The sequence below is a fragment of the Platalea leucorodia genome (assembly GCF_965183815.1).
Source record: "Platalea leucorodia genome assembly, chromosome: 10".
In the NCBI taxonomy this organism is placed as follows: Eukaryota; Metazoa; Chordata; class Aves; order Pelecaniformes; family Threskiornithidae; genus Platalea; species Platalea leucorodia.
The window spans coordinates 1,524,401-1,634,359 of record NC_138832.1 but is presented as its reverse complement, the minus strand read 5'-3'; the positions used below and the strand labels follow the sequence as shown (position 1 = coordinate 1,634,359).

The 109,959-nt window shown below is 50.8% G+C and overlaps 1 protein-coding gene across 1 annotated transcript; it reads right to left on the bottom strand.

The window, feature by feature from the left end:
• Nucleotides 1–4,394: 4,394 nt before the first annotated feature.
• On the bottom strand, nt 4,395–87,359 carry EDA (ectodysplasin A; the record flags this gene model as incomplete). Its single annotated transcript, XM_082323417.1, has 8 exons — nt 4,395–5,552; nt 7,601–7,725; nt 10,656–10,707; nt 11,113–11,147; nt 12,473–12,652; nt 16,346–16,375; nt 34,770–34,875; nt 87,075–87,359. 8 exons carry the CDS (start codon nt 87,357–87,359, stop codon nt 5,301–5,303), a joined length of 1,065 nt encoding a protein of 354 aa, XP_082179543.1. The 3' UTR covers nt 4,395–5,300.
• Between the last annotated feature and the right edge of the window lie 22,600 nt (nt 87,360–109,959).

Genomic DNA, 109,959 nt, shown 5'->3' with positions numbered 1-109,959 from the left:
GCTCCCTGGGGACGTGCTCTCCACACGCTTCATGGGGTGTTCTGCAAAACGCAGGTATATTGGGTTTTTGGCTCGCTGTGGCCGATGTCCTTCCCATCCGAAGGAGCACCTCCAGGCTGCTGCACAGTTGCCCAAGGATGTATTTTGCTGTAGTTTTTAGCTGTAGAGCTGTTGCTTTAGTCCTAGATGGGTCTGGCAGGAAAAAAAAATAATTTTTATTTTTATATATATATATATATAATAAATATATAAGTACATATATACACATATACATAAATCTCTGGAAGATGAAGCAGCCTGGCTTGTGCTGCTGTGGCCCCTCTGGCATGGCAGGGAGCACTTTGTCACCTCCGGGACGTGGCTCAGCCTTGAGCCCGACCAACGTCACCAGCCAGGGCACGCAGGGCGGCGGTGACAGCCAGCCGGGCGCAGCCTGAAGGCCAGGGCTGGTGTTTTAGGCTGACGCCCTCGCTGCTAACCGCAGTGGGCCGGGGCTCCGGCGGCAGCTGTGAGCGAACAGCCCGCTGTTGTTTTTGGAGGCGCGGTGAGGATAGCACATCTGTACAGATGTGAAATGCTGCAGACTCTGGCCAGGGAAACACCGACCTCTGGATGAACCTTTGCCTCCAGCGTCCCTCGTCGCCCATCAGCAGCCCAGCACGGAGCCCCGAAAGCGGAAGGCGGCGCAGGGGAGGAACCGCGCCGTGCGAGCGCTCCAGCCCCCGGCACCGCCTCGCCTGGGGAACCCCGGCCCTCTCCTCCCTGCATCCCGAATTGCTGGGCACGGGTCTGCACAGCAGGCACGGCCGATGAAATCAGCTGAAAAGTCCCTGATTTTGATCAGGGACTTCTGTGGAGAATCCCTGGGCATTTGCATCCCAAGGCTGTGAACTCCCTTTGCAGGAGTGCCTGGCAGAGCGGGCCGGGTGCGGACCGAGAGCCGCCCAAGGCGCCCTGCAAACACCGAGGTCACAGACCGTGCCAAAGTCAGAGCGAACCGCACAGCACGAGCGGGAAGGGATTTGCTCCTGCAAATCGCAGGGCATCCCGTGCTTCTTGCCACTCCTGGCCTCCAGGCTGGCTCCCGGGTCTGCTATGGAGAGAGATGGCTCTGTTCCCCCAAAGGGTTTCACGTGAGAGGTCTCTGAAGGATGGGAGGAAGGAGCAGGACAGAGGCTTGGTAGAAAAGGGGATAAAACCATTTAAAGGGGATAAAGCCACTTGCCCAATGTCACAGCTGGGTGACAGACTGGGTGTTAAGTAGGCAGAAGAGTAGCTGGTTATCTAAGTACATCAAATCCATACATCCTTCCCAAGTATGGTGACAGCAATGCCGTTTTCTGTCGTGTTCCCCACCTGCAGCAAGCAGCGGGGAGCCGAAGGCAAATGCTAGGCAGCTCTGAGCCCGACGATGGGACTGGTGCCTCTCCCATCAGTGGCGGCAGCATCCGCGGCAGCCGCGTATCAAATCCTCCCCGAAGGACGGAGCTTTGCCTTTTGGCCCATTGCACAAGCGCAGTCAAAATACTTTCCACAGAAACTCCTGGTTTGCCTGGGGAAGAAGTCCCACCCAGAACACTGAGATCAGGAAAAAGCTTTATTTGCAAAGAAAATATTGACAATTTACATAAACTTACATCCTAATTTATATACATTATGTATATTTTATATACAGATAGTGTCTTGAATAAAGATGTCGAAGCACAAACCAGCATCAGTCTATCACTGGGCAGCTCTAACAGTAACGGGGGACTGTGTCTCTGCCCACAGCTCCTCTCCCGTCATGCTTTTGCTGGGGGGTCTGAGAGGCTTCCTTCCAGCCGGGGGGTGACGGGCACGGGGTGGGTGGGGGTCAGGCTGGCCTGGGTGCAGCCACAAAGAGCAGCCGCGGTCGTCCCTTCCCCTCTCCCCCAAAGCCTGCGCCAGGACCGCCCGGGGCCAGGACGGGAGCCAGGGCAGTGCCACCGGCCCGCGGCGAGCGGGAAGGACCCCCCGCGCTCCACCTCTTACCGGGAAGAGGGGAAGAAACACGAACGAGCTCCTGCACTTTGCTCACCTCCCTCCCAGCGCAGCTCGGGGGCCCTTTTCTAAGCACCCAACATTGCTCAGTCAGTGGAAGGACGATGCCAAGTCCCCAGATGGGGACAGTGGTGGCAGGGAGACCACAACCGCTTACCTGGGTGAGAAAGGCGCCGGAGGGAAGCAAAGGCCAGGCAGTTTGGGTAGGGAGCCATGACCTAAAGCCTTTACTGAAGGGGATTCTTCCTTCCAAAGGGGCCCTGAACACAACAGCCGAGCTGGCTTCCCTAGAAATTGTCTCCGTAGAGAGGAGCTTAGGGGGGAGAAGGCTTGCAGACGATGCATTATATACCGATTATCTGCTTGCTACGTTTCTGCAGCTGGAGTCCAGCCGACAGCTGGGCAGCAGAGCCAAGGCACAGAGGTAAGAGCAGAGCCAGCAAGTACCACCGGAGAGGGAGGCTGGCACACGGGGAGCCACTGGTGACTGCTTTTGTGTCCACCATCACGGATACCCAGATGTTTGTCTAGAAACAAAGCGCTTCCTTCTCAACCAGAGTGGGAACGGACATACATCAACATTCACAGACATCAGAGGGGAAGACTGGAGCGAGGCCCTGTTCCTGTTGGAGTTTGTTAAAACCTCCCATAGGCATCCTCCTCACGCTCCCCTGAGCTGCGTCCAGGCCTTTTCGGCTCTGGTTCAGGGGAAGAGGCACCTTCTAGAGGTGGGACACCACCTAGAAGAAGCATCACACAGAAGAAGCTATGCTACAGCCTAGGCAACCTGCACCGTAAGACCACGTTAATGAGAACGTGGGCCAACGGGCTTCAAGTATAAAGACTGCCCACGGCTGCTGCAGGACCTGTCATCTGCCAGCTCATCCCGGGGACGAGCACGGCTCTCGGTACCAAGGCCACCCGCAGTCAGGTATTCTCTGCTCTCCGACTCCATCCCCAACTCCAGCTCCACGTCTCCAACTCGGCTACACTGAGCTCACGCCTTGGTGTAATGCAAGCATCAGAAAAAGCCCGTTAACACCTTCCACAGCAGGAACGGCTCCCTTCTGCTCTCCTCCTGCATCCCAGGCACGTGCCAGAGAGGGAAGCTGGCAGCGATGTCTGGGGCTCTTACGGAGAGAAGGGATTCTCCCTCTGCCTCCTCCTGCCGCAGCCACAGTCAGGAGCAAACCCCAGATCCTGCCTGTGGGGGACAAGGAATGCCACCTCCATCCATCGCGCTCTCCCGAGTCACTGCATTATTTATGCTTGCCCCTAAGTCTTGCTGTTCAGGCTGTATTCTAAAGCAATTCTGTTAATGATTTGCTTAATGTTCTCACTATACAGTTGTCCTGATTCATTCTTGTCAGGGGAACACGTCCTCCTTAAGCCATTTTAAAGGAAATAAACCACAAAGACTAGTTAAGTGCCCCTAAGGCTCTTGCTAGTCCAACATGTTAAGGCTAGAAAGGAGAACATATTGAAAAAGAAATAGCAGGCAATTTTTCATGCAGTTATTTTACAAACTGCACGCCTCCTGTGAATAGCGAGGCTGTAGCCAAAGCTGGGTGCCCCCAAGAAATATTTATCTCCCAATAACTGCAATACTTGGCAAGTGAGATCACTCGCTACGGATGGGGAAAAGCGACGGAGCCAAAAATGCTTCAGCCAGGGCGGACCCTTCCGTGGTCAGACCGGTCGCTCCGGCGCGGTGCGGAGACACGTCCGCTCCCACGTCCCCGCAGGTGACCACGGCTCAGCCACCTCCGCTTGGAGATGGAGCTCATCACCAAGACGTCGGCTTGGGACTCGCCCCGTTTGCTACGTAGGCTGAAACTTCACTACCCTCTTTAGTTTTTGAAGAAAAAACATGCTCTGAAGAGAAATCTAGTTAAAATAAAACAACCCAACACAAGCAAGCACAAACCAAGGCCGGACACAAAAGAGCAATTAGCGCTTCAGCCTCTTCCTCAGCTCCAGCACATCTTATGGCGTTAGGTCTCCCCAGCTGAGGGGAGGTAACGGGAGAGAGTTGCTCAAGAAGCCAAAAGAAACAATAGCGTCCCAGCTCTTCTATTAGTCACCAGAAATCGAGTTACGACTAGACTCAGCAGGGCTCAGAGAAAAGAAAAAGTGGTGACTTCATGCTGGACCAGACTTTTTAACTACAATTTTTTTTTTTTTTTTGCTAGAGACTCCATCACCACTTATTAGAGCATTTTAGGTAGGAGGGTGCCAAAAGGAAAGGGGTAGGGGGAGGAAGGATAAAACCCACGTCTAAAAGCAGGACAGTTGCTATTAAAACAGAAAAAAAAAAAAAATCCTGTTTGAATAATTTTATTCTTAAACATGACAAACTTCTTCAGAGTGTTTTCCACAAGTACTTGTGTCTGCTCTACGTGGCTCGGTGAAGCCGGTAGAAATGTGTTCTGGTTTGCAAAATATTAATTAAAAAGACAAAAAACCCCCAACAAAACACAAATTGCTGTAACAGCAGCAGTACTTTGAGGCAGCCCCCGTTAGGGCAAGGTACACCTCTGGGGTAATGGCAGGAGCTGAAAGTAGCAGAGGCTCTGGAACCGGTAATCGGCATTTTCTTTGGGACTTTGTGATTTCTGGAATGTGGAGGCAGTTTCCTATCTGCTAAGCCTGCTCTACTGAGTATTCACCTTCCTCTCGCACTTACTGCTTTTGCAGCCCGCTTCCAAGCTCTAGGTAGAGGCACTTCGCCGCCTTTGCTCGCACTCCTGAGGATGAATGTAAACACCACTGACCCTGTCTTATTCACCTCCCTTTGCATCCCGTGGCCGTTCCAGTTCAAACTGGGAAGGCAGAAAACCAGAACCCCCCTTTCTTGCTTTCCTTAGCGTGCAGAAGCAGGAGCGCCTGGATAGGACAATTTTGACATTAGTCTGCCTTCTCCCGCTACCGCCTGGGATGCTCTGGCTAGTGCAACGTCAAAGCAGAGACCCACACCACTCTCAACAAGCCTCGTGTGAAGATCACAGAGCAGAATATCAGTGCAGTAATACTTGAAATACTGAGACAAGGCAGACACAACAGCCTTTCTTCCTCACAACGCTTTTTCCGCTAGCTTTTTGATCCAAGTCTCCATGCAAGTCACAGAAGACAATTGTGCTTCCTGCATTCACATATAGGAATAAATAGCTCTGGATCAGTTTTCTTTATGGCCGGATTACAGAACCCCCTGAAATACTGATACGCTTATGAACAGCAGCACTGTGCAGTTCTGTGAGTATCCTTGGACGTGCCAAGTTCATCTAGGATGCTGGTGCATCTCCTAGGCGTATGGCCCCAAAGAAAGTTGTGTGCTTGCTCATGTTGATGGAGATGTCAGCATGGACCATTTTCACAGCAATCTTCTGCCTGGCTTTGAGGAGGCAGACCCCAGCTGTATAGCAGGTATTGAAGTTGGTCTTGCCGGTCTCAATACTCCGAGTGCATTGCAGAAAGGGCTTTTCATCCACCACCACCTCATAGCTGGCAAAATCTGTGAAGTTTATGTAGTATACCTGATGTGAAGCAGGAAGAAGAGAGGTGTTAGGGAGTGTATTTGTGCACATGGAACAAGTCCGCATTCCTTTCAGTGCATACACGGAGGCTCCCTCGGCTAACGATCCCTTCCTTGGCCCCAGGACACCTACGCTCATGGGAGGCTGACTTGTTCGAGGCAGAAAGAAGCCCAAGCCAACCAAACGCGAGGAAACTCTGCATTCCACTTCATACTAAACACAAGCATGCACGCATCCGTGAATCCACGTATCTAAGGCCGAGCTATGAATCCTCGCTTTAGACCCTGCTTATTACAGGAAAAATTACAAACCTGCACAGGCCTAGTTACAAAAATGCGTAGACAGCCCTATCTGCTACAAACAGCTTTTCATCCAACAAACAAACAGAAGTATTTTAACTGAAGTCCTCTTTCACTTACCTGGCCAGTCCTGCTTTCTGGGTCCCATGAGCCTCCTTTAGTGTTGACATCAAAAATGCCCTAAGATGTACTGGGAGTTGCCTTCTTTGTAATGGGACTTGAGGTGCTCTCAAAGGCATAAGCTCTTACAGGGAAGACACTCTCCCAACCTCCACAGCTTGGAAGCAAATGACCTTACGGTGTTTGTACTGATTTCACCCTTAGACCTAGCGCCTAAGTCCCCAGGACTCCATTACTCATTACTTAACCTCTCCCACACACCGATTCTGAAGAACTGCAAGATGCATGAGGAAGACCTTTCCAAGGAAAAGTCAGTCCCAGGGAGCTGCTTCTTCCTGGTAGAAGAAAACCAGCCATTTTGGATGCCTCTGCTAATTCTTAGTCTACATACTGCGACCACAGAAGCTACACAAGACTGAGTCTCCTTTTTCCCTGATGGACTACAGATGACAAAGGCTTCAGAGGCACAACGTCATGGCCAGCAATTAGCATTAAGCACTCAGGAAACGATTATACTTTGGCCCACGTAGAGTTATTTTTCCTGTCCCCATCCAAAGCAGACACGTAACCAGTTCCACGGAGGAGCACCTAAGGTGACACCCACAGCCCACTTTATCCGACTCGGTACGGTCCCAGTGGGGCCACCAACTGCACAGAGGCAAATCACGAGCAGGAGGCCATACCAGAAGCCTGGAGCAAGGTGGAAGTTGCTTAGTGGTGGCTGTCACACAGAAACCCTCTTGTCTTGCTAAAATCTGTCCCAGAACCTGGGCGGTTTTTCAGCCCACGGGTGGGTGGCCACCCTGCGTGCTCTGGAAGGGGAGAGCTTCGCAGCTCGTGCTCCAGGCAGCTCAGCAATTCCGTTCAGAGATTTGCAAGACACTGAGAGCAGCGCGTTAAATGACAGTCCATCTCCTGCATTTTATTTGAATGGGGAGAGGAAATGATGTCTGAATTAGCTGTATACTCAATCAAAATACATTAATTTATTACTTTGTTTAGCCCTTTTTACAGAAGCAGGTCCGTACATCCATCGTCAGCACCAACTAAAGCAGCAGCTGAGCCATCCCGCTGCGCAAGGCGGTTGCTGGCGCATCGTGTCGGTCTGAAGCTACACAAAGAAGGTGGAGGCAAAACGGAGTTACCTGGGCTGGAGTTTGGCCAAGCCACCTGGGCCGCGAGTCCTACGCTTACAAAGAGTGACGTGGCTTCGCAACGATCACGAGTTGGCAGGGCTTTGGTCTTAACACCTCTTTTAAAGCACAGAGCCCAGCGTCCTGCTGGGACCCTTGTTCTGCAAGGAGGTTTATATGTGCTGGTGAATGACCGCACAGACAATATGGAGGATTAAAAAAAGGCATTGGTGGCATGTGGGATCTGGCTGGGCATCTGCGCCTGTGTTTCGGTAACTATAATCTCTCGCGGCTGGTGTCACGGTGAAACGTGTGACCTTGCACTTCGAAACTCTAACGTCTTCCTCCGACACGCATCTCCTAGAGCACGAAGCGGTTAAAAGTACATACAAGTTCTTGGCATTTGCTAGTTGTCTGGAGCCCTCTCGTGGTTCATGCAAGGCTTCCATTGGAACACAAGAATAGGAGTTAGGCCTAGGACCGTACTCACTTCTACCTGACTATAGATGAAGTATGTGCCGTCCACCAGTACCTCCAGCTCCCCACTGCGGGCATGCAGCTTAAACACCTTGGGGTTCATAGTGATGCGAGACCAGTCATTGAGGACTCCACCTGAAAGATCTCAGTATGAGAAAACGGCAGTCACTCAGTACCCGTCAGAATGAAAAGCGCAGGAGCACAGAAATACAGTGACATTGCAACGTTTCATACACAACGGCTGGCACAGACTCAAGTTGAAAAGTCAAGTAACTCGGTAAGAAAATCCCAGAATTAAAGGCTGCGGTGCGTTAGTTTGGACGCCTCTCTACAGCTCTAAGTACACCGTCACTTGCTGGTGGACGCTCGTTTTGTTCAGGGCCCAGCACACCTGATTTACATCTCTGCTTGTCCTCATCAAGAGGAGTTCTCCTCATCCTTGAAAACAGGCAGACGGCCTTTTGTACTACACTACGTTCATCCCCAGCGCTGGATACAGACTAGCTTGCCTCCTCCTGACACCAAGCTGGGCTTATTATCATATTTGAGTGTTTTACAGGCCTGAAAACACGTTCCCAGCATCACCCCCACTCCAGAGCAAAGCCACTCGGCATATGCAAATCAATGCCAGTGCTGCAAGGCATTTGCTAAGTTTTCTTAATTCACCTGAGAGGCCAGGGGCTGATTTTTCACGCTATTTTTGTACGTTCAGCCACAGATCACGAATGACTTAGCGCAGCTGCGATTATAAAAGGATTTCTACAACCCAGGCCCCAGGTGCCTCCTGAAGAGCATCCGTTTGTGGCCCTTTTAAGAGCTTCGCTACTGGCGATTTCCCTGGTATCACAGAAGAAACCTCTGCGGCAGAGGTAGGACCAGGATCCAGTTCTCCAAGAAAGATCCTCAACTGACATTACCCGGCCTCGGGACCATTAAACCTCTTCCTCTGCTTTCCACCTCATTCATTCCCCTCCCCACACCTCTCTACCCAGTGTCCACGCTGAACAAAGCAGAGCTTCAGCAGACGGCGTGCTGAAGGCTACATCAACAGGTACGTCCTTGAGGACCACGGCCAGGCTAGGATGAGAACGGTGATTCCTGTCCTTATGGGAAGGGGACTACCCGTGGCCAATCTGTCTGCCCCCCTCTCAGCGCTGCTGGGCAGGAAGATGTTCTCAGCAGTGGCATCGTGACACAGCCTTCGCCCTCACTGTAAGCCTTGGGATCAGCCCTAGAAGAAAACTAGTCCTTGCAGCGAGAGAGACAACAGTATTGGGGAAAAAACCATGTGCAACAAGACTAGACCACGTCTCAGGACACGCATGTGCGTGGAGGCCAGCTTAGGGTTACACAATTGATTTTAATTCTGGTATTCCTTGACTTCAACATTCTTGACTTTGTAACTAGCATTATTTTAACAAATGCTTTGTCATTACTTTTCCTAGGTTTTTAAAAGCCAAAATAACAACAAAGCATGAAATCACATCACGTTACACCGCATTAACCCCTAACTGGGGTCCTCAGCACAGTCAGGGGTTTATAGATCCACCTCCCAGTCCTCTGGCACTGGAGCCAATGGAGTAACTGGCAACAGGAGCAGACCTCTGTTCTCTGGACGGGCCAACGAGCAGGTCCAGAGGACACGCTTCGCTACGAGCCGAGGACAGGGCTGTTCTCTGTAGTGCCTTCTTTTATCAAATACAAGTCTTTTCCTCCCCGTCTTCATCTGCTGCTCAGCTCCCTGCCCCCCGTTGCAGACCAGCCCGGCTGTGTTTTCTGCTGGCTGTCAGCTGGACAGCATTAACGGCTCCCAGCACCAGATTGTTCCCGAGCAGCAGGGAAGTACACTCACAGGGCAATTCCCACTCTTAGGGAGTAGCGTACGCTCTGTAAACATACAGGCTCCCCATTAATAAAGGGATAATTACTTTTTGAACGTAAGCAAAACAGCATCTTTTCCCTCGTATTGTTCTTAGGAACGGCTGGTTTCCTTTTTGTTTTGGGGAGCTTTCCCCCACCCCGCTGCAAGCATCCCTCCCTAACCATGAGAAATTTCAGCTCCCGCAGCTCACGTCTGCTGAAGGAGAGAAATGGCCTTTCAGCAGAAGCGTCGGTCAGCCCTCATCATCCCACGCGTGGGGCAGAAGTGGGTGGGCAGGGGTCCTGCAGGCCTGTCCCTGCTGCAGCGGTCCTCGGGAGCCGCAGCCCTGGGGGTGCGGGACGGGGGTAGGTGCCCCGGGGCTGCTGCCCACGCTCCCCGGGGAGCTGCGTGCGGTGACTCAGGCAGGGGACAAGGCAGCCAGCTCCGCTCCGGCACAGCCAGACATCGTGAGCAGGGAGGCAGCAGCTAATGAATGAGACCCAGCTGTTGGCAAGAAGAGCAGGAACTCGAGCAGAAATTGGATAGGGATCTGGGGAGGAAGGAGGAGAGCAAAGAGCTGCCTGTGGACGTGAAATGGCTCGGCAGGACTTGAGCTTCAAGGCTTAAAGGCTGTTTTGGGGCGGGGGGGGGGCAGAGATGCACAAGGGACCGCGGAGGCTGCGTGCGTGCAGGCTTGCAGCGTAACGCAGGAGGAGCCGGTGGCTGCGCACCTCTGTGTCCTCACACTACAGCTGTGCCTTCCCCTGCCATAAATTACTGGGAAAACTGAAGAAAAACACAGGCTAATGGGGCTGAGATGGGAAAAGGATACACTGAGGGCTTAGAATAGAATAGGGTGGGAAAGAAGGCTGGCCACTGAGGAAAACTAGGATACAACAGCAGGATGGAGGAGGCACATCATGTATCTGGAGGTCAAGGAGAAGGCAGATTCAGCAGGACAGGATTACTGGGACGTACAGGATCGAGAGAATCTGGGAGATAAATAGGGGCGCAGGGGCAAAATGGGGGATGGAGACGCAACAGAAGACTCCTCTACAGGGGTCCAGGCAAGGCAAATCAGGTTGTCACGGGGGGAGGCCAACAGCAGGGGTAACCAGGGACCCACGTTATAGCATGGACTTAGACCCAGCTACGAGGCTACGGGTGCAGGATGGGCTCTTGTCAGTAACCGCCAATATCATGAGATCCTTACCATTCTTCACTTGGATTGCTGAGCCTTGGCCTTGGAGGTGGACCACAGCTGGCTGCAAACGAGATCACAGGGATTTAAAATTAATGGGAAACGCTGCATCATTTTACAGCAACTCGACACACCTCCACAGCACTGGGGACCAGTACAGAGGCACGAGAGCACCCTGAAATCACTAATGCTTTTCATAAATGAAAAAGGAATATCAGAGCAGCCAACAACAACAAGTTTAAGTACTGGTGAAGAGGTGAGAAGCCCAAGCCAGATTAACACGGCTTTCTTTTGGGCAATAAAAAGGGTGAGCTCAGGCACTCAGTGCAGCTATGGTTTAGCCCACGCAAGAAGGGGTGGGTTTTTTTCAGAGCTATACCGTTGAACACAACATTAGCAAACATAGCCAGTAAGGTTTACAAAAATCCAGCCAAAGCTGGGTTTTTCCCATGAAAGAAGATCAACCAACCTGGATGTCTCTGGAGCCGGCCTTGTCTGTGGCACCTGCAAAACGCAATTTCACATCATTGAAGAGGAAGCTTGAAAGAGCTGCAGTAAACACTCCTATAAATAAAACTTCTCTTACCCCAAAATAACCATTAAACCCCCGTTTTTAACAGAAGGAGGACAGTAACAGCGGTATGGGGTACAGCTTAATGTTAAAAAGTACCTAAACGAGAAAAAGAGTCATCCTACTTTTTCCTGTTTTATTCCTGCATTTCTGTCCTCAAAATTCCCCAACATTATTCAACCAGTTTCCACTAGAAGGAAAAATTGCACAACCCTTTTCCTGATCGGTAGTGGCAATAAAGCCTCTTGGCTGCAAGGATTACAAGTTTCACTCCGCAGTAACTCAGGTCATTCATTGCATTCAAGCTACATGCTGAAATCTCTTTTCTCCGAGAGCCAAATCTCTATTAAAGAGGAGATGCTTGCGGGCAGCACTCTGGAGTGCTAAGGACCTCATGCTGCTCCTGGCCTCTGCTTTGGCAACTTCGGAGATAGACACTGAGAAGTCAACCAAGTTTTCCTTTGAGAGCCCTGCGAGCTATAGGGTAATAGTCCCGATTTCTCTGAAGATGCTTTTTTTAATACTAGACTGTTCGTATATGTAAAACAAACACCACTGATGTGAACTTCCACTAATCTGCATTTTAAAGAGTTATTAAATTCAGGGATTTTAGCAAAATAATTGGCACATGACTCTATTGAGAAACAATATGGTGTGGATACAAAGAAACAAAGAAAAATGAAACCAAGAACTGCAGGAGAAAAACATATTTTCATCTGGCTGGTCCGGGAGGCAAGCTGCCTCGGTTCGTGCGGTTCCCGGGCTGGCTTAGCGGCTGGGCTAAGCGTCAGCCTTCCCGGTCCCAACGCAAAGCTAGGCTTCGCATCAGCTTAAGAGGAATTAACATGAACACGGAGTCACCGCCAGGAAGAGCCACCGTGCAGCCAGTTTGCACACACAGAAATCGGTCACTGGCAGAATTCAGTGGGATGCTTAAAAGCAACCGAGGCTCCGCAGGTCTTTGCTGCTCCTTCTCTGCATCCTCCTCTGCCAGGCACCGCGTCGCCCGCAGCATCGCACCCGCGGGGCTGCAGAACCGCTGCTGCTCCTCTCGTCCCCCCGCCGGCGTGAGGATGAGCCCAGGAATGCCTGAGTCCTACACAAGGGCGCTGCGCCGTCGTGTTCGGACCCTACGCTGTCCCCAGCTGGAAACCTGGAGCCTTTTTATTGACTGGTAGAGCAGCGGTGCCGCCGTGGCACCTCCCGCGTCCCCCCAGCGCGCAAGGGCTCTGAGCAGAGATGGGGACAAACTGGTTACCTGAGGGGCCCTGCAGTCCAGGCGGTCCCTGAGGGCCCGGCGGGCCAGGGGGGCCAGGCGGTCCCATGACGGTTGTGCCGGGAATCCCGGGGATGCCGGGAATGCCGGGGGGACCCTGGGGCCCAGGAGGACCTGGTGGCCCTTGGGGACCGTTGGGCCCTGGAGGACCAGCCTTTTTACCTGAAAAACAGAAGGGCAAATGTTAGCTTCTCCGCACGCTGAGTATGGGATGGTCTTTTACCTACAGGAAAGCCCCGGGAACGAGGAAAGCAGAAGACTGGGGATGGCTCATTGCAGGCTGGAGGGCAGGGACAAGGAGGAGCACTCAAGCAGCCGGGGTGGGGCAGGGGTCCTGCAGCTCTGCCCCATGAGGACAATGCTGCCGGCAGGGCAGAAGCAGGACACCGCCTTGCAGGCTCCTTCCAGCATGTAGAATTACATTTGCATGAGGCACATGGACTCTCCAAGGCCTCCCAAGAGATGGAGGCACAGAGGGTCTCTGCCCCAGAGCTCCGGCCCCAGCCCCGGGAGGTCCTGCAGCCCTCGACAGCAGCGCGCCCGAGAGCTGGGGGCACCCCGATGCAAGGTTAGGGTGCTCCCTTGGACCAACTGCAGGCTGCAAGGCAACACACTGAAAGCTGGAGTATTAAAAGTCGAGATGAGCCGCTCTGCAGCTTCTCAGGTTTCCGTTTTTTGACAGAAACCAGTTGCAATCTTTTCTACCTGCTGCGTATGTATGCATTAGCAAATAATCCCCATGGCTTGATCTCCTGGCCGAGGGAGAGCGGTGCCTCCAGAGGGCAGTTCAGAGCTGAACTTCAGCTCCTCTCCAGCAGCTGCCGAGCGGCCAGGGCGTGCAGGAGGCATCCCTGCAACGCGGCACCTTGCCATGGTGCGATGAGGACGCGCCCAACGCGCACGAAGGACTGAAGATGCTACAATGCCTCGAAATAAATAACACGTGCATTTTGGGCTTTGGATGGAGGGGTTAGGGAAGGACTAACCCAACCAGGAGGATGAAACACTGAAGAATTGCCACGCTCCTCAAACACATCTCATCACGCGGTCCCAGGAAGAGAAATAGCAGGAGCCTGTAAGTAAAGACTCTTAGCAGGCACAGACGCAGTGGGCTGAAATAAGGCCTGCAGGGAAAGCCTGACCCATGCTCTCCTCATTTTCCAGATCCCTGATAGGAATTATGTTCTTTTGATGTCATTTTAAAAATGCAACTTTGTAACAGCTTTTATGCCAAAGAGCTTTATTAACTTCACAAAATTGCTTCAACTGTGGAAACAAAGTCTGCTGTAGGACAGAATTAAACACTTTTTTAGATGACAGCAGCAGTTAGGATATGAAATAATGGTTATTGGAATGGTTTCTGAGTACCTTTATGTTCTTGTTTCTCTACTAAATATCCAGCTTCGTCATGGAACAAAGCTATAACGTAAAACCCATCTATTTTAGTTAGCGCCGAAGTGGAAATCTCTAGACGGCCGCTAGCCACGAACAAGGGCACAGGGAAATCAGCGTAGGACAACTGTGCCGTTCAGCTGCAACAGGCAGAAAACCAAGTTAAAGCAAGCACGGGGGATTGAAGGAATACGGGTATCCTACAAAAACGGGGCAAAGCTTACGGGGACAAATCGTTCGCGGCAGTGTTTCTGCCCAGATTAGCAGCCGTGTCTTCAAATCTGAGCTGGCCACAAGCCAGCCTTCCTCTAACCCAGCCATTCTCCTTCTCCTCGGGTTAATGACGTGCTGTGGAAATTATCATCTTGCATCAAACCCCTCACCAATTGCCCCTAAAGCACACTTACTGAATTCTTCTCATTCACATCCCCTCCGATCTAGGCCATCCAAAGGAAGGATCATATGCAGTAAGTCAGGAATCCTGCTGCTGTCGCTCCTTGCTTTCCCTCCCAAGAGGGATACGCATTACAGCTGGTTTAACTAATCCGTCTCAGAAATCTGGTCTGCTACTCAATGAGCTGCTAGTTTAGCAGTACAACAATTGCACATAATTCTGATGCCGCACAGGGACACTCATTTTTCTGTGCATTGCCCCTCCTTCAAGTAATTTCAACTACTTTTCTGCCTTAATGGAGCCTCACTTGTTGAAGTCACAAGGCAAAAAATAGATATTCAGTACGTATAAAGCTCTCGATTCATCTCCTGACGGCGGGGACCCCGGCCCCAGCCGGAGCAGCTCTCCAGGGAGGGTCTCCAGCACCAAGTCCCAGCGTGCCAAGCCTCCGTCTTTACCCACATGCACTAGGCAGGCTCAAAACTCAAAGCAGGCAGCACCAGCCAGTTTTCCTTGATCATCGTTCACCAAACAATACGCTCTAATTCTAAAAAAAATTAAATGTGACAATACCATAAAATTAAACTATTTTATACAGCGCTACAGCTGTATATAATACAGCTCTATGAGATCCCCCTGCTACTCCAGAATTGCTGTGAATACCACAGTCATCATTTGTTATTAGTTCGGCTGATTTAACACGGGTTTAGGGTTTCAGAGTTTTGTTAGGACAAACTTCTCAAACATAAAATTTTATGCTGCTTTTGAGGGTAAACATAAACTAAGCTTCTAACTGCGGCCTGTCTCAACCTCTCAGCCATAAATGTTGAGTTTGTATCCAAGGATTAAAAACGATTTGATGTGCTCTTAAAGTAGCACAGATGTGCAAAGCCCGGCTGCTCTTGCTGCCGCAGGTCGCGACAGCGGGCTGGAGCCCAGGCCACGTGCCGGCATGCGCGGGAACGCCTCTCGAGGGACCCTGCGAAGTGCCGAACAGCTACATTTTCTGTTAATTAAATATACATTAGGTGCAATAGGTAGTAAGCAGAGAGTTGACGTTGCAGTGGTCGGTGCTTTGCTGCGTGGCTCGGCCACGAGCCCGTGCTGCACGCCGGCGCCTGCGCGAGCCCTCGATACGCTGGGCTCCCCGGGCTTCAGAGCAGCACAGCCCCGAGTCGCACACTGTTTCTGCACTTCTCGTAACCTGCAACCCCCCGCGAGCATGCACCATGGTTTTAAAAGCGTGCACAGAAGTGTTTTGATGGTTAGGAGGAGCAAAAATGGGTAATTTGGCTGCGTTTCCGTGAAATCAGGGAACTTGAACCCTTTAGCTCGCTCAAGTGCCTGGTAGCAAGTAAGCGTATGACCGTAAGCATTCCCAGGAGTCCTATGCAAACAGGGATGGCATCAGGCACCCCATGGAAACATAGGGCTACCTCCCAAAGAACCCAACTCACAACAACTCATCCACAGGCATTGTAAAAAATACCCAATCACCCATTGCAAACAGCTTGAGGAACATAAGAAAGTCAGACAAAATACCTGTGGGCTGACCAACACTCATAACGGATGCATAAAATAGGTTAATTTGAGGTTAATACACAACCAGAAGTGAGATGCAGAGCGTATCTACGTTGACTTTGGTGGGTCTGAAGGAGACCCCAACCTGCAGCAAGATGCATGGCAGGACAGGGATGAAAGCTAAAGCTGTTGTGGCAGAGACGGCCTGGCAAACAGCGAGCGGCTCCCGATAGCTGGTACGTGACTCAACTCTGCTCAACTACTTAATTACAGCATCTTCAGAATTACTTCCATACAACGTAATCGACTTCCTCGAGCTTTTAAGGGAGGCTTCAAGGAGCGCCTCTGCCCCCCGGTTGATGCGGTCCTGCCACGGCAAGGCGGGAGCAGGAGAGCAAGCCATGGTCCGCGCCGTGGGACCCCGCACCACGTTAGCCCCTGCCCTTCCCGGGGAGGGAACCTGCCTTCTCCTTCATGCTGGCTAAAGAGAATTCACAGGCAGGTAACACAGGCATGGAAAGGAAAAGTAAATTAAAACTTAGACTTACCCTTTTTCTTGTTTTTAACGGAACTTGGACCTACAAAGGAAAAAAAAAAAAAAGAAATTCAGTGATCATTTAATCTTAGAAAATCCCCACTGCCACCAACACCCACCAACCCAGAGGCTGCCTCTCCAGAGCCGGAACAAAACTGGCAGCAAAACCAGTAAGCCGGTTGAGTTTTCTGTTGCTGCTGTGAAGGTATAACAATTAATATAACAAGATACAGCGATACCGGGACCCGGGCCTGCTTTACCCTCTCTCAAACCATCAACCCGTGGCTGGTGTAACACGAGTGACGGAGTTTTGGGGGCTCTCCAGGAGGGCATCTCCCCCCTTTACTGCCAAGACGAGTTAAACCACCCGCCTGTGGCCAACAGCCATAACCTTGAGCCGGAGCTTTACTCTCTGGTACTGGCTTAGCTCCAGCTCTGCCCAACGCCGCTCAGAGCTTTGCCATACGTATCCCCCGAGGTCGCCGACAGCAGCGCGGCACGTCAAACTTTCAGGCAGCAGAAATCCTGAGACTCAACAGAACCTATTTAAAAACACGATCCCTGCACAGCAGATTATTTTTCAAGCGGACAAATGGACGCATTTGCGGTCTATGCAGCCACACACGAATTTTCTCTGTTAGCTTGAAATTGCCAAGCTTCACATTCAAAGCTGACACATTTTGCTTCCCGACGAGGACAGGTTAGAAGAAAATTCACACGACTCAGCTCTCAGCTGATAGCAGTCACCCAAATACTTGCGAGCCAAATTGTTTAAAAATAATAATAAAATACTAAAAAAAAACAAAAGCAAAGAATTAGTATGAACTGGCTTATTTAAACAATGGGAATACAAGCCTCCCTAGCACGAAGTGAAAACATTTACAGTGAAGCTGAGAAACTACATGACTTTTTAAGTAGAAGCTGAAGTGTGAAACATGTTCCATTGCTTCCTCAAAAATTAATCAGGGATGGGAATGAACTGCGAAAATCCCCAAATCTTCCCTCACTGTTCATCAGTGAAATCCCTCTAAAATCTGGGCTTAAACACAGATCGAAGACCGAAATCACCTTTAACTGAGATATGCTTATAACGAGTGGGAGGTAACGAGGTTGCTTTGAGTCAGCACTGGTAAAAAAAGACAAATTACCAATTAATACAGAAGTGCCACGTTCCCATGGCTAGGTGGAAAGAGGAGAGAAGGCCCAGAGAAACACGCAATAACCTTACGGATGCCTTTTCAACAGGAATATTCATTTGCCTACATTATGCTGTTGGGTCATGGGAAAATTATGGTATCATCTGATTTATTACTTCTGCTAATTTACTGGTTTGTTACTAATCCATATATTCACAGTATTAAAACACACAGATAAGACAAGACACAGGTTTCTGGCAATGCCAGTCCCAGTATCTTGCTAGGGAGCGACAACGAGGCCAAGCAGCAGGTCCATCGCCAGCAGATGAACTGCAAAACCTTTCACGTTTGGCAAACACCCACCGCCTCCTCTTTTTGCATTTTCTGAGCTCCCGCATGGCAGAAGGAGCCGCAATCACGTCAGCCGTCTCCGCCGGCCCTCATCTTCGGCACAGGCTAGTTAATAACAATTCCAGTGAAGAGAAAGAAATTGTCTGGGGGACGGCATTTAGAAAAAAAAAAAAACTAACACAGCAAGCAAAATGCGAGTGCTGTGTATGTGTTTCTTCAGACCTCGGAGTCACGAGAGTTTATTTCATGTTATATATATCACACCATTAGCGCTATAACCAGAGTGAAAGTACAAATAGCTGCGGCGAGCCAAACACATTTGAACTGGATGGAACCAATTAGCTTCAAAGATGAATGGGAGGAATGAGAACCACATGCGATGTCAATGTTCACAGTCTATATTACAACACACGCATCTGTTCCAGGCACGGCAGAGAGAGATGTTACGGCTGTGCAAGTGAATCTTTCGACAAACACAAAAATACTTCTGACATGAAAAAAAACACAATATTATTAGCCTTGGGAGCTTCTGAGTCTCTGGAGTTTGCATCTGTTCGTCTCCCAATAGGAGGGGGCGGATAATTTGATTGTAGCAGGGAGCCGTAAGGTTCATCTGATACACCAGAAGACAGAATTTTCCTCATTTTTGCTCAAAATGGTAAACTCGTTGGACCTTTCTCAGTTTCGTCTAAAATGGTAATGAAGTCTCTTGCCGAGTTTGGGAAGCAGAGCTCCACCAAAACATCAGATCTGTATTTCCTTCAGTATGAAAGGCACTGAGGCACAAGGCTTGAAAACTTTACTCGAAATACATTGTCCCAACACATATGTGCAGAGGAGAAAAAAACCCCCATCTTTTCTGACATGCTTTTCCGAGGCCACACCCCAATATTTAAGCGATAAAGCCTGTTACACACTACAGTGGTTGAATGCGTATGACCCGCTGGTTAGCTGTTAACTGATGGAGCAGGTTAAATACCTACAAGTTAGGCAAGCCTAAGTCTTTCCCAGTCTTCTCCTACAGTTAATCCCACCCCGCCATCCCACTCCTCCTGCGGAGAGGCTCCCGGTCTCCAAGCCTTTCACACTACCCACACTTCTTTAGCGTAGTTTCACGGAGGCCATTAGATGACTTGATTCCAAGGAAGGTCTAGGAGAAGTTACTTCTTTTTTGCTTCAAGATTGCAGACTACACTATGTTCCTCTACAGCATCAAAAGCTTTATAAAAAAACAAGTTACAGGATACCTACTGCTGCTCCGGAGTCCACAAGACCTGCCATCTCCTTGTAGAAGGAAATTGGGTTGACTTGAAGAATTCTCCACCGATCCACGCTGCCTGCTACCGCTCTCGTCTCTGCTTGCAGGGGCTTCCCTGCAGCGCTTTTGAGGATTTATGCACGTCCCGGTGGGACCCGAGAGCAACCCGACCCATCAGCTGTGCCCCAGCACCTCTTTTCCCTTCTTTATAAAAATAACCTCGAGTTTGCTTTTCTGCACTTTTCTGACATCACCACTGTTCCTCACGAATTCCTTAAAGTATCTGCTATGAACTTGCGAGAGACCAAGCTCGTGGTCTGGACTGCTGGTACAAAACGCGACAGCCACCCAGGCATAGCTCTTTTTCTCCATATATGCTTGGGCTCGACTTTTGGACTTCTTCCTACCAATCCCACCTATCTCCCACCTCCTTTCCGCATGCTGTCTGCTTGTGTTTGAGGTCAAACCAGACCCCAGACCAAGGGAAGTCCAATCCCTTCTACATCTCCTGTCTTTCATCTGAAATGAAATTTATGCTTATGCTCTAATCCATCCTTGAAGGAGCTGTCAGCTCTGTTCAACCCTGCATTTTAGCTTTGCTTTGCAGAGGAAGGAAAGTTGACGAGAACTGTTAATACAGAAGAGGACCAGGATATCAGAGAGGACAGGCTGGATGGCTTTGAAGGATAATAAGCATGGAATGAGATTCAGTCATACAAAATGCATAGTGCTATAAATTATAAATAGAGAGGGAATAATAAACTGTTCTGCTGGATGGTGGAGCTCCTCAGATGGAGCTGCGGAGGACAACGTCTGCACGTGCTGAGTTGCTGTCACACAGCCAGGAAAGGCAGAAATGCAATCCTGAAACAGATCAGTGGAAATACCTCTGGCAGACGTGGGGCAATACTGATGCCGCTCAGCAGGTGGGGGCGAAAAACTTGGGAGTGATGCAGTCAATCCTGATCATCTACATATGGAAAGGTGAATTTAAATGAGAAAAATGTCACAGAAGGGCTCCTGGGAAGGTCGAGAAGTGGTCAAGCAGAGCTCACCTGGTTGGCCATCAATACTGGGAAAAGGATGAGAGCACCACTGGGAAAGGCTACGGTGATGGGCATGGAGGGAGAAGACCTGTTAGGGCTTAAAGGACAGCGCTGGCACATCCTCACATGTGTGAATTGCTCCCCAAGACCATTAAGTGGGGAATGAGAAGGCTTCTTCTAACCTCCAGAAGGAGGAGGACAGTTTTGGAGGGGGTCTTCTGGCTCAGAGCGAGCCCTCCGGTGTCACAGGTCACTGCTCTCAAAAGTTCACCAGTCCCTTTGGAAAGTGGTGAGTTTATTTTTTGTCTAACTACTAAAGCCATAGCCACTAAGCTATGAAGCGGGCTGCTAGCCTGACTTGAAACGTTTAAGCTAGCTACCTGATCTACTTCTAAAATTTATCATCTCTTTCATTGGATTTCCTGTAGGAAAAGCCCACCGACTCCTGCTGCAATAACTCAGGCCAGCTCTACCGTCTGCCAGCTGAGTTCTTCATCTCAGGATGGGGTTTTGCCAGCAAAGGTGTTAGAGCAGCAAGGCTGCATGCTGGGCTTTTGAAGACCCTGGCTTTGAACAGTGCTTGAGACCTAGACTTCTCCAAAAGCTTATTTTCCACATCCGTTGGGAAAATAAAAGGGAATGATAATAGAAAAGGAGGGAATATAAAACCAGCAAGAGTGGTAAACTTTAAGGGAAAGGTACAAGCAGGAAAATACAGCTCTGTATGATAACGAAACAGCCACCCTGGAGGCCTTGTGCCCGCAGAGCCATCCAGCAAGAGCCATCCCATCGGCAAGGGGAAGGCGCCAAGCAATGCCAAGTCACTTCTAGCAGAAGTGGCCACGGGTTTTAGCACCGAGCCACTTCAGATGCAAACTTCTCACCTAAGCTAAAGAAAATATTTGCGATAGCTGAGTTTTTGTTGGGTACAACCGCAGATGTGGCCCAGCAAGCAGCAGAAGACCTCTAACCGTGCTCCAGGGAGCAGGTTCTAGCCCGCAGCTCCTGCAGCCCTAGCATCTGCTGGATCATTTCCAAGGGCTTCAGAAAAAAACAGATGGTGATGCAACTCGAGGATATTACATATTACATGTTTTCTCTTATAAAGATTAATAGAGTTTACCCCCTCCCCCCCCCCCCGATCTTTCTTTCTGCGTGCTACACACTGCTATGATTTACTATAAATACAAAAATATCAAAAACTTCTTTAGGACATATGCTGATACAAACAGTATGTTAAAAAAACCCTGCATTCACTTATTAGTTATGTGTGTGGATTAACAAGAAATAGTTTAAATTCCTGCAAAACAGTTCAAACTGGTTTTATTGATGGGAACAGATCTTTGTAATTACGCTTATTTTATATAAAACCTATAAAAGGTTGACCATTACAGAAATCAGTTGAACAAAGGGCGCGTACCTAGGAAGGCTGCTGAACTTTCTCAAATTCTCAGTTGCCAAGAGCAGAACAAAGCCCTCGAGTGCCGCTACCGTATTCTAGCAGCACCCACATTCAATCCAGAACAAAGACGTCTACCGATGTTTTCAAGGTGTTTGACCATTTTGGAAAGGGACACCGCAGCAGCCACCGTGTCCTCTATAGGCTGTGCCGACCCACTTTCAGCATTCACTGCTTGCTCCTAGGATTATTAAAGCATCCCATTTCTATTTTCCTAGCACTAAATTACTACGGTATAGCATCAATCTTCTTACCTAAGCATGGCTCTGGTTTGGGGAATATGTAAGACCAGATAATACAACTGAGCCATCTCCACGTTACCATCACCACTCCGCCTCCGAGAGAAGAGAAGACGGAGGTACCGAGAAGTTATCGTCATCCCAGGTTACAAGCAGAAGCAGAGACAAAATCTTGATGATTAATGATATGTTAGTGTCCTCCAGAAATGCCACATCACTTCTCACTCATTCATAAAATAAGCACAAGGTGACCTGAAATCATTACATCTACAGCTACTTTCAAGACAAACATCTAATTTTGAAAACAGAAGTGGGGAGCTCTGTGTGACTAATCTAATAAGCACATTTTCAAAACTATATTGTCTTTGTGCACTAAAAAAAAAAAATAAAATTGCATCTTTTTCTTTGAAGTATGAGCTTCTGGGTGTAGTTGGAAGAATAATATTAGATTTAACGATCACTGTTCTCAACAGCTATGGAAATTTGTGTAAAGTATTTTTCCAAATCCTGCTGACCATCTGGTTTACAAAGAGACCACTTACTAAATCTCAGACAAAGCTCCGAATACTGCCCAACTCCAGCAGTAACTTCTGGAGAACAGATAGCTAACAGAATTTGAAATGAGTTCCTGGACATTAGTCGGGATACCATTATTAATGGAGTTACTGAAACATGTAAGGGCGCTGGCCAAAATGAAGTTATTCTCCATTTGCGTGCAGGGATTTTTTTCTTCAAGGATCCTGGATTCTCAATAAACACAATGCACAAAGGGAAGAGAAGAGACAGAAGCCGAGCACGGCAGCCAGGCTCTGTGGTGCAGCGGATGAGCGCCCCAGGACTCAAGGACTCGGGTCCTGCTGACCCTCAGGTTACCATTCAACCCAGCAACGTGGGTTGTCTCCATCTCTCATAGAAAGCTCTGACCACCAAGTGCCCTCCGGCCGTGAAAGCTTCCACCTCTCCGGGAAGGGAGTTCTCTGCCACTTGGGGCTTCCTAAAAAGAGGGGCAAGGCAGCTATTAAAACGTTACCATTCCCGACCCACGCCTGGGAATTAACCAGTCCTGTCAACTGTCACAGACGTTAAGACCAGAAGGAACCACGATGATGATCAAGTATTAAAGAAGTCCTACCCGTTAAGCCTTCCATCAATCCCTCTATCTCTATTTGACCAACACTAAAGGCGGAGGGGGTGGAAAGAAAAGCTCAAGCGTTACTTGAGATTTCAAGTGAGGAAGAATCTACTACCTTCTTTGATATAACTTGTCTCAATGAATAATAAAAAACCTCCACTTTAGTCAAACTTCCGAAACTCAGTTGTTTCATTTACAGAACTGGTGTAATGATATTTACTTCATTCACATGGGTATGAGATATGTAAAGCTTTTCAAATATTTTTAAGTGCGGCGTTATTAATGCCAGACTACGCTGGAGTTGGGGAAAGAAGGATGTTAGCTCCCAAACACATGCTTAATCTAGAACATGTGGTTTTGGGGGAGGTTTGGAACCAATATGTTTTCAACATTTTCAGGAAATTTGGTCTATCCAGATGAAAGCTTCTTGGACCCTACTGAAATATCAGTCAGTGATACAAATACTGAAACAAAATGAGTTTTTTCCCTTCCCTGAAAAAGAAAGTGCTTCTTCACCAATTCCAGAGAAAAAGGCAACAGACCTTGAAGAGCAGCTTTGGTATTATTACTCCAGAATATTTAGAAAATATGATAAATTATAGATCTAGGAAAACATGCGAGAAGTAAAACGCATCGTGCACTACTCAAAACTTGGGGCATGCCTTGCCAGAGGGTTTTTTTGGGGGTGGGGTGAGGAAGGGAGGTCTTCTGCTAAGTGCGGAGGAAAGATGCTGCCCGCAATTACGGGCAGAATGGCTGAATCCAAGTTAGGGATGCGATGTCCCCGGTACAAGGGCAGTACCGATTTCAATAAATCAGAGTATAGTGAATATATCACATACCAGAATGGGGAGCTCAGTGTACGAAGTGGGGGAAGGGCGAAACAGTGCTGCTTGATATATTCGTACGTAAGGCAGAGCCCAAGGCCATTCAGTTTTTCCTCAACCGCTATTGTTACTTCTCTCTCTGCATTTGTTTCAGTTTTGTTTTAAACTCTTCAAAATTCATGTGTGAACACAGTCACCCTTCATTGTCTTTCTCTGGTTACATCTTAAATTGAGATGCTCCATGACGACATCCCATAAAACAGCACTCCCTCCTTGACCTTCATCTAACAGCATCTTCCCTCCGCAGCCGTACCACGAGCCACGCCTGGAGGACAGCCCAGCCTGCTGCTCCACCTTCTCGGCACTTAAACTCCATGCACAGTAGAAACACAAGCCCTACATTTCAGGAATCTTTGCTTAGTGGTAGCCCTGTCATATTCTGGAATTATAGGCTGCTAAAATCCCAGGACTGGCTCGGAGCCGATTTATAGCTGACGCTTCTTCTGATACCCCACCCCTGTGCTGAATTAAACTGCCTAGCGCTCAAAGCCAGTCTCCTCCAGCCTGGGAGATCAAGAGGAGTTCACACCTCATCTTGTACTCTTTTGAGGCACTCCCTTGGCTACATCCACTTTTTGAGGCTATTCTTCTTCTTCTTTAAGGACTTTTCACATGTCTCCCTATGTCTCCAGGGGAGGTATCCTGCACTGAGGTCTCCCCTGACACTTCTGGGACACTATGCTGCTTGGCCAGAGGGTCTGAGAAGAGCTTGTGCATCAACACCAAAGGCTGAGAATCATTTCTCTTGTGGTGAGTTAAGTATGCGAGTGGCTTTCTGCTGCCTCATTGCTCTTCTCCTCTGAGCAATCCGTCAAAGGACAAGCCTACACCCATGTGTCACCCAGATGATCAGATGCTGCTCCAGGAGCTCCATGGATCAGTAGCCTGCTCCCTCCCTATTCCTCTGATCCCATACACCAAACCCCAGTTCAAGCTTATCGGTCTAAAAGACAAACGGAGGCAAGTCACAGCTCATCCCTGCCCCATCTCTCGAGGCCCTGGAGTGACACTAGATGCCAGAGAGCCACAATCTCTCTTCCTCAGACAGCTTCAGACTATGTAAGATCTCATCATGTAACAGGTTTTTTTTGTTGTTGCCGAAGTTTTTTTTCTCCTGCCAATACTCAGAGAGATTTTTGCCTGGTTTGACAAGTAAAACACAGGACACTTCGCATCAGGGAATAACTTAATCAAGCTCATAGAGAATGGGAGGACAGTCAAATGCAAAAATACAGAGACACTGGCCAACAGCGACAGTAGGTTGCAATGTGCTTTATACTGATCTTTAATCATATTAACAGGGAAAAAAGTCTTTAGTTACTGCAGTTCAAGATGATCAGAACTGAAGTGAGAGCAAAAGAGACAGACCTAAGAGGCCATCCATCAACAACCTGGTTCACTGGTCCAGGTAAAGGCACCTTGTCGAGCAATCACCCTCTGCCCCAGCTGGAGAGGGGGACGGAGCAGGATGAATGTAGTTGCTCTCATGCATTTACAAGGTTTTTCCACCCTAAAAAGGACGGTGTGACTCGTAGGTCACCAGCTGCTGTTTGAAGGGACCTGTGCTGGAGCATGTAGAGACCCGCTAGCCCTGCGCACCTCCCAAGGGCTTTTTGGCACAAGGAACGACATAGGTGTGGGGTCACGAAGAACCAGGCTGGAAGAGCAACCATCCTTTAGAAGTCTGTCACCTCTGTCATGGCGTTGGTCCCGCTTTGGGGGAGAGGGCTGGGTCCAGTCCCCTCCTGGGGTCCCCTCCACCCTACGTCACTCCACGACCTCAGCTCTGCTTCTCCGACAGCCAGAGCTCTGCTGAAAATCACTGCTCACTGCTTTCTCGAGGGCCGCAGAGGTATCCTTACCGCAACGGGAAGCTCCATCCCTCCCTACAGCAAGGAACGACCGGCTGATTTATTTCCTTAGTTCCACCCAGACCCACTGAGATCGGTGGCAAGGTACCAGGACAGCCTACTGATACCACGAAGGCTTTTAAAAAAATATCTCCAGTCTCCACTGAGTAGGTGCAAGCACACCACAGTGCAAATATGTTCACGAACAAAGACAAAATCCTGCTCCCAATTAACCACAGAGCCACTGTTGCTGGCAAAATAATATTGCACTGCCTTCTCAAAAACACAAAAACCCCATCAAACATTAATCTCCACCCTTCTTAACTCTGCTCCCACATAATCAGTCCCAGCCAAGTTCCTGGGGTTCACACCAGAACCTGTGGCCATCATAGTTCATTTTCCGCACTCTCACTGGCTATGGAAGAAGAATATGATGTGCCTTTTGTTTTCCTTCAGGCATTTAGGTTGGATTCCAAATGCTGGATCTTTACAGCAGAGCTGACAAACAACATTACTATTTCTAATTCAAGTATCTCAAGGCTTTTTTTGGCTCGCTGGCTGGACTCACAAGGCTTATTTTCTATACAGCACTGCACCCTATTGCTTCCTTTATCAATACCACATATTTGAATTCAACAATTTAAAGCGTAGTATTACAGCTGTGTTTTTATTTTGTTTGTTTTATTCGGTTGTTGCTTAACACAAAACATTCTGACATTTTAAGTCATATCCCACTAAGATAAACAACTAACATATGTCATGAATTCCAGTAGAAATGATTCCCAAGTGGTGCTGCAGCAAGGTTTTAACCAAGCGCCCGAAAGGCTCTCTTCGACTGCTTGCTGGATGTTTTAAATGCATTCTTCCCCAGCACAGCTATCCATAAGGAATCGAGGGCAGGTGGGAGGAAATCTCTTTGACTATCTCATCCCTGCAGAACTGTACATGTTTTTCTTCCTCCTGTACCTAATTCTGCCTAATTGGATTGAAAACCTCTGTAGCGTTGAACAGCTATCTGTAAACCAACGGTTTAATTACATGGAACAGCACGGCATCTATACCCAAAGATATATCTGTGTGCATATACATGTACTGCTATTTGTATGAATCTGAAAAGGGGTCTGAAGGAGACCCCCGAGAGACCCCGCCGCTCTTTGGGCAGCCAAAGTCAAGTCCCCGCAGCAGTCACGCCACAGCGACGTGCTGCCTGGCTCAGCCGCCTCTTGAGTTTATCCATTCACGGCATTTCAAACGGATGAACGGACTTCACCAAATCCTGCTCGTATCAACGAGGTCAGTTTTGAATCCAACAGTGTTGCCATACACCACAGCCAACAGAGCCCTGAGGAAAACATGCAGCCGCCATGCCTAATTCACAGCTTCTTCCCCAAAGAGCTTCCCAGCGGTGGTGGTGGTCAGCTTTGTGCAACAGTACTTTTCTTACGGCTCGTGTATCTGGTCTACTACGGCCGAGTGGATTTTTAATGAGTGGCAAGACAGGTCACAACTGAAGACAACTTCACAATTCCCACCACCAGCATGGCAACTCTGGGTTTGGCTATTCAGTCCTGCCGCCGCCCCCCCAGACAGAAAAATAAGCTTCTTCAGCCCCCTATCTGCAGAAGGCAGATACCCCGTAGTCGCTGCAGCAGGACCCCGAGCCGGGACCACTGTACCTGGCCATTCGGAAAGGCGTACGCGATCCAGCTCAGCACCAGTTCCTCAGCCTTTGTGCTCGAGCTGATCTGCAACCAGATGGGCTTGGAGCATGTGCTAAGCAAACTTGTGTCTGCCTGCAAAATACTCTGTGGATGTGGCCAGAGAGCCAGTTTATTCACAGAAATCAAAGCTCAGCTGCAAATACTTCAGTACGACAGACAATAGAGCCTCTCATACTGTGGGAAAGAAATCACCAGCTACTAGTTGAGTTCAGCATTTACAGCGTTCGGTGCACGGCATCCATAGTTCAGATGCACACATAGTTCAGATGCAATTGCATTCCTGCCCGGCTGGAACATCTGCTCTCCTCTCATTAGTCCTGGCCATGTTTTATAACAGAAGAAACTATCTGAGATTCCTGAACTTCAGTATTTGACCCGAGGCGTTATGAAAAGCCCTGGTTTTCAGAAGTGGAATTCATACAGAATCACCAGTCACTTCTAATAATGTTGGTCCCTGCTTAACATGCAGTTGTAAAAAAAGCTTAAAAGTTTAGTTCAAGTTTCAGCAAAGCCTGCTGAAGAACGCACCGTAGGCTAAGCACTGGGAATCCATCAGGACAACTCTGAAACCCACCCAGAAGCGCAATCAGCGCAAGCATCTGAAAATGCAACCGAGGCGAGAATCTGACCGGAGAATTCCGCCTGAATATCCCCTGCATCTCCAAACCTTTCGGCGGTCATCCCACCACCTTATCTGAACCAGACGGGAGGTACCAGGGGAGGACAAACACACACCAAAACAGCTCTGTGGATGGAACAAATCAACAGCACCTAATCACAGCTTTATAAATATTAAGAATAATGAAGCGGAGTTTCTTTTGGAGCAATCCGGATCACAACTGGAAGGGCTGGTGAAGAAGACAAGAGGCAAATGGAGGTTGTGTATGGATCAGGACATGTTGATTATTACACTGTGAACCCTGCGACCTGGAAAAATTCCTCATCACGGCCGCTGCGCAATTGGGCTTGTGCCTCTCCCAGCAAGTTAAGTGCTTTTAACATTTACACATCCAGTTGGGACAGCAACATAGCAGAGTTCAATGAGGAATTCTGGACTCCAGCAATTTTCAGAGCCTGGTTCCTTCTTGCTGGCTGATGCAGCACATCCTCATGAAAATATCACCCTCGACGCAGACTGCAGGAACGAACGTCACCACCAGGCTTTCCACATCACGCCCCTTCTAGGTACAGAAAGCGACTCCAAAATCTTTAAGCTGAACTAGCACACTGGCTCAAGCCTGGATGTTAACACCTCTGCTTTCCCAACGCGCTCGGGCTACGTGGAGCTTCCCTCAAATTACGTCTTGCTTGGGTATCTACCATAACATGTTGCTGGATGACAAACCACCGCCTATGGCTTCCCAAGACAGGCTTCAGCAAAGCTTGCTAATGGACACTGCAGTGAATTTGACCTCAGAGTAATTTCAGTATTAAAAAAAATGAATTCAGAGTAGTTTGAACCAAGGATACACTGAAGATGCTTCAGCTGTCTAAAAATGTATTCTCTTAAAAGTTATACCTAGAGCAAGAAGATCCCCTTTAATATCACCTTCACCTTTCCTTTAATTTGTTTCCAGAAATGACACAGTATTAACCCACCACTGCTGTAACAGAGCTGAAAGCAGGACCAAAATATTATTCTGGGTTTTTAGACAGTTGTTAAGCTTCTCTGGATCTGTCTCAGTGGAAACGTCGGTTAGAAATGAGCACCGACACAAGACCCTGGTCTGAAACAGTTAGTTACCTGTATTTTGGCTTAGTTACCTATATTTTTATCAATATATCTTCAAGGCAGAAAAGTGCCTGGGGTATAACACCTTATACAAACAGCCTGCCTTATTATAATCAGCACAGGTATAGCATGTAGGTACGGATCTGTAAATGAGCTGTAGTCTTTAATTTTACTGTAGTAATAACATGTACTGACAGCGATGCCACAGGAAAGGGATGGAGACTGTCCATGAAGATTCAAACATCATCTTAATTCTTCCATTCTCCCATTTTGGGGGAAATCACGAAGAAATTCTGGGGGAAATGAGTAAGCGCAAGCACTTTGTGGCGAGCCTTTCTTTTGGGACCGTCCCCTGTGCTCCAGTATCCAGGAAATGTTCTGTATTTACTGAGTGCTCATCACCATGGTTTCGGAGCACAATAAGGCTCTATCGCCCTTCGTGCATCTGCGTTTCTGGGAATGCCTGGGCTTTGGGGAATTGCACGGGGCCAACACAAAGGCACCGATTGTTCTGGAGGCAGAGGGACGAACCTGCCCTTTCCAAAGGAGAGGAAGCCGGCAGGAAAAGTTGCTATTGTGATCTGGATATAACAAAAAAAAAAAAAAAAAAAAAAAAAGCCCTATTGCATCGTCAGCGCCGCCAGGTCAGGAGGGGGGACGGGGACGGCCGAGACGCGGCACCTGCGGGAGCGGGGGCTGCCTGGGGGCACGGAGGGAGCCAGGCACCCCCAGCCAGGCTCTGGCATCAGCTACCTGCTAAACCACCCTAAACCCACCCTAAACCCACCCTAAACCCATCCTAAAGCCACCAATGAATACCAACAAGGTGAAACACTGAACCCGCGTAGCTGGTACATCACTTCCAAAGCTCCAGGTAGAAGCAGGGATGGAGACGCGCTTCTGCTCTCCCCGCATTTAATTTTCATTTCGACAAAAGCCGTTTGCAGCGTTGAAACCCGCGAGTTCTCATCAAGGCCTTTCCTCGGCAGCAAGGACTGCCAAAGTAGTAGGAACCAAATTGTTGTCAGCTTAAGGACAGCCATCTGCTCAGCCTCTTCCCAGCTGCCATGCTCCAAATCAAAGAATGGGTAACAATCACTTATGTTTCTCACCAAGCTCAATATGAAAAAATCTAGGAAGGGAAAAAAAAAACCCCAAACCAAAAAGCAAAAACCAAACAAACCAGGAAAGCAGCACGGCAGGGATCTAACTGGGAACAGAGATGAAAGTAGGAGAAAAAGAAACTAGTTTGTTTTTTTTTTAAAACAATGTTTTTTAAAGAGTCCTATTGACATCTGCTTTGTAAATGCTCTGTCATTATTTATAACCTCAAGAGCACAGAATTGTCTCTGTAGTTACAACCATGCTACTCCCATATTTTGGCTTTGTTAGCAAAGAGTCAGCAGCATTTTTACTGGTGCTCTGGGAATAGAGATCTAACATTTCATACACAGTTTATTTAAAAGTGGACTAATTTAACATTCTTGATGGTTCCTTTTAGCACAACTGTTGCTAATTACCAGCTCCAGAATGATTTGTTAATCTGGGAGCAACAGCGGTTCCACAGCAGCATAAATACACCAAGACAAAAAGGAAGGAGGGGAAAAAGAGAAAAATAAAAGAGAGACACTGGAGAAGGTCAAGTTTTAGTGAACTAAAGCAAATTAAGTGACAGGTGGAGTTGGTAACGCAAAGTAGAAAGAACACCGTAAAACGGAGCTGTAAAGGGGATAATCCTGGTCCTTGAGGAGCAGAAAAAAAATAGTGGCAATATTTAAAGCTGTGCAAATGCTGGGTTTGGTGGCAGGGACAGGGAGCTGGCTTGAAAAATGATCTGCGCTCCTCAGGAGGGACAGGACCAGCCTCCCATTAACCCCCTCTGCCCGCGGCAGGGTGACCCGCGCCAGCGCAAGGCTGGACCGACGGCCAGCAGAGAGCGAGCCAGGCTGGCACCTCGGCCCGGGACACGACCTCGGCTTCTTTAATTGGTTCCAGGGCACCGTGTGTGGAGGGACACAAACAAAAATTAAGCAAACACGATCATAAAACATGACAAGCGGGCTGGAGGACTGAAGCTGGAGTCCTCAAAGGAGCCCTTGAAATACTGGAGTCATGTTTGGAAGTGACGGGATCCAACCGATAGCTTTGGACTATTGCACACAATTTTTTCTTGGGGTTTTTCAGCAAGCAACAAAGCGGCACCGAAGCAGCTTCGCTGCTTGTGGCCTCCCACGTCCCATCCCTGTGGCTCCGGGCACGGCCATGGCCGTCACCCTCCTCCCACCCCGTGGGACCAGCTCCGACCTGTCTCAAAACCACCTTTTTCACAGCAAAAGACTCAAAAGCAGATTTTCCTAAAAGAAACAAACTTTTAGGAATGGAACCGTGTTATCTTTGACATTTATAAATCATCGAAGCCGGCCCGGTGTTGGTACCAGGATGAGCAGGACTCAAACAGCCGTGGAAAGGACGGAGCAGCCTCCCTCCAGCCACGGCTTCCACACTCGGATCACTTTGGTCTTTCGCTGCATGTGTGAAAGGACTTGAAAGTTCATAAAATTAATTCCAGACAAATATTAGCGAGGCCTCAAGTGGAAAGCACATCTCCTTCCTCCTGGGAATTTATAGTTCATCCACTTTTATCTTCTGGAGGCTCTTTGGAGATCAAAGATTTGATCAACTTTCCCTTTGCAAAACTCACGAAGAAAACGGTGTTATCAGTACCGTGACTTGATTTTATTTATTTTTTTTTAATGATTCATTGCCCTTCTCTAAAAAGATTCCTTCATGTAGGTCTAAAACAGCACAAGTTACACAAGAAAGCTATTCTGTTTATTTATTGATTTTACGGTTGTTACAAGGTCAATCCCTACCCTGACAGCTTACACTTGTTAAATACCGCTCTACCTAGTAAAACCGGGATGGCCAAACACTAAGTAACTGTGTGCCAACACAAGCCACCTTGCTAATGTCACTGGGAAAATGATCCCCACCATCACCCTATGGGGTCAAACCCCCTAATTTACAAAAAGCCATATATAACTGGGGGAAGTGTGCTACGGTTCTGGAGTGACTCAGCTCTGAGGCATCCAGGGAACGTGAAGGAGATCTGGGAAAGGACTGCAAGTTATAAAAGTACGACACGTTTTCACCCAGGCACAAGGGTGACGAGGAAAGCCCGCGTTAGCCCACCGACTTTCAGCATCTATGTGGCACCGCGCAGCGATTCTCTGCACATCTGGCAAGAGAAAGGCAGCGCTGAGGCGGCCTGACGGACCCGGCTCGTTCCCCCAACATCTGCCCGCAGCACTCCGCTTGCACCGCTCGCACACAGTGGGAACTTGCTACTGATACAAGCGACTTGTGAAGTTGCTGGAATAGATTTCAAGGAGTCGGTGCAAAAGGACTTGGATCCTGCCTGAGCCATCTGAGCATCGGAGTGACACCGGCTCTAAAGATGATGGACCGCATTTAGCTGTAATCACTCAGGGAGTCTGTCCCAAATGCATCATACTTGTCAGCGTTCCGGGGAGGAGGAATCCGGGGAGTTTCATGAAGCTCTTTCTTGGAGCAGAGCCACAGGGAAACGCTTTTCCACTGTGAAACTGTGAAGGCTTCGGGGGAGATGGGAAACTCATGGAGCCAGGGAGCTGGAGAGGAAAAGTAACGCTAGCCGAGAGGTCTGTACCGCAGTCAGGACTTGGGCATCGCAGGCACCAAGCCACGCACAGACCACTACTCCGTTATTTCTTTCCCTGCTTTCCCTGGCATCCAGTCCTCTTCTCCTCTCCGTATAGAAATGGAGCTGTGCTTTTCTGCAGTAGGAAAGCACGGGAGCTCTTCCAGGAGCTCGACTCGGGAAGCCTCCTCACGTCTCAGGGTAGCTGGGCGATCATGAACAGACAGCACTGGAAATATAATTCCTCATGCTGAAATCAGGCAGGATTCAAGCTGGGGGAAGGGACTGAAGGTGAAGTTAGTTTTAATTATTTGGGTATTTATTGCTTAAGTTCTCAAGAAGTGTTGAGAGCGTTTTTGGTGCAATAAAGACGTCGCAGTACTTACTCTAAGTTATGCTCTACCTAAGGATTTAGAAGAACAAAAAAGGTGATATTACATGACCTCAAGCATGAAATATAATTTTGGTGGGGTTCGTTTTCCATTTTAAAGCACCCTTCAGACATCCAGGGGCTTTAGAAGACGCCTGCCGCATGAAGAGCCAGCCGTTCGGCACGCAGAGCGCTGCTCCTGGGGATCCCCTGGGAATCACCACCACGTCCAAGGGGTGGCATGCCATCACCCGCTCCAGGGATGTGCTCCTTGCCGCCTGCCTCCCCGTCCCTTCCCTACAGCTCTCTCGGCTGCCATGACCCCGCTGCGTGAGCGGCTTCAAAACCCCAGAAAACCGCGCTTCCCACTGCTGTGTCTCGTGCGCCAGGGAGGACTGCCAGGCTGCCCTTTCCCAGTCTTTCATGCAGAAGGCTTTATCTAGTTCTGGCCGTATCTCCCAGACCCTACCCACAGCGAGTCGCTGCAGTCCCTCACCCTGCAAAGCCATAACCCACCCACCCAGCTCCCACCGCCGCATCCTCAGCGCCTTTGTAGCCATCAGGAACGGCCTCCGTCTCCCAGAACTTCCCAGATTAAAAATTAAAATGCTTTAAGACAACCCCCTATCAGACAGCACCAAGTTGCAATATTTAGTGCTCGCATAAGGCGCACTGATCGTGGTATGGCCCATCGCATCACGAAGCGGGCGGTGGGACCGTCATGTAGGGGAGGCACGTTGCCAGACACCAAGTCCGAAACCAACCAGAAGGTCTGAAGCAGAGACCAGATACAAGAGAAGGGCTTTGGCATCCGAGCGTAGCAGAGCAGGACACATGGGGGACGATGCTCTCGCCAAGGGATGGTGATGGCGAAGGGAAGGAGCCACTGCCGCCCCGCAGCCCGTGAGGACAGACAGCACTGCCACACCAGGGAGGCCTCAGGCTACCACCCAGTGCCGGGCCACCAAGGAAGCCCGGCGCCCCTGGGGTTTGTATCACACATATTTGTTTTATATTTATCAAATCACAGATACATAATTGTGATTTTTTTGTAACTCCATGCTCTCTTAATACAAGCTCTGTACAACTCTGACTTCCCTTCACATGGGCTTCGAACCCACCGGAGACCCTCCGCTGCATGGCGAAACCCCGTCAGAACCCAGTTACCATTTTGTGATGCAGATGTTCAAGCTGTTTGTTAGACTACGAATAGCTACTTGATGATTTTAAGCACACACAGGTGTACGGAACAACAAATATAGGTATATAAGTACAAATTATAGCCTTAAACGAGTACAGAGTCTTGCTATTAAAGAAGAAGAGTGAAGGATGAAGTTACTAAGCAGCATCAATTTGCACAAAACGACTAGACCTACAGTTGCAGAAATCCTAACTACTGGAATTCCTCATCTGGAAGGCAATCAAAATTAAAAGCCACAGATGCCAATTTTTTTTTTCCCCCCACATACAGAACTCTGTACCATGATCATAACCATGACCTGAAAAAAACCTGCCAGTCTTCTGCTCGCCTGTGCAAAGACGAGAAGCGCAGCAGCGAGGAACAAAGCGGGACTCACCGTCTGGCCCTTCGCTGCCTTTACTCCGTTTATTTCGACGGACGCGTCTACCTTCTTCTCCAACGTGCAGCTTTTCTTCAGGGTGAAAGAAGTTCAGCAAGGCCAGCTGGAAGAAGAAGGACAAGTGTAAGCATCTTTGGCAAGGATGGCTGAGCCGAGCAGAGAGATCGGAGCCTGAACGCCAAATCCTTTCCATCGGGGACAGCTCTGCTGAGCCCTGGGGGAGACACGAGATGGCTGCTCATGGACACCCAGCTCATCCCAAGGGGAACCGCAAGGAGCTGTGTCCCCTTGGATGCAGTCTAGGATTTGGGAAAACTCAACCTGAAGGGTTTTGGCAGGGAGAAGCATGGGGCAGCGACGCAGGCAGCATCAGGAGAGATCTATAGCTGGAAATAATCAAATGCCCCAAATGCCAATGCGATCATTTCTAATTCTTCTCTGCAAAACTTGCTCAATCCTGGAGCTCTTTCACCAGTATTACTCACTGCCAGTAAGTTTTTCCTCTCTCAAGCTCTCTTCTGCAAGCCTCATTAGCTACTGAGATTCAAAGGTCTTCAGGGACCTTTAAATCCAATTCAGTATACCACATAAATTAACACTTTAAACCTAGAGCAAGTACATCTTTATAACATGATTTTTGCCAAGAGGCAAAAATTTTATGTAGCAACCTCTTATTCATGAAAAAAATAGTTGCTACATTAAAAACTCTTTGACAGTTATTAAATCAACATCCCTACCCAGAAACTGGAATTTTGGTTTAGAAGCTTCACCAGTCCTCCCAGCTACCCCAGGGCACGGCGGCTCATCGCCAGTGGCATTTCCCCCAGTATTTCCACTTCCTAAAATAAGGAATTTCATGAAAGATGAAAAAATAAACCAAAACCCTTGTTCTGCATGTTACTGCACTGCCAACAACCAGGGCTGCTCCGACCAGGATGGGGTTTTCTTTAAGCTGCAGAAACCCGATCGCAGTTATTTAAGCCACAAATACACACACAAACCAGATACAGCCTAAGACAAGAACGAAGAGGCTTCAAAAAAGCAGCACCAAAGGTTATCAAGCGCGTTATTGTTCTGAGAACAAAACCTGTGGCATCAAAAGCATCTTTGAAATAGCAGAGAAGAATAAAGTCCTTTCGTGAATTGCTAGTTAAAAGGGTGGCTCGTTAAGCTCCAGGCCATAAAAGTCCCTATCAAAAGTAATAATCACTGAAGGTCTCTTTGCTTTTGACGTGCCCCAGGGCTCTCACCTCCCCTCTCCCACCCATTGGGGTGCGGGGGGTGCACCCCTCCGCTCACAAACGCCTATTCCCCAGCTATTTCCCACGCACACACTCTTCCAGCCTCAGAGCATCCCATTCCCGCTTCCTAACGAGCAGCCGCTGGCTTTTCCATTTGCAGCTTGCTTTATTCCACCAAGTCCCAATGCAGTCTCATGACCGGGATTTGGGAAACCAAAGGGTTTCCCAAATTCCCAAGCTGTTGCTATTTCTTTCCGCCTGTGCGCAGGCAGGTCTGCGTTGACTGCGATTCCCGATGTTTTGTCATTGCAATGATGTCGTGTCTGAAAGGACCCCGAAACGCCGTGGGATGGCCTGGGACCAGCTCCTCACAGCCTCACCGCACGCATGGTTATACTTGTAAAACTACCTAAAAAAGCAAGGACAAGTAAAAGCTGGCACTCATTTACCTAGGGAAGGAGCAGGCACAGCGTCGGATGGAGAACCGGAGGCTCTCACTTCCAACAAACCTTAGCAAACAGAGGGAACAAGGGGCACAGCTCCCCTCCACCCATCTCCCCTTCCCTCCTGCATCCCACCATGCTGTCCCAGACCCGGAGCACGGGATGCTCCCGCCGGCACTGCCAGGACCTACCCAACCAAGCACGGCACGGGATGAGCAAAAGGCGAAGGGTTTTTTCAAACCACTTATTTAAATCAAGTTGAAACATTGTGGAACGAATTGAAGGAACAAATTGCATAATAATTCAGGTTAAAACTTTATTGAAATGGTCAGCCCTGCTTTTGAATGCTGCTATTACTTGGCGCTCTTACGCGAGCTTTACAAAACAGGACTAAATCAAAGCACTCGAGAGGATTTTGTAACGGCACAACCCTAATCGTGTCAAAACAAACAGGTTTCCTTTCCCTGCCACTGCAAATACAATTTCCACACAATATCCACAGTTTTGCAAAGCTCCAGCATAACATTAAGCTCACCCCACGCCACCTCCTCCTCCACACCTGGGCACTCACGCAGAGATCAGTGATAAATACACCGGGGGGGTATTTTTCCCTGCCAGGTCTAAGCTGGGTCCTCGCATGCCATGCTCCCACCCACGCTGTAAAGAAACACAACTACTAGCGGGCTGGGAGTAATTCAGAGAAGAGTTTCACCTGGAAAATCCAGGATTTGGAAAGGATGAAACACCCTGATTTCTCATTTTGATTGATGGGGTTTGTCATTTTCAGTGAAACAATCAAAATTTCTTAAGAGACTTGAAAGCTTTTCACAATCTGAACAAAACCATCTCAGTTTAGTCTCAGAAGAGGAAACAGGAGAGACGGACACAGTATGTTTAATTTCCCGGACAGTTAATCAAAATAACCTTTCTATTCACAAAGCTCGAGTAACGGGGCTCTGAGCATGCTTTGGTCAGCATTAACAGCAATGTGAAACTTTAGATTAAAAAAAAAAGGCAAATAAAACACAACCTCAGATTATGGCTACCAAAGCACATCGCCCAGCCTCTGCACCCAGCTGGACCTTCCTCCTCCTCCTCCTCCTCCTCCTCCTCTCACCATGGATGCAGCGAGAGCCGTCGGCACGGTCCCAGCCCTCTGTTGCCGCTTCCACAAAGCTGATGCTGGAAAGCACCGAAATGGGGACCGACCCCCTGCCCTGTCCCTGTCACTGGGCTCCTCCCGAGCCCCCCACGCGGCAGCTCGGCTCTGCTGCGTCCCTCGGGAGCCAGGGGACCTTCCCAGAAGCCACCTCCACAGCGGTGCCACTGGGCAAGTCCCACAGCGCGGCACCGCATGCCGTCATGGGAATTGTCACAGGCACCGGTGGCTTGTGCCACCCACGTCACCTGCAGCATCTTCTGCACCCCCTCTCGTCCTCGGAAGAGGCTCTTCAGATCATGAATATGGTGTACAAAGCTATTTTTTTTTGGCTGGGAGAACGTATGTTCAACATTGCGGAGCATTTTTTGTTTTAAATAAAGACGGTTGCTCAAACCTTCATAGGATCACAGAATGGTTTGGGTTGGAAGGGACCTTTTAAAGCCCATCTAATCCATTCCCCCCACACACACAGCAGGGACATTTTCCACTAGATCAGGTTGCCCAAAGCCCCATCCAACCTGACCTCAGACACTTCCAATGATGGGGCATCCACGACTTCTCTGGGCAACCTGTTTCAGCATCTCACCGCTCTCATCATAAAAAGTTTCTTCCTTATGTCCAGTCTAAACCTACCCTCTTTCAGTTTAAAACCCTTGCCCCTTGTCCTGTCACCACAGGCCCTGGTAAAAAGTCTCTCTCCATCTTTCTTATGAGCCCCTTTACATACTGAAAAGCCACAAGGAGGTCTCCCTGGAGCCTCCTCTTCTCCAGGCTGAACAACCCGAACTCTGCTACTCTGTTCTCACCCAGGTTTTATTCTTCTATCACACTTACCACTGCTCAGTCAGGAAAATTTTAAATATTGGCTAAAAGGAATCTACCCATTAAATACCATCTTTCTAATAAGACAAAGTCACAAAGAGAAATGACAGTGAGGGTAAATGACCAAAACATACGTTTTACCTAGAAAAAAACCCAATAAAAATAGCTCGTGACAGTAATTACAACCACACCAGCTATGAGCACACGCTGCTTTGAGACAAACGCCCTTAAACTGAGCTTTCCTGAAGAAGTAACCCACCAGTCATCCATGCCTAGCCTGGTAATGGACACAATGGTGCGAGCAAAAAGACAGAGAGAGTTTTCCTAGGGCCTACTTCCATAGCACTTTTAATTACGCAAGCAATGGCCTTAACCCACGGTGACCAGCGGACAGGGGTTCAAAGAGGTCCATGTCTGGATGGAGGGAGCTGCTCAGGATCACGCTCCGGAGCTCAGTGTCAGGGCAAGGGATGGCCAAGCTGCTTGCCGGGTGCAGGGCACCGCTGAGCCCCACTGGGCTGTGCGCTCCCACGCCGATGAAGGCGAAGTTTCTCTCCGATGACTCAAGGGGCCCGTTGTTCCAGGGGCCGCAGCTGCGGGAGGTCGGGGATGCGCGGCCGCCGGGTCAGGCGGTGAAGGGCCGCGCTGTCCGGCTGGGGACCGGCAGCTGGCACAGCTGCGCCGGTCAGAAGAGCAAGTGATGCTTTTTCCATTCGCCACCCCCTGAGATATGATTAATATATTCACTCGCTGCTCTTGGACTCTGCAGCTTTTGGTCTGGACGTAAGGGTGCATGTTGTTGTGCCTTAAACTAAACTCATTTACTCCCTGTTATTTGGTGTGGCCGCAACGAGGGAGAGGATTTGCAGAGCAGAACGAGCAGATGTTTGCCACCCATCTAGCAAAATATGATGCAGCCACACAGATGCAGAAGGAGAAATAACCTTCAGTGAAATGCTGCTGGCTGGACACTACTGCAGAATTACGACATGGAGGTTGCTGAAAGCAACACTTATGTCTGAAAAACACATTGAGTGCCAAGGACGGCTTCTGCGGGCTCCCTCCCTGCGCGGGGAGCAAAGCAGCGGGCTGGGCAGGCGTCTTGGTTGACCCACTGTGGCCATTCCCATGGCTGAGCGCTTCCCAGCATTTTAAAACCACCCAGAAACATTTTGCACAAGTATCAGTTGCATCCTTTTAGGAAAATATGGAGCAAACACACTTGCAGGGCTTGAACAGGCACTTGCCCGCTAAGCTCAGGTGCCCCACGCTCGTCCCCTTAATCGGGGCTCGTGATTTGGAGGTGCAAGACCTGGATCTTTGCTGGGTTTGGAAGATGAGATGCCGGAGCTGGCGGAGCAGGACCACGAGCGTGGGTGTCCCAGCCGAGGGGATGTGCAAACACACCTGCAATGGCCAAGCCCGCTGCCCCAGCGAGGCAGCCGGAGCGGGGCAGGGCTTTGCTGGAGCACCCCGGCCGCGGCACCCACCCCTTCTGGGGCGGTCTGAAAGAAATGACTGTCCTGGTCCGTCATTTCACTGAAACTCCTCATCCTCAAAGTCATGGGGAATTGATTCTCTCAGCCTCTGTGCCTGGAGAGCGAGAGGATTTTTGAGGAGCCCAGCGAGCACGTACCTGCTCCCAAACAAGAAGTCGGATTTGCTCTGTAGTTACGCAACAGCGACAGAGAAGTTTGGAACAATCGCCATTTCCCTCCTCCCCTGATTTAAAGCCCTCAAATTACCTTAATTTTAGAAACACCATGTAAACCCATTACGACTCCATACTTTTAATCAAGAAAATCACTATAGGATGCGAAAAGGTCAAAAAGCGAAGAGAGGAAAAATCCCAGGGGAAACGATACCTCAAAATAACCTGTGAAACAATAGTGAAGGCATGCCTCACCAGAATGAATCCGTTCTACCTTGGTTTCTCTCAGCAAAATAAAGCACAACAAAGGCGTGCGTACAAAAGCAGTGATTTTCTCTGCAGCCACATGCAGAACCCGCTCTGGAAACGCAGAGCAAAGCTGCTCTGGGCTGTCAAGGGAGCGCAGTGGGAACCCCCAAAATAACGTAGCCTGCAGTCACTCAGAAACTCATCTGCTTTGTAAGGATGGACGTTCCACACTCTACAGAAGTAAGAATAAAGAGACATATATTATTTTTCTTTAAAGTACCATAAAATAGGAAGCTTTCTTCAAGCTATGAAACCCGAAGGTACCATGGAGTTATGGCTGGATATACAAACCACGTGCAACACGAAAAACAACGCTGGGATGCTGAAATAACTGTTAAGGTTTGCGCATTTAACGGCATCCCTCTGCAAATGCCTTAAATAACACACATCCCTCAGAAACACTTTATAGGAAGCCACTGGACACCAAGGGAATACATTTCCAATGGTCAAACAGCTTGAAAGCGAGAGAAGTGGGAAAATACATCCGAACCTATGTTATGCACAAAAGGCGTATTTTTTTCCTTAGGCAAAGCCAAGTTGGTAGGAAGAACTACTAGCTTCTTCCCGATTAACAGCGGAGCTGGGAAGAGCACGCAAGCGTTCAGGTGCACAAGCCCTTCCCAGTGAAAAGTGCATTCTTGCAAAGTCTTTCAGAGCGCATTTATCACTAACAAAACCCCCAAAGACTTCTCCGCACGCTGTATTACAAAGTCGGCTACCAATTAATCATGAGAAAGCTAGACCAGCCAGCTTTAGACCTAATCAATAAAACCCACGCTCTCCCACAGCACAATATCTTAAAGGGAAAAAAAAAAAAAAAAAAGCATGAAATCATCCTCTTGCATTATTGTTTAATGGTATTGTTAAAGTCAAATTCCCTCATCGTTTGCAATTTTGAAGATCATTAGCGCGAGAAGGCTAATAACAAGCCTAAACCCTGTAGAGGCATTCTTTGCAAGCAATACTGTTGTTTTTCTGGTACTCTGAAGTTCAGCTGTCAGAGGTTGCGGTTCGGAGTAGCAGCTACTTGAATATCAGCCCCATTGTCCTCCATCAGAAATTCGCCTCTGGTAACACGTGGTGCAAAAAAAATTAAGTAGATTATTTATTTTCAAACAGACTAGAAAGAAGCTTGGGGAGTAGCTTTGCCTTATTGAAAAAAAGCCCCATTCAACATATTTTAAGCCTTGTTTTTGTCATCATTACTTTTTTCCTCATAAAAATGCAAGAAGCAGAAGAGTAAACAATTCCCATTTCTATGTGACAAGGATTCAGACACAATGTCTTGTTGGCAAGACAAGCCATAGCCCTGAATGCAAACCTCTCGTAACGCGACGCATGCCATCAGCCAGACCCTGGGCAGAGAGCGCGATGGAGAGAGCAGAGATTATACTTTCTATAAGCCACAATTCTCATAACCTCTCTTCCCCCCCAAATCTGGTGTTTTCAGCCCAGCTCGGCTGCGTGCATCCTTTCCAGCGGTCTGAAGCAGGTTACACGTTGTCCTCTGCAAACCCCTCCACTGGCATTTTTTCCTGCGTGAAAGGTCAAGCATGGTCCTCTCCTTCAAGACTGTCCATAACTCTTCTCATCCCTATATCGCTCTCATGGCTCCATCACCCCTCTGCCACATCCTCGCTCTCGCCAGCTATTCACCCTGAAGCCCGAGGTCCCAGGGGCCCAAACCATCAACTTTGAGTTGACACAAAACCCACCACAATTCCCCCTCGTTCTGATCTGCGCGCAAGGATCCTCGCTGAGGCTTTTAGACCCAACGGTGATCTTTAAAAGCTTTTTTCACCCAAAGCTATGAGGCAAAGCAATTCTATAATCTAGAGAATAAAAGCACCAGCGATGCTACAGAGCTTATCCAAAGCCAGGCGGGAAGTTTGGGTGGAAGGAGGGACTGAGCTATGCCTCCGGGCAGGAGCTGGAACAGCACAGCCATCTCCATCCCAATACTCATGAGGAGCTTCATAACGAGTGATGACCAAGGAGCCAAGCAAGTATTTGACCATTAGAAAACAGAAACGACCTTGGTCTCATAGATGGAGGTGGACCAGGTAATGCCATGGACCAGTGGCGCTGCACCACCTCCTGCCAGCGGGCAGGAACGCCCGCCTCAGTAAAGCTATGGCCCCTAATATGCCACCACTGCTTTTAAGAAGCGGATTTGAAATGCTTTCGATCTGCCAAGCATTTCTGTCCTTGGGTTGAAAAGCCTTTCCAAAGAGGACTGCGCAATCCCAGTTTTCAGAAGGCCAGTGAGTCACGCTCCCGGGTCTTCTAGGCACTGCGGTAACAGAAAATCATTAGAGAACAATAAAAGAGGAGGGAGCATATTTTCCTAAGATTTTATTGGTATTTTAACTTCATTACCCAGGGAAGCCACTGTATTTTTCAGCACAGAACGTTAAATCCGATTGCCAGTTATCAGTTCAAGCCTCATTACAAAGCAACGAATGCAGTGAAATAATTGCCATTGGAGGGTACAACACAACTCAAACTTTCCTGCAGAACCGAACCCTTCCCAGAAACTTTCCTCTCCCTTCCTCCTTTCCATGTGTTACAGAGCTTGAAGCTGTGGTCCTAGATCTACGCCAGCGGTCATCGTTTCTCATGCTGCAGACCCCCACAGTTACAGCTACCAAGCTTTTACTGCCAAAATTGGTAACCTGTCCCAATGAAGGGAAACCAGAACACAAAGTAAATATTTTAAAATTTCATTTGGAAGTAGTAAAATGGCTAGATCAAACTAACGCACCGAATGCCACACCATTTTCCAGAAACAAGCCTACCTTTAAAACAAAGGCATTTTTTTCCCCTACCAGAAGACCCTCACAATCAGGAGCCAGTCACCCTCTGAACGTCTACTACAGGTAGCAAATTCCAACAATGCAGGCAGGAAGGCAAGTTAAAGCTGTACACCAACTAAACTACTACTGAAACTGCCCAGCTCCTGACAGAAGACCTTACTTCCCAACACTAAGTGCCTCACCACCTATTTCCAGCAATACAGTGCTGTCTCATGGTGGTTTCTCCGACTATGTCAAGTCCAGAGGCTTTGGAGAGCTGATCAAGCCAGCTTCTGCGCATTCCATAAATTTAGCTTGGTTCAATATTCAACATACCAAGCATTTATATTTCCACCGCTGATTCATTTCTGCTTTTCCAACTGTTAACAGTTCTTTGTGAAGGATCCGATCAGCATCACACACAAAAAGAGGTTTTCACAGCAACGTGCTTTAAATCCTCCAGGCTGAACCCCAGCAATCGCAGCCCACGGGACAGCAAGGCACAAGGTATGCTCTTCCAGCCCCTGGTCCCACCAGGCAACAGGACTTTCTGCTGACTTGGGAGTCCAAGTCTTCTCCAGTGACCACCCTGTCTTGGCCCAGGGGGATACATTTATTATGCAGGCTATGGCTGCTCTTCCATATTTTCAGCTGCTGGTACGTGACTTTAGCCTGAAGGGAGAGTTTCACCCATGCAAAAACCTCAGCCACAGTAATTAAAGCACAAGCTCCACAGACACGGCTGAGGAGACAAAACTTGAGGATCAAGTCAGAGCTGCAGGCTAAATGCAAGATGAAAGCGGTTCTGGGCCAACGTTGATATCGAGCCACACTGGAGAATAACTCCTCGTGGCATTATTTTCACGATTTCCCTTAGCAGCCACATCTGGGCTGTGGGTCAAGGGAATGAGAGGTGCCAACGTCCACGTACGACATCCCCTACGTCCACCTGGAAGCAGGGAGGGCTGACCATGGGTGCAGGTCTTGACTGCATGTATGGATGACTACCCAAGGATTTCACCCTGGCATGTCCAAAACAGAAGTCAAACATGGGAGAAGAGACTTCAGTGAACAACTCTATGAACAGTGGTGCTTTCTGCACTTTTTTTAAATAAAATAAGAAATAAAAGTATAAGTGAAGGGAAAACCTGATCCAACTGAACATACCATTTGCTTTTTACTTTCTATGAACTCCGGGAACCTGAAGCAAATGCACTTAAACCCTGACAAGTAAGCACATGGCAGCAGCAGCAGGCAGATGGCTTTGCTTCCCACGGAGAAGGAAAGAGCGTAACTTCGGAGAAGGAAGGGTCCTGGCATTCCTTCAGCACAGGCAAAACAACCCATACAACCCCGAGAAACACAGCTTCTGTCATAAGTCTCCATATAAAATTTGTTTCCAGCATAAAATGGAGCCAGGTACACAGTCCAAATCCCTGGATTACACGTACATCACAACTTTGACTTTGTAGGAGCACCTAGATAGCTAAATTTGACACCAAACCAGCACCATCTCAAGCCTAGAAGACCGTCATTTGGTTTACAAGGTGGTTTGCCCAAACGCTTGTCTGAAGACACCCTTCTGTGGAGCTCCCTTGGTCTGGAGGTGAGTGGTACCTCCCGTGAGGACGCTGGACGCAGGCGTGATGCCGCCGGCGCTGCAGGCGGACGCCACCTCGGCAGCGCCTACGCTACGGACGGCACAGAGCAAGGGCTGAGGCTTCCAATTTATTACACCTGTCGGCACTGAAAGGGAAAGCTAAAAACACAACCCAGATGTGAGGTGGAACAAGGTCAAAGCCGAGTTTAACACCATATATGAAGACACCTGTAGTAAATTTTTTAATGGTAGCAGGAGTAAGAGATTCCTGCTGCAGGCTTCCCGGTCCGGGCGCAGCGGACCTGCAGGAACCGAGCACTTCACTGGGAACACGCTGGTTAAAACGCTGAAAAGTATCAATGTCAGTGCAAGGTAAGGAACTTAAATCAGTTCCTTTCGTCTCCCAAGGAAATCAAATTTAGCTGTGAACCAGCGCCAGACAGAGATCTGCTGTCTATTAGCATGAATTCTCGGTTTTTCACATTTTAATTAGCCTTCATAGTCTTTTCCAGTCCCATTTTCAGGCAGCTGGGCTATGTCCCCCTCCATATGGAGGTCACAGTTTCTTCTCCTGCATACCAACAGCCATTCTTTTCTTATTTTAGCTTTTATATTACCAAAGCATTTGTGCACTTTTAAAAAGCACTGTGCACACTTGCTTTGGGGGGAAACCTGTGAGCTTAAGTGACTCGATATTAGCCGTATTTTCTCGTTTTGCTTGTTTCTCCATCTGTGGCTTTGCTCATGCTTTCTCATGACCTGGATCTTCTCCAGTACATCCAGGGTACATGAGGTCAATAGCACAATCCTCCTTGAAGCCATAATACCTCTTAAAAAAAACCTCCTGAAATCAGGCACTGCTCCAGCAAAGAGCTTCAGGGCTCTGCTGCTCTGCTCGGAGCCCCTCCGCTGCCCTGTGAAATAAAGAATTGGGTTCTCTCCAGCCTGCAAAGGCGCGCCTTCAACTATCCTTAGGAGAAAGTTTCCTTTCACCGTGTTTGAAAACATTTTTAAGAATACCTGGCATGTTCTGTTAGCCGTGACAGAAACACTGATCTCATCTGGCTTCCACAACCAATATAACATGAACCGTAACGGGACGGAGAGAGCGTTCCCAGAAGATGCTGTTGGGCCACTCTCCACTGAGCGTGCTTCTCTTCTACCCAACGCCTTCCATTTGCACCACTTTCAGAAGTTTCTTATGAGACGGGAGCACTGCAGTCCCAACATCCGAGAAGAACGGCTTGTTCAATGAATAGTCATCACTTTTTTGAACCCCGTCTCCAAAGCAGATGTACACTCAGGGTGATAAAGCCAACTCTTCTTGCAAGAAATGACCAAACAGCAGAAAAGGTGCAACCAGATCCTGCTCTGGAGCTTCCCATTGAGAACATGGCTGTGGTACCTGAATTTATGACGTTTTTCAGTTCTCTGATATTTGCCCTTTTATCTTTTGAAATTCTACATAAACCCATTGCTTGAGATGGGACGAGTTACCTTGAAGAACAGTTTTGGATTCACTCGCCGAGATGATTCCTACAGTAGAAAGTTCCAGGACAACATTTGTCAGACACTGGAACTGCTGAACTGCTGCTTTCTCTGCAAACTTAATTCTGCCCTTGCTATCGGACATCCACTCCTCCCCTTTTTCTGGAAATCGTAAAAAACCTTCATCATTTTGAAATCTTTTTGTTTTAAACTGCTCAGATCGATGAAGTTTTAAAAACATTTTTCCTTGCTCCATAACAAACCAAAGCCTTCCTGTCAGAGTGCATTTTTCCTTTTGGCACAAGGGTTTTAAAAATCCTATTTTCTAAATCTGGATGTTAAAGTTGGCCTTCAGCTATGATTAATTTTTATGACATTTTATTGGAAGGAGAAAAACGGAAGGGAAGGAAACAGGAGGAGGGAATCAAGTAGTCCAAATCAAATAGCATTACCATTAAAAGAAAAACAAGTCCACTGTAAATGTAACATCCATGAAATAATGCATCCAATGTACGGATAAAAAGTCCGCTACAACAACTGGGAAATAATCTCAATCAAATTATCGCACACGCATTTAAAATAGTTCCCCTATTCACGCCCTCAATGAAAAAGCCAGAAAGCCAAGAATAAAGTAATTGCCTGCTTTTCAGCTGCTGGCTCCTGCCGCGCAGCAGAGCACCCCTAATCGCAGGGGCCAGGCAGCGGCACCGCGGTGTGTCCGGACCTGCCGAGCCGGCGCGCAGCTGGCACATCAGACAGTTCACAACCTTGGACTTGAATTGCTTTTAGAAAGATATCTACTTAGACGGTGAAGGTTTTAACGCCAATTCCCATACCTGCAGGAACGCACGATATTGTGGTGGGAGATGGCGGCTGCCAGTTTAATTCTATAAAATTAATCTGTTCAAATAAATTACGCTTTGTTGCCTAATTAATCAGATCCACTGCAATTAGTGTCAAAAGAGATTATGATCTCATACAAACAGGATTAAAAGCTCTGAAAGCGCTCATTTTGTTTCAGGGCACGGCGATGCAAACAAGTCACCGCAAGGCAGAGCCGGGGCGCGGTGCCGCGGCGTGCCAGCGACGCTCCCGCGCGCGGGAATTGCAAGGAAAGCGCCCGCTGGCACCCTGCAAACCAGGACTCATTGGAAGCAAGAGGGACACAGCATGGGAATGAAGGGATGTTCCTTCGAGCCCCAGCTCTGGAAGGCAGGGAGCACCGAGGCACGGCTCAGCACAGGGCACCTGGGAAGCAAGTTGTCTCCAGATAAATGTTAATTCTTGTCAAAAATTGCAATTATGCTGCCGTTTAGTCCCCTCCCGGCTTGGCTTCCCCGGCTGCGTTAGCTCAGCCTGCAGTAGTTGGCTCCTCCAGAAGCGGAGACACCCGGAGCGTGGTCCTGCAGCCCCGGCACCCTCCGAAACGACCGGCACGAGGCGAAAAAAACCACCCGCAGCACTTCACGTATGGCTGCTTCAAGAGGTGACGCCTACGGCAGCCTGGCCTCGTCCGCCGGCTCCGCCATCTCACCGTCCCCACAAACCGACGCGTTATTTAGGCAGCTGAGGTGGCACGTAGGGACGCCAGGGAAATTCAGAGTACAACAGGAGGGATGTACGACCCTCCGCTGGAAACAGCGTTTCATTCCTTTTGCTGCTGAGCACCCTCCCTGCAGTAACGCTGATGCAAAGGCAGGGGCTGCGCTTGCCGGATCGCCGTGCCGGCAGCTGGCACCGCTCAGTAAGGTGCCGCGGAGACCGACCGAGTGAATACTGCTGGGTCTACCCATGGACTTCGTAAACCACCACTTCACGTGCGGTGGAAGAGCCGAAAACTGAGCTTTGAAGGAGCTAATGGTGTCTGGCTGATTTGAATGAGCAACACCGGGATGTGCTGTAGAAATGGAAACTACGGGAAAAGAGCTGGGAGGAATTCAGGAATAATTTGAATTTTCCATAAGATGCTGTCTCACACAGTTGGTCCCGAATACCGGCAACGCGCACATCCCCAGCCATGTTCTAGGCTGAGCTTCGGGGCTGCCAAAAAACCCGGCTCCACTCGCTGGTGTAAGGACCAGACGGATTCATAATCAGAAAAACATTCTCCACTTACTCCCTACAGGGAAGCAAGGGGACTGCTGGTAATCGAAATAAAACTGCCCCAGACCTCCCCATCGCCTGCGCAGCCGTCCATCGAGCAGGAGGTGCAGCTGGCACAGCACGAGCAAGCGCATTTTGAAGCTCAGCAAAGGACTGACGTTATCTTTTCAGCAAATGAGCCTCAATTTCACCACTCGGTCTCCGGCTGTGGGCAAGAGACACAGCAGCCCTAGACAAGAAAGGAGAGGTGTTAGCTTTGTGCAAGCCAAGCCTTTCTGCTTCAGACTTTGATGTGATAAACTGGAGAGCATGTCTTTCAAACAGGCGAGAGCAGCGACAGCAAGATGCTGCACACAGCAGCAGTCAGCACAGCGTCTCATGCCGCGAGGGTCCATACGTTGTCAGACCATCCAGATGTTTCCATCCAGCAAGCCAGGCCAGCTGCTGCACAGCTGCCTCCAGTCGAGCTTTGTTAGTGCGAGCGCAGCGCTGGGACGTGCTCGCTCGTGGCTCGCTTACAGGTTCTGCCTTTCTGAGGCAGACACAGAATGCTTTTGTGTAGTCCCACCAGTTCGTCAAGACGAGTTAAAGTACTGAAGTGTTATTTTAAGCTGGTGGATACTGCTCGTGCCACTGCAGGAGCTGCTTTCTCCATCGTACGGACACTGCAAACCACAGCACTGAAAGATTAAGTGACTTTCTGAAGGTTAAAAAAAAGAATCAGAAAAAGATTTCATAAGCAGTTCTGTCCATGCCCAAGTCCTAAAATGACAACTAAGCTGGCTTGTAAGATTTGCAAGCTGGCTCTCGAGTCTTTCTGAAATACCACTGAGCCCAGCTTACTGCCAATTATTTAAAGTTCAAAATTCAATTGCAAGTGTACAGATAGTGCTCCCAACCCGCTCCTCTTAAGCGGACCCCACCAACTCTTCCCTAGGAAAAGATAATCTTGCCACTCTGTGTTTTTTTCCAATCATTCATTTTTTCGTTATCCTCTTCTTTTTACCCAGAAAACTGCCGGGTACCAGCTATGGAAGAGGCAAGTCTTCCTGCATCAACCCACGTCCTGCTGGCAGCGAGGCTTCAGAGGTAGATATGGAGATACAGATACCTATATGTATCTCTATGTATGTATCTTGGGCACCCCCAGCTCCGAACCTCGGGGTCCGAATGTGCCAAGCCCGCAGGCGGGGGCAAGCACGCCGAGGAATGAATCAAAGCGTGGGGCCACTGGAGAGCATCCCCGAGGCTCCCGCGGCCGGACCCCTCCTGCCTCCCAGCTGCTGCCCGCCGGGCTCCGGCCGGCCGGCTCCGCTCCCCGGCCACATCGGAGCAGACAGGGCGACCAACCTGCTCCAGCACGTCTGGGGACCCGCCGCGGCCGATGCCAACTCGCCGTATCACACCCGTGGAGGTGCAGGTTTATTGTTCCCTGCAAACCATCGTGGGCACATTGATGCCAGCAGAATTCCTGGACTACCAGAGCTGGCCGGCAGCTTTTCACCTGACTTCTGGCACTGGGAAACAGGCAACAAGCGTGGCAGCAGAGGACGGGGCATTCGCCACCGTGTCCCGCAGATCCCCAGCGGGCACCGTGGTGTGGCACGGGTACCGGGGGTCTCATCCCGGCACTCTGCACGCTCGCTGTTAACGGGAAACGGTGCTGTAGCAGAGGAAAATTAGGAAAACAACCCACTCCCACAGCCGGGGAGTATTTTCCTACTTTTCTGGGTGAGACGAGCAGCTACATGGCTTCGGGCTCAGTATAAGAAAAGAAAAATACTGTTTACAGACAGAATTTTGCAACATCTCCAAATGTCACCCCGGGTCACAGTTTGCCCGTGATGGGGACACAAAACCTGAGCAAAACTCCGAAGGTGGCGCAGCCCCGCGGCGCCGCCAGCACGCGAGCGCGGACGAGGACAGGCAGCGACATGCGCTGAAGAAGGACCCGCAAACCTTCTGAAGGCTTGAAACTGAAGAAGGATGGAAACTGTTTAATTTTTGCCAGGAAAAAGTATCAAATATATCCTCACTGGATTTTTCAAGACAGTTTGCTTTGGTTTTGTTTGTTGTATTTTTTTTGTTTTGTAAAGCTGAAACTGGCTTTTTAAATCATCCTAGACAGACAAACAAATAGGGACATCACACTGATTCAATACCCAAACAAATATTATTCCACTGGCCAAGTTTTGCTACAAATTAAGTGTACTGAAACCTTTATTTTTCCCACAGTACACACTGATTCTGCTAAGAGCTGGAGATGGATGCAGCCAGCCACACCGCCCGCGAAGCCCGAGACAGGTCAAGGGCAGGACCGGGCTGAAATCCCATTCCTGAGGAGCAACGGCACCAGCGACCAGCTGGAACCACTGGAGCTCGCGGGATGATCTCGGTGTCGTCACGATTTATTCCCTTGACCCCTGGGATCAGCCAAACTGGGAAAGGCTCCCACACGCCCCCAGAGGAAAGGGATATTTTACCATAACCTTAAATAAACAAAAAGCAGCAGAGGAGACAAGATGCTGCCGGGAACTACAAAGGGCAGTTGTAAACACAAAGGCAGATAAAGCAGATGGATGTTTTAAACAATCATTTGCGCTGGAGCACAACACATGGGATATGTCCCCACGCCCACGGGGAACGAATTCACTCCAGCCAGAAACCACTTTACGCGGTCAAATTTCAATTTATCAGCATTACCTGTTTACCCTGAAAAAGCCCGCAACTAAAAGCCAGGATGGTAAAAATTAATAATATCGCAATAAGAAAAAACAAATTATTGGGGATCCCACGTGGAGAGAAGGATGCTAGAAACCCTGATGCAAGGATCTTAAGATCCCCAGGTGAGAAACACTTTTGGTGGTTTTATTACCACAGAGATCTGATGTCCAGCAGCCAAAAGAAGATGGAGCTGCTTGGGCTGGATCACGCTCAGCCTCGGTTCTGGCCCTCTGCAGCTTTTCATGCACACAGAGGACAATTTGATTTCTTTACTGGCAGACTGGAGAAGCGGGAGGTTGAGACAGAAAGCAGAGCGAACACAGCCGGCGTGAGGAACCAGCCTCTGGTGCTGGATCGTATTGTCCTGACTTAAAAAAAGGAAAAAGCCCATAAACAGAAAGTAGCAAAGAATAGAAACTACCAATAAAAGAGCCTTATAAAATGGATTATTTTGGAATTACACCATCATTCAGATGACGGTATTTTGGTAGCGGCAGTCCACAGGATTCGCGCATCCCAAGAAGGTCGCTCCCGCTCCGCCGGCGGCACTTTGCCCACAGCTCAGTGGCTGAACGTGTTTTAATTTAAAAAATTAAAACTGCTGTATGACTGAGGAGGCTCGGCGCGCTCTCTGGTCCCTTGCTCCCAGCCTTCTCCCCAGGATCGGTGAAATCCATCTGCCAAACAGGCAGAAGCATCACCGCAGCACCAGGGAAGGTAAATATTTAACTAGACCGGGGTTAACCTTTTTAAAGCATAAACCTGCTTCTTACCATGAACTTCAGCTGATTGCACTTTGCTGACGCTCTGTGTTTCAACAACCGATTGCCCAGCTCAGCCCACATTTGATTTAAATCCCATTTCTCCGAAGGAGTGACCTCCAAGTGTCCTACGGAAGAACAAGCCCACCGAGGAGTTAAGATGGGGGCTTTAACATGCAAGGCAACGTCTTGATGCTCAGGTGTCAGAGCAATCAGAAAAGGAGAAGGCAGGGTATAAAAGCTGGTTTGCCGGTGCGCTGTGCCAAACCCAGGCTGACCTCACCTCTGGTGTCCAGGCTCCTCTGGAGAAGCTACGGCAGCCCCGACGCCGAGAGAAGAGCGGGATGCCAAGATACCGCGACGCCAAGAAGAAAAACGCGGACTGCACCAGAGCTGCAGCTGCCTCTGCCCACGGCGTAAGGAGGGGTGGACGGGCACCTCGCGTGACGCCGGGCGACATCCATGGGCTGCCCAGGCTTCAGGCAGGTTTGCTCAGCCAAGCTCTGATCACAGGAGAGCAGAGCAAAGCAGGAAAGCCGGCGTCCCCGGGGCAGCTGAGGAGGAGGAGGAGGAAAGGAAACGCTGCCTCCGGCATTAACTGCTGCCAGGGAGCCGCTGAGACCAGGTTTTTAAGATGGGAGCACAGGAAGAGCCTTTGGGGTCTCCAGCTTTGGGGGGGCTTTGCAGTGAGGCCAGAGCTGCCACATTCATCTGAAACGGGTACGAGGGGGGTCAAGCCTTCATCCGCCACCTCCCTTCCCACAGCAGCCCCTCGAGCTCAGCGAAAAGGGAACACTAAACCCACCCTAATGCTAATACTAATGTCACGACCAATACTGGTGACATATAGCAGCCCACCAAAACACCCAAGGCACGCCCAGGAAGGCAGGAGGAGACCACATTGCTTCAGATCAGAGGTGAACTCAAATAACAGATGCGTGCATCGTCCTAATTCAGACACGCTTAGCAACACCCGAACGTGCCAGACCCCCAGAAGGGCACGTTTACCACTTCGCTTTGCTCGGCTGAGAGGGGAGGCTCTGCCTGCAGCCCTGCACGCTGCGGCTCCGCAGGCAGGGCTGGGTCCCGAGCGGGAGCACTTGGCCGGTACAGCAACGCTGGGAAGAGACCCTGAAGCGTACGCGTGATCTTAGTTACGGAAATTCAGAAAAACTACTGATCAGCCCCCCCATCACCAGATGCTCACATATATCACTCGGCAGGGAGGGCAGAAAATCAGACAACTTTATGCAGCAAGGTCAACATTCAAAAGGAGAAGAAACCCAAGCCCTCTTTCAACTTTTAGAGCCGAGGGAAAAAGAGAAAAGGAGAAAGAGCGTCTGAAAGGGATGAAATACATACAGCACAAACGTAAACCCCAAAACAATGTCAGCTAACTCTGCCACGAAACCAATTATGCTTCGACTGAACATGCAAACCACCCCGCGCCTCCTGAACTCGCTTTCTTCTGGGATGCTGTCAGTTTTCCATTAACGAAAGAGAGGACGGCTTTATAAAACAGCTGTTTCTGTGCAGACACGATATCCAGCAGCATGTCCCAACACCTACCCCTTCGGTCCTGCTTTCTCATCTCGCCCACACCCCGTAAGTGGCTCTTTGTCAGCCACCTGAGTGTTGACATATCCTGTTCGGCAGAATTATGCAAAATGGAAAGCAATAAAAGGCTGGGCTGCGCGTGTTTCTGTGGATTAGCTGCTATCATCCTTCTAGCCAGGAGCAGTACTTGTACCGTGTGTTTATCAAAATAATTCCCTTATACATGCATTAAGCAGAACACCAAGTAAAAGTTAGCAACAGTTTGAAGCACCATAACAAACAGTTGTTGCTGTTGCGCTGCCCAGTGAGCTAGGAGATGCACGGGTTTTCATTAAGACCTTCTCCTAAGTGCTTAACTTCAAGTGAAAAGGCAAGCAATCACCGCTTGCTTACTGCAGGCAGAGCAGTAACTAAATTAAGGCAGGGGAACGTGCGAGCAGGCAACGGTGGAATGGTGGAATTTGTTTCTGGTTTAGCATCTCCAAGTCAGCTTTCAGCGTATCTCGTAGGGCCTCAGCTGCGCGGCTGTTAAAGGTTCATCCACGTTCCAGCATCCCTTCTCGACGCCCGTGTCAGACCCTATCTTTGAAGATCAGTTATTTACTGGCAATAAGATTTTGAGGCACATAGCCTTTCAATGCTCAAAGAGGGCCTACAAGAAAGATAGGGACAGTCTTTTTAGCAAGGTCTGCTGCGACAGGACAAGGGGTAATGGTTTTAAACTCAAGGAGGGGGGATTTAGACTAAACACAAGGAAGAAGTTTTTCACGCTGAGGGTGGTGAAACACTGGAGGGGGTTGCCCAGAGAGGTGAGAGCTGCTCCATCCTTGGAAACATTCAAGGCCAGGCTGGACGGGGCTCTGAGCACCCTGATCTGGTGGAAGCTGTCCCTGCTCATGGCAGGGGGATGGACTGGATGGCCTGGAAAGGTCCCTTCCATCCCAACGCATTCTGTGATTACATGGTACTGGAGTCTTGCCATCGCCATGGTCAGGGCAGTCACCACCTCTCACCAGATCAGGAAACCTCCGACCCGGGGAAAAGAAAAGCGTACCAGCAAAAACCCAGTCACAAGCACTGGAAGCCCAGAGCACGAGATCGGTGTCCCACGAGTCCGTCACCGCCACGTCCCCCCGCGGAGGCAGCGCCCAGCACTTGGGCTCTGCTTTCCCACGGACCCACCCCACATCAGCACCCCCCCGTGAAACCCTCCGCTAGAACAGCAATCAAGCTGCAGAACCACCATTCACAGGGAAGGCCGGGTGATGAATAATGTTGGGATAATACCCTTAATAGCTGCTCCGCTCCCCGTCCCGCTCCTGCTGTCTGCCCAGGCACGCACCGAGGCACGAGCTGCTCGTGTCTTGGGCAGCGTTCAGCACGGGGCACGTCAGCTGCAGGGCTGCCCAAAAACCTGGTCCCCATCGCCTGAGTCAAAAAAACAAAGGCACCTCAAGCCCCCCAAAATCTGACATTATTCCTAACTTGTCACTGCTAAATAAGTGCTGCTAGAGCAAGCCAGAGTGCCCGACAGTGAACAGAGCGAGAATCGGCTCTTAAAAAAAACATCAGAAAAAACAAATTTCAAATTAAAGTCCCGCGCCGCTGATGCATGCCGCCAGCTTGTCATGTTACCAAAGTCCTCTGATTTTAAGTTGAAAAAAAAACAAACCTAAAACAAAAAACCCCAAAACAATTATCAAACTCTAGGTATTAAATCCTGTGTCTTCACTAATTTCACAACTTTCCTTTTCTTAACAACTAAGAGACTTAAACTGCAAACCCCAGAACAAGGCCCTCCATGGTCCACTACACTAAAAAGCAAAATCAAACAAAATGAGAGGGAAAAAGCTTTATTCCTGCTTCACAATCAGTAGTTTGGGCATGACAAATCCCCCCTAGACCAGAAAAGTGCTGTTAGCAGACACCGTCGCAGCTAGCAAGATGCTCCTGCTTTCCAGCTTACCTTAAGTCAAACAACTTGTGCAAAATTAATTCTTATTTTCTGTGGAGCAAACGCTCAGAAGCTCCATTACCCAATGTCTGAAGGGCTGGATTTCTCCTCGCAAATCAACCGGAAAAAAAAAAAAAAAAAAGGACTTAAGACACAAAACATCAGCTTTTATATAGCTTAAGGTCATCTTTGCCTCCTTCCGGTAGAGGGAAAATGCTCAGCTCAAGTGTATTGGGTGGCTGGGGCACGCAGAGATAAAATGGAGAGGCAAGGAGATATTTTATTATAATGAACATAAAAATAAAAATTCAGAATATTAGGATTAGGAGGAAAGAAAATAAGCTCATGCAAATGTCAGCACAGGACAGTTCTGTTGAGGAATCGGCATCCTCGGTTAGGGCACAGGAGCTTGTTCCTCTGCCACAGGGCCTTGCTATCAGAGCCTCTATTTGCAGGACCCCGTACAGTGATTTTGGGGGTGAGAAGGAATTACATATTGCATTTAAACAATTTTAACTAACACCCACCCCTCGGCAGATTTACTGGCTTATCACTCATATTTCAGCAGAGACGAGGGAGCGATGCAATTTCAAGAATCGTTTCAAACAGTTGTAATGAAAATATGCACATGGGTTCAAAATGCATTTCGCCAGCTTGAAGTCATATGTTGCAAAAGAGACTTTACAATATAATCTGGAGAAAGAACAGCACAAACACAGTGCCTACATAAGCAAAGAGGCTTGGGGGAAAAAAAAAAGAAGAAACGTTACCGAATACTCTGGCAGCATTTGAAAGAGATTCTGTATCAGCTGACAATCCTTCCAGATTAACACAGATAACTCACCAATACTTGAACTTTTAAAGAGTTATTTTGCAAATAGTGAGAAGCAGCCGTTGGATGGAGGAGCAACGCGAGCTCGATCTAAAAATAAAAATACTTAAAAAGAGAGAGCAAACCAATGTAGAAAACTACCTGCTGCAGAGCGACAGAAACTTTAAAAAAATCTAGTTTGTGCATGACCTGCCCATGAAAATATGATTTCCATCACCGTTCCTCGAGGCATCGGTGCACGCTAGCCAGGGCCCGCGGCTGGTGCCTTCGCTGCTTGAGAGCTGCTGCCCGGCTCCCCGCGGGCAGCCCAGCAGGCAGGGCAGGCAGGGCAGGCAGGGCAGGCAGGGCAGGCAGGGCAGGCAGGGCAGGCAGCTCCTCTGCCAGCTGCTGCAGACAACAAAGGGAAGAAGCAACGCGCAGGCAGCCGCTCGCCATGTCCCGCTGCCATGCACGAAGGGGCGACCAAGAAGAGCGCTCCCCCAACTGAAACCGCAGCCCCCGACGCGCGGTGGGAGCCTTGGTTCGGGGGCAGAAGAGCCAGGTTCCTCCAAACGCCGGGCCAGGGCAGAGGAGGCGGCGAGGAGGCCAGCGAAGCGATGCATCGCCACCCAGCACAGCTGGGACACATCTGCAGGCACGGCAACGGGCGCTGAAGGTACCAGAGCTGCAGCGGAGCAGGGAGGATGAAGCAGCACCGCCCGGAGATCTGGCAGGTTAGTGTCCAGCACTAATTGCAAATTAGTCGTATGTATTTAAGAGCACATTTGCAGCCATTCTGCCTTGGTAATGGCAGTTAGGGTAGCTCAGATACAGGCAGTGCCGTACAGCTGGGTTAGGCGCATTCACTGCTTGGTGAGGATTCTGCCAATTCTTTGCATTTTGACCACATAAACTCACTTTATTTTCTAACACTGTCTGTTAACTATACAGCTAGCGTACCAAAAAAAGCAACCCGGGACGGCTCCTTTTTTTCCCCGTGGCTGGTGTTTGCCTTGTTGCTGCCACCTCGTGCCTTCACGGATGTAGATTTGTGTAAAATAAAACAGTTCGTGTCCCTGCGAAGCCAGCTCTGGCTCAGGCGCCCACCCACCGCAGGAGGGGTCCCAGCACGTTTCATCACCAGGTTTTTGTAAGGATTAAAAGCAGCACCGAATCCAAGGCAAAAAGAAAACAGTGGCCATTAAAAAAGCAGAAATTAACGGTGGTAAATGAATCAAACCATCACTAGAGCGGCTGGGACCACACCTGCCCCCTCGCCTCGGAGCTCACCAGCTCATCGGAAAGCATCCAGCATGCTTCTGTGGTTTTCTACTTGATTTTAGTTCAGTTCCTCTCGGTTTTTCACGTCCTCTATACAGGCAGGTCCTTGCTGGTGGTTTTCACCCTGACCCAGGAGGGACTCGAGGAAGAAAGGCCGTTTTGAGGCTATCGAACTGCCCAGGAGCAGGCAAAGACCTGAAACTTCCAATCCACTTCATCAGTACCCGAATCTTCATCCCATGAACCTTTGCCACAGGCCTCATTTTTAACTGCCTGTAGCTTCTCAAACCCAAACCCGTTGCCAAACATCCTCTCTAGCAACGCCCCACCAAATAGGTTTTGACCAAATACCCTCTGGTTTGCGGAGCATTTCCCCGCGGCTGCAGCCCACCCTCCAAGCCTCAGCCTTCCTGGGCAGCTCAGCATCAGAGCAGAGCCGAGGAGAGACAGACGCACGCTATACCCTGCCATTTTTTTTATTTTTTTTTGACTACCATAACTTTCTGCCAGACAGACCGGAGCAGTCCCCGAGAGGTCTATAAGCCATAAATCACGGCAGCCCTGACCCCGGGGAACACGTACTCACGCATCAATCTCTGCAGCAGCTCAATACCAACACATGGACAACTCAGAGCCTTGGTCCCAGACGGTACAAATTAGTTCTAACTATGCAAATCACAGCCATAAAACAAAAAAATTCAAAACAATAGAAGAGAATCCAAACCTTACCAAGAGACCATTTTCTTGCAATATATTTTTTTGTCAAAGCTTGCTCCATAAATCAGAGCAGAAATGGCCTGGGTTTGATGACTTCATTTGAAGATGAACACGTCAAAGCCTCTTCTAGTGCAAAAAAAGACTTTTCCAGAATCACCTTACGTGCTCTGAAGCAGGAGGAGATTTACTGATGGCAGGCACACGTTTGCAGGAGTCCCTGCACCCTGGGAGCAGAGGGGGCACGGCGCAATTCCCATCCCTGCTGCTCAGGGATCAGTTGCAATCGAGAAGGCTGATTTTCCAAACCGTGTTTCAGGTCTCCAGGGAGCAGCCTGCCCATTCCCGACACACGGGGCAGGAGGAGGGTGCCCACCATCCCGCCAGAGGATAGGCAGCGGTGGAGAGGGAGAAGCAGCGTGCAAAAAAATAAACCACAACCCCAAAACAACCCACAACTCTCTTCCATTTAACCCGATACGACTGTTAACCTGAGGCACTGGAGAAAAACGCTCCCACGTTCAGCTAAGGTGAGACACGACCCCAGACGATGCGCTGCGCTCCGACGACGTGCCGCTCGGGTACCGCAGCAATGCGTCCGCCCGAGCAGAAATGCCGCAGCACAGGGTGCTCCGTGCCCGCTCCGTTCGATCTGCCCACCTTGATGCCACCTCTGCAGGACCCCGAGGCTCAGAGGAACGGCCCGACACGGGGCTGGCATCCAGCGACCACGCCGGGCAAGATCCCGCTCTGACACGCGATGCAGCACCTGCCACCGCACGCAGATCTTAACAGGGAATATCTCGATCCCACTCCATACAACCCCCCCCCGACACCTCCAAAATCATTGCTAGAACGTGGAAAAACACAACCAAGAGCTCTGAAAAGGCAAGCCACCGCCCCGCCTGCTCGCGTCCTGCCGGCAGCAGCTGGTGCAGGTTTTCGGGGCAGGCACCTCCCCCACCCGAAATGGTTAAGTTTCACTTCAACGTCCTTCTGCAAGCGAAAGCTGGGCTCATCCTCAAGCTGCTCTGGCAGTTTGGGATGCCTTTTTTTCATTAAATCACTTGTTCCAAGTTGAGAGCTTTCCGTAAATTTAATTTGAGCTAATCACTTTCTTGCCAAAGGAGAAAAACAAATCAAAGGTTTATTTTAATGCTATTGAATTCAATGCCTGTAAATTTAATTTCTATCTGTACTTTTGTTCAAACATTTTACAGTGTTAATTACAACAAGCAACGCAAATTAGTCTTCCACTGTAATAAAAGGCCTGTTATAACAGATAATAAATAGCTTTGAACCATAAGCTCATTAAGATGCTGTTGAAGTGCGTGCTCTGACTCACAGGTTAAGATCAAAATCTTCATCCTAAAACCAGGATGAAGATCTCTGTGGCAACTACAAGCTGCAAGCGCTGACGCAGAACATCGCATTCTTTCCAAAGGAAGATCCTGGTCTGAAACCAAAGACATGGAAACCGAAAACCTCAATGTCTGGACTTGGGACTCCGACTCAACTATTTTAGACAGGTACCATGAAACACGACTCGTTATTTCTTCTTGTCCGTGACCATTTAAATGCCACGCTTGGTGCAATAAGGTCTCACCTTAACCTGCTCTCAACCGGCAGCTCAGTGGAGAAGCACTGACGGAGGAGAGGCAGGAGGGATGGAGAGAGGTTCAAGGCTGTGCCTGACAGCTCTGAACTCCAGCTCCCGGCCGGCGACTGCCGGGAGGGAAGGGCTTTGCCGAAACCCCAGCAAGCAGCCGGTGCCAGCCCGCGGCACCCGGCGCCAGCCATGCGTTTCCCGGCTGAGGCACCCAGGCATGGGGCAGGAGCAGAGCTGCAAAACAGCTCTGTCTTCATGAGACCCGGGAGAGATTCAGCAGGCCTGGACACCGAGCCGAGCCGCAAAGTTTTCCTTGCTGGACTCCAGGCTGACTGCAGAATAGCTACAGGATACGCGGGATTTTGAGGACATCTGGTTGATCCTCCCCTCGTGATCCAAAAGCCTGAGAAAGACGAAGGTTGCCTGCCAACACGCTTACATGCCTGATATACTGTTGACACGAAGCCAGAAAAGACTTACCACTTCCAACAAGGAGCAGGTGATGGCTGCTGCGATTTGCTGGTATGAAATACAGCAGCGCTGCTGCCAGCCAAGGCTTGCACGGGATGCTGGTCTATCCGAGGGAAAACCGGCCGGCAGTCCTGCGCTGTGACACAGAGACGGCCGCGCGTCGCACAGGGATGCACGACTGTCCTCCCACCCAGGGCCACCACATCCCAAGAGGCAGATCTGAGCCCGCGGCCCCCCAGAGGAGCTGCTGCAGCCGTGCACCGGGACGGAGAGGTGGGGAGATCCGAAAAGGCACGCGCCTAAACGCAGTGGGCAAACAAGGGGAAAGCCTCCTTCTCACAGGTAAGAATGAGCCGGCGATACGAACGCAAGCACCTTGCTGGCCAGCAGGACACTAGCCCCCTTCTCTGGACCTCACCATCCTTAACCTGCACCCATCTCCAAAGCGGCCGGGGTCAACCAAGCAGCAGCACTGACACCCTGCTGGTGCTCCTTCTCTCCTGCCTTTCAGAAGGACGCCGGTCCCAACGCCAGCTGCAATCGTCCCCCGCTCCTCAGGGCACCTGGGGTGACAGAGCCTGAGGAACGTCCCTTGGCTCTGCGCGGTGCCCGGGGTGGTTCGGCCAGAAGGGGAGGATGGGGATCTTCCCCTTACTGATGGCTCCCCACAGGCTGGACTGCGAGATCACCATCCTGCTTTCTGCTGGACGGAGGTACGAAGGCTGGGTGTTTAGAGCACCAGCTCAGCGTGGACAAATTGATGCTTATAGTTTGGTCCTAAGGAGGGTAAGTAGTTAAAAAAAACCATTGTGCATCAAGAAACTCTACCCTTAATACCATCACTGGCTGTTGTATGGATTCAAGCCATGTCCTACCTAGGCAAAAGGATGTTTAGAGAACAATCCTACAATCAGTATTAGAGAAGTAGCTTTTGCTGAAAGGCCAACGCTTTGCTAGCAAATGCTGCTGCCTGATCTCCGTTTTCCTGCCTGCTGCTGCTCAAGCGTTGGCTGAAAGGAAGATTTACCGCCGAGAGGAGACCACCGCTTGCAGTCCTTTCGGTCACCATCTCCCTACCTACTTTCCCCACCCAAGACAAGAAATCTGGGCAAACCACCACCAACCGCTCTGCTCGCACGCAGCCACGAAGAAGGCAGATTTTACAACCACACATCTGGCACATCAATGGCTTCCCTTGATTCCTTCTGCATGGTACAAATGACATCAACTCATTGATCTCACAAGTTAATACGGATTTCGAAATAAAACATGCAGGCAGGTGTTTTTCTCCGCAGTCGGCCTTTTGTCTCCATTTTAAATGCAAGAACAGCTAGTGAGAGCGGCAGGAAAGTCGCACGGGTAGGGCTGGGGGTGGTGGCACGGTGTCTCAGCACGCCGGGCTGCGTTTCGGGAGATCTGGATTCAAAACGTTGGCTCAGCCACAAGCCCCCGGTGAGAGCTTTGGCCAACGAGGCTCCCCTGCACCGACACCTTCCATTTACAAACTGGGGTGACACTGTCCCCAACCCAAGCGGTCTCCTCCTGCTCTGCAGAGCTCTTGCAAGGACAAAGTCCACCCACATTGCAAATGTGACTCAAAACCAAAAGCAAAGCCTGTATTTGCAGCTAAAAAGGAAGAGCCTTGACCAGATTCTCTAGGTATACAAAATAACCACAACGTACAAGAAAGAGGAAGGAGCTGAGGCTTGGAGAGACAAAGAAAATGAGGCCAAAACCAAAGAAAAAGCAACATTTAAAAGCGAGGTGCACAGCCAAGGGCGGCGTTGTGCCCTTCTGGGGCCATACAAAAGGTCTGAATAAGGTCGGGCCGGTTCAAGCCAAGGGTGCGTGGAGAGGCGAGATGCCTCCAGCTCACAGTTCTGGAAACATAAGCCTCATTTATTCTTCCTGGAAAAGTATGGGCAACTAGAGAGAGATCTGGTAGGTTTACGCTATAAAAAGAGAATGGCACAACACAGACGAGAAGGAATTTTCCATTCAGAATTAATTTGTTTTCATTAACACCCAATTCCATTGCTCACTATTAGAAGAAAAGCTCTTTTGTTAAAATTTCTAGGGGCTGAAAAGGCCAATGACAGGCTGAAAATGCTCCTCCCCATAACACTGGATTCGCTACACCAGACTGCCTGCAGAAGTAATATCAGGCTTTATATTCCTGATAGTTCCGAGGTTAGAAAGCGTAGGGAAGCCACTTAAAAGCAGAGTTTGGTCTCCTCCTGCCACAAACAGCTGAGTTATTTTGTCTTCAATATAGGAATGCCACAAACCCCAGGGAAAGTAGCAGCCATATAGGGATATGAGCATCTTCACTGATAAGCTCCTTCCATACTTTAAGATAATGATTGGCACGTAAAGAGAAAAGCATAATGCAGCGAAGGTGTTGGAACAAGGAAGGAAATCCAGTAGAATCAGATTCATATAGAAATAAACAGCAAGGTGACTCTGCCCTTCTTCCCTAAAGACTGACATTCAAAACAGTAAAGCGAAACAAACGCCGAGACAGCCCTGTAGGTAAAAAGAGGAATAAAAGTCACTTATCAGGTTGCAAAAGAAGGGTTTTTTTTGGAAACTAGTGTGTATTTTACAGATGAGAAATTTAATATTGTAACCTCTTTCTACAGAGTTGATGCAAAACTCTGGGAAATCTCGAATCAATTGCAAATATTTACTCCTGATAAAGATATTTAAACAACTGAAAGGAGATTTCACAGAGGAGTAAAATTCAGCAGAGCTGGGGGATGTGGCTCTAGAAAACTACACGCAAAATACCGCGAGCCTGCCTATTTCTAGGTATCACAAACTACTTCCCCTTGGCTTCCTACGCTCATTGAAAGCCACAGGGTGGATACGAGAGTTTTGCAGTCACTTCCAGCCAAGCTGGTACGAACTTTCACGTGGCTTCCATGCCAGCCCCGCTCCGGCAGTGCCGTGGCACCATCCCGGCTCAGGCTTCGGCACCCAGGAGCCGAGAATGGCATGAAGGGCTTGCACCCCCTTCCCCAGCCACTGCAGGCTGAAGCAGGGCTGGAGCAGCCCTGGGTTTTGCAGGTCTGCAGCTGCAGAGCTCAGCAAGAGGCCAAGAGGAGCAGAGCTCTCGGAAACCTGTCCCGAGGACCGGGATGGCCCCACCGCTACCCCGGCAGAAAGGGGATCCCGACGGCAGCATCCCACCACCTGCCTGTGTTTCAACATCTAGGCATCTTTTTGCTTATAAAGAAGTGAATGGCCCCAAAACTCAGGTCATGGTAGTTTCACAGATGGATGGAAGTGGACAAGGGACAGAGATCTCGGTGGCAGGGACATGCCGAGACAGGCGGAGAAGGGACCATGAGGGACCGTGGCTACCTAAGCACCGTGCCTGGCACCACGGTTCTGGGAAGAAAAACCACGTACACAATACGGACCGTCTTATCATCACCCGCAATACAACTATCTCAGCAACTGCACAGGGCATCCCGGGAAAGGCTCTCACTGCCTCTCATGGCGCAGCCCGAGCGGCGGCAGGGATGGAAAGCTCCATTTCCAACCCCGGCCGCAGCCGCCGAGGCCGGGCAGGGGACTGTGCCTGCCCGCGGCTGCCTGCCTGCCTGCCCCACGCTGCTGCCTCTGCCCCGCTGGGGCTCTGCTCCCAGCAGCCAGCTCGGATAGGAGCGAAAGATGAACTTTAACAGCATCACAGACAAAAAGACAAAACAAAGAGGAATAAAGGTGACACTAACATCATTTCCCAGGTGGAGCAATGGCCTGCAGAAGTCTGCAGCTACCACAAGACTCGTGAACATGAGATTCAGCAACGCAGAGACTTAAGGCACTCGGCTGCCTGCAAAGAGCCCGAAAATAACGCCGGGCTGGAAGACGCAAAGCCTTGATGAAGCAGCCCTCGACCCTGCGGTGCACCCTGCCACCCCTCCTCGAGATGCCGAGGGGCTGGAGATGCCCCCGCGACGGGGGGAGCATCGGCCGCCCCGGGAAGGCAGCTGAGAAAGGACAGGGACATATATGAAACGTTTCCTGGAGCGGCCGCGGAGACAGCCGGCTTTGCTGGAGACCGTGTTTCCACATCGCCCCACAGCTACGAGCGCTCGCGCAGCCCAGTCACGTCTGGCAGCCCGGCGCGAGCTGGCAGCGGCGGCTCCCTCCGAACCCCGGCTTGGGGGGCACCCGCCGCCCCCCGACCCGCCGGCACCCCTTCAGGGCCCACGGGCACCGAGCTCCCACCTCCGCTCCCTCCAGCGCGGCAGGTTCCAAATATACGTGCGCTTAGCTGCTGCCCTGCTATACGGCCCAAATTCTGCTTTGTTAGGGTCTTTGGGTTGTGTTTTTTTTTTTTTTTTATACTATGTTTAAAGTTGTATATTGTTCCAAAGTTTCCTTGTTTCATGTCATTGTTTGTTACTGTGTTTGAAAGTTGGCACATATTTGTTCAATTAAAGATTTATTTGCACTATTTGTTGAATAAAGATTATTCTTGCTAAAAGCTAAATAAAGTTTCATAAAAACTCACACATCCCATAAACAAAATACAATGTCCTTTCCAAAAAATCATTGCACAAAACATTTCAAAATCACTCAATTCATTATACAATAAATCCACACACAAAATAACAAGACCTTGCCAGAATACATAATAAAATCTCATTACAACACTTTCAGACCCGAGCTTCAAAGCGGGAACACAAAGCCTCCATGAACCCCTTGGCCTTGGAAATCGCTGACGGCACGGCCGGAGAGACTCCCCGGTACCGCCTGGAAGCCTCCGCACCTCCATCAGCACCCATGGGTGCCAGCTCTCTGCCTCTCGGCCGCTACCGGCGGCGGCTCCGGGTCAGGGGGTCCCCCCCGCCCCGGACCCCCCGCCCCTGCCCCGGGCTGCCGGGCGCAGCCCATCGCCATTGTGCGGCTCCTCATGGCTGGAACAGAGATGCTCTCTCATGGCCCGAGCATCACATAAAAGCGCTCGCAAACCACGGAAACAGAAGGCGAGCAGGGCTTCCAGCAGCATAAGGAGGAGTCAGCACAATTGCCACACGAGCCCCGAAAGCAGAGCTCCACTCTTCATTAAAGCAACAGGCGGAGTTTCTAAAAACCACGGATCCTTCCAGAGCCCAGCACATTAATAATCAGGTTGATGATGGTTACGAGTTGGCTTTCCAAAGCCCAGCTAGTTGAGAAAAAAAGAAAAAAAAAAAAAAAAAAAAAGTCCTTGAAGTTTGCGATGAGGTTTGGGGCAGAAAGCCGTGTCGCAATACGCTTAGGGAATCCCAGCCATACAAAAGCATCCCCTGTGCTCCCCGACTCGGCGACAGCCCTCGGCACCGATTGCAGAGCAAAATGGCAGCCCCGGCCGGGCTGCCTGCACCCGGCCAAACGCTAGCATTGAGCGTGGCAAACGCGTAGGCGGCGACGGCCCCGTGCTCCGGCACCTCGACCTGCCGCAGAAGGTGACAGCGGCGTTTGCTACCCAACTGCCATTGCCGCCTGCCCTGGTTGCATCAAAACTAGTTTCAGCCAAACCTTCTCCGACCCCAAAAGCAAGAAGCTGTACTGCCAAAGCCGTGCTGCCGCGCTCGATGCTGCCCTGCCACGGGCGGGACGCTGCCGTATCCCCGGGTCAGCTCGCGGCACACGCAAGGGTCTCTGTCCCTGAGCAATCGTCGCCGTCCCGGTGCGCGGCAATACCCGGCTGTGAAAAATGGCCTGGCTCATTTACAACTCCAGAACCCCTCAATTCTCCCCACCAACCAGAATTTGGAAGCTGGAGAGGTTTTTGGGTTTTTTTCCCCTCATTTTAAGTGCCGTAAGAAAAGCTCCCCAGCGCACAGGGCTCTGCAGAAGGGCGATCGCCGTGCACCAGCTGCACCGGCTGCGCTGCGCTCCCTCCGGCAGAAAACCGAAGCTTGATGGATGCGCTTACCTACTCCCCTCTGAGCAACAGCTGTCCATGTGGATTCAGTTATTTCGGAGCAGCTACTCCGAAATGGCGCTGGCGAGAAACCCCCTGCGCAGAGAAGCCCCCGGCAAATATCAAAGAGTGAAGAAAGATATGACAGATCACGAAAGGCGACGGCAACGCCCAAGGTTCGCCAAGCCGGCTGCAACAGAGCTCTCGGGCTCAGCTGAGCAAGGAAAACTCTGGAATAATGCTAGGAAGGCCCTGCTGAGAGGGATGAGGCTATGGAATAGCTTTCCAAGAAAAATGGAAGCAGAGTTGGCTCTGCCGCCCAAGCAGTGAAGGGGAAATGAAGAAAAGCAGCAGAACACAGCCCACAGCCACGATCCCCTTCTCCCGACAAGCCAGGTGCTGCCGCACGCGGCTGCCATCCCCCCGACGAGCTCCCTTCATTTATTAAAACAAGCTCCCAGAGACGGTGCCCCAGGGGGACAGGGGGACCAACCCCGCCGAAGGACACAGACCCCCGAAGCGGCGCGTGGCGATGGACCGCGCAAAGGCCACCCCGTCCCAAGGCAGGGGTTAAAAGCCGTGTTTTTTCCTGCCGTTTCAACCCCTCGCATTAGTTGCTAGAGACGCCTCCCTCCCAGTTCTTCGCTGAATATATTGTCTCACCAGGCAGAGGAGTATGAACTCATCGTGGTTTCCCAATCCCGACCAGGGGCTCTGCGAGCTACTGGCAATACATATAATAAGTTATTATGCAAATAAAAACTGGACTCAGCCAAGTGAAATATGCTGGCTCTTCAAGTCCCATCTGCATCACAGCAAGGATCTCAATGAACTTTAAAATACTTATTGTCACCACAATGGGCAATATTATATTCTAGTTTGGATCTGTTCCTTCAGAGCATTAGCTCTCATTTGTAGATATTTTTAGATTTTCCTATCCCACTCCTCATTATGAAACACTGAGCTGCAGATTGATTTATTTCTTAAAAGCAAGTTGCTGTTTTCCCAATAACAGATTTAACAAATTTGTTCCACCTGTTCAGTTATGCTTCCAATGTCTTTTTTGTGGTTTCATTGAAGTTTTTTTTAATCCAAACCTCAAAGACTCTAAACTCAGCATTAAAAGACAAGCTCAGCATCATCACTACCACTCACAATTCAAATGCTGCTCCAAATTACTGCAAGCTTTCATTTGTAAGTCGATACAGACAGCAAGATTATTAAGCGTAATGGCTGTGGGCGCAAACACACGCTCTTCGGAGGGCATCCTACTGTAAATCCTACCTCTGCAGCATGCAGGGGCTCGCTGCATCATCCTCAGCATCCTCCCCCCGTCACCTCGGCTAACCTTAGCCACCGATTACAAACAGAGAGCGGCTAAAAATTAAATAATCCTACACGTATTCATCAGAGTCCCTCAAGCCCAGCGTTTTTCACCGCTTTATCGCACCGGCATGGGTCAGGCACCGGGATGGGGAGCCCTGGGAAAGGCAACGGCGTACGGGAGACCTCTAGGCCCGGAGGTGATGGATACAGAGCCATAAACACCCCCTTTTATTCCAAGGTGCACGGCTGTGATCCTGGCACTTGAAAGAAAAGCTTGGTGCTGGGATATTTCATTAATGTAATGACAAGCAGCTTTCTTGCATACCCAGCTCACCGAGGAACTTTATGGGTTAATATTAATAACAGCAGATGTACGGTCACCTTACCAGCACGAAGTCGCCCTTATGGTAACTCCTCGTAACGAGAACGATAATTAGCGTTCTCAAACCTCTATGGCCAGTCCAGACAGCTGCCAGTTCTGAAATAGCTTGAAATAAAAGCAGGGAATGTCAGGAAAATCCAATGCATTCAGCCTTCATGCAAGACCAAAACCCCATCCTGATAATCGTTAACCATAAGATTAATTATCTCGGGATTTAATTTATTTTAAAAGTTGAATCTAGGGAATTCTTTGCTATCAGGTATCACTACAGTCAAGAGCCTCAAAAGATTATGGGAAATACTCAGCCGTTCGGATAATAAGAATGCACAAAGTAAGAAAAGATGGCACAAAACTGGAACGCGATAGAAGCGCTCATTCTTCAACATCCACGAGAATCCTAGCTGCGAAGGGAAAGAAGCAGGTTACCAAAAGCCGAATTACTTCATAACAGGCCAAGTCTCTTTGCAGGTCTGCCCAGCCTGGCTGGTCCCAGCTCCGTCACGCCAACGGCATGGAGTGGCTGCGCCTCGGGCCAGCCCCACACCTCCAGCCCCGGCCTGGACCACGGGCTCCTCTACCGAGCACTCCAGACTTGGTTGCGGTTCTCCCCATCTGCCTTGTGATATTTTTTCCCCCCAGGCCTGTTGCTTAACACCTTGCCTGCAGCTCTGCTGGTGGGTCCTCAAGCAGGTAACGATGCCAGCAATGCCGTGCTGAGAGAAGACCTGCCAGCAGGCAGGGGAACAGGTCACCCGAAAGTGAGCACCCAGGATGAAGCCCAGCCCGAGCACCCACCACCCTGGCCAGGGTCAGAAGCAGCACGATGCCTTACAGCGGTGTCGGTGGGAAGGGTCCTTGGGGGAGTCTTCAAGAGAAGATGCTCACCAACATCAGGGCAGTTTTACCCACCATCAATGAACGGAGAGCTCCAGAAGGAGGGAGGCCACCCTGGGAGCAGCAGAAGGGAGACGGGTGCCGAGGACACCACTGCACTGATGAATTTACCCCTGAATTGAAGAAATGGCACTCGGCTGCTGCTCCAAAAGACCCAACAGACTACTTTTAAGAACAGCTCATTTGCTTAAACAATATCCTGTTCTCACGTAGCTTTAATTCACAAATGACCATATAAGAAGTCCAAGTCTTAGAAGAATGATTTTTAGACTTCCAAAATCATTCCTCAGCAAATATTTTAGAAGCAACATTTAACTGCAGCCGTTTGTTGGCAGAACATGTGAGTGCACAGGTGTGCACAAGAGTCGGCCAAAGAATTCCGCTTAATTTATGTGCAAACAGTTACATTACGGAGATATCACGAGGGAAAAAAGAAAACTAGGATCCTGTAAGAAATAACCCAAGTCTTCTCAATCTGAAAATGTCAGCATTGTGCAATGATAGCAGAAACCTGAGAATAATCTTCTTCGTTCTTAGCATGAGACTGGGAAAAAGCAAAATATTTTTATTCACCAAAGGGATCCTCAAAGTGGAAACATACATAGGGACATGTTTCCAACCGGGTAGCACAAAAATTTAAAACTTAATCCAATTTGAACCTAAAGCAACTTTTTAAGAATATCTAAGGCTTGGTATTCTCAAAGTAATACTTGAGAGGTGTGAGATGAACCGAGGCTTGCCTCTGGGCTCCTCAAAGACCCATGACCCAACCTCCCTCGAAATAAATTTGCAAACAAGAAGTTTCATTCCCCTTGCAGCTATTTACAAACACAGACAAGCGCTCCAAAAGCTAAAGCGAGGGCCCTGCAAACCTCGGCCGCCTGCTCTCCTTCGGCAGCACCGGGACACGGTCAGACCCAGCGTGGCATCTGCTGAGGCTGCACCTCATTGCAGGTATGGGTCCTTTGGTCCAGAGCAAAACCGGTTTGGATTTTCTGCCAAAAAAAAAAAAAAAAAAAAGGAAAAATCTCTACAAAGCCCTGCTGCACTAATGGAAAAAGTCTGATTTTTGGGGGAGTGGATGTAGCCTGAGGGTGAACCAAAAGCTGACTGCAGTGAATACCGACTCCCACTGAAAGTCATTTCACTGGGGTCTTGGAGAAAGCAGACAACAGGGGAAGAATAGCAAAAGGGAAATCCTGCCACAGACATACAATTTGTACATGCACTCACTTGCTTTTATCCAACAATTAAAGCAGGAGATGTTTCTCCCCAGTCGCCACTCGGCGTAGCCATTACCGATTGAGTGACAGCTTTACAGGCCTGAAAGCTATTTTGTGTAGGGAATCAACAGCGCGACACAGCCCGCGCAGTCCAGACACGAGCCCCGAACGCCGAATGGTACACAGAGCTGTCAACATACTTCACTGATATAATCAACTGAAAATGTATAGAGCTGCCTAGAAAAAATATCCACTCCGCCAGATTACATGCTCCGCTGCCTCCAACTGAACAAAAACAGTTTTGACGTGTGCCAAAGTTCAAGAACTTTCAAAATACTAGTTACTTGCTGCAAACCAGGCTGGCCAGAAGAGCAGCAGGTAGTGCCATACTGTTGATAGAGAGAGAAGCGTACCCACAAAAGTAGGCAAGGCTTGAAAATGTGGGCAATGTCCAAAAGATTTAACAGCTCCCCCAAGAAGCCAACTTGTCTTCCTTTCCTTTTTTAAGTGCTTATTTTGCTCACAGGTTCACTCAAAGAGGAATAAACCACCAGCCTTGGGGTCTCAAAACCACAGTTTGTATCCAGGCTCGACACAGGCCACCGTAGCCCCCTCAGAATTACCCCGCAGGCCACCACAGAGGGTGAACCCCCCCCCCCCCCCCATGACACTGCTGGACCTCTCTCTAGTCTTGGAGGTGGAGCTGACAACCCAACCTGCAATGCTGCCATCATTCCCACCCAATACTCAAGCCATTGCTTCTTGCCTTTCTTCAACAAGGTGCTGGAAGATGCAGTAAAGTCCAAGATGTCACCGAAGCCTCCTTACCAACAAAGCCCGTCTGCGGATCTTCTGCAGACGTAGCAATCGGCACTTCCTAAACAGATAGACACCTCTCTCTTCCCCGTGGACAACCACCCTGGCAGATCATGTTGGAAAGAACCTTTTGTAGACAAAGAGCCCAAACTCAGCTCGCACCAACCAATTCATTATCTCTGAGACGAGCAGCACAATTCATTGCACCTAAAGCTAAAATTGAGCACTCTGTTCATCCTTCCTGCAACTCAAGCTGTCAAACACATCTTCACTAGCTTTCAGTCAACCTACATCAACACAGCTTCCTACACCAGCTCTTCCTAAATCACTCGTCTTAAGGTGTGAAAGCCATCAGTACACCAAGCCCAGCTGTATCAACCGACCTAAGAGCCACCGCAACACCAGCTGCCCAAGACGTGGGACCAACAGGGCATCGCTTACAACATGGACAACCTCTTCAATCTCTAAACCGCTGGTAAGCACCGTAAAATTTCCCCACAAATGTCCACGACATTCAAACCCAAAGTACTGGCCTTGAAAAAAAAAAAAAACAAACAAAAAACCACCCTAAAAGCCAGAAAAAAACCCCAAGAGATTGCCCTGGGTTGTGTTACTGTTGTTACATGGCAGGCACCCATCAGCCTGACACGTACCGACGCGAGAGCCCACAGGCGAAGCGACCAAACGCACCACGGGGCTGTCCGGCTCACCCCATGTATTCTCTTCCTCTTTGCCAGACCTTTTCCCGAAGCACAATTAATCTGTGTTTTTCCTTCACAACCAAGCTCTTTACTAGCATGAACATTTAATTTGGGTCCGTTTTGGGGCAAGACCGAAAATAAACACCAGGGAAGAACAACTTCTGGAACAGCAATAACTCCAACTCGATTTTGGAGACGTAAGGCATATTTCACGTTAAGATGCCATTTACTAACATTTAATGCTAACAGTGTCATTTGCCCTTCAGCTAGAAGAAAGGCATGTAAGCAACCCTAACTAAACTGAAATTTCCCCATTGCAAAGCATTTCTGCCAGGAAGCACAATTTGAGTGTCATGTTTCTTATGCCCTTCTTTGTACAATAACCCTCTAAGTCCACGCTTAAAGACAATGTTTTAATACTCAGTATTGTACATGCCAGTGTTAACAGGGCACCCGAGATGTCTTTTTGGCCCAACTTCATGTCAGGGCCTTTCTGTATCATGCAAATTAATACTGAAAGAAAGGGGAACGGCTGGATCAGAACTAATGCCACCGCTTTATAACCTGAGCTATTATTATTGATTTTTCACAGCAGAGCGCCCCGGTTTATTACAAATGCAGTTTTGCTTAATTCTCCGAACAAGTGAAAGGACCAGGGCAGAGGGGGTGGCAGACGAACGCGGGGCATGGCAGCCCACCTCCTCCCAGCAACGTTTAAGACCAACGCCAGTCCCAGGGCACGGCGATGCCGTGAAGCCCAGGCGCGGCGGGTGGAAAGCCGGCTTCTCGGGCGGCATTGCCGTAGCACCCTCAGCACACCTCCCCGCAGGACGGGCTGCACAAGCTGTTCCCCTCCGCCCTCCTGCCCTTTCCAGACTCAATCTTCTACTGTCCAAAACAAATGTTTGCTTTTAGTTGTTTCTAAACCCCTGCTTTGCCTGCCTCTAAGAGCCTCACAGACTGACGTTAAAAAGCATAATGCAAAGACTTTCAACGCCAGTGTTTTTAAAACTTTGTTTTATGAACTATCTAACTATACTTGGCCTCACTCTAATTAACCACTAAATGCCAAGTAGTCAAACAAAGAGCAAAAATCGCCTGTTATCTCGAAGCTGCATCTGCTCACAAAACCTATGGTGTTTTTTTGTTGCTATTGTTCTCCAGGTCTGAGCTTTTTGAGAAAGCGTACTTGACGATAACAAAATTGCTAGGTAAATATGTCAGTGAGACCTCCCCTGTCAGCCATAGCCCTGGGGTGCGATTTCTGTTCACGACGTAAAAATTTTTGCTATTTGCCAGATTTCAGATAGCAAATTGGATCCCTGGAAGATACCTGGCGTTGCTGTTCTACATCAGCAGCAGGAATATTTAACTGCTTGAGTACCAGATCCAGGCAAGTGGCTTGAAGCCACACAGGACCTTCACCGGGACCTGACCGAAAGCTTGACTGCCCCAACCATCCCCACTGACTATCATTATCAGAATTACGGTGGGTTTTCCAGCATCTTCAGACATGGGAAGAAGTGGTTTTGAGTCAGGATGGACCAACAGCAGAGAAGCTCACGGTCCGCGAGGTGGGGGGACACCAGCCCGGGGGTCTCTGGAGGTTTTCTTCCGAGCCCAACTGCAGCCACCCGCATGCAACTGGGCTCAGAAGCCCAAAAGCCTTCATTAAACGGGAACGAGCTAGTTAGTATTTCAGCCAAAATCCCCCCCTTGAATACTTTGGTCCAATATTTAGGTACCAGAGGAGAACTCCAAGTTTTTCTCAGCTTGATGGGACCCTCAGCCCTCACCTCCGCAATGGGTTTGCAGCGGGACCCAAGGGCGCCCGCGTGGGCTGTGGCCAGCTGGAGGGGGCTGCGAGGACGGAGGGGAGGGGGCTTGGCTGAGCGAGGGGGAGCAACACCAGGCACTGAGACTCCCTAACTTCTGCATCCCTTCCAGCCAGCCCGGTTGTTCTGAAAAGCAAGAGAAAAGCAGACTGGCAGACTAGGGAGGAAAGAGTTGACAGCTATTTGCTGTATCTAGCGTAATTTTCTTTGGCAAATCCAGCCTGTTGTTAGAAATGTGCGCCAGACGCCTGGATCGGCAGAGCTGAGCCTGCAGGAGCAACGCTTTGTATTTAACACTTGAAGACCTCAACTTCCGAGAGCTCATCCTACCATTCCATACCAGCCAGCGCACGAAGACAGCACATATGGAACCGACTAAGACGCTTGATGCAGTGCCTATAAATTGTCCAAGCCTTGCAGCCGCACATAAGAGTGCTAACAACAACTGTGCAGTACACATTTGTTTGAAGTCGGATCCTGCTTTTATTAGGGGCGTGCTGCTTTCCTCTTCAGAGCAGTGCACCGGCTGCTGCTCCCTGCTCCGTGACTTCGCCGCCGGCTGGGATATTTGCAGCGAGGGGCTATGCCAAGGTAGCAGGGTGCATCCATCCGCGGAGCACCAGCAGCATGGCACAGTGGTACAGGGCTCATCCATATGAGCCCCGAGCACAGAGGCTCTCTGCATCTCTGAAGGAAAAATCCACCCTACGAGCAAAACGTTTGGTATTTCTCGTCGATCTGGTGTCTTGGAGGCCAAGTGCAGCTGAGCAAGATTAGGGCCGAGCCTCCGCAGGCTCAGCTAAAGGCTTTAAAGGACTCTCCTGCACACATTCCCTTTTCCTACTTTGAACAAGACCTCAGCATCGCTGCCACTGAAGAATGAGTCTGAATCCCATTGCTGCCTCAGTAAAAGCAAAGACCTGCTGCAAAGCCCAGACTGAAGCCTCTGCTAAAGAAAAGTGAAAGAAAACTCATTCATGAAAACCTACGTAGCCTAGAAGAGAAGCACGCAGAAGGAAAGAGGTTTACATGTGTTTTCTTTCAACAAGGGAAGGTCTCCATCCTCCCGTGAGCTTTGCTACCCAAACGCCTTGTTCGCTAGCAGCATTCCTGGGATTTCCCACACTTACGGTAAAGCAGAGATAAGCAAAACCAAACCCAGACCCCACTGAACCCCCCAAAACCCCAGGCAATCCCAGGACGGCGCTGAGGGGACACAGGTTTTCCCCAGAAGAACACTTCAACGCCAACAGAGGCAGCACCAGAACACAGCGATTCGGGTTGCTCAGTCCCACACAGCAGGCCAACTGGGTTTTCTCCTTCAAAAAAAAAAAAAAGAAAAAACAAAAAAACCCCGAAGTAGCAGCCAGCAGATACGCAGCTTCTGGCTACACTGTGCTGGTGACTACCAGGCAGGAAAGAGCTCTCACATATGCTCAACTGAAGTCTCCAAACCTGCTTCTAACCAGGTCCCACGAAGCACGGCCACCTTCCCCGTGCCGGCGGCTAAGGGCTGCTCAGCAGCGAGCCCCGGGTGCTCTGCTCTCCTCAGGCGGGTGGTTCCCAACAGCCCCTGCCCAGGAACGCCCCGGGATGCCCGGGAGGCTTTAAAAAAGCTCGGGTATCTCAATTTTTTCCTAGCAGTTACCACAGCAGCAGGATTTAACCTCGCTGGGGCGATTCCGCACACCCAGCTCACGTCAGTGCCACAGCATCCCGTGCCTTAAAGCCCTTCACTGCCACATCAGAAATGTTTTCCGGCAGAAGTGCCTCGGAAGCTCAGGCACGTGAGCCTTGGTGTGGAAAAATCCCTTTTTCCCCCCGTTTACCTGCTCTTTGCTACCACCAGAGCCTGGAAAACTGCAGCAATGCTGCAAAAATCACCGATCCCTAGATCTGAGCTGAAATCTTTCACCTGCAGTTTATTCGTACGTTTGGGCTTTCAAGATTAAGTTCCACAACCTGCAAAACAAAAAGGGCTTCGGGAAGGGATGAAGACAGGTCAGCAGCCACCAAAGAGGACCAGCAGCACAACGATCCCACCACGCTGCCCGAGGAGCTGGAATTAAAGCCCAGCATCACCAGTACAACAGCTGCGCTTCCCAGGTAAGCTCATGTCGAATAACACCAAGTTCTGCGCAGTCCAGGAATCTGTGCGTGAGCCATGTTCCGAGTCAAAACAACTCCTTTCAATAACAGAAGAAACAGATGAAACCTCTGAGCCAGCAATAAAGATGTTGCTAAAAAGAATCACAGAATCATCAAGGTTGGAAAAGACCCTTAAGATCATCGAGTCCAACCGTTAACCCAGCACAGCCCAGTCTTCACTATACCATGTCCTCGAGCACCGTATCTGTCCGTTCTTTAAATACCTCCAGGGATGGAGACTCAACCACTTCCCTGGGCAGCCTGTGCCAATGCTTGACCACCCTCTCGGTGAAGAAGTCTTTCCTAATATCCAACCCAAACCTCCCCTGGCGCAGCTTGAGGCCGTTTCCTCTTGTCCTATCACTCGTTACTGGGGAGAAGAGACCGACCCCCACCTCGCTCCAGCCTCCTTTCAGGCAGCTGTAGAGAGCAATGAGGGCTCCCCTCAGCCTCCTCTTCTCCAGACTAAACAACCCCAGCTCCCTCAGCCGCTCCTCATAAGACTTGTGCTCTAGACCCTTCACCAACTTTGTTGCCCTCCTCTGGCCACGCTCCAGCCCCTCGATGTCCTTCTTGTAGTGAGGGGGCCCAACACTGAACACAGGACTCGAGGGGCGGCCTCACCAGTGCCGAGTGCAGGGGCACCATCACCTCCCTGCTCCTGCTGGCCACACTATTCCTGATACAAGCCAGGATGCCATTGGCCTTCTTGGCCACCTGAGCACGCTGCTGGCTCATGTTCAGGTGGCTGTCAACCAACACCCGCAGGTCCTTTCCCGCCGGGCAGCTCCCAGCCGCTCCTCCCCCAGCCTGTAGCGTTGCCTGGGGTTGTTGTGACCCAAGTGCAGGACCCGGCACTGAGCCTTGTTGAACCTCATGCAGTTGGCCCCGGCCCAACGATCCAGCCTGGCCAGGTCCCTCTGCAGAGCCTCCCTGCCCTCCAGCAGGTCGACACTTCCACCCCACTTGGTGTCATCTGCAAACTGACCGAGGGTGCCCTCGATCCCCTCGTCCAGATCATCAATGAAGATGTTGAACAGGACCGGCCCCAGCACTGAGCCCTGGGGAACAGCACTGGGAACCGGCCACCAACTGGATGTGACTCCATTCACCACCCCTCTCTGGGCTCGGCCGTCCAGCCAGTTTTTAACCCAGCGCAGAGTGCACCCATCCAAGCCGTGAGCAGCCAGCTTCTCCAGGAGAATGCAAAAGAAGATACAACAATCCTTTAAAAATTAAAATCTTGAAACTTTACCTTGCTCCACACATAGAAAAAGCCTCTTTTTGATCTGCAGACGAGGAAATCTCCCTCAATTTGATCCCGCACCACGGGGGCGGCTCAGCTGCCGGAGGGAGCGGGCGAGCAGGGCGGCCCTCGCCCTGGCGGAGCGGGTCCCTCGGCCCGGATCACCCGCCTTCCCAGCAAGAGGCAATACCGCAACCTCGGCAAGCACCGGCAGGCCTGTCCATGGCTCAAAGGCAGCCAACGTACTAATTTACTTCATTACCACTAAAAAGGTAGTAACAGCTGCAGTTAAAAAACAACCTTTTTTTTTTTTTTTTTTTTTTACGCGTTTTCATCCCACTCTCTGGATACACCTCATCAGCTGCACGTCCAGCAGCTCCTATTTTGATCTGCTTTATCCGCCATCGGGTATGTTTTATGGGAAAGCATGAGAATTAAAGCTTTCCAGGCAGGAACGCCAGCCCTCCTGACTGCTGCAGCCCCAGGTTTCTCAACGCCTGATGCGAATCGGGGTGAAACGCACTGACAGGCAGAACGGCGGCACCCTGCAACTACGGTAAAAAATAAAAATCTCATTTTTGAGTCTGAACTGCTTACTCCTCTCAGTAGCAGGTTAGCAACAGTTCCAGCTATCAGCTTTAAATTATTTATCTGATTTTCCCATCCCATGGGAAAATTAAATAAAAATGCTGGTTAAGGTTAGCAGTAGCTCAGCAACTTATTTGCAAGGTTGAAGGAAATAATTGCTCCAAAATTATTTCCTGGATTAATTTCATGAGCCCAGCACATGGAGGAGACTGGAAGGATCACGCGAAGTCTGTTTAGGCCATTAGTGCCTGCCCCACGCCGCGTCCGCAGCCCCACGCTTCCCTGGGAAACCCGGGAAAAGCCGCTGCCGCTTCATAGGTGAGAAAATAAAAGGAAGAAGCCAAAGATACATATTTTTTTTTTTTCCTTCTGGACAAGGTACGCTGCATTTATGTCTTCTCTAAGGCTAATGAGGTATTTGCTGCGTACCTGAGCGCGTGAGGTTATTTTCTGTTTGCGAAGCAGCCCCTTCCTGGACCTGCCATCAAGCGTTGGTCTCGTCTTTCCTCCTGTTGCAAGCACTTACTTAGTATTTTTTTTTTTTTTTACACAGAAAAAAATCCCACATGTGCAGACCCATAGAAAAATGCTGTCACGGAGATGGAGAACAGTGAATAAAACAAACAACTGAAAAACCAAGGGATAGCATTTCTGCGTGCCAGTCTTATTCAACAAGAAGTTGATGAAGAAGCGTGATGAGGTTTATATCCAGGGAGCAGCGCGCAGGAGCAGCAGCTTAACTATCATGCCAACCAGAAAAGCCACAAGCCCTCCTGGAGCAGGGCCAGGAGCACCAGCGCCGGGCCAGCACGGAGCCGGAGCCACCAGGGACGTGGCTCAGCCTTGACCATGGCGGAGACCACAACCCCGACTCTTCCACCCATGCAGAATTCACAGTTATAGAGCTGTTACATGCTCTGAGGTAGCTTTTCCTTCAAGTGCTGGCTTAAGAATCTCCCTCGCTATCTTTCCCCTTGTTATGTGCCTCCAGAGAGATTTAAAACACAGAGGTAGAATGAATTGCAAAGAGGGATTAGGGGCAGCCAGACAAAGGCTGCAGAGAGGGCCAGGGCTGCGCCCGGCCGCATCGCCGCAGGGGACTGAGCCCCGCTTTGTCCCTAATGGGCGGCTCCTGGGACACTGTGCCTGCTGTGAAGGAGGTAAAACAGCAGAGAAAAGAAGGGCCTGAGCTTGCAGAGTCCCATTCGCCATCGCTGCTGCAGTCTGGGCTGGCAGCTCTACACTGGCCCAAATTCAGCCCACGGCTGGGCCACAGCACAAGCGGCAGCGTGCCGGACTGGCAGGAGGGCGAGCCTTCCTCTCGCCTCTTCTCCCTCGCCCCGCCGGGAGCCAGCCAGCAGCTACCAGCTTTGCCACTGCACCCAGGTCCTGCTGCCATGCCATGCCACGCAAGCCCTGCTGCTGCGAAGCCATGCAACGCAGCAACATGCAGTGACCACAGTCCCACGCAACACCACGCCTTGCCACGCAACACCACGTCGAGCAATGGCATGCCACTGCAAAGCCACCCAATGCCATGCCATGCCATGCCGCTGCAAAGCCACGCAATGCCATGCTGCTTAACACTCACTGCTGCAAAGCCATGCAACCCCATGCCATGGAACGCCTGCTGCTGCAAAGCCATGCAGTGCAACCCCGTGCCATGCAATGCCTGCTGCTGCAAAGCCATGCAGTGCAACCCCGTGCCATGCAATGCCTGCTGCTGCAAAGCCATGCAGTGCAACCCCGTGCCATGGAACGCCGCTGCTGCAAAGCCATGTGATACCTGCCACAGTGTCACGCCACGCAATGCCCATGGCTGCAAAGCCATGCAATGCAACCCCACGCCACGTAATGCCCATGGCTGCAAAGCTGTGCAATGCAACCCCATGCCAGGCAATGCCCACGGCTGCAAAGCCATGCAACGCGCTGCCCACCACTGGCGTGCTTCCTGAACAGGTCCCACACTTTTCTCAACACATTTAGGTCTCCCGAATGAACCCAACCAAGAATAAAATGCTGGAGGCAGAGGTTCAGCTTTGCACGGCCTTATTCCTCCTTACCACGCGCAGACAGGAGGCACAGCGCGCAGAGCTAAATCGCTTGCAGATTTACGTATCGTTGCAAGTCGCTGTTCCGTTGCTCCTGCTGCGAGAGCCATTCCTGAGGAAGCGCGGATAGACCAGGGAACGAGGAGGTGCAGCTCCGGCAGGAGGATGCTGGCACTTGCCATTTGGAATACATTATAGCACTGGCATTTCATCAGTACAGCCTTGCATATTTAGTACTTTGCACTTACAACAGAATTTTATTTGGGCTTATGGAAAGAGCTCATTTTAATATCCACCCATCTGTGAGTAATTATTTCTGTTATAGTAGCATTCAGGCCCAACTGGCATCAGCACCATTAGCATACAAAACCAGCGCGTTTCCCCCAGAGTTTAACAAGAGAGCACTTACAACTGCAACATGTAAAAGTCGAGGCAAGAGCTTTATTTGTCTCTCCTATAAAGACCGTTAACTATTTTAAAATTGCATCCACATCTCACTGTAATTTTGTACTTGTGCACAAGGCACTCTGACAGATGACACATCTTCAGAGACACGCTTACCACTTACTCACTGCACCGAGTTTACTCGGTGCTTTACATTCACCAAAAACCCTCAGCCTCTCGCATAGGGGTTACCTTTTGCAGCCAGACACCTCTAAAAATAACATCCTCTTAAAGTGTTGAAAGATATTAAAATATAAAGTCATTAACATATAATAAGACTGGAATGAGAGCTTCGCATGCTCTGAAGCTCGCAGGGTTTGGCTTCCAGTCAAGAAAAATATATTGGATTAGTACGAGAGCAAAATTAGGACAGTGTGCAGTTTAATTAGCATTACAAGATACTACATGTGTATGGAAGAGCAGAGAAGATTTATAGTATTATGTGGTAAGAAAAATAATGTTAAAAGGTTAGGATAATATCGGTTTGATAAAGCGCTACGTACTATGAGGTTAAGCGAAAGATAACTTTGGAATGCCACTGAGCGTTCTTTAAAAACCCAGGTTTGAGTGTTTGCCAGTTAATTCATCTAAAAATTGTGGAAAAACCCTGCAACTTTGGTCACGTGTGGGCAACAACCACCTTCTCCATCGAGGAATTCAATAAATGCTGATAAAAAGTCCGGAGTCCTTGCACAAAGTTGCAGTATTTATCCTTCACGGAATGAGCAGAAAATAAAAATAAAGACAACAGACGGCCAGCTCGGCTCCGGAAGGGGAAGACGGGGCAGAGGCTGCGACAGGCCGGAGGGGAAGGCAGCGCCGTGCTCCACGCTCGCCCCGTCCCGCCGCCGCGGCCGCCGGCCTCCCCGGGACGGCGGCGACAGCCACGGGCGCTGGCTCGCGGCGTTAGTTCTCCATCGCACGCGCTTTGCGCGCTCCGCCGCGCTCTTCCACCCGCGCCCGCTCCTCCCAGGGCCGACCCTGCCCCGATGCCTTATTCCTGCGTTATTCCTGATTCCGACATCAGCATCCCCACGTTCCTCCGTGAGCTGAGGCCTGTCCTCCTCCCCTTCCCGCGCATCACCAAATTAATTACATACTTGTCCCCCCTCCCTGCTTTTGGCTGGAAAAATTACTCTTTCCTTTCGCACTCCCGCAGTTATTTTGGAAAATCGGTCGTGTTCCCCCGCCAGCTCCGCTCCGGAGCAGCCGAGAACACAGGGCAGCACCCGCCGGGCACGGAGCAGGGCTGCCGCGCTCCCCGGGTCCTGCCGCCAACGCAAGCTTCGAGACAGCCGTTGCAAAATATATTTCGTATTTTCCAACTGCTTCTTCTCTCCTAGATGGGAGACTTTTCCTTTTTTACCCGGTCACTGTTCTGGCCAGCATCCCCAGCGCTCTGAGGGTTTCCCCTGCGAGACCCACCGCAGCCAACCTGTATTTGGAGACCCCAGAGCCACAGTTATTTTTTCCCCCTCGCTGACAGTTTCCCCCTTTCCAAAGGGGAATTCCCAAGCTCCAGCCCTCGCAGCTGACCACCTCGGGAGCGGTGACATCCCACGGCACACGACATGGCGCCCGCCTCACCTCCTCGGCGTAACGAGGCAGAGCAAAACGCACCCAAGCGGCGCCGCAGATCTGGAAATGGGCAGAGGGTGCCTAAAGCAGCGAACCAAAGGAGACGGCTCCTCCGCGCGCCGGGAGCTAAACCCGCGGCACACGCGCGGATGCTCCTCAAACCTCCGGGCAAAGCTCGCGCCGTGCTTAATTTCCCAATTAACGCGGCAGTCGCTGCCATTCTCCTGACGCCCCGTACCATTTTCATCTTAAACGGCGGCGTTATGGATTCGTGCCAGAGTTTGCACAGAATATTCACAGGCATAGTAGCAGGAATATGTTTTCTATTTGCTCTCAGGCGATCCCGCCGCAGCCCCCTCTCCCCGGCGCAGCCCCCGAACCTCACGCAGCCTCAGGAATGTGATCCCCTCTGTCGAGGGACGTGAATGAAGGTTACCAGACCCCTGATGCCTTACGGGCCAGAGAGCGCGCTGCGGTCTCCCTTTATTGCCCTGTAAGAGCTTCCTTCAGCTACAACCGAGACCGCCAAGTGTAATTCCAGGGAAAACCCACCACGGAAGGCATCCCAAAACACCACCCTCCTCCTGCTCCACTGCCCACCTGCACAGAGCCGGGGTTTCCATAACCCAAGATCAGAAGTCCCGAAATCCTGGAGCACGAGCCCCGACCAGGTATTTAAAGGTTTGTGCCCTGCGGGGAGGCTGCTGGGGAAGCGCTTCCAACAAGACGCTCCGCTCGCAGCTTTCAGCACCCTGTCAGGTCTCAGCTCTTCCCAGATCCATCACGCACCGCCGCAGCCCCCCGGCTCGGGATGCGGGAACCAGAGACGGGGACGAGCGTGCACGGACGAGCTCGAGGTATGCTCGGGGAGGGAGAAGGCTCTGCAGCAGCTTTAATGCCTTTAGCCCCTTTGACAGCATGTGGTGCGCTCGCACCCTAGTGCTGTCTTCTACTCCGGAGCTGGAATTTCGAAGAAAGGGCAAAATAACTGCAATTTCACATTAGTGAGGCAAAAGGCAGGAAGGTGCCCTCATGGCGGAGCATTAGGACCCTTCTGCTTTTGCCCCAGGTAAGTCTTGCCTGGATGCTCTGACCAGCCCTTGAAACTACGCTTCAGCACAGAGCTACTTGCGCTCGACCGACAGGATTGAGAACCACCGTGCAATTATTTTGAGAACAGACGGCAGCAAATCCCTGGCCACAAATCCCTATTTTCGATTACGACCCTTCGGTGGCAGAGAGCGGACAACAGGCCAAGCGTGAAAGACAACGCGGTGTCCGTCTGTCCTCTACGACCCAGCGCTCTTCCCCACGGCCGGTTACGGAGCCGCACGCCACAACCCTTCTCCAGGTGAAACCGCCCAAATAATTCGCCACGAGTTACTCTGCCGCAGCGCCCTGACCAGAAACAGAGAAAAACTATATATTACTCCCTAAATCTTTTCCTACCTTCCCCTCAAGTAAAGCCAGTTATGCGTTTTTACTAAATATAACAAAAAGCAGCGTTCACAGACTAAAGTTGCACACTCTGTATCTTTCCGTTCGCTACATTTCTGTATATATTTGCTGTATTTTGCTCCCTATCTTTCCGTTCGCTACATTTCTGTATATATTTGCTGTATTTTGCTGCGTATCTTTCCGTTCGCTACATTTCTGTATATATTTGCTGTATTTTGCTGCGTATCTTTCCGTTCGCTACATTTCTGTATATATTTGCTGTATTTTGCTGCGTATCTTTCCGTTCGCTACATTTCTGTATATATTTGCTGTATTTTGCTGCGTATCTTTCCGTTCGCTACATTTCTGTATATATTTGCTGTATTTTGCTGCGTATCTTTCCGTTCGCTACATTTCTGTATATATTTGCTGTATTTTGCTGCGTATCTTTCCGTTCGCTACATTTCTGTATATATTTGCTGTATTTTGCTGCATATCTTTCCGTTCGCTACATTTCTGTATATATTTGCTGTATTTTGCTGCATATCTTTCCGTTCGCTACATTTCTGTATATATTCGCTGTATTTCTGTATACACAACTACAAGCAAAATACTACTTCGCCTCTAGAGCTGTATTCCTATAACGTCCTTACCGCATGAGCAAGCAGGCTCTTAGAAGGCAGATATAAGGTACCGGGGTCGCGTGCCGCCTAACGACTGCCGGACAGACGGACCCTGCCTGCTGCTTCGGGAGGTGGAGGGATACGGGTGGGAATGGGCAGAAACACAGGTAAAGGCACAACGAGGGGGATACAGACGTTGCTTTGGTGGAATGGCAAACGCCGGCATGGCCGGGAAGGCCGATGGAAGCGCTACTCGAAAGCGGGTACGGCCTTGGTGAAGAAAGCAAGAGGAAAACCTGCAAGGAGGGCACCTCTGGTGCCGGCGAAGGTGAATGCCGGTACCCGAGCGCCTGCTCAGCACATTTTTTCGGATGAGTCGGCAGCAGGCGGCCCCCCCGGCAGCCGCAAGCGCCTCCGCCATCGGTGTGATCCGACGTATCCGACGGGTGCCGGGTCCTCCTCCGAGAGGCCGGCTTTGGCCACTCCGGAGCCCGTCTCAGGAGGCTCGCGAGGGCACGCGCTTCGCCCGGCGCTTGCGAAAAACAAGTTTTTGCAGAAATGCGGCACGACACGGACTTGCTCGGAGTAAAAGCACAGCAACGACGCTCTGCAAGGCTCAAATATTGCAGGGATGATCTTTTCGACAACAAAACACAATCTAGTTTAGGCATAAAATATTTTAATGAGCGGTACGCAGTACCCTGCTGCCTGTCCTCCGCGAGCGGAGCCACGAGCCAGGCGCCTGCCAAACGCTAATGAACACGCTGACAGAACCGCTTTTGTATCCCGCAGCACATCCATCCGAGGGGATTATTCGGATTTTACACCGAGAGCCAGGGCTGGACGTACCACCGCCCCCCGAATCCGCTGTCGCATCTCAGAGGGACGGCAACCGGAGAGACGGTGAACGAAAGCAGCATTAACCAACTTTTCATCTCGACGCCAAACCAGTGATGCAACACCCCGCAGCTTCTGGGACAAAGATGGGAACTACAATGCCTCAACCTCTGCCATGAAAAATTGCCCTTGTATCTTAAATGAGTTACATATTTGAATACCCTGTAAGATAGGGAAGCGGGGCGTTATCGAGCTGCCAAATCTCACTCCTGTCATGAGGTCATTTCTGGCACCCGGCCAGGCGAGATTTCTGCCAAAATCTCGGTGCTGACCATCGCGCCCCGGCCTTCCCCGCTCCTCTCCCTCCCGCCGCAGGTCGGGGGGGGGGGGGGGCGGGGGGAGAAAAAAAAAAAAGAAAAAAGGGTCAGGGAAAGGAATAATGTTGTTTTTAAATCAGCGTGTACAATCGCAACACATGCGGTACTCGGCCTCTTTACTGAAAATACTTTGCACAGCTGAACACAGGGCAGGGGCTGCCTGGGGGCTCCCAGCACCGCGTTGTTGGGGTGCTGGATCCCCCCAGCGCACCCCGACGCTGACCGCTCCCTCGCAGGTCCCTGGGGGAGAAATGCCACCGATCAGATCTCTTGAAATAATTATTTAGGAATTTCTGCCTGATTTATCTAAGCATCTGTCTCCCGACACACGTGCACGGGACCGGACTTTACCAGCAGCGCAGCTTGGCTGTGCCGGGCTGGAAAGCAGCTAGGAACCCCAGACGTACCCCGAAGGTTTGAACACTGCCGATATTAACTTTTCCAATAAGGCTGTGTGCAAATACCTCGTTTCATTGCTCTCATCCCAGCAGGGGTGTACTCCCAGCACCCTAAGCCCCAGAAGGTGGCTGCTGTTAGCTGCACACAGACTCAAGCGAATGGTAAGGCAGAACAGGCAGCGAGAAACAGGAGAGCAGCACTACTACAAATAAGATTAATTACACGTTGTCACAGCACCGGTTTCCAAACAGAGCGTTTTCGGTGCCAGCAGCTCGGCTGCGAGCCCTGCGCTGCCCGGCAAGCCCAGCGCTCCGCCTGCCCTCACTGCAAGGAAAGTTTCTCTCACAACCGACTGCTTCAATATGTCCGAAAGAATTTTTCATCTTATACCAGACAGGCCAGATGTAAAGCAAAGAAATAAATAATTAGCATTACCTTATCTGGAGTATGTCAGCTGTAGCGAGCGACGCTTGGATCTTCGTACACATCCAGAGACGAATTATCTAACGCTGTAATTTATGAACGCCTCAACTATTTACCCTGGTATTTCATTATACGTTCGCTGGAAAGAAGAGCTCTAAAGACTAAACAGATCCAGCACGATAACACGAAAGGAACTTCAGCCGCATGCTATTACAAGACAACCTAAGAATTCCAACACGACATCGAGCCGCTCCGACTCACTTTATGTTGACACCGCTTAAGCACCGAAGTGGGGGGGGGGGGGAGGGGGGCACGAAAAAAAAAGCGATGACCAGATCGCACGGGTTCTCTCCGGTTCAACGCTTACTCGGATTTTATTATTGGAAGCTGCGGAATCCAAACACCCGCCGGAAGGCGTGAGCCCGGCTTTCCCGGGAGCAGCCGAGGCCGGCGCAGCGGAACGGCTGCCCGCTGCCAAGTCGGAAGAAGAATTTCCAAACTCGCCGCTTTATCAAAGCTATTTTTGTCCTGCCGCCCCCCCTGCCCCCACGCATCGATAACCAGCAAGGCGAGGACTGCCGGGGTGCTGCGGCGGGGCTCCGCGTCCCCGCTCCCCCGGGACCCCCGCTGGCACCCCCGGCCCAGCCACCCAGCACCTTCGGGGAGCAGGCCATCCGCTCACAAGGCTCGAAGGGGAGGAAACTCCTTCCTCCAGCTTATCCAGCTCGCAGCGAGGTTTCGTGCCTGGAAAAAATGAGCTAAGTTTGTGAGCGGAGGCCCCAGCTCCGCTCCTGCTCTCCCAGAGGCTCTCGGGGCAGGCGAGCCCCTCCGGGCACCCCCGCTCCCAGGGGCTCCATGCACCGGCCAGGAAAACCGGGGGCAGGAGCCAACCTGTCCTGCACGGTCCCGACGCGAAGGCTGCCGGGGAGGGGGGGCATCACCGCAGCGGCTGATGCATCGCGGTTGCGGGGCAGGGAGCGGGGAAGAAAAACCCACCTAATCCAGAGCCGCCGCCACCAACGGCGGCGGGCAGGGGGAGCGGGGCTGGGGCCGAGCCGTGCCGAGCTCCGCAGCCCGGGGAGGAGACCCCGGCCCCGGCTGCCCGGGCACGGCACCGCGCCCTCCCCGCCCGGCTGTCGGGAGCGCGGCCGACACCGCCGGGCTGTCACGACAGGACAGCGGCGGGCAGCAGGTGGAGCGCAGGCGGCCCCGCGCAGACCCCCGCAGCGCCGGCTCCCCCTTCCCGCGGTCCGGCAAAAGAAACCCAATTCTCCCCATATTTAACTCCCGCCAGCGGGAGTCTGCGGCTTTTCTTTTTCCTCCTTTTTCTAAATAAACACAAGTGAGGGTCGGGGTTAGGGGTTTGGTTTTGTTTTGGTTTTTTTCACGGGAGCGGGACGGCCCGAAACCGCATCCGCCGGCGGCGGGATGGAGCCGACCCCGCCGACGGAGCCGACCGGGCCGGGGTCCCCCCCGGGCGGCGCGGGGCTCCGCGACAAGTGCGGTCCGGCCCGGCCCGGCCCGGCCGCGACCCCCCCGCCCGCCCGGCACCCACCTGCTGCCGCCGCTCCGCGCCCTCGGCGGGCCGCTGCGGCCGGCCGGCGGCCGGGGCACCGGGGGCTGCCGCCGCCGTCCCGTCCCGCCGCGGCGGGGCGGCGGGCTGCGGGCCGCGGTCGCGGCGGAGCTCGGAGCGCAGCTCCAGGTAGCAGCCCAGCGTCAGGACGTGCAGCGCCAGCGACAGGGCGAAGAAGCCGAGGAAGAGCCGCCAGCTCCCGCCGCCGCCGCCGCCGCAAGCGCAGCCGCCGCGGGGCGCCGCCGCCTCCCTGCGCTCCGCACCCATGGCCGGCGGTACGGAGCGGCGAGGCGCCGAGCCGCTACTGCTCCATGCTCGGCCGGGGCGCGCCGTGCCGTGCTGCGCCGTGCCGCGCCGTGCCGCCGCGGGGCTGCGCGGCCGGGGCCGCCCCAGCGCCCCGCCAGCGGGCGGGGCTCCGGACGGGGCGGGGCCGGGGCGGGGCCGGGGCGGGACCGGGGCGGGGCCAGGCGCCGGCGGAGCCCCGCCCCGGTGCGGGCAGGGCCGGTGCGGGCAGGGCCCCGCAGAGGGACGGGTGTCCGCCGCCACCGCCGCTCCTCCGGGCAGCCTTTCTTTTGCAACCGCATCCTTTTTGTTTTGCAACCGCATCATCGCACGGGTTTTGGTTCTTTTGGCAGGAGGTATTGTGGATGCTGAGGGCCCCCGGGGAACGGGGCGTGTGTGCGGGAGCGGAGCCCGCCGCGGGGTACCAGGCCCTGGCGCCCGCTGGATGCCACATCTCCCGCTCGTGGGCATCCTCTGCCAGCCTGCGGCAAGCGCCCGGCCGGTTAGCCGTACCCCTGCATCTTCCAGCATCACGTTTATTCTTTCCTTTAAGCAAATAGAGCAAAGTTACAGACCGAAGCTGCAAAAAACGGGCTGGGCGGTCGCTCGGCACGGGTTATACATCACTAGCGTTGGAAGCGGGCTAGACAAGGGTGGAAACCGAGCGCTCGTCTCGTAGGAAGGGCAGCTGGCTGCAGCCCCCCTGGGACGGCGAACACCTGGGAGCGCGGCCGCGTTAGGCAAATCGTCTCTCAGAATGAGTTTCGCTGCCAGGCGGCTGCACGTGCAGAGGATTCTCTGCAATGAGAAATCAGAGGAGGCTTTTTGAGAGCAGGCAACAAAGACACACATAGCCCAGGGCACAGCAGGCAGACCTTAATGCGGGAGGCACCGCCTGGAAGGTGAATGCAGCCGAGCCCTGGGCGCTCAGCAGGCTTTTTCAATGTTTTGGGGCATGCAGAGCTGCCTTCTCCAGTTTTTCTAAGGTTTGATCCTGACTGCTAGAACCAAACTGAAGGTGGAGAACAGCGAGGGCAGAAGTGAACCAGGAAGAAGTCTGGGTTTTGGGAGGGAAGACTGTGAACTTCAAGAAAGCAGGCTTGAATAAACCATGAGGTTGGGTATACATCCCTCAGAAAACAAGGGGTGGGGGAAGATGTCCAGGGAGCTGCCGGTTCCTTACTGGAATTAGAGCAATGGCCCATCTGCAGCTCATCCCAGGGCAGAAGCGAGGCAGAAAGAATAGCACGAGATCAGCTTGGTCATCTCCAACACAACGAGGAACACGCACGGAAAGTGTAAATCAGACCGGTCCCCGACACCGGGTGTCAAAGAACAGCATGAGCGCGTGGGGACAGAGCCGAGGGGCAAGGCTCCGAGCGCGGGGGAGCGCAGGGACAGACGGCAAGCGGCGTGGGACAGACGGCAAGCGGCGTGGGAAATAAGACATGGATACAAGTATGTCAGTAAACGAGGAGAGAAAAACCAGGTGGTTCTTCTCGGCAAGGAGGAACACGTAGAGCTGAAATGGAAGCGAACAGAAGGGTTGGGACTATTTTAGTGAGAAATTACATTTTAAAAAAACCACTCAAGTTTCAGTCGGGCAGCTGCTAACACCAGCGACAGGTAAAACTGGGGAAGGTGGAGCAGAGATAGAAATATTAGGGTTTTTGCAAATAGCTGGGCCTAATGAAGATGATGTTTTAGCCAAATCATTAAGGGTTATCCCTGGGAATTCGTGGGGTCGAGGAGAGCTTAAAAGACTGGGTGAGGATGAATAATATGTTGGGAAATTATTATAGAGGCCACCCAGCTTGGCTAAATATCCCCAAAACATTGCAAATAATCACGGTGCTGGTTAGAACCCAGAGGGTGAGGTGGAGAGGAGGGGAGCTAAGGGGGATTTGTCGAGGGTGAGGCCAACGTGACCGCCTTGGTGACCCGGTACAGCAAAGCTGGCAGCTGCTCTGTCTTGATTTCCATGACGCTTTGACATTCCCACTGCAGAGAGGTTCCCTCGCCCGGGGCACTGCAGGGCCCGCCACCCCCGGGCTTGCGGGGGGAGGTGCCGGAGCAAGGCAGGAACCCGCGGCCGAGCCGGGGAGACTCCTTCCCGGAGCATTTGCACCCCAGGGATCCGTTCGCCGATAGTTTGCAGTCAAGGAAGCAACACATCGAAAGGAGCTCTGCCAAAGTCTTTGCTGGTTCGATGACCAGTCTGGTTTTACTCGATAAGGAAATTGAGAGCGAGATGCATAAGTGTCTGTATGATGCCTACGTGGCACAGGCTGCAAGGAAGTTCGAATAGAGCGTTAGAAATTATCTTAACAAATTGGAGAGGGGGCCTGAAGAAAATAGGGTGCAATTTGAAAGAATAAAAAAGGAGTGGAGAGGCCTCGGTGCGAGCACGAAGGAGCGGCTGGGGCTGCAGAGCGGGTGGGTGGCACTGCTGAGGGGCCCCGCCAGCTGCCTTAGCGCCTGCACTGGCGCAGAGCAGGGCAGCGGTGCTGGGGAAGCCAGCGCTGTGCGGGAGCGTTATACTTATCCCCGGATCGATGGAAGGGCGGCTGCGCCAAGGGCCGTCACCCGGCAAATCCCCCAGGCTCAGGAGCTGTGGGTGCCGATGCCAGCGAAGCTCCCTGGGAGGCGAGGGCGCTGGCCCCCGCGCTAGGCGTGCCGCGGGAAGGTCTTGCGTGCCCCGCGGTGCCCGGGGACGCGCCCCGTCAGCCCACCTCCTGCTGCACGGCTCTCGGGGCCGGACTGGGAGAGCTGGGTGGCCCCCGGCAGGTCTGTGTTCCCGTGCTCCGACACCCCGCGGGCAGGGTGAGTCTTACACGAGGCTGGCCTTTCCAGGGGAAAGCCTTCCAAGTCCTGGAACAGATTGCCTGGGAATTTGTGGGGTCTTCATCACCCCGTATTTCATGGATTACAGCTCTAAGGATTACCAGAGTTGCTCTTTATCCTGCCTTTGGGGAGGAGGATGAACTAGATGACCTCTTTGTAGTCCTTGCTAGCCTTATTTTTCTGCAATACGGTTTGGTTTTTTTTCTTTAAGTTCTGTGTAATAGTCATGAAATTATATGAGAGTCTCTGTTTCCATTTAAGAAAGAAATGTTTCTCTAATATTTGTGAAGAAAAAACTGGACGCATTAACCACTGCCAACCCGCACAACTCAAGAGCAAAAAGCAAATAAAAGCAAATGAACCCTCTGTACAAAATTCTGTCATTATTTTAGGACAATTTATTTGAATGCTTAGGGTTGTTATTGTTTTTCAAGATGGAGATCCAAATTATTTAAAAACAATCATACATTGACCTACTCGGACTTGCAATAGCCTAGTTCCGTTTTCAAGAGTAATTTATGTTACTTTTAAGATGAATTTTAGAGGTCAGTTAAGCCCAGAATTCCCTGAAATACTTCGTACCATGTATGTTCACAGTGTCTTAAAGACAGGCCCGGATTGCAAACGTCTTAAGTCCAGGCTGCGTAGCGGGGTCAGTCAGTTATTAATGTTAACTGTTCAGAAGAAGTGAGTTTACCCTTTCTGCTCCGATCTCATTAGAAACATTTGCCAAATTCTCAAAACGAGGTCCTTCTGCCTCCTGGAGCAGGTCACCATGCCGCATCCCACCAATTAAAAAGAAATCCCATCTGATGATATAATTAATATACATTCTAATTGACCCATGTCATCCCAGACCCGCGAGAGGTCCTCACGCGTTGACCCTGCGGCACCGCTCGAGCCCCAGAAACGGAGGCGTTCCACTCTGTCTCCAGCGTTTTATTTTCGCTTCGCTTGCCCTAAGCGTTGCTGCCCGCTCCAGGCTTCGGCGAGAGCGCGTGGTGGAGAGCCCTCCCTGCCACGGACGGCGCCTTTCCGGACTGTGACTCCTCTTTCTCTGCTGAATGCAACCAGCGCCCTTTATTTCACAAGTTTCGTCCCTTTTTACTACGCCATACCTGATTAACTTCGTTATACGGGGGAAGAACCTCAAAGGTTTAAGTTGTCTTCTGCAGCCCAGCCTCGTCGCTCTGAGGAGTCGCGGTCCAGGAGCGGCAGGAACCCGAGGACAGAAAAGCCTCGCACTCGGAACGGCTGCCGGGATGACACGGATTCGTAATGCTTTGGATGGGCTGATCAAAGGCAGGGTCCACAATAGGGAAATAAAGAACAGTTCTTTTTAATCAGAAAATAACATTGCTTCTTTCACAAGGAAGAGGTTCCCCCACCCAAATTTTGCCTCTTTATATCTGCTAGAGTTTATTGGGTCCAGCTGCCCCTGCTTTTCTTCCCCATGAACAATGGAGAGAAATCTAGGAAAAAAGGAAACATTCCCAAAATAAAGGCATTGCTCCCTCAGGCCCGTGTAGTCAGACCGAGTCCTCTGGAGGGTGGGCAGAGGCTGAAGAGGAGAAGAACCCACAAAGGCAACGTCTCTAATGCCAGCGGACTTCTTCTCTTGCTTCCTACACTTGCCGGGTTTTCCAGCATCACGGCACAACGGAGCCTTCCCATCCAAGCAGGATTTAAGCAAAGGTGGGAGGAAAACGCGCTGGAGCAGCCGTGTCAGTGTGGAAGATCTCCCTTTCTTCTGGAATGGGTAAAACTCTCTCAGCATAACGCAGGGAGCTTTATGGCGGGCCCCAGTTGCCAGGCATATTTAACAGACCAGCGAATCCCTCAGAAGGATGTTGTAAAGAAGATTTTAGGCCATTTCCCATTTACATTTTGGCAACCGCTGTAATATTTGCAGCAGCAATAGAGTAGATTTTAACATGTGTGACCTAAAAGCTTTGGAATTCATGACTTTCCTTTGAGGAAAGCTCCGCTAAATTGCAGGACAGCCATCTCTTTTACTCTCTTGGTGATGTTAGCAACGACGTTAATACAATAAAGTCTCCTGAAACCTGAAGTCATAGCATACCGACAGCGTGTCCTCAGATACATTTATAAGCCCTTAGGGCAAAGGATCCTGACTTTTATAAAGCCTCCGTACATCACTGCAATTACCATTATTTTTCCTCAGTGGGAGCTGAGATGTTTCATGCAATCTGGTTTCCTTAAGCTCGTCTTTTCGATCGCTCTGGGCTCTGCCTGTGCAGCAAAGGGGGTTATTTGTGTCCAGCTGCCGCCACGGGGGCACGGCCCGGACAAGAGGTTCGCACTATAAGAGCAGCTCGTACTAAGCGATTGCATTCGTGGGATGCCTCTTTCCTGCCTCTGCCTACAACTCTTCTGAGACTTTCCCTCTCTCAGGCCACCACGACCGATCTCTGATCGTTCATCCATCCCTCCCATCTTACTCCGTGAATCCTTATGACTGTCGTTTAAAACGGCACCTACCGAGCGTCTCACCCCTCTCCTCCAGCTCCCCTGCGCCAGGACCATCCCATTCCCCCCGCTTGACTGGCAGGCACTGGAACGGGCTTCGACGAGACGTGCGAGACAGAGGACGATTAGAAAACACGCGATATCTCGGTGTCAGCTAAACAGCCACGGTGCTGTAAGCCTGAATTATGTTTTTTCTCATAAGCGCTAGGCAGTGTTTACAGAGCGCAGCAACAGCATCACTCGAGGGTCCGTTTTACATCATTAAACGTGAAAAAAGGAAAAGCAAAACCTACCACTACATATTGACAGACATTTTTTTCTTTGAGATGCACTAATAATTGTCAACAAGCAATAATAATAACAAAAAAAAGAGTTATGTATGCTTGCGTCCTTTGCACAGAGAGAAAAAAAATGGGTCTATTGGCTCTTACTGTGCTTATTTTCACATATTCTTCCCCCTGCACTACTGACTTCTAAGAATTAGCAGCATGTTGACATCTAGCTTTTCTGTATAGGCAAGCCTTTGCTTTGCTTTCTGTTTTAAGGGAAGATGGAGGCCTAATTGCTTAGCCAGCTTTGCTATTTCATTTCATTACGGGGTATACAAGGAGGAGGTTTGGCCAAAGAAGGCTAAGTTAAGCCTAAACACAGCTTCTTCTAGAGAGGGTAACTAGGATGTTGCTCTTGGTTCTGTTGTATGTTTATTTATATGTTATTTGGTGATAATGAAAAACAAATGTTAGGAATCTATTCAGTTCTTAAACTTTTATAGACTTATTGTCTTTATTTTCAACTGTGCAACCGTCTCTCAGCCTCCCCCTCCCTCAGACACATGGAAGTGCAGTCGGTGACCAGCGTCAGCTGTGCTCTTACTCATCCTGGCTGGAACAATGATATTCCACACCACGTTATACAACCGCCCCGGTACTCGCTGCCTCATCGCCCCCGACCCTTCGGCTCCCCGCAGCCCAGGTTTCCCAGGCAAGCGGGCAGCGGAGGAGCCTTCCAAGTTATTGTCCTGGAGTGCCGGCTTCAGGATCCACTGTTGCCAATGAAAGAGGATATGGTCTTTGCCTCAAGGAATATATGTCTTATATGAAAGACACCCTTTCAGAAAGCCCAGAGCTTGGTTTGCCCCTTGCCTGTATCAGCAATACTCAGTCACCAACAGCCTGTGTGAAGGCAGGGAGGAGGAGAAGGGAGCTGCAGCCTTCAGCTAACGCTTCGCTTGGCTGGAGGACCACCAGGAGGGTGCTCCGCTCCTCTACCCCTTGCCAGAGGATGGCAGGAGCTTCCCCAGGCCCTGGCATCTCTGGTGCAGATGTTTGCCCGACCTGTCCGCTGGGGAACACAGCTCTGGATTTGCTGCTTCCCTCTCCCTGGGTGCTCCTTGGGGGAGCAGAAGCCGTCCCGCAGAGCCCTGCTCCCTCTGTCCAGGTGGGAGACCCCAAAGCATGCCCCTTCCCACCTAAGCCAAACAGAGCGACCGCCCTCCGAGCAGAAGCAGATGGGTCTTGCAGCACGCTTTGCCCATACCGGGACGCAAGCTGTGGCCCCGCTCCATCTGCAAATGATTTCGGTCATTTGATATTTGTCTCGGTTAATGCGCGGCACAAATTACCTCTTTGGAGAAGCAATCCTGATTAAATTATTATCCACAGAATTTAAATCTGTAAAGCAAGAGAAGCAGAAGCCAAAGAGGCTGAAATACGCACACACGCCACAAACCCAGGGCAGGGACATCTCCCATCAGATTTCCCTCTGGCTGGAGGAGACGTTGTGGTCATGAAACCAGGATTACAACTTGTTCTGCAGGGATAAATCCATGCACAAAATACAGTACTGTGTCGGTGGAGTTAATTCTGAATTATGTAACCTCGATTTCGGTGAAGCACATGAGCTCAAGTACTACCCTGTGCTCACGTCTCTCTCCACTGCTACGACCCAGCCTGTGCAAGGCTCTTCCCAGCTCTTCCCTGGCCTAGAGCTCAACGTACCTGAAGGGCTGGTGCTCGCCTAACTAAACCTACGTGCTTTCTGCACCTCGAAGGGAAGCCACGGATTTCTCTTGCACCGCTGCAGTTCCTCAGGGTATATTCCTAGACGTCCATCAGGACAGCAGCTGTGACACGGCTCTTACCGAGCTTTGCTCCAGGAGGGCGGTGGCTTTGGGGTGCCCTGAGGGACTGGCCGATGTCCCATCTCCCCCTCGCTAATCCCTTCTCGTAGAGCGGGGACTCGCAGGACCGGTGGCCGTGGGCTTGCACGCGGTCAGCCCGTGAAGCACCGTCGCTTGTTAGGAGGGAGGCGTCGTGGGCTGCGGTGTCTCTCCTCTGTCACCCGTGGGATTGTCACACCGGCCCATTTGCCCTCCAGAACCACCCCGGAGCCGCTGGCCCCAGGTCCCTGCAGGCAGCGCTCATCCTGCCCTTCCTCGGCACATCTGGCCTGCAGCTCCCACATCTCTGATGCACTCACTACACAGGCTACTGGTGCTTCATCATTAGCGTTAAAAAGCCCAGGGTCTCGAGGAGGCCTCGGCACTGCCCTCCTTCCTAAGGCAGCTTTAGCTCTGGTACAGTAACATGCCGCGTCTCTCTGGTCACAGCCGCACAGGTGATTTGGGCTGCTGTAAGCAGCTCTTCTGGGCTGAGCAGACAAAAAGAAAAAAAATTAAACATTACTGGAGAAAAATAAAAAAAAATGAAAGATTAGCCAGACTGCAGTGGGTTTTGGTAGCACCGGTGTGTCCCTGTGCCTGATGGACGCGGGCATCCGCGTGAGCACGCCACCTCCCAGCAGCGTGTCCTCCGTGGCCAGTGCGAGGGGCCGTGCCGGAGGGGCCCGGCTCAGCCTGGCCCTCAGCCCACCCCAAATAAAGCTGCAGGGTGGGAGATGGCGGAGGGAAGCCCCCGAGCCCCCAGCACTCCCGAAGGCCACGTGTTTCCCTCTGCCCCCCAAAGCTCTGCCGGCAAAGGTGCCGGCGGGGAGGAGAGGTCAGTAGCTATTGGGAGCCAGGGACCGGAGTCTGGCCGCATGGTTTTGGACTAAACTTGAACTTTTAAGCATCTCGGGTAAGGTAGGGTGAGTCCAGGGTAAAGAACTGGAGCCCTGGCTTTGAAAAAGGGTAAATCTGAGCAATTCATATCAAAGCAAGAGCGGTCATAAGGAGGACATATGGAACTGTCTTTTTCTGCTCACTTCTGAAATTATTGGAAACTGCACACCCAAGGCCCTGATCCGGCTACGGGACCTCCACATCAGGGGCTTAGTTTCCAGGTGACCTGGGATTTCAGTGATTTGCAACCTCCAGACCATTAATATTACGTGACAGCAATAACCAGGGGAAGGAAAACCCGAGTGTTTGTTCTTAGATGCGTCCCAGCAGTTGCAGATTTAAGCGAGGAGAAAGATCACAAGGCTCAGATGTAATATCCTACAGTAACACAGCCTTAAACCAGCAATTTCCTCTGCGGAGCCCATGTCGGATCAAGGCTTGATAAAGCACACCATTTGAGCATTGATTAGAGGATTTGGAAAGGGGCAGTAGCCATTTGTTATGGTATGGAATAGTAAAAATTAAATTGCTTGTTACAAAGGCATATTTCAAACAGGGAACAGATACAGCTCTAATGAGTGCCATTTGCCTTCATCTCTTTTATTACAGGTCCGACAGTCGTGGCTCCACGAGCTCTGCCTTGCTGGTTTTGGGGAATGCTGCGTTTCTAGGCTAAACCAGCCAATACAAACATGTGTGTTTCATCTCAGAATAAAAAAAAAAAAATGATTGAAAAATAGCAAACCATGTAATTTTTGAAAGAAGTGATCTATTTGTGATTTCACATAACATACTTTTGGATGTGAAGGCCAGTTTCTCTGGATCAATTGGGTGAAGACATCTGCTTTACTTCAAAAAGATCTGACGAGGTAAGACTTGACAGTTCTTTGCTGAAATCTTTGCTATCTCCTTTGTGTATCTAAATTACACTTATTGATATACAACGTTGACGTTTTTGTAATACTTCTAAATCTCATATCCTTCTGTTTCAAATTCACAGTCTTCTACCACTTAAGCTATTATTATTTTTACCAGTCCCAAGGGTGTGCTAGAGTCTCTTTGGTACAAATTAGAAAGGCTTTTATGAAAAACTTACAGTTTTTATAAAAGAGGTTCTCTCTTTGGCTTCCTAGCTCCACCATCCCCAATGCCAATGTAGTGACAGTTCCTAGCGTAGGCTCACCCAGAACGGGTCTCCACGGCATCTGGTGTTTCAGCACTGATGCTAGACTTGTTCACAGCTAGGCTCGGAGGATCTGAAGTGGTGTTAGAACCAGTGGCAATTTTCCCCAAGAGGGGAAAAAAAAAAAAAGCCAAATGCTGACAAGCTTGTGAATACAAACACGTCAAGGGATCTTCTGGCAGCAAGGCTTTCCTCCAAGCTGGTCGCAGACTTACCTGTGGCTTTACTGTAGGCTGGGTTTAACAGCAAGCGATGGGAGAAACGTTTTTGGGGAAGACCGAGTACTATCGGGTTTTGCAAGGAACAAATGCTGGGGTAGCAATGACCGAACGATCCCTGCGTAGAGAAGGTGTGGGTCAACCCCAATTAGTTTTGGAGCAAAGATTAAGTCAGAGGAAAGAAGGCTGAGTGATAGAGAGGAGGGTGGTGGGAAGAGGCTGCGAAAGACTGGAGAAGGAGCGCGAGAACTTCCTAAAGCAAGCCTTGGAAAAGGTGGCAGATCAAATGTGAAGGGTAGCTAGGAAGCCTGAGAGAGAGACGGAGGCTATAATCCTAATTATCACATACATGGGACTCATTTCCTACTCAAAGCTGGTAGGGAAAAGGAAAGTGGGGTGTAAGTGAGGTGATGTGCCACCGATAACCCAAAGATAACCTCTCCCACCTTCTGCAGCCCATCCAGGCAACTCCTGCTCTGCTATGGCAAGGGGGTTGCTAATGAAAAATAGATTGTAAGCTCTTACTTAATGCAAATTTTAGACAAAAAGAAGAGAACAAAGGAGTCCTCCAGGCAAAAAATGTGGGAAACTACAATCATTAATAATTTCTTCAACTCCTAACTACAAGATTTTTGGCATTTTCAAAGGGTGGCAATGAAGCTGGGGCAGGGGCTGGAGCACAAGGCTGGGGAGGGGCGGCTGGGGGAGCTGGGGGGGCTCAGCCTGGAGAAGAGGAGGCTGAGGGGAGCCCTCATCGCTCTCTGCAACGGCCTGAAAGGAGGCTGGAGCCGGGGGGGTCGGTCTCTGCTCCCCAGGAACAAGCGATGGGACGGGAGGGAACGGCCTCAAGCTGCGCCAGGGCAGGTTTGGGTTGGGTATTGGGAAAAACTTCTTCCCCCAAAGGGCTGTCAGGGCCTGGCCCAGGCTGCCCAGGGCAGGGGCTGAGTCCCCATCCCTGGCGGGATTTAAAAGCCGGGGAGATGTGGTGCTTGGGGACACGGTTTAGTGGTGGGCTTGGCAGTGCTGGGTTAACGGTTGGACGTGATGATCTTAAAGGTCTTTTCCAACCTAAACGATCCTCTGATTCTATGATTTTCATCAGTTTTCTGATACAGCATCACACTAGCTTTCCAGTCACAAAATCCACAAACCCAGAAAAAAACCCGACCCTGTTTGACCACGTAAACACAAGCGAAGAAGTCCTTACCTCGGTCCGACCTGAATTTACCCAGAACACAGACTTTGAAAGGCCTAGAAACATCCTTGAGCTTCCTGGTAGGTGGAAAACAGCCTGAAATCGCATTCTTACAGCGAAGAGTAGGAAGGACAATAAAACACACTTTGTCTTCAGGATTCGTAGTCTCACGTGTTCAAATGTTGGTGTGCAAAATGAGGCCCTCATGCACATTTTTAGACCCACACTAATAAGTTGCCTGAGTTTCATGAGTCCCGAGTACTCCTGTGCCCAGGTGAGACAGAAGCTCCAGAGGGTCTGAAATTGTTCAGAAATATAGTTACACAGTCAGCACGATTTCTGGATGCATGTGCTTGAAAATGCTGCTTTTTTCTTTTTCAATAAACCAGAATGCAGAACCTTGTGTGCCATCTATTAAGCTATATAAATAAATATAAAAACAAAGGGAACTCCTAGTTCACTTCCAGATGAGATACTGTCAGAAATCCAGTCCCCACCCATGATTTCAGTGTCTGGAGAGTCCCATCTTGCACCTCAAAGCATTTCTAAGCCTGGAGTTTGATTTGGGTCTGCAGCGCTTTGTATTGTTTTCTCAGGGGTGCAGCATTTTGCATGCTCTTTCCAGCAGAAATATTTTCATGCTGCCCATTTCAGTTTTTATGGAGTCACAAGGCAAATTTACAGCTGAGAAATTTCTCTCTCATTCCATGCCGCCTTCCAGCTTTAATGTCTGTGGGCCTATAGGCATGAAAATTTATATCCTCTTAATTCACATCAACTTTAAATGGCTGCTAATGAAATCCCTGGGAACTGGCATGTTCCTGGGCGGATTTTTGGCTGCTGCATCAGTTCTGGCACCATGTGGCCACTGAGACCCTTCCCTGCGCTTTGCCCAATGCTCGTTGCAAGCTCAGGAACAGCATCGCTAACCCCAGGCTGGGCAGGTCTGTGTCTTCTTGCCTCCTTCTCCGGCTCCATAAGTCTTGGCTTCTTTTTATACAGCCTCCAAGCCCCAACAGGAGCCACCCTCTTTCAGGGCATCCCGGAGACGGGGCATGCTCTTGGTACCTCTCTCCCTGGAAAGGCAGTGACCGAGGGGAGAGATAAGTGGGGTCTGTTAAACCAGGAGAGGCCTGGAGAACATGGGTGAGGGATGCTATCTCAGATAACAAGACACGGGGGCATCAAAAGGAGCTGCCAAGAGCAAATACCTTCTCAAGCATGCAACGTGGCACTCCAGCAGTCATGGGTCCAAGAAGTCATGGGTCCAGTAGCTGGGTCCAAGAATGCAGCTACACAAATTCAGCAGTTGAACATCAAACCAGAGCTGTTTGGCTCAGAAATCCCATGAATTGCACGTTGCTGTATGGTTGTTTCAGGAGCATGCCTGCCCTCCTCTTCCACAGCTTCCCTGAGCATCGTCCCCAGCCGCACGCCCTGCACAGCCACGCTATGGCGTTGTTCCCTACAAGCTCAGCAAGCGGCTTGAGCTCCATCTCCCCCCCTTCGGCTGTGTTCTCCCTCCCAGACCAGGCACTCAAGCTTCGAATCTCCAGCAGCAGGTCCATTTTGAAAGGCTTTGTAGCCCCTCACCACCACCTACCCAGCACTGAGCGCGGCAGATGTCGGCCGGTGCTTTCTCATTGCTGCGGCGGGAGGAACGAATGATGGCACGTGGCTTGCTGGGAACCATCCTGCCAGCAGTGCTCGCAAAGGAAAAAGTGATCCCAAACACGTTTTCTGAGAAATACCGTCCTTTCTGTGCCCCAAGGCTGTTTACCAGCTCAAGCCCTTTGCAGGACTCTTACATGTAGTTTCTAGAGCCCAGCTGAAGCCCAGAGCTGCTCAGACTGGGGCAGTTCAGGGCACACCCAGGAAGAACCACTCTTTAAAGTACATTAAAAGCAAGTGGAGGGGCCTGCAGACATTAGGAAATACCCAAGTGGGATTTAAGTGCCTTCAGCAGGGTGTGTGCTAACCTGAGACACCTGTGTGCTAGTCTGGAGATGATAGCCTCTATTCTTTTGTGTCTGTGGGGCTAGCCATGATGCCCTCTACGCAAACAATAAGGGCCCCCCCCCCTGGTTCTGTTTGCTGGCCATCTTGCTTCTGCAGTAGAAGTTCATGTTCACGCTTTGTCCTGGAAACCATCTTGACTTTGCCTTATTTTTACACTTTGGCAGCACCAGAACATGATGCTCTCTGAAAATCAAAAGCATAGGCTGGAACAGAGCAGGGCACAAGGATTTTAGAACAAAGGACCCTGCCGTCCCTGGTTGGCAACGACAATGCTGCTGTACGGCATCTGCACCGTCCCCTCACCTCCCTGCCAAAGCTGGGAAGCCTACCTGAGAAATTCGGTGGGAATTCACACAGTTATGGCTGCTGGAGACCTTGCGAGAGGCTGTAGATGACTTAAGAAACAAGTGAACAGCATGGTTTCAGTTAAAAACGGGCTGGGTAGTGTTGATCCCTAGTTGCCCAAACTGGGGGTAGCACCATGACCCTCCCAGCTGCCTGTCCCGGCATCCCAGACCTCCTGCCTCTGGGGTTTGTGGACAGAGAGACAACCAGGCGGTTGTGTCTGCGAAACGGCTCCCTCTGGAAGGAGGCGAGATGCCATCTTCTACCCAGCGAGAGGGGACCCCGAGCAAAGCCTTGTGGAAATGAAAATCAGGCACCCATCCCTCTGCTGCCGTTAACGGCCAGGGAAGAAACGCAGGTGTACCTGTGTCCACGTGTAAAACGGTGCGCAGGCTGCCGGCAGGGACGGGCAGCCCTGCAATGCTTTGGATTTTGCAGCTGAAGGGTTGAATGCAGATATTGGCTCCATGCGGGGCAAACGAGAGAGACGAGCCGGAGGCGTCCCCGCAGGCGAAGGGAGAGGAAAGGGGACGGTGCAGCAGCAGGAGCCCGGCGCTCAGCCCTGCCGGGCGCCAGCAGCTCTTTGAGCAACTCCAGTAAATAGATATATTTTTTTTTCTTTCTGAGCCGTAAAGGAAACCTGTCTCTTGTAGGCGATTTGGTGTGGGCAGAGAGGAATGAGAACCTTGTGAGGGGCCAGAAAACGATGCCTTCGCTTCTGGCTGTGCTGCATCCCGCCAACAATTTGCTCCCCCAGCGCCTGGCGCAGTTACACACCAGACACCCCGCTCCCCGGCTGTGCTCCCCATGTCTCCCCTCCGGCACCCACCGCTTCTCCGCCCTGGTTTTACGGCGGAGCCGGTGCCTGCCCCTCGCATTTGCCTTCTGCACCAATCTGCTTTTCTAAAAAATTATTTCTATCTCCATCCAATTTCATTCCTTTTTTTTGCTCTCTTTTCCTCGCCTTCTTTCCAAACCAAGAATTTTCAGCTCAGGGTAGGAATGGCCAAAGTGTAAATTCAGAGTTTTATTACATGGCCTTTTGCAGCCTGGCATGCAGCATTCAATTTGGAGCGGAGTGTCCTAGCTCTGTTGCATGCCGAGATCTGTTGTCCAGATGAATTAATTCCAGATTATATGTGGGTGTGGACTTCAGCTGGGCAAAATTTGGATACCCTGGTTTAGTCATTATTCTCTGATGAATCTCTTGGTGACAGTCTTTGCCCCTATTGTTCTGAGGTGAGCCCCATGGCAAAAAATGTGAAGGCAAGAAACAAAAGAATATAAAGAAAGGTTACGAAATCAAATTCAGTAAGGCAGGGTTATTGTCCCTCCATTCTGCCTCTTCTGTCCTCCATTTGAGATTGGATTTTGCAGGAAAAAAACACCCGTAGGACAGGCAGACGGAGTTCGCAGGGCAGGTTGTGGTGGGGAGCAGGGGCCGGCAGCCGTCCCACCGCGCCTCGCTGGCCGGCGAGCAGCACGCCGGGACCTGCACGGCCCAGATTAAACCGCAGAGAAAGGGAGGAGGAAGTTATCATCAATTCTTAACATTTTATTTCTTTACTGGGTTAAACAAGGAGCAGAGAAAACCTCTGCCCCAAAATACAACAGAACTGAAAGCATTACAGGTACAGAGACTATTGAACACAGAGAGTAGTAGGATAATATTTTTAATACAACTGAATTATAGCATGGGTTCGTGTTTTTGTTGGGTTTTTTTGTTTGTTTTCTGTCAAACCATTTTGGAAAATAAATGTAATAGGAACTAGTGCAAAAAAGTTCTAAACATGAAGCACAGTGTATAAAATGGCATAAGAAAACTGTCCCCTCGAGGACACAGTCACTTTCTTATGACAGAGGGGAGAAAGAGAAACAGAAGGGGGGTGGGAACAGAGAGGGAGGGCCCGGGAGGCAGAGGAGGAAAGCTGGAAAGAAAGAGAAACTGGGCAGGGGGATTAGAAAGAATATTTTGACTTCAGCAGTATGGTTTTTTTGTTTTCACCTCGCCACCGTGTACTGTAAAAGGACCTTTTTTTTGTAGGTCTGAGCTCTGTAACCACCGACATTTCACAAGCACTTGAGAAGGGTTCGGTCACAAGCAGCCTGGTCACATACACGCACAGGCAACGCCATCCCGGCGGGGCTCCTCCGGGCCCTGCCGAGGTCCCCCCAGACCCCTTGTGCCTGCCGGCGTGCCGGGACCCCCCAGCCCGGCCCTCGCCGGCAGCAGAGGGGCAGAGAGACCTCGCCTTGGCTGCCAGAACCAGCATCGCCCAGAACAGCATTGCCCCGAACAGCATCGCCCAGAACAGCATCTCCCAGAACAGCATCGCCCAGAACCAGCACCTCCCAGAACAGCATCGCCCAGAACAGCATCTCCCAGAACAGCATCTCTCAGAACAGCATCGCCCAGAACCAGCATCGCCCAGAACCAGCACCTCCCAGAACAGCATCGCCCAGAACCAGCATCTCCCAGAACAGCATCGCCCAGAACCAGCATCTCCCAGAACAGCATCGCCCAGAACCAGCATCGCCCAGAACCAGCACCTCCCAGAACAGCATCACCCAGAACCAGCATCGCCCAGAACCAGCACCTCCCAGAACAGCATCACCCAGAACCAGCACCTCCCAGAACAGCATCACCCAGAACCAGCATCTCCCAGAACAGCATTGCCCAGAACCAGCATCTCCCACGCTCCGAATGGAGACGGGCAAGAGGGCAAGGACGCTTGCTTTGGGGCTCTCTTCAATTCTCTCCCTTAAGACGGTTCCCGTTGAACCACGGCATTTGCTTTTCTCGCTTTGCAGCATCCCTGCTGGACCAGGGCATTTAATTTCTTCCAAATTTGAACTCCCACGAACGCGGGGGAGCATCTCTGGTTTTGAAGGCATCCCGCAACTGTGGTGTCTGAATGTATCGGAGGCTGGAAGAAGCTGGGTTCATTTTGCTTTGGAAAAGAAAATAGAGCTTGGTTGGAGGGATGGCTGGGGACACCCACCACCGGCTGAGGACCCGGAGAGGAAGGCACGCTCCCTCCCCGGCAGCAGCGCCTGGGCAGCGAATTCCCAAAGGGAAGGTGCCCAGGCGGTTCCCAAGGTGCGTTATCCTGGCCTGGAACCGTCCTGGTAAGAAAGGCGGCTCTCCAACGTGCTTTCACCACGGAGCCGCTCAGCCTATTGCCCCCAAGAAATTGGCTGGATGCTATTTTAAGTAGAGCTGGTTGGAATTCCTTACAAATTGCTATTCTCTCCGAATCCACTGCCACCAGTTCCAACTGTGCGAGCAGAAAAAGTGTGATTGATTTTTTTTCGTTTTATTTTTTGAAAATGAAAGGTTTTGTGGGAAAGGGCTGTTCTTGATACATTTCTCAATTTGAAAAAAATCAGTCATAATTATCATATGGCTTGTTTTGACAAGTTTCAAAATAAAAAAAGTAACTGTCTGGCTTGAAATGACTTTTTGTTTTGCAACTCAAGCACGTACAGCTCCCAAATACGTTTAAAAATGGTAAAACCAACCCCAAATTTCATAAGCCAAACCTAATTTTGGGGTTTTTTTGAGTTTCAGTTTATAACAAGCGAAGTTGTCGACTTCCTGGGCTGAAAAAGGATCATCGTAAAACGCTGACGAGGCTGGAAACCGCTCCTGACCTTGTTTCTAACAGAAGTACTGGATACGCAGGCGATGAAGGGAAGCGGGAGGAACAGTGTTCGGGAACGCGGCCCACCCCCTGCCCGTGAACACCCTGTCCTGCGAGCAGGGGCTGAGCGCTTTGATAAAATCCCAACAGCTTTTAAAAGGAATTACTTATTTTTTTTTTTACGATCCTTATTTGAAAATTATTTATCCTTCGCGGATGGCCACAGCATTTGCTTTGCTCCCTTCATCCCACAAGGGTGGAACGGTGGGTCCCTTTGGGAACTACCCTGGCGATGGCGGTGACCTCCCTCGCGGGGTCTGGGCGCAGCTCTGCGGAGCCGGGGCAGAGCTCAACCCCCTCCTTCCCCTTCGCCCCGCGCTCCCCACCCGGCGGGACCAGCATCCCCCAGCTACGGCCCGGGAGGCGGCGGCTGCGCGTCCCACACGGGTCACGCTGCAGGCGGCCACGGGTGGGACCCCCCAAGGACCAGCCCGCGGGCGGTGGAGCGAGCCCCCTTTTTCGGAGCCCCGCTTTTGGGAGGATGCTCTTCTCCGCTCAGCTCGTGGGGAGTGCGGTCGGCACTCGCTTTGTTGTTTGAGATGGAGCCTGGGGGCTGGGGCTGCCGGGAGGGTGCAAAACACCCAGATTTTCAGCAAGCAGGTCCTGCCTCGGCTGGCCCTCGGACGAGCAGAGCAGGCTTTCCTGACCCCCCCCATGCAGCGATGCCCAGGACTGGAAGAAGTCACCCAAAAACAAGACCCAAAAAGAGCTGCTGAAAAGCTTCGCTCCTGAAATAAAACTAAATGATGCTTGGACCTGTGCAGCCCTCCCCGAGCTGCCGTGATCCAGGAGCCCTGAACAGGCTCCTCCCAGGGGAGAAGGGGTGATCACGGGGTTTCCTAACGTAGGTGCCTCTGTCACCCCGCTGGGATGCTGGCTTTGATGGGCTAAAGGAGATCATCGGTAACGTCCTGCCTAAACATCAGCCGCTGCCCTTCCTAGCCTTTCAGGTATAACTTAAGAGAGATTTATACCCCCGCGGATGGGAAGCCACAGGGCAGCTCAAAAAGTCTATAAACAAAATTGTCTGCCACATCACATAGATTTTAATAGGGATTTTTGCAGAATCTGAGTGTTTCTGTCCTGATTTTGTCTCTACCAATTTCTATAGGCGTTCCTTTCCAGGGTGGTAGCGAGGTATCATATTCTGATTTATCACAAGCCGCTGCATGACTTTCTGAGGGCAGAGCCTTCGACCCCGCGGCTGAGCCCCTCGCTGCGGGACGGGGGGACCCTGCCCCAGTGGCGGCGCGAGCGGCCCCGCTCCCCGCTGTAAATCACCCACCTCCCCTGCAGCCGCGGCACGGGGAGACCTCACCGGTCAGAAGGGACGGATGGAGCTCGGCCACGGCAAGCTCCATCGCATCGCCGGGGAGGATCCTGCCCCGGGAGCAGGAGATATCAGGGATTTTCTTTTTTCTTTTTTTAAACGCGGGCAGAGGAACCGTCTCTCCCAGCATCGCCTGCAGTCCTGAGTGGCAGTGAATGAACTGCCCTGACATCTCCTATTGAAGCAAAGCAAAATGTGTTGAACAAAAACCATTTCAAGATGTTTTCTGAGTGTTGCCAAGTTACTCAACATGTTCTGCTTTAGTTGTCAGATGCTTTCAAAGCGATTTCCCTAACTCAGAGCACGAATGGTGAGGGCTCTCCCTGGGAATCTTTTGCCTGGGGCTACCATGGATCTGTATTTTCATAAGAAGAAGGCTCAACTAATGATTAATCTTCACCAGAGGAAGCAGGGCCTTTCTTTAGGATTTTTCTTCAGTTATTTTTAATTAATTTGTACAACTGGCAGTTACATTAAAGTGCAAAACCCAGGACTAACGCTCCAGCCGGGTAGGACCCGGCTACCTTTCTTCCCGCAGCCCCATCTGCTCTGCCTGCTCCCTGCCTGCTCCTGCCTGCGGACCCTGCAGGACGGCATCGCCCCCCGGCTCCCCGGGGCAGAGAAAGCCTCCTGCCAGGGAGGGCAGGGAGGAATCGCTGCTTTCCGACGGGCATTTTTCTCCAAGCAGAGAGAATTGTATCCACTGAAGGAAAGGCTGGGTTTTACATATTAATCCCAACGTGTGGCGCCTTCTTTGGGGGGAAGAAATGAGATCGTTGAATGAAAAGGAGAAAGCACCTTGGTGCTAAATTCCCGGTAGGATAAATCCTGGTGTTTTCCAAGGTGGCTGCAGGAGCGCGGCTCTGCCAAGGGCCCCTGCTCCCAGGGCTGCGCTGGGCACAGGGGGGCTCGGGGTGAGCGTACCTGCGTGCATGGGGCAAGAAACCCTTTCTCTCCTTATGGCAGGCACGTTCGCTCCATGTTTTAATAAAAATAATGTCAGTGGCATTAACCGAGACAATGTTAACGTCTCCTTTCTGGCTTTTTCTCTCGTATAGCAAAGGGAAAGCTAATATGGATGGAGGATTATTAAGGTTGTAATGTCAGACCAAAGAGAAGATTTTTATCCGACGGCCTTATAATGCTGGACTGCGACATACACCGCTTCCAGCTGCTCCGTCCTGTTCTGTGAACAGCCTAGTCTGGATTCATTTAACGAGATTGGCAAAGTGTTGAATACAGCATATGGTGCCCTAAAACCACAGAACTTATTGACAGCAGCCCAGACTCGCTAAATAAAAGAACTCCTTCCAAAAGCCTTGGTCTGTGAAGACTCAGCACTTTCCTTCCAGTCACACTAGGTAAAATCCCTGCCAGCGCGGCTCCGCACCCCGCGCGCTCCCCCTGCCCGCGGAGCCGGCATCCTCCCTGCCGACCCGGCACGTTATCCTCACGTGGACACCTCCTGGGAAGCCGCCGCTTGGAAAACGTGCGCACCTCCTCCGCCTACAGCGTAACTGCCCTGCAGAGCCTCCTCGCTCCCCGGCTGACGAGGCCGATGCAACTACACCCCCTCAGTAATCACATTAAATACCCCATTTTTGAAATGGCTCAGCTTTCAGACCATCCACTGGGATGTAGCGTGGGCTCCCTGCCTCCTGAGATGAAGCTCATCAGCTGATGCGATGCGAGGTGAAGACGTTCGTCACAGCTCCCAGCTTATTCCAGCAAAACCCTGCCAGCCTCCCCTACTCCCTGAAGATAACCTGGGCCATTTGACCTCACTCCCGCAGCTCGGTGGAGATCACCCATCGCAAAACCTCCGCACTCGGTGCCACCAGAACCCGCCCGAGCCTGGACTGACCCCGATGCCCTGCTCCGTTGCTCTGCTCGCCGGCAGAACAGCTTCAGAGGGGCAGGCACCCCTGCAGAACGGGGTTGGTACGGGGTTCGGGCAGGCGGCGCAGGGGAGCGCGCCCGTGCCGCCGTGCCGCCCGCGAGCGCGCAGGCTCGGGCGCTGCTCGGCCTCTCACCAGCAGACAATGAATAGGGCCGGTGACTCAGGGCCACTTGCTGACGCACCACACTGGGCTATTCTTCTCTCTCTAGATGAGTCGTTCAAAGACGGGATGCAGCCTATCTCAGAGAGGCGCCTGGAATTAGCTTAACTCTTGGTCGTACATGAAAAATCTAATTTCCTGAAGAAGGGACCGGATCCGTCTGTCTCGAGGAAGGCACAGGACTGTGCTCCCTCCCTCGGTCTGGCTGTATGCTTTTGCTAGTCACCAAAGCAGCTACACAACTCATTTCTTAGAGGCAGAGCAAACAGAGGTGTCGGATCCCTATTTGCTGAACTGTTGCATGTCCAAGTTCTCAGACTGGTGTAAACTAGACTGAAAATACACGGACGCAGTGAGGAATAGTCAAACGAGAATGGTTCTACCTTTTCTGGGTAGCTACAGCAAGGAAATCTGCTGGGGAAACACTCTCTGCATCTTCCATGAGCACCACCTCTCCCAGCCCACCAGCCCCGGGATGGCAGGTTGACAGCCTTTGTATCTGCGGGACTTTGGTAACAGGCAACTGATAACGTGTAAACATCACCCCAAAGCTCTGAGATTCAAGTCAAAGCAGAAATCAAACATTCAGCTGCTTCTCAGAGCCTCTTTGGTCTGGAAATGGGCTGGAAATGTCAGGAAACCTGTCCTTCCCACGAGATGCCCGGTCCGTCCTTCCAGCTGGGTAGGAAGCAGCTTTGCTGACGGGGCTCTGCTTGGGTTTGCCTCACCTCAGCAGACCAGAAACCACAAAACTCTTACAGTTCTCAACTCTGTGACTTCTTGGACCCTCGCAGGGATCAGGGATCTGTTCGAGATGCAGCAGGACGTTCCTCCTGCTCCATCCCTGCCTCCCAGCAGGGCTGCAGCGATCCACCCTGGGCTTTGCTGTAGGCTCCCCTTCAAGAGCCTAGAAACAGAGGGACCGTCACACGTCCTCCATAGGCAACAAGCAGGTTCACGTCCATATTGCGACCAGGACATTTTGCAGCTGACTCGTGCTAAAACGCACCCTCCTCCTTCCCCTTGCCCAAACCCAGAATGAACTTTCTTGTCTCTGGTGCCTGGCCTGGAGGCGCAGCGCCGTCCCCCATCCACCACCTTGCAGCATTCATGCTGGGAGCAGTTCCTGGTGGGTGGGTGGAGAATTTGGGAGTTTCCTAGGACAGCGGGATCTGCTGTCTGTTTGGGGCTGAATCCCTGGATACGCTGAGCTCAGGTTCAAAAAAGAAACCAAGCGAGCCAAACGAGGCTGCACCAGCCAGCACCTTGCCTGGCCGAGTCCAGCTGTCCCAGCTGGGCTCCTAGAAATTTTGTGATCTGGGGGCATTCATGGATAGAAAGTATTCACAGAAACTCTCTTCCCCAGCTGGGCTTTATTAGCGCCTCTTCTTTGTGTGGGAGACTCTCCCTACAAGCCAGATTTCTCCAGCCCTTTTGCCCAGTCTTTCTGCCACCCAGTCGATAATTTGTAGCTGGGAAGCAGGGAAGGATGCCTCCCGATGCCCTCCATCCAGTTGTTACCCTCGCTCAGCCTGGGCACTGCTGGAGTCACATCTCCCTCACGCCTCTCGCAGACCAGCCACCCCAGTCAGGAAAGAAAGCAAAAAAGGTTAAACCAACTCATCAGGACGCTTGGGAAAGTGGGACGCGGGAATGCTGGGGATGTCCCTCCTGCTCCGTGCCTCCTCCCTCCCTCTCCACCTGCTTGCACAGAGGAGCAGGAGAGGCGAGGCTGGAGGAGCAGGCTGGGACGAACCCCAAGTAGTACCACAGTGTAGCATAATAGCGTCCCACTCCCGTCCCCCAAATCCCGTCAGCGAGGGGGATGCCACGCTGAGGACGCTGCACCCCACGAGGATGGTTCTGCCTTCAGCTGCTGGGCTTTTGGGCAGGAGGGGGGGCAAGGCTTTGCCGAGAGGCGCTGCCTCCCTGCCTGGCTGGCCCTTCGGGATTTACAGACCGAGGAGGAAAAGGAATGGTCTGTCAAACCCTTGGCACACCGCTGGCGGGTAAGGTGCAGGCGCCCAAGGCACTCGCGGCAGGCGGCCGGGAGATGCGTGGCAGTCCCAAGGGGACACCTCTTCCGAAGGGACCCCCTCCCCTCCGCTCCCCTCGCCCCCGTGCCGTACCTTCCTGCGC